Genomic DNA, 122,771 nt, shown 5'->3' on the forward strand with positions numbered 1-122,771 from the left:
TGTCTTGTCCAAAGTGAACAGTAACATGAGGATTGGAATGCAGGTCGTTCTGCTACCCAAGTTCCCTCTTCCCTAAACATGCATTTTCCTACTGGTAAAAACCAAGCATGACAGAGAGTCAGGGAGAGGCAAATGACTGTCCCTATGGAAACCAATAAAATGTAGCCTCGGTGCATGTTTGGGAAAAACATGAACATGTATTGAACATCAGTTGTGTGCCAGTTATCATGTGCTATGGTCTGAATGTTTGTGTTCTCCCAAAATTCATATGTTGAAATCCTAACCCCCAAGGGGATGGTATTAGGAGGTGGGGCCTTTGGAGGGTGATTAGGTTATGAGGGCAGATCCCTCACAAATGGGATTAGTGCCCTTATAAAAGAGGCCTGAGAGAGACCCCTTGTCCCTTTCGCCACATGAGGAAGGAGGGAAAAGATGCCCGCACCAGACACTGAATCTGCCAGCCAGTTGACCTTGGACTTCCCAGCCCCCACAACTGTGCGAAATAACTTTCTGCTATTTATAAGGTTCTCAATTTTGGGCATTTGTTATAGCAGCCCCAAAACACTAAACTACTCTATATAAATATCTTATCCCATTAAATTCTCACAAAAACCCTATGCCTGGTGAACATTCTGAAACCAGATCAGGTAGGTAAGCAACTTTCCCAAGCTCTCAAAGCTAAGTAAGTTGCAGGGCAGAATTTGAATCCTGCTTAGTCTGTGCCTAAAATCCTCACAGCCTCTCTGGGGCACATTTACACATTCAGCAGATACACCTGTTCTCAAGGCTAAAAGGCCAGGAAACCAAGGATAAATACACATGTAGCAGCACACGAGGTCACCCTGCTCCAGGGCTGAAAATCCACCTCTCCAGCAATTGTGGGACTTTGACAGCGTTGCCAGTTACCGCCGTCTGCCCCTCCCTTCTTCCCTCTCAGAAACCACCGACTTTCCCCTTTCTCCCTGTAAGACGGGGAAAGACAAGTTCTTACCAAACTGAACATGTTGATTCTCTTCCTATTAACTGAGTATTTGCCTACCTTTCTGCGGAAGCAAGGCCCTCAGTGGGTAATGGTGCCAGAAATGAATTACCAGTTGGAAACGTAGCAATATTCAATGAGGATTAGCATAATGTTATGAATGCCTTTGGCCAGCTCCTCTCACAAAACACATACACACCCTTGAAACTGGCTTGGGATTTACCAGCAACCTTCCAAATCGATGGCTTAATTAACTCACAGGCTGTGTATGACATGTCATGAAATGTCTCTAAAATCAAGTAGCAAGGGAAGGTACAAAACATAGCTATGTTTTTATACTAACTACGGTTTCCCAGCCATCAGTTTGCAGATTTTATTTTCTAAAAAACAAGTTGCTCTTTTCACTTAAAGACACAGTATTTTTAAACCTTGATTCATAGATTCAAGGAGACATAGAGTGAAAACTCCAGGAGAAAATATTTGTTGACATAAATATACAAACAGACTTCAAATCTTAAGGGAATCTCTTTCACTCCCTACCTTGAAACTCGTCACTGGCTCTCAGTTGCTTTTAGGAGGGAGCCCAGGTGTCCCAGCCTGCTTTGCCAAGCACTTGTGGTCAGGTGGCTGCCCACGCTCTAGCCCCAAAGCCTGACACTCCTGCCACACACCTTCTGCCCAGGTTAGGCAGGGTAAAGGCAGGTCCCACAAGGTCCCAGGTCCTCCCATCCTGCATGTCTTTGCACCTGGTGGGCTCTCAGCCTGGAATCTCCCCTCCATTTCTTTCCCAGGCTGACTCTTTCTACTTATGCCTCAAAACTCAGCCCAGGTGCTGCCTCTTCAGGGAAGTCTTCTCTGATCTCCAGTGGGGGTTCTTGAGACACCATGTAACACCTGTCTGTGATGGTCCGTTTGCTTCTGTGCTGCCTCCAAAGCTGGGAGCTCCGTGAAAACAACTTGGTGTTGTCAGGGCTCAGGACGGGGCCAGGCACAATGTAAGCACTCACAACATCGTTGCTGAATGAATGAGTGAAGGAAAAGATGAATTATGACCACCTAGGTGTTCATTTTCCCCACAGGCTCTGGGTTGACCACAGATAAGAGAGATGTAATTATTCCTTCCCAATTCCCTCAAAAAAGCTGCTTCCACCCCAAGGGATTCATCTCGTCCAACATGGCGAGAAACACCTCAAGGTTGCAGAAACCCTAGTCCAAAACATTATCTAGATGAGCCCAGTGGTATCTGCCAAATTCAAGATCTTGAGATTGGTAATAAAACCAAATCTAGGCCAAACTCCTGCACCTAGTTCCACTCTGGAATGGTCTGGAAACTCACTTTTCTTCAGATCTGTCTAACATAAGTTCAGCATAAGTGTGTTCTATGTATATTTTTGTGGGTTTTTAATTATAAAAGCAGTACATACATTGCAGAAACCTCAAACATAAAGCAATGTATAAAGCAGACAGTAGAAGACTATACCTTGATGTTGGCTGACAACATGACTCTCCAGAGATAGCCCCTGCTAGGAGTACTTTAGGGCCTGATATGCAAACAGCCTCCAAGACAAATCCAGCTCACAGAAGACCACATACAATATGTTTTTTTAAAATATCTCTATCAGTTGCCTCAAAATAACAATCAAGAGGTTTCAATAACTGAGATACTTTCATGGAGTTCCCAACTTTGGAGGTGACAGAGAAGTAAATAGACTACCACAAACCAGCATAAAAAGTACTGTGATTTCCAACTTTCCTTAGAAAATCTAAAGATCGGGGGTGGGTGGGAGGAAAAAAAAAAAAAGAAAATCTAAAGATCTACCACTCTGTTAGCAATAGCAATGATTTGTTGAAGCTGAGTGGTGTCAATTGCTTAACATGAGGCATGCTCTCAAAGTTATCACAGTCCCTGACTCATTTACAAAGCCAGTCTGGTTCCCATATGCATTTGAGATTGCAGTCACTGATGTGTAGCCTTATAAAATCCTTCTATAATATTATAAGTGTTATGAGAACTGCCTATAATCTCTTTTTCATTATACCCATGTCAGTCTATATAACTTTACCTCTGTATTCCTCTGTATGGCTACATTACGGTGTATATCACCAATCCCTTCCTGATGGATATTTAGGTTACCTCCATTTATTTTCCATTACAAACAATGTAACAGTGAACACTCTTGTATATATATTATATCTCTGCATATTTTGTGTGCATTTCTCATGGAAGAACTTCTAGATGTAGAATTACTGAGTAAAAAAGAATGCACGCTTAAAATTTTGATAGATAATGCCAAAATGCTGAAGTTGGTTTAGAATCCAAGCCATGTTTTAGCTCCAAGCAGGAGGCAAGAAGTGGTTGAGGTTGGAAAGTGGTATGGAGAGACGAACGGCCCACCATCTGAGCCTTCTTCTCCAGCAACCATACTCCTATACTCCTAGTCTACCCACAGTGATTGCCATAAAGGTAATATAATTCTCCATTTGTTATTGAAAGCCAAAGGAATTTTTAATACAAATGCATTGACTAGTCTTTATTTAATTTGTTGGTATTTCTCATTATTTTATCTAAAAAAATACTCTTTCTGTTTCAGGGTTATTTCCCTTCCTGTTTCTTGTAGATTAACCTGATGTTACTGGGAGAAGGCTATTTATGTTTCCAAGGTTTGAACTCTACTGAATAGAATGAAAAATAAAAGTCTGGGATCAAAATTGCAGTAAGGCATTGATTTACATCGCCTCTTTTTTATATGATAAGTGTGGTAAATGAAACGATGTGAAGTTAAAAGTGCAGACTGCCTGGGTTTTAAGTCCTGAGTTCCCTACGTGCTAGCCGGGACAAAACAACCTCTCTAAGCCTCTGTGTCCCCATCTGGAAGATGAGGGTAATAACAGGGTTATAGTTCTTTGCACAGAATCTGGTACAAAACAATGTTAATTGCTATTATTTATTCTAGCAGAATAACCAACTCCACCCCTTCTTAAAGTTCTACAGGGCACTGAAATGCCCAAGACCACATAAGCCTCTGGGCAACCACTCTGTGAGTTGACAGTCATGCAATGGCCAAATCAGAATAAATAACTGCTTCAGGAAAAGCAGCCAGGAGTTGGGCTCAGTTTTACACTGTACTTTAGATGCAACACGACAGATACGAGGCCTGATAAGGGGATAATGGTTAACCTTTGCTGACCACTGACTCCCGTCACAGTCTTTGAAGCATTTTATAAGCACCATCTCAGCGTATGCTCACAGTAATCCTATGGGGTAAGTGCTATTATTACCATCCCTGTTTTACAGACGAGAAAACCAGGTACAGAGTGTTTGAGGACCTTGCTCTAGGTCACACTCTTATTTAATAAGATGGCACAGCCATCTGACTCCAGAGCTTATGCTCGTAACTCTATATTAAGTTAGAAACAATGTCAGAAAGAGATAAACTATAGCTAAGACAAGAGGAAGAGTTCAGATATTGCCAACTACTATCTTTTGAGCAACTTCTATGCACCAGACACTGTTCTAAGTGCTACCAACACCTATTAGGAAATTTATTCCATATGCCAAGCCTGAGAAATACATATTACTTATAGTATTTTTTATAGAAGGGGCTTAGAGCTTTTAAACACACAGGGTCACAGAGCTGTTAGTGGTAGAGCTGAGTTTCCAAAGCACGTCTCCACATTCCAAGTCCCAAAATTTCTCCCTCGGAATGCAATGAGAGTTCCAAACACAAATGAGTCACCCTTGTCACTCAGCAAATATTTATTAAGCACTTACTTGTGTCAGGCATAAATTAACAGCACCAACATGGTTTCTGCACCATGGGATGTAGACTGTGTGGAAGAGAGAGACAATTTATTAGGACAAGTGGGTAAATAGCATATAATATCATGCAATTAATATATAATTAACACCATCACAGGGCCCCCTAAAAAATTTCTAATTGATTTGACAAATGCTATTTACAGTCAGTTATAGAAAAATAATCATTCTAAGTCTTAAGAAACAAAAGAGAAAAACATTTGTTTCTCACGTATTTCATATTATCCTGGAAGGCCTACCCATAAAGAGAGACATCTAGGACTAATCAGAGCATTTGGGGAATTACTGAATTTTGCAACTTTCCCACTGGGTGATCAAAAGTACAAGGCTGTGGTTACCCAACAGCCCAGGCAAATTGTCTGCCTTTGCACAGACTTGCCCTGACTTTAATAAGAACTAAAGTTGCATCCCGCTCCTGGTTTTAAATCAAAACATTTACTGATTTCTTCAGAAAGGAAATAGTAAAGGAAGAGGAAGAAGACAGGTTGGGATAAAATGACTGATCACAGCCCTTTCCTTTTGTAAGGCATAGTATCTGTTATGGATTAACATCTACTTACAGCACATTCAGAGCTTTGCAATTTATTTATTTTTTAATTTTTTAATAAAAAATTTTATTTTATAAATTTTTTAATAATTTATAAAATTTTTAATAAAAATTTTAATTGTTATTCATTTTTTATTTTATTTTTTAATTATTAATTATAATGCATAGGCTATCAGTATTATAAGATTTAACTCACCCTGTTGCAAATGTTTTAGTAAATTTATAATGATTTAAGCTATTTTTAATATCTTTTAAAAAATGTAGGCCGGGCGTGGTGGCTCATGCCTGTAATCCTAGCACTCTGGGAGGCCGAGGTGGGCGGATCGTTTGAGCTCAGGAGTTCGAGACCAGCCTGAGCAAGAGCGAGACCCCATCTCTACTAAAAATAGAAAGAAATTATATGGACACCTAAAAATATATATAGAAAAAAATTAGCCGGGCATGGTGGTGCATGCCTGTAGTCCCAGCTACTCGGGAGGCTGAGGCAGGAGGATCGCTTGAGCCCAGGAGTTTGAGGTTGCTGTGAGCTAGGCTGATGCCATGGCACTCACTCTAGCCCGGGCAACAGAGTGAGACTCTGTCTCAAAAAAAAAAAAAAAAAAATGTGTTACACTAGTGATATATGTTTATCATGGAAAAATTATAAATGTATACAAGTGAAATAAAAAAATAAAAATCAGCTAATGAGTCTAGTAGCCAGAAATAACAATAACTAACATTTTGGCAAGCATTCTTCTAGTCTCAACATTATATATATTTTTAAATAACCTGGACTCATAACTTAAGTTTCTATATTTATTTGTGAATTTCTTTCATACCATTAAATATATATCTCCCCACCATTTTAATAATCATTTAGTATTTCCACATGTATACATGTACCACCATTTATTTATTCTGTTGTTGTACATTAAGGCTGTTTTTAACTTTTCACTATTATAAGTAATGCTATGAGAAACATACTTGGGTATATATCTGTTACATTAGTATAAAATGTATGTGGTATTTCAGGGTCCAAGGGTAGGTCATATTTGTAAGACTTTGGCTATATACTAATTTTTTTACTTTTTATTTTGAAATAATTATAGATTCACAAGATGTTGCAAAAATGGTACAGAGAAGTCCCTTGTACCCTTCACCCAGCTTCCCCCAAAGATAACATCTGTATAATTATAATATATTGTAAAAACTAGGAAATCAACATTAGCACAATTAGCTAGCCTATAGACTTTACTTTGATTTTACCAGCTGAATTATTTTCTAGTAATAGTAGAGTAGTAAGATACATTCTTTCCTAATTTAAAGCTGTCTTTAGAACTTCCTTCTTCTAATCTTCTGTAGAGGAAAGAATATAAATCTGCCTGATAGACTATTCTCTTTTATTGAAAATCAGATGAGGAAATGCAGGCAAGAATCTCCCACCAGATGCAGTGGGTGGGAGATCTTACATCTATTAAGCACTTATTATATGTATCATCTCAATTGACTCTTCAGAGCATCCCAGTGGGGTAGGTCCTGTTAGCAACCTCATTTTATACATGAGGAATCTAAGGAACAGAGGAATGGGGTAATTTGCCCAAGTGATCTGTGTATTAACTGTCAAAGCTGGGATTCAAATCAGGTTTATTAGATTCCAAAACTATGCTCTTGACTGCTGCTTCAATCCATTTCTCATTGAACTTAAAGACCACACGTCATCTCCAGAAACTTTACAATGGCTTTTTGTCCTTGCCAGGAAGTTGGGTCACTCTACTATGGGTCTGGTGACTGCATAGGAGTACCTAAAGTACACTCCTCACCTGCAAACACCCCTCCGATTGGGGAGGAAATCTGCATCCCAGACCTGCATCCTTGAAAGCAAGATAGAACGTCTAATAGCCATTCAAGCCCTGCTTTCCACCTTCCTTCACATTTCCACCAGGGGAAAGGTGCCTGCCCACTTTCCTCCAGTCATTTCACTCTGTGAATAGTTCCAAAGATTTCTCAGTGTCATTAGAAAATCAAATCACAGGGGCAAATTCAACAACATGGAAACAGATAATATAGTTCTATTTAAGTGTTTTTAAAGCATGTATCCAAATTTATACTAGGTGCTGAGGGAGGAGAACCAAAAAGTACAAAACACGGCCTCCAACAAGAGTGCAGTGATTGTCCAGAGAGGCTTCACGACCTTGCAGCTCTAGCGCGTTACATTTCCAGCTACCCAAACTCCTCTGGTGGATTTAAGGGTTGACTTGCAAATGATTAACTTTATGGCAGAGATCCTGAGATCACCAAAGAGCTAAGAGCCAATCAAATGATAATAGCACACCTCTAAAATTAGAATTCCAATAAATAAGTTAATTTGACTGACAAAAATTATCTGCACGCTTGTTTTGCAATTTAATTTTACATTTGAAAGAAACTGCTTTAGCCTGAGACCAATGCTTGCTGCCTTGAAGGTAATTTGACTGGGAGAAGGAGTTAGGGACAGGGGAGCGAAACAGGGAACGAGAGAAAGTTCATACCAAGAGGCATTATTGTGTGAGCCACCCAATGGATGAATGGTACTCATCCCACGGGACCTTCTGAAGAGCCTTATGAAATCTCAAGACCACCTGCCCCAGGGGATGAAAGGAAGGAGCATTTATCCATAGACTCCCCATCAGTCACAGATGGTCCACACTTCCTGGATCATGCATGGGTGAGTATGGAGCAAGGCCCCATGGGTGCTCCATGTCACAACATCAGAGAAGCTCTAGGGCAGGAGGCAAGAAGTACATGGCGGGGCCTTGAGGAGAGACAGTGCCAGGTAGCATCCACCTGAATCTGGTAAAACTCAGCTTAAGGTAGCGCTAAGAACATTCAAAGCAGCACCCAAGAGGTATCCAATATAAAACCATTATCAACCGTTTGATGTACATCTGCCGAAACACAAATTTTCAAGAATACCATTCACTTATAAACCCATTCAACAGATATTTATGGAGCTTCAACCACATGCCAGAGACTATGTTAGATACAGGGGATAGAACAGTGAGAAGATATCTAAGTTCCTTGCTCTCTTAAAGCTATTTGGAGGAGGTGGGTATTAAATACATCATTATAAAATAATTACAGAATTACAATTGTGATAATTGTTACAAAGGAGGAGTGTAGGATGACAGACTTTCTGCTAGTGAGAATCAAGGAAGGCTTCCCTGAGGAAGTGGCATCTTAGCTCAAATTTGCAGAGGAGGAGGTGAAAAGGGCAGAGCGGAAAGGAAGAAAGTAACTAGGAAGAGAGGAAGGGGATGAGAGTGTGTTGCCAGGAAGAAGAGCATGAACAAAGAAATACCTTATGACAGGAAAACTTAAACTGTCCTAAGCGTAAAGAGAAAGCCAGCGGTCCGGAGTCTGGTGGGTGAGGAGGAGATGTGGGTACAGGCCAAGGCAGGAGAGGTGGACACCAGCCAGATCACTCAGGGCTTGGTAGGTCAGAAGAAGGATTTGATTTTATCCTAAGGCCAAAGGGAACCTCCTGAAGGGTTTTGAATAGGGGAACGATATGATCATATTATCATATTTGCTGTTTTTTATAATCAGAAATCAAGATGTACTTGGAAACACAAGCAGCAGAAGCTCATAAATATCACACAGGTATTAAAAAAGAGTGCAGCCCGTAATCCGGAGTGTTGATGGGGTGGGAGTGGCCTGGGGTCCGGAGAGGCATGCATAATTCACCTTTTTTAAAAATTTCTTTTCCCACCCAGCCCTCTAGTTCACTTTTTGTTTATTTTTAAAAGACCAGACGTTCATCTGATTTGATGCCAAGGTAGCATTTGGGTGAGCCAGGATGAAATCCCCATTTAAAACTCTCCTGCTTCTTTAAAAGTTTCAAAAGAAATTTTCTCCTCCAGACTAAGGGCACATGTGGGTGGTGTTGGGGATCACCCACAGCGTGTGATTTGAGAGGTGCTAAGAGACCATTCCTCCTGTTCAGTGTCAGTTTTTTCTGTCCTCCACTAGTGCCTAAAATTCTATCATATAATTCTATTCGGCTGAATTTTCAGTCACCAGATATGCTAGGAAAGAGAAACCCACTGGATCTCTCCTGCCTTCTGGGAATGCACTGGTTTGATTGTGTTTTCTCAGGGATGGTTCAAAATGCTTGAAGCTTTCAGAGACCACTGACCACACAGGGGTGTGGAGAGGCCATGAGACGGGACAGACCACAAACAGTGAGAGGCAGAGGAGCCCAGTCTCCTCTTGTGACATCATTATTTTGTCTTTGCTGAAGCCCTGGGATCAGCCGGTGTGTACAATATAGATAAATGTATAAACATGTATGGATTTATACAGTAAAGACATGGGTGTACTTACGGCATGTACATGACTTTATAAAGTGAAAAGAAATAATAGTAAGGAACAGAGGCCCTGGGATGAGACCAACCTGCATTCAGATCACGGGCTTTGTAACTCTGGGAAAGTTATAGTACCTTATGGGGTCTTTGGGAGAATTCAGTGAGATAACCTGTTTAAAGTCTTAGCCCTGGCCCGGCCCGTGGCATACAGCCAGTGCCCCATATGTGTGTGTGTCCTTCTGCAAGTTTGTGTATGTATGTGCACGTAGGTGCAGATATGGGGATGTAAGGGAGAGAGACTGTGTTTCAGAACAAGAGAGGGAAGGAGAGAGAATGTTACCAACCCCTGCAGCAGGACTTCCAGCATTGGAGTGGCTGTTTCTTGGGTGTGAGGGGACTAGAGGACACACAAGAGAACAGCTCAGCTTTACTAAATGGAAAGCAGTAAAGGGCCTCAAGCCACAAGGGACTCCCTTGGGGGCACAGAGTTAAGAGTGGGATTTAATTGAAGGAGACAGGCAAGCAGAATGGATGTGATGGTGTTGAAGCTCAAAAGGGAGATTTAAAAAATGAGTTGAAAGTGGTCTCCGAAATTGACATGTAACCAAATTAGGCCTCAGTGCTCAGAAGACAGATATTTAATAACTTCCTCTGTTTCAGCCTAAAGTTCTCCCTTGTTTTGAACTTCCTGTATGTTTGATTTTTCAGAAGTGACATGGAAGAACTTCGAAAAACCTAAACCACCACAATATTTTCAGGCCTCTTGGTCCTCTCTTAAAATTTTCCCGTAGAGCTGTATCTAAGTGCTTTCTGCATAATAAAGAATTGTCACCCTTATGTTGAGAGAGAAAATATAGTAAAAAAAAAAAAAAAAAAAAAAACCACCACCTGATTCTAGTCCCAGTTATGCTTCTAACTCACTGGGCAACTTCAGAGAATCTCTTGATCTTTCCAAACTCAGCTGCTCCATTGAGTGGTCGTTTTGGTCATTATCTCGTGACTTCCTGCCATCCTAGATCAGGCTTAGCTCCCTTAAGCCACTTCTTCTTCTCCTAAAGTTATATCACTCACAGTAGCTAAGAGCACAGACCACCTGCCTCTGCCAGCTGTGACTCCGGGTGAGTTACCTGCCTTCTCTGTGTCTCAAGTTTCCTCTTCTGTAGAATGAAGGTAAGAGGAGTTTAGTGTATCTTCGGTCGTTAAGAGGGCGAAATGGGTTAATATAGGTAAGGTATATAGAAAATAGTGCTTGGCACAGACAAGCGCTACCGTGGTGTTATGTAAGATTATTGTTATTTACTTACTCAGTTGCATACCTTTGTAATTTTACATGAAATGTGTTATTGATAAACCAAAAAAATAGAAGTGTAGGCATTATTCGGGGATATGAAAGGACTACAGTGAATAACAGGCGGGAGGAGAGTTGGGGACCATTGCTTTTTCCTTTTTTAAAAAAAGTCCTTCTGTGCTTTGATTTCTCAAGTATGCGTACATACACAACACTATTTTTTTAGTTTAAAGAGATTGAGCAAAAAGATCACTAAAGCCCCTGTTATCTCTAAATTCAGGGATTGACTATGATTTTTAAAGAGCAATATTTTCTAGGTGGCCAGCTTATCCTTGTTATCGTAACTACCATTAATACTTTTGACCTTCCCAGGAAATCCTTACAAAGGTTTAAAATAAACACAGTCACTTTGGTATGTTTATAATGGAGCAGGTTTCAACTCCTTGGATGGACTAGAAAATGGGAAAGGTAAAAATATCAACTTTGTAAGTACTTGGCCTTAGGGGCTGACTTCTGTTTTGCATCTTACAATCTTTTCCCAGAAATCAGTTCAGTTTCCTAAAGGAAGGCTCAGTAGCAGAGAGTCAACTCAAAACAAAACAAAAAAAAAAAAGCGTTGCTGGAGGCAGCAGCCTGGTGGTGAAAGCGTTAACAGGGCTGGGTAAGGCGATCCCTTCAAATGAGTAAGACTGAGTTGTTAAAGTTTTCAAAGCAGTAGTAGCAGCAGCGGCCACACTTGGGGAAAAGGAAGCCGGTTGGAGGGAGCAGCCTGCCCTGCTGAGCGGAGGAGGGGCCGAGCGGACTCAGCAGCGGCTCCAAGCACAAGGTCAGTGGCCCCCACACCTTCCCAGCCTGCCATGCTGATGTCTTTGGAGAGGAGCCTCAGGGAGGCGAGGCGCCATCTCTCACCCTCCCGAGTCATGTCTGCCCTGCTTACTAGCTACTCGTCGCGTCACTCGCCCTCCTGCCAAACCTCTTGGGCTGCGGTGGCGGTCACTGGAGCCTTGGCACTTGGGAGGGACAAGTGACTTCTTCCCCGGAGACTTTTCTAAACTGGAGACTACTTTTCGTACATCCCAAAGGAAACTTGTTTCTGGAACAAGGGTTGTTTTCATGCCACACACATGTACACACACATACACACACACACAGACACACACACACACACACACACACACACAGACCCCTACCTGTACGCTGCTCTATATTGGTTTCTACAGGTCGTGACCACACTGTAGAATTCCTATCTGCTTCACTTGAAACTGAAAACAATTGTCAAAGTAACTAAACAGGCTGCACGACTTTACCTTGTGGGAGGAATATTGTCTCTGAGCCTAAGGTAATCAGAATGAGGAGGCAAAAAAAAAAAAAAAAAAAGAGAAAGAAAGAAAGAAGGAAAAAAAAAAAAAAGAAAAGAGAAAGAGCTTCCAAGTACCTTGGCCTGTAGTTAAGGCAAAACAATTTTTGAAAATGGGTTTCTAATAGAAATTTTTCTTATACATTACTAGAACAAAATAGTGGGGGAAGATATATTGTGAAGGAAATAATGCTACATCTGCGTAAGATCCAGATAAACTCCCTTCCCTCAAGTTATCTGTGTGTGATGCGGGTAATAGATAAATTTAAACCTGGGGAAAGAAGGAGGAGAGAGCCTTGCAGGTACTGCATTCTAAGGGGACTCTGATTTAAGAGTTGAGACTCACTGTCCGGGTGCTCTCCCCGGGCAGCGTAAGGGACCCCTTCTAGCCCTGGCTGGTAGAGAGGAGAGAGTAGCCACTTCTACAGGCTGGTTTTGTTGCCCTGCTCTGGCATCCACACGGACAATGAGCAGGCAGCCCTCTGCCGAATGTTCCCAATGATCCTTACAGCAGGCACGAGTTGAGTCTTATACCTGCTAGCACTGAATCAGAATGAGTCACGCAGAACTTGGGTGCCAGAACAAAGTACTTGCAAACTGCCTTATGAGACACTGCCTCAATGTAGGTGGGATATACCTCGCTGAGCAGTCACATTTTTTTCCTTCCTTCCTTTCTTCTTGGAGCAGGCAGGAATTCTGACGCTCTCAAGAGACGGGCTCTGCCCCCTTGTCCGAGCTGACCCTACCATGTGGACCCTGCTCCTCCAGATCGGGACTGGAGTTTTGAAATAAAATGGATGATTTGACACTGCTTGATCTTCTGGAGTGCCCTGTGTGCTTTGAAAAGCTCGATGTCACAGCCAAAGTTCTGCCCTGCCAGCACACCTTCTGCAAACCGTGTCTACAGAGGGTTTTCAAGGCCCACAAGGAGCTGAGGTGCCCGGAATGCAGAACCCTGGTGTTTTGCAGCATCGAGGCACTCCCGGCCAACCTGCTGCTCGTGCGACTTCTGGATGGCGTGCGCTCGGGGCCAAGCTCCGGGAGAGGGGGTTCCTTCCGCAGGCCCGGCGGGCTGACCTTGCCGGACGGCAGGAAAAGCAGGACCAACCCCAGAGGTCTGCAGGCCAGCCCTTTCCGGCTGGTGCCCAACATCAGAATCCACATGGATGGGGTAAGAAAGATCTTACTTGTTAATATCTTGTCACTTGGAGGTTGGATTTGCATAGACCGAGAGCTAGGGGTTATCTTCTTTTAGTTAGCGCCGGTGATTCCCCAGGGATAAGTTTCTGTGGGCAGTGATCATTTTACTGGAACAAGGTGGAATCCCGAGCCTATCTAATTCATCTAAGAATTCTCCTTACAACTGTTAAAGCTTCCTTAGGCTCTCCTCACTTCTTGTCCAGGAGGCAGGAGAACGAGGAAAGCCGTTTAGATTATATTTTTGGTCTTTCACTTCTCCTGTTCTGAGGGCAAACCAGCGCGTGGGAAATGCGTCAAGGGTGGGGAAAAGAGAGAAAACAAATCCAAACGCTTGCTGCTTTTGAGATCTCCCAGAAGTTTCCAAATGCCAGGTTTCGTTTGAATTTTACCCAAATCCATCTTCCCACCCCTAGTCATAAAGCACTTTTATGACAATGCCCATTCATAATCTATTCGAAGCTATCGAGTTGCTTGACACCCAAGATAGTGCCAGAGGGAAGCGTCTATGTGGGTGGACGGGTTGATAGCAAGGGCTGGGCTGTGAAGTACAACAGATAAGTACAGGGGCGCTGCAGATATGTCTCATTTTGCAAAATGAATAAAACACACAAAAAATACACAGCAAAGGCTGCAACCAAAAAACCAAACAGACCCAAGTGAACTGCACAGGCGATCACCCAGTAATGCTTTTCGTGTCTGGATAATGCGAATCCCTCGGTCCGGCCCTGCACGTACACCCCGAGGACTTTATCTGACCTGGCGGTGAGCCCTGTGGCAGGATGCAGTGTAAGGGCACATCTCGAGAGAAGGACATGGTCCTTGGGAGGCTGGCAGGATTATTTGCACCGTCACCCCTGGAGTCAGTGTGCCAAAGTGGACACAGAGAGCTGCAGCGTGGGTCATTGGCATACTTAGAAAATCAAAGCCGCATTCTTTGAAGTCGTACCTAAAGCAAACTTTAATACAGGCAGGAGGGACCCACGACTCCTTGCTCTGAAGAGTGTGTGGGAGGGTCTTGCACAGACTCCTTCCCCGCTCAGCAGAAGTGGCTTGTGATACGTATTTGGAACAACTTTCTGAAATTTTCCTTCCGAGAGCTCACCCCTTTCTGGGTTCACTGCACCTTTAAGCCACCCACGTGGCAGGGGCATGTGTAAACGTTCAAAAATTGAGAGTGGGAAGGAGCAGGACATTGCTATTTCTGCACTGCAGACTCTATCGCTGCTGTGCCTGTGTGTGTGAACACATTCCAGAAAAAGGCTTGGTGTTCCTCTTTACGTCTTCCCATTAGCCCTGGTCTAGTCATCAATCAGAATCCACAGGCCTGGAAACGGCGGGGTCGGGGTGGGGGAGCAAATTTTTCTCAAACATGCCTTGTTTACACAGAAAAGGGCTCTATCTCTGGGTCAGCAAATCCCCCCTTGAATTCCTAAGACCGGGCAGCCTGTCCCCTCCCCCACCTGCCTTTCAGCAGAGTGTCATCACTCAGTAAGGAAACGTTGCCGGACTGGGAGGAGGCGAGTCCCTTATCAGCTTCAAATATTTTTGTTCAGGTTCTCATCTTTTTCCATGTGGCTGTGTTGCTAAGAAAAGGTAGCAACGAAGGGATCCACAGCTACCGAGTTTTTGAACCATACAGGATTCCCAGGGCTCTTCTGTCACAGGGAATTGAGACGACAGCTCGTTATCCGTAGGAGACAGCCATTAATATACTGGGTGCCCCTAGAACTCTGCCACAGGGACTCGTAACATCAGAGTGAGGTGCCCGTGATGTGTCTCTGCCCATCCTCCAAGCTGCTCGGGACCGAGTCCTACCAATGAGGCTGAGACACAGACCCAAACCTCTAAGGGTTCCTGCTTTCAGGAAAGACCTAGGTGAGAAAGATGCTTTGCAAGAGAGCAGAGCTGGCAGCCACCACCTCACCCCCCTGCCCCGTTTCCTTCATTTCTTGAGCGATTCTTTCTTGCAGTGGCTCCTCTCATCCCATTTGCCTCTCTCAATAGGGATATGAACAAATCTGTTCCTAGATGTAAACATGGTTGATATTCTGCAACCCGTCTCTACTCCCCGAAATATAGCTGTCTTTTCTGTAAGTGCGGGAGCAACCGAGCATTCCTTGGTTGAGAGAACTGGGGCCCGAAATATAGCTGTCTTTTCTGTAAGTGCGGGAGCAACCGAGCATTCCTTGGTTGAGAGAACTGGGCGTTGTCTGGATGCCACACTCTGTTCTGGGAGTCAGAGCAATGAGTTTGCACCCTCAGTCAAATCCTCCTGCGTTACTTGCCCTCTCTGCCTTGGTTTAGCCAATCTAGTGAAACAATACTTGAAGTAATACTTACTGTCCACCTTCCTCCAGGACAGTGTGAAAATAATCATTGCAACATACTCCTAACACCTTAGAAAACATCTGCTATGTAAATGCAAAGCATCATTATCATTAATTTAAACTTGCTGTATGACTTTGAGTAAGCCACTTAAGTTTACTGGGTCTCAATTTAAAATTCTGTAAAATGGGAAGATGTACTGTAAAAACACCCATTCTGAGGCTCAACTAATGAGTGTTTGTAAAGCACTTTGAGAGCCTTAGATGAAAGGCATTTGGAAGATCATTATTATAGTGAACATTATTATTGACTGTTTATTGTGCCCTGCCATGCATGAGACATGCTGCAAAACACAGAAGTTACAACCCTTGCAGGAGCATGTAATAGGTGTTATTATTGAAGTTGATTCTATGATGGGTTCAGGCCAGGATAATACTAAGTATAAAGTACTCCCCTAGGAGAGGACATAAATAACCTGTTGTCGCAGGGTACCATTTTGTAAAACACCTCTTTCAGAGGACTTGCTGATAACCTGGCATTCCGAAAGAGTTCATTTAACTTCCTGTCCATGAGTTTTTTAAGCCCAAAGTCTGCTCTGCTCACCTAGGCTCATCTAAAAAACAAGCTCATCGAGATCCTTCTGTTAGCTTAAAGAAGCCTGATGCATCTTGCGCCAGCCAGTATGCTAGGGTGGAACCAATAGTCACACCTCATGGTGCCAGCCCAATAGACAGAAAAAAATAGCCCATTGTGCCGACATGTCTAAAACCCTCCCAAGCTGATTGTGTAAAAAGAAAACTTGAGAAACAACTGTCGGTTTCTACAGCATGCAATTATTTCAGACCAACAGGCGAGATCACCAGACTCCTGGCGGGTCCCGGTCATGCCGAGCCCACTGGCTCTTATTCTTTTCCATCGTGTAGTTAAACCAAAGGAATTTTGCAAGGATTGTGGGTTCCTGAATAGCTGATCTCTCTTCCTCTTCATTCTGTTACATTTTAACAACATCTCTGAGTGAGGACAGGCAGTACAGCAGAGAAGTTAAGCATTTGCTGCCTTAGGTTTGAGAAATATCAAAATTCAAATCCTGAGTCTGTCTGTCCCTCAACAGTTGTGTACTTTGGGGGGGTGAGTCAGTTAAATTCCTCATCTGCACATTGGAGATTATAGTAGTGCCTACCTCAGAGGGTCCTTGTGAGAAATAAATGAGATGATTCCTGTCACTTAGCTCTTAGCACAGTGACTGGCTCATATTAAGTGCTCAGTGTTAGCTATGGTTGTTACTGAAATGACTCAACACTTTCTACTCTAAATTACACTCCCCCTTTCACCCCCTTGTTAATCAAGTGCCATCTAGGTCCTCAGCACCTTGATTTCTGGCGGTTTTATTTGCCTCCAAATGATCCGTGGCCACGATTCAGACGCGTGATACTCCCCGGCGTGTGCTGGCTTTGCAGCTCACTTCCAGGACCCTTAAGGAGCTAGGAGTTGATTCCAGGAGAAAACTCCCTAACCAACTTCACTTGCCCAAATAGCAAGTTCAAAGGAAAAGCATACACAGGGCAAGAACCTTGTCCACTTCCCAGCATCATCAATTCTTCGTTAACTCTTCTATCTTTCCCTTCTCCTGCTTCTCACCCTATTCCCCAACTTGAACCTCGCCACCCTGAATCTTGCAAGGCTGGACTTTGTCCCTACGTTGTTAAGTATTGTGCCAATTACACACATTTCTGCCTCACTCGCCCCTTATCAGCGAGAACACACCTGTCACCTCCAGCGCACAGACCAGGTGGCTTTGTCCTAGAAACTTTTCAGGCGGTGTTGCAAGCAACTGAGGGAGAAAAATGAGGTCAGAAAGCATGTCAGGGAATTGAGGTTGGGTAAAAACCAGAAGGCAGTCCAGCCCCTTTCCTAGGTCTCAGATGTTGTGTCCTGAGACAGAGCTGTGATACAGACAGTGGTTTTGCTAAATTTGTAAGGGGATTATAATCATCCCAGGCCCCTGAAAACAGCAGGCAGGTGCCACCTGGGACAGTAAGAACCATATGTGGCAGGTGGAGGAAGCCATAAACGTAGGGGCTGAGGTTGAGAAGACAGAAGACCCAGATGGTTCTCCAGCTTCACACACATTTGCAAACATTTTTAAAAACCACATGGCCCCAAATTGGCACTGCCCCCAACTTCTCTTGGTGCACCTTCTTCCTAGTTACAACCCCCTGCCTTTTATTGCTTACTGATTTATGGTCTAATGGAGTTGGGTTTGTGCTGGGATTCAATCATTTGTTTGCTGTAAGGCCTTAGGCAAGTCACTTAACCTCTCTGATCCTCAGTTTCCATATGTGTATAGTGGAGATAATAATGGTGTACATACATTTTATCATAAGGCTATTGTGAGATTAAAATGAGATAATATGCATAAAGAGCTTGGTACATAATAGGTGCTAATAAAGGTTAGCAACAGTAAATAACAAGAGAGTAACAACAGAGGGGAAAGGCTGCGGGCATTGGAGTTCTTTGCACACACACTCGCACACACACACACACACACACACACGCAAACATGCAGAGATCCCCATTAAAAAGTTAAGCACAGGGGATTGCAAAAGGAAAGGGAGTTCTCAAAAAAGACAAAACTACAGTGATGGAAAACAGATCAGTATTTTCTGGGGGATACAGGTTGGGGGAGGATGTGACGACACAGGGACAGCATGAGGGGGCTTCGTGGGGTGACAGAAGTGTTCTGTACCCTGACTGTGTAGTAGTTATAGGAATCTATGTATGTGTTAAAATTCGTAGAAATATACACCATGAGAAAAACGTCAATTTTCCCAAATGGTAATTTTTTAAAACAATATTTTAAAAAAGGAAATGAGTTCTTACACATTTCTTTTAGTCTCTGTCAGATTTCCACCTGGTCCCATATGCTTTTCTTTCATCTTTATGTGTATTGGGTCCATGTTATTTCTGAGAAAGACTCTGCCACCATTTAAATGATCATGGTAATTCCTGCAAGTGAGCATCTCCCTGTTTTGGCCAGCCACTCTCTTACCCACCTCGGTTTTCTTACCAGTTAAAGGTGTCTGGCCAAACAGCGGACAAACACAACAGCTCATTCCCCACAGGATGGCCTCAGCTCCGAGGCAGAGGGGTGGGGCGTGGGGTTTTTCTTACTCAACCTCAATCATCCACCACAGGCACTGGGGACGTATTACCTAAGGAATTAGCCAATGCATATTTTTGTGTTGTTTTTCTTTTCTCTTAGGAAAGGGTACCTGCCCACATGTCCTTTCATACTATAAAGAGATTTTGGAGAGAAGGAAAGTGCCTGTTTAGCCCTTGACTCTTGAAAAGCATCTTTATTTGGCCCATTTCAGACACCATTACATTGCTTTGGGCGTAGCTTGGACCAGTTCACAGACAGGTTGAGCATTCCTGATCTGCAACTCTGAAATCCAAAATGCTCCACAATCCGAAACTTTTTGAGTGCTGACAGGACACTCAAAAGAAATGCTTATTGAAGCATTCTATCTTTTTGGGTTTTTTTTTTTTCTTTTTTGTTTTAACTCCCTAATCAGATGCCTTGATCATTGGAGCATTCTAAATTTCAGATTTTGTATTTTCAAATTTGGGATGTACAACCAGTGTATATTCTGCAAATATTCCAAAATCCAAAAAAATGGTGAACTAATACCTTTTGTAACAACCTGGATGGAACTAGAGACCATTCTTCTAAGTGAAATATCACAAGAATGGAAAAACAAACACCACATGTACTCACTATTAAATTGGAACTACTCGGTCAACACCCATGTGCACATATGGTAGCAAAACTCAATAAAACCAACTAGGTGTGGGGGTGGGGAGGAGGGGATGGATAAATTTACACCTAATGGATACAGTGCACACTACCTTGGTGATGGGCACACATAACTTTTGACCCAAACTGCACAAAAGCAAAAGATGTAATCAAATCGTTTGTACCCCCATAATATTTTGAAATTTAGAAAAAAATTCTAAAATCCAAAAAGATCTGATATCCAAAACTCTTCTGGTCCCAATCATTTTGGGTAAGGAAGACTCAGTCTGTACAACTTTACTCAATTTCTTCTCCCACTCTATTTTATTTTATTTTATTTTATTTTTTAGAGACAGGGTCTTTCTGTGTTGCCCAGGCTAGAGTGCAGTGGCTATTCATAGGCATGACCATCATATACTATAGCCTTGAATTTCTGGGCTCAAGCGATCCGCCTGCATCAGCCTCTCGAGTAGCTGGGACTAAGGCACGTGCCACCACACTTGGCTCTCCCTTTCTTTCTCATTCTTTTTATTCATGCTTATACTTTAGACCAACCTTTCACATGGTGTATTCTATAAGCTCTTAACAGGTGTTTCACAAAGTGCCAGGGTCAAACAAACCTGAGATTTAAACAAAGCTAAACATTTTTCTTTGCTGCAGGACTTTTCAGAACTTCTAGTATGCTAATGAATTGCAAATCTCTATGTGGAATATTGTAATAAGAAATGTTTCCCAAATTTCTATGATGTTGGCAACCCCCTTCTCAGAACTCCCTTTTATTAGCACCTTAGTAATATTAATTGCCCATGGAACAAAAATTGCGAAATGCTATCTCAGACTTACTATGCTCAGTCTTAATGCAAAAGATATGTTTAGAAAACTGTTTGAAACTCACTATCACCACCCTCTGCAGTAGTTATTTAGTTCCTACTAGTTTCCAGCTATAGGTACTATGGTGACCCACACAGCAAAGTAAAGATTCTCACCTTCCCAATGCAAAAACCAACTCAGACTAGGTGGTAAACCAACCAGTCAGTGTACATGTATACGAACATACATATACACTAGACATGTATATTTACGTATTAAAATCAGGGATATTGATACTGATTTTAAGATATTCATTTTGATATGTATTATCTATTTCTTTATAGCTATTGGGGGGGGGGAAGAGCATGTTAGATGCCCACTGTAAGATACATCCAATTTTTGAAATGTTAAGATGTGAAAAAATAGTGTCTTACTAAAGAGTACATATTGTCTTACTCCATTGATATAAAATTCTAGAGAAGACAAAACTGCAAACCATAGTGATTTTGGGATAATGGAAATGTTTTGTGCAATGGTGTATAGGCTGATCAAAATTCATCATATAGACACTTAAAATGGGTACATTTTTGTGTGTTAATTATAACCCAATAAAGTTGATTGACACAAAGAAGTCTTGGACTCACCAAATGATGGCATATGAGAATGTCAGGTAGTAAAGTGGTTCATTTTGAGGGAAATGAAGCTTAGTCAATATAAATAAACTTCCTAGAAAAAATAGGAGTTTTAAGGTTCAAGAAGGATGTGGTCAAGGGATGAAAAGGTGGGGTCTGTTCTGGGCAAATGGGTCTGGGAGAGGCAGGAGAGGGCAGGGATATCTTGAATTAGAATGGAAGCTGGAGGAGAGGGAGAAGGAAACAGATGGAGAAGAGACAGAGTGACTAGATACCACTAGGAAGGCACATGCCAAGTGTTCTCTGTAATAAAGTCTGCCCAGCAGCCATCATGCCGAACTGGTGGCATGCCGTCACGTGGCCTATCGGCTGTGCCTACAGCAACTTGACGGATTCAGTGCAGCCAAACAAGGTATCTCTGCTCCAAGCAGGTGTTTGAGCTTACTGGGTAACCTCCTGAAGAGGAGCAGTCTTCATGTCGGTGGCAGCAAAGCCATTCCTTTCCATTGAAATGGTCAGGTTACCTGATAGCCCTAGCACGTATGAACGCCAGCCAGAGGATCCAAAGCAAGTGGTAGAACACAGGCGAGCAGAGACTGGTCCATTCACCATGAGCAGCTTCCTGCAGTTTGGGTCTGTGTCAGCCCCCAGGGTCACACTGTTCCAACTGTTCCAGATCCCAGCTCAGAAGCCAGAGCACTCAACAAACTGTCCCCAAGCTCCTGCTGTGTGCCAAGCTCTGTCTTGAAAGTTCACACTGGGGACACTCTCGGGCTCAGACTCCAGGACTCAAAACAGCTGAGTTCATGTCAGATCTCTGTCATTTCTCCAATCTTTTCCCCAAGCACAAAGAGAACAGGTGCCCAAAGCACCCATCCCACAGCCCAGCCCATATTAGGAAGCCCAAAATGTTTTTTAGATGGAAGAGTAAGTAAATAAACATACTCATGACTGTGGCAGACTTCATGGAATCACGAAATAAGTCCTCGTGATGCAGAAATGAAGCCTTCATGAACTGAGCCATTACAGAGCTATGTGAGGAATGAGCAGCACCCTGTATTAGGTGGGAAGTCATGTGGTCACTGAAATATGCTTGATGTAAATCACCTTATTAATACCTTTTTGGGTGACAAATATCACTCAGGAAAACACAGTGGGTCAGGTTCAAAATCACTCAGCTCATGAACTGCTGCCCCTAAGAAGATAGTAAATGCCAGTCCACATACAGTTAAACTCCTGCATCATACACCACCTTTCACGTGCTCTTTTGATCTTGGGAGAAACACTTTATCTGCAGTTAATTGACAGTCACAGGGATAACAGTGACAGAAACGAAGCGGCTCTAAAAGAATATGCCTCTGAGTTTATGAGCTGAATCGACCTGGCCTCCAATATGAAGGGAAAGCGGCACTTCAGGTAAGAATGTGGCCCCTGTCTTCATGCTGTGCTCGTGTTGCCAAAGCCCTAATTTTGTCGTTTTTTCCAGCAATTATATTTTTTATTGTTATAAAACATACATAGCATAAGATCTACCATGTTAGCCTTTTCTAAGTGTCCAGCTCGATGGCATTAAGTACAGTCACATTGTTCTGCAAAAATCACCACTATCCCCCATCTCTAGAACTTTCCATCATCCCACTGAAACACTATACCCATTAAACAGTAACTCCCCATTCTTTCTTCCCCCAAACCCCTGGCACATATACATATATCTTTCTAAAATTCTTTCTGAATAAGAGGAATATTTTAGTATCACTTTTAAAATATGCATTCCAATTTTCTGTTGCTTCCGACCTTCCACTTCTAATGAGATCAGTAAACAAGATAATGTTGTGATGCAGAACAAAGGCTCCCCGTTCAAGTGTACCTGTTGGGTGCTTCTGAGCAAGTTAGTGACTCTGAGGGTCGCTATAAAATGGAAAGAGTAAGGCTCACCTCATAGGGTTATTGGAAGGGTTTAATGAGATGATAACTAAAAACTGTGTAGCACAGGGCCTGGCACCAAATACGTTCCCAGTAAGGTTAGCTATCTGCTTGTACTCATCCAGATAGGTTTACCTTTTAACAAGTTATCACACTCACCGCAGTTAGACTGCTATTTCCTTGTGGTGTAGACGTGGGTTTGATAATGGTCACGGCATCATTTGGAGGATAAATCAAGATAATTCTTATAAAGCTCTTAGCACAGGGCCAGACACAGAGTAAGCTCAGCGACAGTCAATGTCAGACACTGTTATTACTAATATTTCTCAGGTCTCATCCATGCAGCAGATAGGCACAAGATGCCTTTGATGGGTAAGACCCTTTGCCTGAGCTCCAGTGAAGAACTAAAGCAAATAAGACATGATCCTTGTCCTCAAAGACCTCATGGTCTTTTGGGAGAGACAGCCATGTAAATGAACGATTATGATGCACTTAAATCTTAAAACAAAGGTGTTCACGTATTAGGAAAGCACAGATAAGAGATTCCACCAACAGAGTAGATGCGTGGTGGACTTACTATGTGTCATTCACTGGGCTGTGCACTTTCACCTACACATCTCATCTAACTCTACATATAACCCACTGAGACCGGTGCTACTGGTATCTCTACACCTAAGAGGTTTGTGCTCTATAATTGTTAATTAAATAGGAAGAATATGATCACAGATCAAAATTTAGAATCCCTCCATTTGTGGAAACGTTCGGGGAAATTATTGAGGTTATACTCTTTTAAAATGCAGATGATCTGATTCATAATTACACAGGCATTAACAGAAACCCATGACACAGAGGACTGCAAACATCAGAATACACCAAGAGGCATGTACATTAGGTGGTGAGTCCAATGGCTGGCTTCGGAATATATGCCTCTCAGGCGCCATTCACAAGCATAGCATGGAGGGCCAAGAGCAGAGCCCAGAGAACTTGGATCATTCACTGTTGCCATTTCCTGAAGGCTAATAGGAAAACCCTAGCCTGGAGACAGAAGAAATTAGGCAAATAATCCTGGGGTGTCAGAAGCAGAACACAGAGCTCAGGGCATCCTCAGACTGCCAGTGTTAGAGAAGGCAAGAATGAAGCTGTCCACCTAATCACGAAACTACCCCCACATGGCTGACTGCAGCCCCTTCTTAGGTCTCCATGTAGCTTGTTTTATTGTTTTGTTTGTTTTCTTGATTTTTTATTTCAGAATATTACGGGGGTACAAATGTTTTGGTTACATAAATTGCTTTTGTACTGTTTGAGTCAAAGTTACAAGTGTGACAATCCCCCAGATAGTGTGCATTGTACTTGTTAGATGTGAATTTACCCATCCCTTCCTCTCCCTCCCACCTGCTTGATTTCCGATGAGTGTTATTTCCATATGTGCACATTAGTGTTGATCAATTAGTTCCAACTTGATGGTGAGTACATGTGGTGTTTGTTTTTCCATTCTCGTGATACTTCACTTAGAAGAATGGGCTCCAGCTTCATGCGTGTAGCCTTTGTCCATCCAGGAAATCAGCCCTCGGTCCCAAACTCGGGTTCGGCTTAGGTTCCTCTGCAGCTTCCCAGAGTCCCCCCTGCTGCCCTCCGGCTTCCACAGCAAGTATCCGACTGTACAGTGTTGTCTGCTTATGTCCCTTTGCTACTGGAATACAAGCTCCATGGGTAAGGACGTGTCTTGTCCTCCCCTGTACCTAGCATAGTGCCTGAAATGCAATCAGCATTCACTAAGTAATTATTGAATAATATTCACCGTATGGCAAGAAATCACAGTTAGATCAACCAGCCTCATGACTGAGGAGGTCCTAGTCTCTTCCCCTGAGACTAAAGGAAAGGAGACATACCAGCCATTTTGTCCCCAGGATCCCTTCCAGCCCCTGTCTTGTTGATGAGGGTGTTTCTTGACTTAAGGCCAGGTGTGTTAGAAATGGCACGTAGGTGCTTGCAGGGGATTCAGAGGTAATTGGGAAGTGAAAAAAGAAGTCAAACCAGAATGGCACCAGATGCCAAGGAGAACACCAACTGACTGGCATGTTGAAGCCTTCTGAGCAGGTCGCCCTGGTTTTTGCAGAATTAAGAATGATATCGCTGTACACATTAAAGTGCTTTAATTGGTTGCCAAGGCAATGTAGCAGAATCACGGGGCAGAGAGCAGGAATAGAGCTCTGCAGGGCTGTGTTCAGGAAAGGTGTCCTTCTGTGATATTAACCAACTGCCTGGATACGAGGAAGGCAAGGCGGCAATAAATCTTATCTGGGACTTTTGCTAAATAAACAGGAATGGCAGAGAAATGGAGGGGCAGAAGAGAAAACTTCCCTTTCCAGCTCTCTGGAGAGAAGCAGTAAAGGTAATCTGGATTCCAAATTTCTTCCCGGCATGGTGAATTCCCATGGATGAGGGAACTCCAAGTACGTTGGTTCCATGCTTAAAAGAAGGAGGAATTGAGGGAGAGAAGAATAGAAGAAGACAGCAGTGTTCTCTTCCTCTTGAGACGTTAGTTACAAAGGAGATCCAGGGTGCAGGAGCTTACATTTTAACAGGGAAAAAAATTTCCCATCCCCCACCTTTTGCTTCTCTTTGTACGGGAAAGGAAAAGAATTTGCAATTAAACACATTTTTATTGCCTTATTATTGTTTTCTGAAGTTTTTGAAACAGTAGGATTTTTTCACAGCCATAAAGCTTTGTGGTTGAGGCATGTCCCAGGCTTCTTACCTTCCTCTATTCCAGTTGCTATCCCAAGATCTGGAGAATAGAGCCAAGTTCACCAAGTAGAGTGATTGTTCTGATTGCCTGGGCATGGAGCGGGGCACCAGGAGAGACGAAGCCAGAGAGGAAGTAGATATAGCTGTGAGTCATTGTTAATAACTGCTGCCATCCTGCAGCTCACGCCATGTGCCAGGCACTGAGCAAAATAAGCATGGTTTCTTTTAACCCTCCCGGCAATCCTTGGAGGTCCATGGTGTTTTCCCCCCTTTACAGATGAGAAAACTGCTAGGAAGCGACAGAGACAGATCTTGAACCAGGTCTGCCTGAATCCAAGGACTGGGCTCTGACCTGACCAGTCAGGGTGAACAAGATCAGTGTGGTGTCCCCGGAACCTCAGGGAGCCCTGCACTAGCTGCTGTTGCTGGTCAGTTCCTGCCAGCGCCCACGTCACTGTTCCCATGCTGGTGATAAGCTTCCGGGGCACGATTTAACCCACAGCAAATCCAACCCCATGTTAATGATATGCTGCATCTTCACTGGGTACTGTCTGGTGAGAAATTTAAGGATTTGAGTAGTAAAAATGAGTCTAGGAGAATAGAGAAGGAGACACGAGAGGGTGAAGTTGAGTGAGAGAAAAGAGGAGGATGAAGAAGGAGAAAGGCAGAAAAGGTGCCCGTGAGATCCAGACAGCAGCAACAAAAACCAGAGGAGAAGGAGGGGAAGAGGGACGAAGTCATCAGAAACCAAATGTACAAGGGAGGGATATTTGGAAGAGATATTTTATCAGGAGCTATGACAAGCCTCTGATCCAGAACTGATCTGTTTTTCCTGAAAAGTAAACAGAATCAGGACGAAGTATTTATGTTCTGTTCCTTACAGAAACCTGTCATCTGGGTAGGCAAAACGGTCCATTATAGGTGGAGAAAAATAGAACCTGAAATTCAGGAAACTCAGCTTCCAATCGTGTCTTAGCTGAAAACCAACCACGTGACATGGAATGTATCTGAGTGCTTAATAAATCTTATCAATTACCAGGACTGTGGGAAAAGTTTAAATTCTCTGAGTCTCAGGATTCTAACATCCCAAACTTAAAACTTTCCCTCTTCATATTTAACAGAGGACGTAGAGGATACAGAAGTATTTGCATTTATGTTTTTAAGAAAAAATATGAATTTAAAGGTTTTCAGATGAGCTCTTACAGGCTTCAAGAGGCTGTACTAAATACTTGACTTGCAAAAGCTTATTTAATCCACAGAGTAACACTTTTTTACAGATAGGGAAACTGAGGCTCAGGAGTACTTTGGGCAAGCTGCCCATGTAGACTGACTCGAAACCCATATTCCTGATCATCATGTTATGCTGATTCGTCTTGTAGCACAGCAGCTCTGACTGCCTTGGGAAAAGAGTGTGCATAGCACATATCTTTTTTTATTTATTAGCATGGCATTAGTAAATTTCTCCCAAGTCATGCTGCCATTGCCAGCTTACATCCTGGCATTCCAGAACTACACAGTGCCAACCACATGTGCAAGGACTGAATGAATTCGGTGCATTGAAATCTTCAGTGGGGGGAGTTTTCTGGGCCTAAACACAACCTATTCCCTGCACCTCTGGAGAGCAATATTAGAAAAGTCTTCCTGAAATTGAGCCACACAAAACACATCTGCCCACCCTTCCATGGGAACCTGCAGCTCTTTGAAGGCAACTTAGGAAGGCTGCATCGTATTTTAATATCTTATTTGCTCCAAGCTGAAGTACTTCGTTTAGTTCACCCAGTGAACTGGTTTCAAGTATTCCTAACCCAGGGAAAAAGATAGAGGACTGGTTAAGAGCACGGGCTCTGAAGTCGTAACAGCTGGTTTCAGTATCTCTTGTTAGCTGTCTGACTTTGGGTGAGTTAACCTCCCTGAGACTCAATCTCTCCATCCGGAATGTGGGTAACCTCTAACTTACCCCATACATTGGTTCTGAGGATTAATGGACACACTTAACTGGCCCATAAATGTACTTAACACATGTTAATGATTTTTGTTATTATTTAGTATTATTATTGCCACTCTGCACAGTGTCTATCTTATTCCATTGAGGGTACCTGGTCCAAGGCCCAGTTGCTTTCTGTTTCAACCGCCCACAAATAAGCATAAGGGGTTTTGTCCCATAAAACAATCTCTGAAGGATTTCCATGCTGGGTTTCAGCACTCCTAGAATTGCCACACTCCTAGAGAATCTCCCTTGTGATTCCCTCCCTATAATAAGAGTCTCTAGTCATAACAAACTTTGCTAAAACAACACCTTAACAGAAATGCTACTCTTAAAAGCACTATAGCAAAAAAAGGATTTTTGCTCTAAGTTTTAGAGAACACATTCATTTTACATTCTGTGGGTGCATGGCAGCTACTGGTATAAGCCCAACTCAGGGAAAGGAAGAAATTCTATATTTAAATAATAATAACCACTAGTATTCACGCATTGCACTATGTCTACTGAGTGTTCACTGTGTAGCAGACACTAAACTGGGCACTAGGACATAACCATAAACAAGATACTGATAGATGTATTATGTGCATTCTACTGGGATAAAAAGAACAAAAAACACCATGGTCTTAGTTGGGTTCCCCCCAGAAGCAGACCCTGACATGAGGATTGAGTGCTTGCAGATTATTTGGGAGGTATAAGGACATTGGCTGGGGAGTGGGAGCATCATATAGGCAAGAGAAGGTGGCCAATACGGATGTGTTATAAAATCAGCTACCGCAGTGGGCAATTGAAGCTTAATCCTCTGGGGCAACTCTGGGAAACAGTGTAAAACTCAGACCTTAGAATTATATTGGCCAAGAGGTGAGAGATCTGGATATTTATACCCCTATACCTGTCAGTCATTGGTTAACAGCTGCCCCCAGGGGCCAAGTAGGTTCTAGAAGTTCAGGAGGAGGCTTCCAACAAAATAGCAGGTGCTGGCTAGTGGAAGGGAAGCTGGATTGTGCAGAAATGGTGAAGGGCTCTGAAGAGATGTGGGCAGAATACCAACAGCATCACAACACACACACGCACACACAAAGTAACCAATACAGTGTAGCTGTATATACTAACTCCAGACAAGACATGAAATGGAGGATAAAAGTGAAGATCTTTGAGCAGGGTGGTCAAAGAAGGCCTGTCTAAGGGAGGCTTTATGCTGGTGCCTGAAAGAGGAGAGGAAGGCAGTCCTGTGAAGAGTGGAGAAGTGGTTTCCAGCACAGGGGAACATCTTGAGCCTGTTGCCGGGGGCAGAGAGAACTTGGCAAGTTCTGAGTTCTGGAAACAGAGTGAAGACCCACAGGACTGGAGGGTTATAACTGCTGAGATACGCTGTAGGGGAAGACGGTCTAGAGGCACCACAGAGCCACAGTAATGAAGGGGGCTGGGTCCCAGATGCAATGAGAAAGGTTAAAGCAGGGAATAACCTGACCTGATTTTCAGTTCAAAATATCACATTGGCTCCTGTGTGGAAAATGAATTTCTGGGGACAAGAATGGAAGTAGAAGACCCATTCTGTTTATTTAGATGAGTGGCCTGACCTAAGATAGTAGCAGTGACGGAGACAAGTGGATAGATTTCAGAGTAAATTTGGAAGTAGAAACAGAATTTGCTGCAAAGTGGACATGCAAATTGGACTCTTTACATATCACTGACCTCACTGAAAACTCGGTGTGCTAAGCACTTCCATATAACTCTTGCAGCCTGTGTGTGTGGCAGGTACTATTATCTTCGTTCCCATTTTACAGGTAAGGGGGTCGAGGCTCAGAAAGATTAACTTGCTCAAGGGCACAGAGAGCAAGAAACAACGCTGGATTTGGCCAAAGCTGATGCTCTGGAGGCACTATATTGTAGCACTAAAACTGGCGTGGAGGGAGAATCTACTGAACGTCACCCTCTCTGAATGTGCATCCCACCATTCACTTCAACAGCGTTCACTTACAGGATGTTGTCAGGCGGAGAGAACATTATAGGCATTAAATCCAAAAGTCCTATCTTTGAATCCAGTTCTCTCACTTGCTGGCTGTCACTAGAACTCTCAGAGCCTCAGTTTCCTCCTCTGTAAAGTCATAACACCTACTTGAGATGGTTGTTCTCAAGACTAAATGGAACCTTGTAAGGCTAGATCACTGGGTTGTTCCAAAGTCAACTCAGATCACCTCCCTGGGTACCTCCAGCGAGGAGCAGAATTTGGGTGAAGTCAGGTTCACATCCTTGGGAGTTGGTCCAGGAGACTTGAACTAAGGACTCAGGGCAGCTTTCCCTTCCCAGGGGAACTCATCCAAGCAAATTCTTCCCATGACTGCCTGAGGCCTGATCTGGATTGGGTTTTGCATCAAAGGCACCCCTAAACCAAGTTCATCACAGGTTTTCTTTTAAAATGCCACCTTATAAGGAATCAAAAAACACAGGTGGTGAGGAAAGGGCTGTAAAAAAAAAAAAAAAAAAAAAAAACCTGGTTCAATGTCTTATTACACAAATATGGAGTTTAAGGCTTAAAGAGAAGAATGGAACTTTCCAAGATCACAGTTTGCCAGGGAACAAGCACAAGGACCACAATCCAGGTTTCCTGACTCTCAATCCATGCACTTTGTATTTTACCAAACTGCCTCGCATCTTGTCCAGGCCATTGTAATTAGTTTGCTGGGCTTGGGTCAGAGGCCTCCAAACCAGATTGCAGCATAAAGACTTCCATTAGAAACACGAACACATCCAGATTGTATGTGGTGATTTGCAACGTGGCCTGCTCGGGGCACTTTCAGACCTCTGGCGCTCAACTGCAATTTGGTTTGAAAAGCAAATAAGCATGTACATGGTCTCACAGTTTATGCCAATTTTGAGCCTCAAAAGGCAGCTTTCAAAGACTCCAGGGAGACGACCAGGGAAAAGCTATACAGATAGACACAGAATAAAACTAAGGGAGCAATGAAAACATCTTCAAAGGGTAACACAAAAGGGACAAAACAGGTGAGCATGGAATTGGCAGCAAGTTCCCCCAACTTCATGGATATTGTTATCAAAAAGCATTTTTTATGCAACCATTTGCCCAATCCCACCAACTATTTTGATTTTGTTTTTTTAACATTTTATGTTATTTCCAAATAATAGAAAAATGATTCCTGGACCAAAGGGAATGAATACTTTTGGGACTCCTGATGCATAATATTAATTTGCTTTCATCTATGTTTGCTGAACTCTTTTAGTTGCAAGGGACAGAAACCATTTCAAACTAGCTCAAACAAAACTGGGAATTTGTTAGTTGCAGAATGGAAGGTTCAGAGTTAGAAGGGGCCTCAGGGCCTGTAAGGGCCCAGATGGCCCTGGCAGGTGGTTCTCCTCTGCCTCGACTCTACCTTTTTGTGTATGTTGGCCTCATTCTCTCCATTTACAAATGGTGCTCTCCACGATGTGCATCTCCCGGGGTTCTTAGTTGCAAACAACAAAATCCACTGCAAAAAAATTTAAGCAGAGGCAGGATTAACAAGAGGATATTGGGTTGTTCACAGAACTGCTAGGAGGGCTGAAAGACTAATTTGAAGAGCCACCTTGCAGGAACAATGCCCCAAGTGACCAAGTACTAACTTCCAGGTCTGCCTTGGCCGAGCCCCTATTGCTGCAATTGGAGGTCAACCTGCTCTAACCTCTACCATCATCACACAGAGGTGGAGAGGAGTCTTCCCTGGTCCTCTTTTTGGGTCACTGACTCCCAATTTGAAATTCAAGTCAGGTTCATCTAATTGACAAAGCCTAGATACCTGGCTGAAAACAAGGCTGATAAAGCTGGCATTTTCATCTTTTCAGTTTTGGAGCAGGTTCTCCCACCCACCAAAACTCATAAGGTGGGTAAGTTCCCAAACATAGAAAGGGGGTTGAGATTCAGGGCATTCAAAAGAATCACAAATATGTACTACAAAAAACATGGCAACAGATAGCTCAGACTTACATGCTTCCAGCTCCACCACTCTAGAAAAGAAGGAAAGTCTCTTTCAACATCACCTAGTTCAGTGCCTGGCACTTAGTAAACATTTGTTGGACTGAAGTGATCCAGAAGCTTAATGAAAAAAGCCTGATTCTAAGTCCTAAGACTCCTTTGTGTCTAATACTGACACAACTAAGATGGAATTAGAGTCCTATGCCCTCTACTTTCCTAATGTCTAAAATATTTGTTCCCTGAACTTTTGTTTAATTTTAGTTGCTGTCTAATTTCTTTTTGTAGTGGGGGGGAAGGGATATAACATTTCTGAAAAGTGGAAACCTACCAATGAAAGTCTACTGAAATAGAAAATGAGATTCTTACCTAGGAAGAATATTAACAGGATGTAAAATTGCTACTGGCACTTAAACGTACATTAGCAGAGTCAAAACTGGGATCAGAAAGAACCCAATAGGCAAGGCAACCAGCAAATAGAAATCTCAGTTTTGTTGAAAAACAGGGCAGGAAGTTAAAATGCAATTCTTCAAAGAGCTTTCACAGGTAGCGTGGTATTTGATAGCAGCAAGCAACTGATGGAAATTTTTATACAGATGCTGAAATTAGTTTTGCTAACACATACTCCCACAGTGAACGCCACCCAGCCTTGACTCTTGCAAAGTTGCCTGTGGATGTCAAATGAAGAGGGCAAATTGATAACATTTTTGAAGGCAGTGGGATTTTTCAGGAGCTCCTGCATTCCTGCATCCACCCTCACTTTTTTGCCTCACGCCAGTTCCAAAGAGTTTGGAGTGGGGGGTCATCACGAGATGTCGTTTATGGCAATCTCCCTTATTTGGTAGTAGAAAGAAGAATGTGGTGACTCATTAGAATTTTCTCACTTCTCGGAAAGGTACATTCTTTGACCTTCTCTAACTACCACTGCCTCTTTCTGGCTTTAGGGGAGGGCGAGAACTGAGGAGAGAGATAACACTTCAGATATAGATAAAGTAACTAACACTCCTAGGATTCTAGGTACAGATAGGGAACTATGTCGGGATTCTTTGGAATGAAGGGACTCAAATACCTAAAACACAGGACATAATCATGGTGAATAGTGATTAAAGAAATTTTAGTAGCTTAGATGTAAAAAAAAAACAAAAAAAGCAGGAGTTTGGGCAGCCACCTGGCCATGTGCTATACTCACAGTGGTTTGATCATTTTAATTGAAGTAGTGGATTGAGGCCATTGATTCAGCAAGAAAGAAAAGTTGGCGAAGCCAGATGTTAGCCTGAAGTGTCTGTTTTTTATTAATACTGATTAGACCAACTTCTTCCAGAAATTTTCCCTTGTGTCAATAGAGTTTATCTGCTCTGTGTATGAAGACCTTTTCAGTTGTACTTTGCAAAATTTCTTCTCAAATTGGCTTAAGCAAAAATAAATAAATACGAGAGGAGAAGTGATTAGAGGATCGGTAGTTTCATGGGGATGTGAAGGGTGCACCTTAGGCACATGGGTTCACAGTCATATGAATCCTGGATTCTGTACCTTACTGTGTCTCAGCTCTGCCTGTTGCTGCTTTCTTCATTCCCAGGCAGGTTCTTTCCGGGAGCAAGACGTTGGCAGCCAAAGCCTACACCACTCCGTAAGCTCTTAATCTTAAAGAAATCTTAAAGACATGTTCTCCATGACAGCTCTGCCAGGGAGACTCCCATTAGCTTACCTGGGTCGCGAGTGTGACTCTGAGCAGTTGCTGTGGATGGGGCATAAGGACTACTCTGATTGGTCAGGACCAGGTCATGTGACTACTCTGCCCCAGAGGGCCGAGCATGATCAGCCCACTGGGACCACGTGACCCGGGCTGACTTACTAGGGAATAAAGGAGAGACGGTTCACAAAAGGAAGAGAGCTTGTACAGACGAGTGTCTCCGTTCAGATATATTTAAGTCCTAAGTGCATTTTTAGGGTCATTAATGTTTTATACATGGGAGTTACATTAAATAATAAAAGCAAAAGGGAACCGAAACTTGAAGTACTTACCAATACTTTATTACATCTCTTAACACTTTGATTCTTTCATCCAACCTCTTCACTACTCCACAAATGAGTCAATCAAAATCCTGCCCAAAAGTCTCTAAGGTTCTATTCAAACACGCCTCTTTGGAAAATCATCTCAGTTGGTCCCTGAGATTCTGTCTCCTGCTTCAATTCCTGTAACAAGACTCACCTGGCACTTAACTTGTCCTGCCTTTCTCTGTCTTATATAATATATGCATGGTTTTTGCCTTCTGCCCTCTCCCTGCCCCCACCACCAGATTAAAGCTCAGAAAATATTAAAAGAGAGTAAGAGAGCAAGCAAAGGAGGAAGAAAAGGGGCTGAGTCAAGACCCCCTTTGGACTCATCTCCCCCATTATAACTCTTATCACCCTTGGTTGACATTTGTTTATATTTCTCCTTCTGAACTCAGTATTCCTTAAGGGCAATGACTTAAGGAATGTATTATTCCACTATTCCTTTTTTTTTTAATAGCTTGCACAAAATAAGTACTGGATCTATGGAGGATGGATGAATTAATGAGCACATTTATAGAGTTAGTTGTAGTTTCTGACATAAATCTCCCCCTTTGTCCCAATAAGAAAGAGTTCCAAAGAATAAAAGGATTAAGATCAGCTGAGTGGGCCGGGCGCGGTGGCTCACGCCTGTAATCCTAGCACTCTGGGAGGCCAAGGTGGGCGGATCGTTTGAGCTCAGGAGTTCGAGACCCGCCTGAGCAAGAGCGAGACCCCATCTCTACTAAAAATAGAAAGAAATTATATGGACAGCTAAAAATATATATATATATATATAGAAAAATTAGCCGGGCATGGTGGCGCATGCCTGTAGTCCCAGCTACTCGGGAGGCTGAGGCAGAAGGATTGCTTGAGCCCAGGAGTTTGAGGTTGCTGTGAGCTAGGCTCACGCCACGGCACTCACTCTAGCCTGGGCAACAGAGCGAGATTCTGTCTCAAAAAAAAAAAAAAAAAAAAAAAGATCAGCTGAGTGAGAGATTGAAACTTTTATACCGGAAAGTATCATAACCATATTAAAAACAGATGGAACACAATACATTTAAGCTGTTACACAAGAGAATTTGTTTTAGTATAATGAACTGCGGTTCTATCGGGCTGAATAGACACCCAAAGCCTTCCCACCATCATCTATAACTGGTTCTCAAATCCCCTGAAGTTGGAGAGCTGGATTAAGTGCGGTCAGGTAACTTTTGCAACCCCATCCCTCACCTCCAGCTCTTCGATTTCTTGGAGTCACCCTTAATTGTTGTGGTTTTTTAATTGCTGTGTCTCCCTGTCATCGGAAAGTCCATATACTGCAGTTCTAACTAAGTTGTATCCAACAGCAAAAACAAGAGGTGAGCAGGTTGTAGAGACTTGCCCTGTGTCCATTTTGACTGTGGATCTTTGGTTCTCACAAAATACACTCCAGAGGAAGTCATTTTCTTGTATGTTTTAAGAACAATTAAATGAAGTGGCAAACTCGTTTTTCAGGCTTTTGTTATTTCTGACAAAGCTATTCAAAAAGCAAAAATTAGAAGAATCATATTTCAGCCACCAATTGCAACTTTTCTATTTTCCTCCTAGAAATAGCACTGCCCCATTTTGTCAATGGTATTTGCCTTCAGTGTCTGATTCTGTAGGTAACCATGAAGTGAAGAGTCCCATGTGAGCTTTAGTAGCCCCAGAGTAAACAATCAATTAACAAGCTGTGTTACAAATCATCTTGAAACTGTTCTGAGCCATCACCTGTTTTTGCTGTCTAGAGCCATCATTGCTTTGGATTAGGGTGGAGGCAGTTTTCTGTTAATCCAAGAGGGAAAAAAATGTTGAAGTTCAATTGTATTCATTTCAACAAACATTGCCTCTTGCACAGAGAGCATTAGACTGGGCATTATGGGGTTTTGAGAATTGAAAAGAACTAAGATAATCCGTGTTTACACTAGTAAGCGTCATTCATTCTTTGAACAAATATTTATTTATCAGCCAGACAGACTACTAGGCCACAGGTATACAGTGCAGAAAAATGTAGATGCACTCCTAGAGTGTGCAGTCTCATCAGAGAGATGTTATATAGTGAAACACAAATAAATGTATAATTTTAAAGTGCAATTGGCAAGGCCTGAAAGCTCGGGCCTATTTGAGAAGGTAGACATAATGAAAGTGAGGATCAAGAATCAAAAAAAAGCTACTTCCAGAGGGAGTGAAGGATAAGCAGGGAGGAGCCAACTAAAGTTTGGACAAGAGTATTTGAAGCAAGGAGAGTAGTCACTTGTGCAGAGTCCTTAGGAAGGGAGATCACACTGTTAGAGGCTGCGACCTCAGGCCTGGGGAAGAAGGGGGAAAGAGTCAGAAGGGAGGGGTGTGGGAGGCAGGGACCCACCTGCTTTTAAGGACAGTGGGAAGGCACTGAAAAGCTTTAAACGAAAACAGTATGATCCAATTTACATCTTAGATCTAAGGATCATTCTGGCTGTCTTGGTGAGTGATTGCGCAAGAACAAAGTGAAAATGGAAAGAGCTATCAGGAGAACATGGAAAACAGGGATGATGGCAGCAGTGGGGACGGAGCAAAGTGACATGTTTGAGATCGATGCTGGTGACTCCACTCCCTGAATTATAAAAGTGGAATCAATGACATCTACATCCTGGGGCCGTGAGACTAAAGGAAGACAGTGTATGTGATGAGTTAATAACAACGCTCAACGTGCTGTGAACACTCCAGAAATGTTAGCTATTGTTGTTTTCATTATTTTCAGGCCAATGGGAATCATTTGAATAAACACTCACTTCTTTTCGGTGCTGAGAACCCTCTAGACAGAGATTCTAGTTCACAAGAATTCGGATACACATTCTATATCCAGCACTGCATCAGACGCTATGCGGGAACACAAGAGAATGATGGGATATGGTTCTGGCACTCAGAACAATCCAAATTTTATGAGTGGAAATGAAGAGATGATAAGACAAATGCTCCTAGAGCAAGTAGAAGTAATTACTTTATAAATAGGAACCAAAGACCCTTCAAAGGAATAAGAACTCTTTAACTTTTATAGTTTAGGTGAAAATCCTCCAGTTGGAACAATGATATTAGAACAGAAGTCCTAGTATGAGTTGAAGACTGTTTAAAGTTCCTATTCAGGCAACTGCTTCAAAGCAATAGCTTTGTATGAAGAAAAGTCTCCAAATGTTTAATTAAACTCTGAATATACATCAGTTGACTCCCCTAATTTGCCCATTTGTGAATCCTGACCAAGTCAGTCTCTGGCCATTAGCTGAGCACTGAAAGAAGTCTGCTAACTCTATCCATGAAACAAAGACACCTCAAGAACAAAAATTCCAGGGAAGTGCCAGAAAGGAAGAAATATTTATTTATTACCTGCTGTGTGCCAGAGCCGGGTAGGTATTATTCCTTTATCTCATAGAGGAGGAAACTGAGGCTTGATGAGTTTCAGATACATCCCTGTGGTCACAGAGATTATATATGGCAGGGTGGGGATTTGAACCCAGGTCTGCCTAACACCAGGTACAGGGTTTGACCATGATGTGGGACTATCAGTGTCTTTTCTAGCCAACAATCAGAACACTTAGAAGTTGAATTTATGGTGAATTATTAATATTTCTCCAGAAAAGATTTTAACTTTGCTGTCAGGGGATCCACGAATGCCTGGCACTATGAAAAACTGTATGGATGTTTGCCTATGTGCAGTTTCCTGGCTTCCATAGGTTTCATCAGGTTCTCAAGAGGGTCCATGACCTCCAAAAGTTAAAACCTTGGCCTAATCTCTCAAAATTTAAAATGTATGTACTTATTGATTTAATAATCTCACTTGTGAAATACTAGTGAAGTGCTCAGCAATATTTATGCACAGCTGCTCAAACACTGCAGTATTGTTTATAAAAGAAAACATTGGAAATAACTCAAAATCCTATCAACAGAGATTTAATTAAATAAACAAGGATATATCTATATAGCAGAATATTGTAGCCATTTTTAAAGCTAAGGCAGTGTAAATATTCAAACAAAATATGTCCACAAAGTACAGCTAAATGAAGAAAGCAACGTATTTTTGTTAATAATTATTGTCTTACATATGTTTGTGCATGTATGTAGGTTTGTGTGTGTATAGAAAAAAATCCAGGCCGGGCGCGGTGGCTCACGCCTGTAATCCTAGCACTCTGGGAGGCCGAGGCGGGTGGATCGCTCGAGGTCAGGAGTTCAAGACCAGCCTGAGCAAGAGTGAGACCCCGTCTCTACTAAAAAGAGAAAGAAATTATATGGACAACTAAAAATATATATATACAAAAAATTAGCCGGGCATGGTGGCGCATGCCTGTAGTCCCAGCTACTCGGGAGGCTGAGGCAGTAGGATCGCTTAAGCCCAGGAGTTTGAGGTTGCTGTGAGCTAGACTGATGCCACGGCACTCACTCTAGCCCGGGCAACAGAGTGAGACTCTGTCTCAAAAAAAAAAAAAAAAAAAAAAAAAAAAAAAAATCCAGAACATTACTCTACATTAAAAATATGTGAGCCACGTATGTAATTTTAAATTTTCAGTAGTCACATTAAAAAAAGAAACGTGAAATTAATTTTAATATCTTTTATTTAATCCAATATATCATTTTAAAGACCAGGAAACTGAGGCTCAGGACCATTAGCTGGCTTACTCACTCACATTCCCACTGCCAGTCAGGGCTGGAGCTGGTGTTTGATATAATCTGAACCCAAACCAATGCTCTTGACCACTGTCTATAGCTACTTTTCCTGCTTGGGTATTGACTGGACCCCAACTTACCCTAGAGGTATGGTTTGAATGTGTTCCCTGAAAAGCACATGTTGGAAACTTAGTCCCCAATGCAATGGGGTGTTGGGAGGTGGAGCCTAATGGGAGATGTTTAGGTCATGAGGGCTCCATGCATATGAATGGATTAATGCTGATTATAAAAGGGGTTGAGGCTGAAAGTTCAATCTCTTGCTCTCTCTTGCCCAAATGATGCCTTCCACCATGTTATGACACAACAAAAAGGTACTCACCAAATGTGGTCCCTCAGTCTTGGACATCCCAGCCTTCAGAACCATGAGCCAATGAACTTCTATTGTTTATAAATTACATAGTCTGTGGTATTTTGTTATAGCAGCAAAAAACAGACTAAGACACCTAGTAAACTGAAAAGCCAGTCAGGAAAGAAAAGGACATAATGTTTCTGTTCCCAGGTCACTGGAAACTACATGAATTCAGAGCTGTGAGAATTGTTTTATAAGAAGGAAGTGAACCTTGTATAGCTGATGTATATCAGAAGAGATTCTGATAATTTATGAACATGTAATTTTCACTGACTTGGTTACAAAAGCAATTTGATCTCCCCATTATTCTCAGAGCAATTAAAAAAATGAAAAGCAGTTTCTTTAAGAAACTTTGAGTCATTTTGGGGTCATAAGAAATATTAATGGACACCTTGTTATAAGACCTTCCAAGCCTAAACAGTCTCTAGCCTTGAGGTTTCCTTAGCATTGGGCTGGTTCCCCTCTGACCCTGGCTCTACTTTCTCCTGAAAAAACTTAGAAATCCAGCCCAAAGCAACCTGTGACCATTACCTGCATGGCTACATCTGAACTTGAGAAGGCTGCAAGGAGCCATATTTGTTCTATCTACTGTCTGAGCCCTTGGGCTTAGAAACTTTTCTTACCTACCAAAAGTTGACCAGCTGGGCTTTATTGGTTTGTAAGTAAACGAAGCAACAAGCCACCTCTGAAGGGAGCAAGTGCAGAAGCAGAGGTATTAGAAGGATTCCCCCACCATCGCCACCACCACCACCATCACCACCACCACTACCCAGCAGAAGTACTTGACCTGCTCCCTGTAGATCAGGCTCCAGGGTGCCATTCACATGGCAGTCATCAGTGACTGCCTGGGGCCAGAGGAGAGGCAGTGGACTGGATGTGATATCCTCTCCCAAACTGAACACTGCCTCAAGGGGTGAGTGTCACAGGAAGTACAAGTGTCTGCTGGGCCCCATCACCCCATAGGTAGGCATCTGTTCTGCGATTGCTCCTATATCCTTTGTACCTTTCTGGGAGATACAGAGGCTGCATAAATTATCTTTAGCCCTACTGGTCTGGCATCATGGCAAGACACATGGTCTATTTGGTAGAAGGAATTTGAGGTTAAGTGGAGCCAAGCAGAGCTGGGGCTGGCGGTGTGTATTACCCTGATCCTAGTTTGAGCTCTATGAGGGCAGGACTGTCCTACTTGCTACTGTATTCACAGTCCAGGCACCCAAGTCTACACAAGGGCTACAACAGGAACCAAGATATGAACTCTGCCCTCAAGGAACTCATGGTCTGCTGGAATGAGACAGACATGTAAACATGCAATTAAAATGCAGTTTAATGAGGGCTGTGATTGGGGAAGTAAAGGGCCCCAGGAAGAGGCACCTGACCTGTGCCTGGGTGTCAGGAAAGGCTTTCTGGAGTGAATGACATCTCACCTGGGACTTGAAAGATGATTAAGAGTTAACCAGTTGAAGAATTAGCAAAGAGGTTTCAGAGCAGAGAAACAGCATGTGCAAAAGCTCTGAGGTGAGAGAGAACTCAGAAATCAGAGGCAGAAAGAGGAGCAATAAAGCTGAAGAAGGTGGCAATGGCCCTTACGCCAAATTAAGGATACTTGACTTTGTCTTGGGAACAATGAGAAGACTGCTGAAGAGTTCTGAGTGGAAAAATGATATGATCGTTTAGGGACTGGGCATTTTTAACATTATCTTCCACACCATCCACCAAAGACAGTGGATCTGAAACCAGTTGAGCTTCTCTCAAAAATAACTCTTTGCAGGCTCTTTCACTCTTTGAAGCTTTTGGTCCTGTAAGTGGTAGATGTTGAAATGCCCCAAAACAGGTCTGTCCTTTTAAGAAGGATGAGAAATTGCTGAAATCTCTGTTGGCCCACATAGGAGGAAAGAGATGGTGCTTCCTTTATGCCATAAAAATAACTGTAGCTTCCCTAGGTCTTCCTCCAAGGATACTTGAGCCCATTCAACCCAACTCAATCTGTTCTTTGTTTTATTGTTAGTTTATTTTTATTTTTGACCTTAAGACAAAATTGTCTTCTCCTAAATATTTCAGCAAGAGATATAAGTGGTTCTGCATCATTTTTTGTTTAAGACAAGTACATGGCAAATTACGGAAATTGTAAAGTGGTGGAAAGGGGGAAGGAAAGTTCAAAAAGAAGGCATATTAGTTTTCCATGTTGTATAACAAATTACCACCAATTTAGAGGCATAAAAAAAACAGACATATTATCTCACAGTTTCTGTGGGTCGAGAGTCCAACACAACCTAGCTGGACACTCTGCAAACAAGGAGTTGGCCAGGGCAATGTTCTCATCTGGAGGCTCGAGTGAGGAAGGGTTCACTTCCAGCTGACTCAGGTTGTAGTCAGGATTCATTTCCTTGTGGCTGTAACACTGAGGACCGAGGCTTCTGCTGGCTGTTGTCTGGAGGCCACTGTCAGCTCCTGGAGACTATTCCCAGCTCCTTGCCATGTGGATCTCCTAACATGGTCACTTACTTTGTCAAAACCAGCGAGGGAGAGTGTCTAGCAGAATGGAGTCTTATATAATGTGAATTAATCACAGGGCAGTGATATCGCATCACCTTTCCCATGTTCTTTGGTTAGAAACAAGTCACAGGTCCCTCCTACACTCAAGGGGAAGGAAGTATATACAAAGGCATGAACAGGTTGTTCACGGAGGGGAGCCTGGGGACCACCTTAGAGTCTGTCTGCCACAGATGGATAGGGAAGAGGAGGCAAAGGAAAGATCAATGGGAAGCAAGAAAAATAGAGGGAGGAGGAAAGTGTATTTATGTATATGTAACATTTATTAACCATGTATTGTGTGCAAGATACTGTGCCGATTACCTTCACATGCATTTTATCATTTAATCTTTCTCCAAACCCTGTGTGGTAGATGTTACTATTATGACCATTTTACAAAAGGGAAAACAGGGTTCAGAGAAGTGAAGCAATTTCCCAAGGTTACACAGTGTGAAAAGTAAAACCAGGATTCATACCTGTTTCTATTAGACTCTATAGCCCAAGCTTTAACTACGAATCCTATAGTTTAAGAGGGGTGGTGGAAGGGAGAGCATAGGAGAATAAAAGAGAGAATAGAGAAAAGAGAGAGAACAGAGCTTCCAAATGTATGCAAATTTGTTTTTAAAAAAATTGTCAATAAAAACTATCATCAATAAGGAAACCTGTAGGTCTACAATATGTGGGATTGGTTTCGGCAGAAAACACCCAATTTTAAAAAGCATCATCTTAAACTAAAGCCAGTGGGACTACAGATGAGTCTCATACTTCTAAACCTTTTTCTGGCCCACCTGAGATTTTCAGAACCTAGAATCAACACTACAGCCAAGCTGTGTCCAGAACCTTGGAGACGCCCAGCTCATCCAGGCAGACTCCTCCACACATGTTCTGCCAAACTTCTGCGGGAGCACATCTGGGCCCAGACAGCCAGGCTGGGGCCTGGGCTTGTTTTTCACGGCTCATTTGCAATGTCCTGTTCTATTCCTGGACACTCTGTCCTTCCCAACTGACACTGCAGCTCAGTTTCCCAATAGCCACTTTAACGAGATGGCTCCAAAAGTGCTGCTCAGCGTCAGTCCTTGGAAACCAGCGTTTTCCAACACTTGCTGTAAGAAGGCTGGCTGAACGTGGCACATCTCTGACTCCTCTCTTAGTTGGCCAAGTCTCTTGTCTTTGAGGGGCAGCTGCAGACATCACGGGAGGCCTCTCCATGCAGACACAGGATGACTCACAGCAATGTAGGGGAAAGGAAGGCATTTGAGAATCAGACCCCACCTTGCACCAACCTAGGGCAGGCAGGTGGACGAGGCCCAGCCCCCACCCCAGCTGCCTGCACTCTGACTTGACAAAGCCCCAGCTGGCACCCTCTGTACGCTTCCAAGCCCACCAACCCAGAGGGAGAGATGAGCAGGACCACTGATCCTGTGATTCACAGTCAACCCTGCTAGAATCTCACCAAGCAACAAATTGAAACTGAGTTCCAACTTTACACAGGGGCATGGAACCCTCAGCAGAGTGTCGAAGGAAACAGAGAACTTGGCATTGTTGTCGTACCTGGGACAGTGCCTGGCCCTGCCATTTGTGAGCTGTGGGGCTGTAGGCAAATCCCTGCTCTGGGCCGCACATCCCTTATCTATAAAGTGAAGAAGTCCAACCTCATGGATTGCTGTGAGGCTTAGATACCACGTGGGGACACAGTACCAGCCAACCAATGAATGTTACTTATGGTAGACACTCAATAAGGAATGAATGGTGTTGCCTTTTTTGAAAAGTTTAAAATCTGAAGTGAACAGTATATGCAAATACATCACTATACAGCTTGCATAAGACAGGGACAGGTCATACACATACCAATGAAAAATTTCCTTTGCATGAGGTGGGTTTTTAGTAAATATTTGTGGAACATTAATCGACCTGGAATATTAAGCAACTGCAATAGAGAAGCCACTTCACATAATGCTACATACAGATAATCAATGAATGCAGGCTGCCATGGAGGAAAGAGGCCAGGCATTACCCTCAGGCTCCACCACTTACTTATCAGCTGTGTGACCTTAGGCTGGTTACATCACTTCCCTGAGCTTCAAATTCTTCACCTATAAAATGGCAATAATACCTGCCTCCTAGGTTGGTTATAGGGATTAAATGTGATACTGTATCTAAATGTACTTTAGCTGGGAATGGTGGCTCACACCTGTAATCCCAGAACTTTGGGAGACTGAGGTGGGAGGATCGCTTAAGGCCAGGAGTTCGAGATCAGCCTGAGCAACATACGGAGACTCTGTTCCTACAGAAAAAAAATTTTTTTTAATTAGCCGGGAATAGTGGCATGTGCCTGTAGTCCCACCTACTCAGGAGGCCGAGGCCGGAGGATCACTTGAGTTCAAGAGTTCAAGGCTGCAATGAGCTATGATCAAGCCACTGCACTCCAGCCTGGGAGACAGAGTGAGACCCTGTCTTTAAAAAAATAAAATAAAAAATAAATAAATGCATGTTAGCCCAGTTCCTGATCCACAAAGAACCCTAATAAATGATGACTTTTCTTAGCTGTTTACAAACCAATGGAGCTAAAAAAAAGGAAAGCAAAAAGGGATTTTCTGAAATGCATTTGCCTAAAGGCTAAAACACTCACTGCTTAGAACCACTTTGTAGTAGTTTCATCCCCAAATTGGGTGAAAGCATGCCTCATTCAAGTGCCTGATTAGGAATTTGTGTGATATAGCCAAATGGAAAAGTCGATGAAAAATGGAAGGTATTAATCATTGACCAATAGAATATCTGGGCTGGATAGAATCTTAGACCATATTGACCAGACGTGACTTAGCCACCATCATGCAGCCAGCCCAGGCAAGACTAGAACACAAGACAGAATCTCCCACGCCTGCACCATCTGGTTAACAGCTAGGCTTGCTAGCCAACTCTCCCCAGGGTCCTCGCAGTTGAAGGTCATTTGACACTGTCTAGAGCTGACCTGCTGTGCGGTCCTGGGCAAGTCCTGCCATCTCAATTAGAGCCTATATATTAAGGCACATTGGAAGAGAAAGTCCCTGTAAGACTCACCCACCCATTACCACTTCCCCTGAGCCAGGTTCATGCCCGTATTTGTGTATAAGCACACTAGGCAGAGTCAGGCATTATTACTGTGAAATGCACTCATGTAAAAATACCAGCACATGACCTAGGCCAGCCCATACCCTCATCTGATTGGCAGTTGAGAAAACTGAGGCTTTGTCAAGGCCACCTGGGGAGAGGCCAAGCAATGGGTGAGCTGAGCCCATGTCTTCTTCTTCCTGGTCTGGAGCCCTTTTTCTCAGGCCAGGCTACCTCCTACAAGCTATAACAAAATGAAAAACAAGATAAGCTAGTGGTTGCTCATCACATACACTTTGTTTTGACATATATGCTTACTATTTTTCTATAGACTAACAGAAAGGGAACTAACAGTTACAGAACACTGACTATGTACTATTGACACCTCGCTTACATTAATTCTCATCACATACCTACAGTAATAAAAGCTAGTATTGATTGAGTACTATGTGCCAGACACAGTTCTAGGGGTTTTACATACATCTGTACAAGGAACCCAGCCAAGGAGTTACTCTGTAGGTCGAATTCGGCCTCTGCTTACCAAGCTCTGAAATAGGACAATATCAGCCCGGGAGTTTCTCTTTATGTAACTCATGTGCCCCAAAAGATGCCCTTTCCAAATACACACAGAGGTACGTGTGAATATGTGGTGGGCATCTGACAGCATCCCCATATGGCTGGTTCTATTGCCATTAACTTGCTGAGATGTCAGAGCTAGTTAGTGGTAGAGGCAGGATTTGAACCCAGGTAGTCTAACATTTAGTCCATATTTAGCCTTCCTGAGAGGCAGCTTCAGTGAGATAGACTCTAGTGTCACATACACATATGCCTTGAGGACAGAAAAGCTGACTGTCCCCCCTACGTTCAGAACAGTGTTGGCACACACAGGCACTCAGTAAATTTTGTTGACTGACTAACGGCTGTTTTACGGATTAGGAAATTGAGTGTCAAACAGGTTAAATGACTTGCCTAAGGTCATACAGAGTAGGCCATATAGCTGGAATTTGAATGCACCTCTCTGCCTCTAAAGCCCTTGCTCTTTTCACAATAACATTCTGTCATTCATAAGTATTTGCTGAGTTAATGAAACACTAATTCTGGGCTCAGGAATGTGGGGCTAGAAAGATTTGTAAGATTTGGTTTCTACTCTCAAGAAACTGGGATTCCAGTCGTCTACAAAAATTCATGTTCCAGAATCATATTCCCTGGTTCCCTGAACCAAAGCCAGTCCAAATGGTATAAGCCATTTGGTACATCGTTAGCCAGGGATGCCTTTTCTATCTCCCAAACTCAAGGTTATAGAAGTGGCCACCAAAGTCCATTGGCCTGGTCTGTCTCCTTCTACAGCACTGGCCCGGTATATTCATAGAACACAGTTGCAGAGAACACGTTTAATCCGCGCAAAACTGGGATGGCCAACTCCCCATTCTAGCTTTTCTAGACTCCTTTGCAGCAGTGTGCACAGGGTGAGTTTTTATGTCTTTTTCCATGCCCTCCTGCTTTCCCCACACTGCCCCCCATCTAAGGCTTTGCCAAAAACTGAGATACTTACGTTAGAAAACTAGGCTTGAAAAGTGCTTCTAAAAGCAGCAATCATTTCAATAAATAAACATGTTCTGATTAAGAACATTAATTTAGGGTTTACCTCATTTTCCTTCCTGGTTTTGTTTTCTGTAATATTTAGGAGGCAGGAGGTAGTTAGAAGAGAAGGGTGGTTTTTTTTTTATTATTATTAAAAAAGGAAAAAGAAAAACCAACCTCTAAATTCATTAGTTGGATTCCACAGGACTACGGGAGCAATCTCATAATAATCCTACATCAATATGAGAGAAGTTGTAACTAGTTCACTTAGGGTAATTATAGGGCAGCTTTCTGCCAGGTTTTAAAGATAGACTTTGAAATGTTGCTTTTTTCATTTGCCTCCTGCTGTGTGTGGGGAGAGGCGCAGGCTCCCGGGACGGCCGCCAGAGCTAAATGGGGGCCAACTGGAGAGGGAGGCACCGAGATTGGGTTCCTGTTTTCCCATGTTCAAACTGCTGGGAACACAGATATCCTACCGCAAGAGTCTCCTTGTGGAAAACGCAGGGCCTAGAATCTAAATTCCGTCAGAAAAGAATTGGCAGAGCCGTGGCCCTAAATAAAATTACGACAAGGTGTATAGCACAGAGCTTCAGATTTTGCACTAAAACAGTAGCTCCCGAAGTGTGTCTCCGCACCAGCAGTATCGGTGTCACCGGGGAACTGGTTAGAAATGCAAATTCTTGGGCCCCACCCTGCATAAGAAACTCTGGGAGTGGGGTCCAGTCAGCTACAGTTCAACAAGCTCTCCAGGTGGTTCCCATGCACCTTAAACTTTGAGAATCACTGCTCTAGGGAATGATGGTGAAGAGCCTGTCCAGGAAATAAGAGTTACTCTTAAACAGGGATTTATTCAAACAAAGCGTGTCTATACATATGCACACGTGACCTTTGGAAGTGGCCAAAACCAGGCTCTGCCACTTACCAGCCATGGGGCCTCCGACAAGCTACTTAACTGCTTTAAGCAGTGGTGTGCTGGTAAGTGTTTAACAAGCAGCTCTCTGAGGGAAATATAATATGTCTGTTCATTGTCCTGACATAAATACTCCCCGAATGGCCACTTCCAAACTGTCAACATCATGTCAGCCAACCTGAAAAACTCGGGAAAATTTAACAATTGGCTCTAAGCCAGCTCCAGCACACCACTGTCTCTAAGACTCAATTTCCTCATCTGTCAAATGGATGGATAATAGTATTTATCTCATAGGGATTGTTGGAAGAGTGAAGTGAGAAAATAATGACAGCCAAACTTTATAACTTAAGTCTACCAAGCACTTCATATGCATTACTCACTGAATTCTCATAACCAGGAGTTAGGTACTGTTGTTCCTTCTGTTTTATACATGAGGAAACTGAGCTGGAGTAACTAGTCCAAAGTCACACAGCCAGCAAGTGGGACAATCTGAGTTTGACTCCAGAGCCCACGAGGGGACAGAGACAGGAGCACGATGTAGGCACAGGGTGATGCCCGGTCACTGGTAGCTATTTTCACGATGTAAATACACTCCCCAAATCCCCAATCCTCTGCAGTTTGGAGGGAGGAATGAACCGTTTGTACTGGAGGAAACGTCTCAGCCCCAGAGACCACGTTCATTTTCTTCTGGGAGAAAAGGCCAGATTGCCTGATAATCAATCAGCTATTGATTATTCATGGTGATAGATGACAAGAGTTATAGCTAATTGACAGACGCAGTTAATACAGCAACTCAGACTCATTTTAGTAACTTGTAAGCTTCTCCCCTTCCTGAATCAATGAGGTGCATGTTTTTCCAGGCTGTAATTTGTGTTTATATATACACACATACATATATACACACACACATTGGGTCATAGTATACTTTTTTTTTCTGATTTGTTTTTCTTTTTAACCTAAGACTATATCATAGATCTTTCCAATGGCCATCCATACCAATCTATCTCATTCTCTCTGAAACTGCTTAGCATTCCACGAGAATTACTTGACATCATTTATTTAACCAATTCATGACAGAAGGACATTGAGGCTATTTCTAATTCTTCATTTATTATAAATGAATCCTGCACTCTACAATCTTTCATATAGATTCTAGCATATGTCTGTAGGAGAAATTCCTGAAACTGAGATTTTTAGGATTTGTGGGTCAAAGGGAACATGTAGTTTAAATCTTGACCAATGAACCCAAATTGCTTCTCAACATGAAATTTTAAGCTCTCAACATTCAAGAAGGAAGGTGCCTGTTTGCTTATCCTCTCACCAACATTACTATTCCTCTGATGATTTTTAAAAACTTTTTATTACAAAAATTTCGAAACATAAAAAATACAGAAAATAATAGTGCTGAACCCCTATGTACCTACCAAAGCCCACACTTCATACGCTTTCATCTGCAAACACTCCAGCAAGTACCTTTAGAAGATACAGATTCTGGCTTTTTAACATAACCTCAATACCATTATCACATCTAAAAACTCCTTGATATCAAATATCCAATGTTCAAAATGTCCCAGTTGTCTCATAATTTTTTAATAATTGGTTTGTTTGAATCAGGATCTACCAAGGTCCCTACACTGCAGTCGGTTGATACGCCCCCCCAAATCTCTTAATCTCTAGGTTCCTCCACACCCATCACTCCTCTTCTTTGATTCCATGCAATATATTTATTAGAGGGATTGGATCATTTGTCTTGTAGTTTCTCACTTGCTGAATTTTTCCTATTGCACCCCTGTGGTGTCATTTAATATGTTCTCCAGCTTCATATTTCTTGTAACTGATAGTTAGAGCTAGAGCGGTGCTGTCCAATATAGTAGCCACTAGCCACATGTGGCTATTCAAATTTAAATCATTAAAAGTAAATAAAATTTGAAATTCAGCACCTTCAAGTGTTACCATTCCCCAAAGGGTGCGCAATGTCGGGAAGGGGGGGGTGGGGAAGGGAGGGATATATACCTACACGATGGGTGCAACGCGCACTATCTGGGGAACAGACACGCCTGGAGCTCTGACTTGGGGAGAAAGGTGGTACATGGGCAACGTATGTAACCTGCAATTCTGTATCCCCCATAACAGTAAGATGAAATAAAAAAAAAAATAATAAAAAAAAATAAATTTGAAATTCAGTTCCTCAGTCGCACCGGCCACATGGCAAGTACCCAGTAAGCACAGGTGGGCAATGACTGCCGTATTAGACAGTACAGAATCGCACATTGCCACCACGGCAGACAGTTTTATTGGACGGCATGCTTCTAGAAGTATCATCGGATCCTCTGACAATTGTTAAATTATTTTTTCTCATATGTGCTCAAGAGCAAAGATGAACACCCTGAAGTTTGTATTACTAGGCAGTCTCAGACAATATTAGGGAAGTAATTAATCTATGCCAGACTCCACTCCCATCTGTTTTAAGTGGCAGTGTCTGTGTTTACAGAAGATGATTAGGTATTTGCACGAGTGCCTCAGGTACGTAAGAGATTCTGCGGCGATAAAAGGTCACCAGCTCCTGAGTATGCAGGCAGCTCTGGTCCTTTCCTAGCCTCCTCGGAAGGAAATTGAGGGAATCAGAGCTAATCCATAAGGCTCAGTCTTGCAATGATTATAGGACATGCTGGTTCCAGGATATTCCTAAACATTCATCCTTTTGTCAAGGTGCAGGTACTTCTGGAGGTTTCTTCCCGGCTGTGTCTTTGTCTTGGCATGTGTGTAATGAGCACATTTCACAGCACACCAAACAGGTTTCTCAGCTTGCTTCGGTGACACTTTGCAAAGCCCAGAGGAGCCCTGTCGAGACAGAAGCGGTGAGCACCTGCAGCCAGCCCATGGCAAAGTCTGGCCGGCTGAGCATTCCAGCAGGAGCCTCACCTGGTTCCTGAAAAACCTCAACCTATCTATGAGGAAATGGATATTTAGGGGCTCTGGTAGGAGATAGTATGGAAAATCCGGAATTAGGAGACAATTATTCATGGATTCATTTGTTCTAAAAATACTTATTGGGCCAGACACTGTGCTAGACACTGAGTTGGATGGGGAGCTAGCTAAAAGTTTCTGCCCTCATCAAATTTGCAGTCTGGTGGAGGAGGCAGGTAAATAAACAAGCCACTTCCACACCATTGGACAAATACGTGATGGGAGTACTGGAGAGTATCTTAAAAGCATGTTTTAAAAACATTTCTGACCCTGACATGGACATTCAGGGACGTGATGTTTAAGCTGAGACCTAAAAGACAAGAAGCAATTGGGCAGGAGAGGGAGAGAGCAGGGTGTAGAGAGAATATTCTGGGAAGAACTTAGAAGGTGAGAGAGTATGAGGCATTGGTAGTACAGAAAGATGTTCAGTTTGGCTGCAATGGGCAGTGTGAGAAGAGAATGGCCAGAGACGAGATTGGAGAGAGTTAAGAGTGGTGTAAATCCCAGCTGTGTGAGCTGAGCCAAACCATGTCTTCCCGTGCCTCAGTTTCTTCCTCCACCAGATAAGCATAAAAATGCCACACAATGTTGTGATGAGAGCTAATGACATAGCAGATGCAAAAGCATTCTGCACACCATATTCTGAATCCCAGTTGTAGAAGGGCCATGGTGTTAGCCTGGAGCAATCTTTCACTCTGGTGTGAGTGTGAGTTAGAGAGGGAGCTCTGGGGCCGTGTGTTGGAACCAGCTTCCAGCAGCTCTTGAGAGAGGCAATAGCGCACATCTCTTCCCAACTTCACTTTCAGTGATGTCATGTTGTAGCCAAGGTAGGAGTATTTACACTACGGAAATTTGCAAATGTTACAAACCAGAGTCTTTTTTTGGTTTTAGTTTTTGTTTTTTTATTTGTGTTTATTTTGTTTCTGAGAGCTGATTTACCTGCACACCACTGAGTGAGGGTTAAAGTCATGAGATGAGTAGGAATTCTGAACAGTAGTTATTAAATAGTGTCCACCCAGTGACAAAAAACAAAATAGATTTTGGCAAAATTTCTGAAAGAGTGACCCTATTACCCTTTCTGCCATTTGAAACAGGCCCACCCAAAGCCAGCCATTAGGGATCAGAGCAAGAGGGCCACTCTTTCATGCCAAACCATTCCCAGACAGGCCAGAGCAGTGTCGATGCCACCCAGCTCATGGAAATGAGGTTGGAGCCTCCCAGATCAACAGCTGCCGAGAGCTGCTTTCTTTGGCCCATGAGACCAGCGATAAATTGGGTTTCAATGTTCTGAATAGGCAGAAAAAGATACCTCCTTGCTCTCTCCTGATCCCTTTGCTGGAGCTGCCAGCTGGCACTTTTTGTCACTCATCGTGGCTGCCTGCAGTGGAGATTACGCACTTAGTGCGGAGGGCATGTGGGAAAGGAAAAATCTTCAGCGAGCGGGAGTCTCCAAGGCAAATACTCGCTGGAAAGGCTGGGATATAGATGTAGCTCAAGGCATGTTCTAAATAATGGAGCCTTTTTAAAGGATGGCCTAGAAAAGTACTATATTTATCTTTGGCTAGCATGCCTGGATGCTCCCCAATCTTGGGGAAATAACTAGTTGGGTATGTTGGAGTTCTTTGTCAGGAGTAGCGTTGACAAAATATCAAAGTTTGGGTTGGGCTGAACTGGCATGGTGTGTGACTTAATACTCATTCCTTCATTCATTCGTCTAACAAATAAATGAGTGCCTACTGTGTGCCGCTAGAATGTAAGTCCCATAAAGGCAGAGATTGTGTCTGTCTTACTTATTGTAGGCACCCAGTTCAATTTTGTTGAATGAATGAGTGGATGGCCTCACTTTGCAACATGTAGGGGGTACAAGGATAAATAAGTCATAGGGGCCGGGCATGGTGGCTCACACCTATAATCCTAACATTCTGCGAGGCCGAGGTGGGAAGATCGCTTGAGCCCAGGAGTTTGTGGTTGCAGTGAGCTATGATGACGCCGCTGCATTCTAGCCCAGGCAACAGCATGAGACCCCGTCTCAAAAAAAATAAAGTCATAGGGCCTGCTGCTATGGACCTCACAGTCTGGTGTGCAGACAACCAAGTAAACCAGCAATTACAATGCAGGGAGATGAGTGTTGTGATACAGCAAGTACAGGGTGCAATGGCTCACAGAAAAGGGAACTACAACCCAGCCTTGGGGGCAGGAGACAGGAAAGGCTTTCTGAAGACAAAGATGCAGAGGACATAGAGGACAACGCCAAAGATATGGCACCTATCTGGATACTACCTTATGGAAAAAGAGAATTGTCTACATATTCAGCAGTTATCTCATATTCCTAAGAAAGACTATTGGCTCTGTCTCAGAGTGGAAAGTAATTGTGAATAACTGCTAGAATACTTTGATAGCTTAATTATCAGTGATGTTTTCCATTTCTTGGAGATTTTCAGAGATTTCCCTCAATTCAGCCTTTCTACTGAAAGAAATGACCCCATGCCCACAGGACAGATGGCATGTGGACCTTTAGCATCTGTCTGATGCACAGCCATTGGCTCCTTCCATGTCCAAATCTATAGGCAGGCAGAGTGCTTCTTGTCCAAGGTCATGTCTATTCCATTTGATATAAATAGGAAGAATGCTCTGAATTTTGATTCGAAAGAGGCAGACAAACTGCAGATTTGCAGAAAGTCCGGGTGGTGAAATATCTTGGCTTCAGCTGAACTGAGAGGGAATAATTCTAACTTCCCAGGGCTTTGTGGCTCCAACAGGGTCATGCCAGACTTCTTCCTTTGGTATCACCAAATTAAATCACAAATAGGTATAAATATGCACACACATACACACACATGCAAGTCCCAAAGGATGAAGACTAATTAAGAAGTAAACCGTTTGAAATCAGAGATGCAACTCTTTGACAGTAGAGGACAGGCCCTGCCACTCCAGCTCTCCTCTTCAAGGTCATTTTCCCCAAGGGGCTGGGAGTATGTGCAGTCACTTTATTCCTTCCGCAATAGCCTGTCAGGCTCCCGGCACCTTTACCTCACTGGCAATTCGAAGCAGGACCACACACAAAAGCAAAAAGAAGAGTGTAATGAGCTGCCTTCTACCTGCGACTCAAGTTTCAACAGTTATCAACATCGTGCCAACTTGGTTTCATCTCATCTATCACCTTTGCTTCTGAAGTATTTTAAAGATACTTTTGGAGCTTTAATAACACACCTTCAAAAGCTCTGTTATCTTTGGAGTTGTAAGGTAATGGTAAAAATCGCCTTCTTCACTTTGCAGTTAAGGAACTTGAAGCCCAGAGGGGTTCAGCGCCTCCTCCGAGGACACAGTGTGCAAGTTGTGAATCACATCTAGGGGCCACCTCCACCCCCAGACCGGCTGGCCCTACTAGCAGAAATGCCCTGCTGTTTGCCTGGGTCACCTTGCCATTATTCATTCCCCCTTCAGCTCCAGAAACTCCCACGTGGAGGTAAAAGAGAGAAAACAACCCAGAGGAGAAAGCTAGAGTGGGGCGACCGAGTTTTTTTTCCTCCTAAGCTAGGGGAGAGGTCATGGTGGGGTGGGGGTCATTTGACTCATTTTTTCTCACTCCGCTCGGTAGATTTGGCTCCATTTCTCAAACCATATGGAAAAGGCTCATCCCCCAAGTGCCACATCTATTGGAAACGCCCACTCTGGAAAAGGGGGCAGTGGAAGGGAGAAGATCCGCCTCCCAGGCCCATGAGACACTGCTTTCCCTTGTCCTTCTGGCTCCCACGCACCTCCCTCCCTTCTCCACAGGTGCCCTGTGCCCTCCTGGAGGGAGACGTGGTGACAGAAAGTCTTTGGTTCCCTGGGGAGTTCAGTGCTATCCCAATGAACGTCTCTGGGACTTGGCACCCTGCCCTTTTCCAAAGCAATCCCAAGCTATTTCTTGAGAACCAGCTTATGTTTGGAGCCAGGAACACGGCTCCGGACACATCTGGGATTAACTCCTATGCTGGGGAAATGAGATCACCCCAAAGCAATCTCGGAGAAATGTTTGGAGGAGAAAAAGGAAGGTGTGCTAATGGCAGCCCTGAAAAGGCACTGCGATTAGGACCAGCTCTTTCTCCACCCACATGGTGTAAACTCCTGCTGCCCTCACCTTTGTCCTGCAACAGGATCCCTGGAACACAGGGAGGAGGCAAGAGGGACCAGGAGGAAAAGGCTGGCAAATCCTGGGTGTTGGGTTAATATTTGCTTGAATGAGGAAGGGAGGAATGTCCTGTCCCCCCGACTCAAAGTGTCAGGAGTCAGGTGAAGAGGAAAACGGAGCCAGTGATGTCTCAGCACTCCACCGAGGACTGGAAAAAGAAAGGCCAAAACAAAAGACTGAAGGGAGATAAACAAAGAGAGAGAAAGACACATGACAAAAGTAGAACAGAATAGAATTTTAGAGATAGGTTCAGGAGCCAATAATAAGAATCTTCCTTATGTTGGGTTCCTTCCCATCGTTCAGGGCCCTCACCTCCTTTGTCTTTTCCTTCTACCATTATTCCAACTTGCAATATATATAATTTATTTGTATGTCTGTAGGTTTGATCTCTGTTTTCCCAACTAGACTGTAAGCTCCATGAAAGGTCTTGTACATACCTGGCATAGCTGTCACTAGTATGTGGCAAAGATCTCATTACACAGTAGCTGGTGGAGTTCTCATTCCAGCTCTTCCCTGTGTGTGTCACAGCGGTGATTCTGCCCCACTGGGTGCCTTTTCTCTCACTCTGTCGTCAGTCCACACACCCCTTCATCTTTTAAAATTGGACATAAGCTCAGAGCTCACTGGCAGCTGGACCTCTTGCTGTTTCTGAATTCTATTTGGATAGTTTATTGTTATGGGGTTTAGTTGTTTCTGGGTTTTGAATATGCGTATTAGTCAGGACTTGTTCAGTTTCAAATGTCAGAAAATAACTCCAAGTAGTTTAAGTAATAAATAATAAATTGGGGATATGATCTCATTTAACTAAGTACCCTTCAGGCATGGCTAAATCTAGGGATTCAGATTTTACTGTCCAGGCTCTAGCTATCTAGTTACCTCTCCAGCTTGCTGCATCTCTAGTTCTGCTGCCTTCTGCAGCTTCCCTCAGGAAGGTGTGCCTACTGGTTGGGAAATATCACCAATATTATTGCCCAATATTGGACTACGCTACATTGCACTGAGGGGCCAAGGCCCACAACCCAAAGGCTCATGATCCAAAAGTAATAAAGATTCTTTCTCAGCATCTATGTATCAAACCTCAGGGAAGATACCAATTGGCCGTGGTTGAGGCACATGTCTGCCCTGTACTGGTCCCCATGCTGGGGGGATTTGGGTACCCTGACTGGCCAGCCAGGGCCATGTCCCCTTGCATGTGTGGTGTGGCCAGAGTGAACGACCTGCCCATCAGAAGATGAGGAGAGGCTGGTCCAAAAGTGGTGAGTTCTCTCATGTGATTGTTCATAGTCAGTTACAGAGTGAACTCCTTGTTCTACTACTTTCTCCCCTTCTCACTACTGCACTTGAGTAGTCTTTAAAAAACAGTAAACAAAGAAAAAGAAGATGAAGAGAGAACAGGTCGTTACTCAGAGAAGGGGACGCTTGGCAAAGCAACAACATAACTTTACTACTGAAGTATCCTCATGCCCGTGTCTCTGGGTTCTATTCTGCATCCAAATCACGGCTCTTGTGGTCTCCAGATCCCACTGAGGAGACAAATGGAATAGACAAATTATAGGAGCATAGACGTTTTGAGCTTCTGAATCTCGGAAAAGAAAAGCCTTTTAGGTGCACACAAGGAAGAAGAGCTTGGTGAAGACCTGACAATGAGACCTCCACACGCACTTCATCCCCCTACCCCCTCGCCCCTGCACCTGTAGACACAGAAAACCATTATGGGTGATAAAAGCTGTCACCAACAATACAGCAGGTGAGAGCTGACGTGGAACTTGGAATCATTGTCCCTTGAGAGAACAGTGGAGGACAGGATGGAATCAACGAGCCGAGCCTCTTCAGGTGCTTAACTTTTATGCGAGGGCTCTGCAGTTCAATAATTCATGCTCACGCAGCCGGCAGCAAGCAAATTGCATTCACACTCTATTCAGATTTTGATTACAAAACAGAGCCCCAAATGAGTTTTATGATGGGAAAACATACGAGGTGACTTCAGCTGAATGGCAGACAATGAGGGTAGTAGGAGCACCAGGGCTTTCAGGTCAAATGAGCCTCAGCCAATCCTGAGTCTGCCATACACTGGCTGTGTGACCTTGTCTGGTGACATCCATCATCTCAGAACTTCTGTTTCCTCCTCGATAAAATAGGGCACTACTACCTACTTCACAGGGTTCTGAGATCACATGAATGAGATAATACATGGAAAGTGCAGTAGTGCAATAACGTAAGAAAAATTTCCGTGGCCTGGCAGAACCCCGGTAAATGTTAATTTCCTCTTCGGAGTCATTCACTCTCTCGGGCACTCTCTACCATCCGGCCTCCCTCCACCCTTCTTTGCACCGTCAAGCCAATGTCTTCTATAATAAGCATGAATGTAGAACTGAGAATACCAAGGAAGAGATTATCCACAACGAAAAGAAAGAAGATGAAGAGGGTCTTCATGTTAAAAATAATTATAATTCACTTCCACAATATTTAATTATGTTGAAGAGACATGAAAAAAAGATGAAAATAGTCAAGCAATTAGTACTATCTCAAGGTTTCAGAGTTTAGGCATCTTCAAAGGAACTTCAGCATTTTGTGCAATTGTAGTTTAATATGCTCTCTTGGTAATCATTAAAAATATGTAAGCCAGTTGCACTGGAAATATCTTCCAGGAAAAAAAAAAAAAAAGAAGCAGGTTAGCAGTTTACAAAGCCTACATCAAAACTCCATTCATCGCCCCCATTTGAGTTATAATGAGTTATAGTTCCGACCAGGAGCATCAAACTTGGAGTGTGAGGGGGTTTGACAACAGTGCAGCTTCTTGACTCCTACCCCGAGAGATTCTGATCACACAGGACAGGCAGGGGGTCAGGGGCTGCATTTTTAGCATCTCTCAGGATTCTGATGCAGGCAAACCACAGACTTCGTTTTGAGAAACACAAGCTTACCAGTGCTTGGGCTTGAGGATAGACTTAAGTTTGAATCCTAAATCTACCACTTTCTAGCTTTGTGAATGTGGCAACTCTTAACTTCTCTGATTCCCAGTTTTCTGATCTGAAAATTGGAATTCGAACGAATACACACCTCAGAATTAAATAAAATGTATTGTGTGGTGCTTAGCACAGTAACTGGCACATGGGAAGAAACACTCCATAAATACTAGCTGCTGATATTCTCATTACTATGCAAAGCCAAAGAGGCTTGGATTCTTTTTTTCTTCTGTTCTTTTCATAAATCTGAAAGGACAATGCATTAAGCAAGATGGAAGTTTATTGCGCTCTCAGACAAAAGTCTGGAAGTGACACGGTCCAGGACGGGTGTGGCAGCTCTGCAACCGGGCTCCTGCCCTCCCTGTTTAGGTGTGGCCCTCGTCCCCATTACTCAGGATGGCAGCCGGAGCTCCGGGACCCATATCCGCATTCCACGTGGCAAAGATGGGGGAAAGAAAAGAAAATCAGTCCCTGTCAGTACCGATGCTTCCTAAAGGTTGCTCACACCCCACTGGCCAGAACTTAGCTGCCAGGGAGGCTGGAAAGTATGAGCAGTATTCCAGGTAGTCATACACCTAGAAAAATGTGGTTTGTATTACAAAATGGACAAATGGGGAGAAGGAACATGGAGGGGCAACTATTGTTCCCTAATATACCCTACCCTAGGAAGCAAGCAGATTTGGGTCATTCCCCAGAAATCCTCTGCTCTTATCCTGCTTCTATCTGCTTGTCCCTCAGGTAAGGAACATCTTCCCCCAAAATGGTAGCTGCACGGTCTGTTTATCATACTCAGTTTGGCTTATTTTCTTCTGAAATTCCTCCCATACCTTTCACTCCTCATCCCCCAGCTTCATTCACTTTCTCCTCACTAAGTGATTTGAATAAGTGATACAATTATTTCATTGTAGAAAGGTTAGAAAACACAGCTAAGGACTTAGGAAAAAATGTTTAGTATTCAAAAATCTCACCTCTTAGAAATAAGCACTCCTAAAGTGTTGGTGTATAGTCATCAAGCCTTTTCCCCAAGTAAAAATATACACATGAATTTATAATGCAAATCTAGTCTACATAACCGTTCTTAACTTCTATTACACTTAACAGTATACTATGAGTAATGCTCAGTGTTATTAATTAGAGATCAACATCATCAATTTTAAAGACTGCAGAGTTTTTCATCGCATGGGTGTATCATAATTTATTCCACCAATTTCCTGTTTATATCCACAACACTGTGTTAACCCCCCCGGTACACATGTCTTTGCTCACTTGTCCCCCAGTTTCTCGGGGATGAGCTGTGTTCCTACGGCTTTCTAATTCCTGGGCTCTCCTGACTGCATCCGGGACCCAGCAGAAAGGAACAGCTCTACCATCCCATCAGCAAAGTGATGTCAGGTCTTGTCTCTAACCCTAAGCCGCTTGGACTTCTTTTTTCAAATGAACATGGCAGAATTGGGAGATTCTTGAAGACCTGAATTAAAGCCCCCTCTACACTCCATTATGAATGGCAAGACTGCCACAGTGTGAAGGACTACTGCACCCCACTGCTCAGAAAAGCACAAAATACAATACAATTCCAGGTGACTAAACGGCTTTCTATTAAACCTCAGCTGTTAGAAGTTTCAGTTTGCCAAGCTGACTTCAAGCAAAACCGGAGTAAAGCCATTTCTGTGTGGAGAACCTAGTTTCAATTAGGAAAAAAAAAATGCATTTAACTGAAATAATTATTTAGACAGACAACCGATTTGACAAATGATGCCTGAGCTGTTTTTTTAACTGATGATTGATTTCTGATTAATTGTTTCTTTGTGTCAGTTGAGCTTCCTAATGATCCAAACACTCGTGAGGTTTACACTTTCTACAGAAGGCTGAAGACAAATTATGTTGCATCACTCTTGTATAGCATTTTATATTTTCAGATGGTTTTCACCTCAATTTCCTTCCCATCCACACTGAGGAGTAGGTAGATATCACCAGCCTTCCATTATAAATGATGAGAATAAGGGATGCCCTTTATTGAACACATACTATGTGCTAGGCAACATGCTAAATGCATTATACATATTATTTATTCCTCACAGCAGCCCTAATGAGGTAGGCATTCTATTAATACCCCATTTTATAATGAATACAGTTTAACAAAGATTTAATAACTTGACCATGATCATACAAGTGGCAAGAGGAAGGGCCAGAATTCAAACCAGGAAGAGTCACTGACTCACTCACTCAAGTTCACATAGTTGTGGAGTCAAGTTCAAAACCCTGTTCCTGGCATAGCGATTAGGAACAAGGACTGTACTGATCGACGGGCGCACACACACACACACACACACACACGCACACGGGAGCAAAGAGATGTAAAGGTCATTGGAAATCAAAAAGTGGGGAGGCAGGTGGGTAAAAACTTACCTGTTGGGTACAGTGAACACTATTTGGGTGATGGGCACACTAAATGCCCCAACTTAAGCATTATAAAACGTAACAAAACATTTTACCCCCTTAATATTTTAAAATTAAAAAAAAAGAACAAGGGCTCTAGAATAAGGCAGCCTGAGTTCAGAGCTCATAACTGCCATTCCCCAGCTGTGTCACCTCACGCAAGTTACCACCACTCTGTGCCTCAGTCACCCTATCTTATAAATGGGGATAATGTGTGTCTATCTCAAAGGGCTACCTAGATTAAATGAGGTGATGCATACACACTTAGCACATAGGAAGTGCTCCGTAATTAGTTATTAATATTATACCTTCCGTCCCTCCAGCCTCTAAGCTAAGTACATATTTTATTATTCTGTGTCACTGCAGGTGCCTCGGGCCAAGGCCTTATGCAACTACAGAGGGCAGAATCCTGGTGACCTGAGGTTTAACAAGGGAGACATGATCCTCCTCCGGAGACAGATTGATGAGAACTGGTACCAGGGGGAGATCAATGGCGTCAGTGGGATCTTCCCAGCCAGCTCGGTGGAAGTCATCAAGCAGCTGCCCCCGCCACCCCCACTCTGCAGGGCCCTCTACAACTTCGACCTACGAGACAAGAGCAAGAGTGAGAATCACGATTGCCTGACCTTCCTCAAGGTAAGGGTCTGGTCAGCCACCAAGGTCTCCGGGGACGACCTAAACACTATGGCAGAACATGGAGATGTCTGTTTAACATTCGCTGATATTTTTTAAATTATATACATTTTATCCATAAATGTATATACGTATGTGTATAAGCGAATGTGTGCATATATTGTATTGTGTGTATACAATTCAAACTACATGAGAGTGAAATCTCTAGAGAAATCTAAGAAGAGTTCGATAGAAGTCCTTAAGGCTTTTCCATTGCAATTACAAAAATACACATCCACACATTTATTCATTCTACAATCACTTTTGAGCACTTACTCTTTGCAGGTGCTGGGGACAGAGCATGAACAAGTCACAGTCCCTGCTGTCCTAGCGCAGTAATGGGAGTAACAGATATGTAGGTAGAAAATCACAAACAGTTTGATAACACGCTACGCAAAACTGCAGCTGCCACCTCTTTGTCACGTATGTGTAAGGGTATTCTTGCTGACCAACTTACAGCCACCTAATCCTACTCCTTTACAGCATTCTATTTTGTTTTAAACATAGCATTCAAAACACTGCGAACATATACAATAACATAATCATACCTCTATACACAAATAACCTCTTACAAGGTATATTTTCCAAACACATCAATTGCCCTGTGATATTTTCTGCCTCTCTTTTCCATCGGATGGTCTTCACCATTCGTAAGTAATGACAATTCCCCTAAAGTCTAGGCTACTTTAACTCTCTGCATCCAGTATTTGTTATTCCTTAAACATCCAAATTCTGTCATAGAAACCAAATTGGAGTTATTTTCATTCTTTGCCTTATACGTAGATCAGCTCTAAGTACAAAAAGTGGCACTGCTACAATAGGTCTTTGTTTTGTAAAATATTTTTATTCTACCACTACCAAAAATGACATTTGTTTCAGATTCCCTCAAAGTAGATAACCTCACTGTCTGAGAGAACCTCCTAAGGAAGGTCATTCTATAGCCTGAAGAGCAAAGTTTAAACTTAGACTGCAGTTAAAGGAAGGTCAATTCAATTCCACAAACATTTACTGAGTATTTACTTTGTGCCAGGCCTTAGACACGGAGCTCTGGGGACACAGCTGGAGGAAGACATAAGCAAGCAGGAAGCATTATCTGCTTCTCCGACCCTCTCTGGGAATTTGCAATCTGGCACACTTACTCCCCATGGTCATTCGTCCCTTGTGCCCATCCCTGTGCCAAGCTGGCTACTGGGGATAAAGTGATGAGTCATTGTCCTTACCTTCACAGAGCTGGCAGTCTGTGAAGAAGAAACACACTCATAAATGAGAAATTACGACAAAGAAACCAGAAGAGAGGATTTGATCCATTCTAGAAGGCTATAGAATGCTAAGACCTCACTAGGAAATCTCATGGTCTTCCTAAAACTGAGCACATCCAAATTAAACTCAAGATCTTCCCTCCCGAAGCCGCTCTTTTCCTAATGCTTTCTAGCTCAGTAAATTGTACAATTTTATCAAACGTGCATGTATTTTTTCATGCATGCATGCATTCATGAAGTATTTATTGGATGACTACTAAAGGGGAACCACTGTGTTAGGTGCTAGGAACAACAGAGATAAACAAAACAGACACAGCCCCTGCACACGTGGAGCTTGCGGTCTGATAGGGTGGACGGTCATTAAAGAACTAACAACCTATAAACACGTAATTGTGAATTTGTAGTAACCTATAAATGTGTAAGTACAAACCTATAAATGTGTAATTGCAAATGTGTAAGAGGAAGCTAAGAAAAGATATAACGTATAATGAATTTAGATTTGGATTAATCCAAATTACTGAGGGACTTGGAATAGATCAGAGAGCTCAGGTCTTTTTTTTTTTTTTTTCTTTTTGAGACAGGGTCTTTCTCTGTTGCCCAGGCTAGAGTGCAGAGGTGTCATCATATAGCTCACTGCAACCTCAAACTCGTGGGCTCTAGCAATCCTCCTGCCTCAGCCTCCTGAGTAGCTGGGACTACAGGTGCATTCCACCAAACCCGGCTGATTTTTCTATTTTTTTGTAGAGATGGGGTTTCGATTTTGCTCAAGCTAGTCTCCAACTCCTGGCCGCAAGCAATCTTCCTGTTTCAGCCTCCCAAAGTGCTAGGATTACAGGCATGAGCCACCTCGCCCAGCCCAATCAGAAGGTCTTTAGTGGATGAATATACAGGTTTGGATCGATGAACATGTATGGACATGAAAAGATGTTCCCGATATGGTATTAAGTAAAAAAAATCAGTGTGTTCTGTATGACTTCATATGTATGAAGTACAAGAATAGGCAAAATGAATGTATAGTGCTAGAAGTTAGAACAGTGGTTACCTCTTGATAGGTTGTGGTAAAGAGCACTTCTGGGTGTTGGAAATGTTCTATATCTTCATCTGGATAGGAGTTTTGTGGATATATTCAAACGTAAAACTTCCTTAAGCTTTACATCTAAGATTTATGCACTTTATTGTATGCATGTGTGTGTGTTTTTGACCAGTTTATAAAAATCAGTTTTTATACACATATATACACACATAAACATATGTTTATGTGTATAAATGTTTTATCTTGATAGAAAAGAATCGGGGAAAAAATATGTTAAGCTGTTAATTATGGTTGTATCTGTATTGTGGTGGAATTTTTTCCTTGTTTTGCTTATCTGTGTTTTTAAACATTTCTACAAATTTACATATAACCTTTTGTAATAAGAAAAAATTGAATAAAAAGCTGCTTTATGCTTGATATGTCAAAAAATGAATAGGTTCTAAAAAGTCTCCAAAATGAGAATAAAATTCATTCTTTTTGCTAAGCCAAAGATTTCTCCATCAGAATAATTTAAATGAAAAGCTTGCACCCTGCCGGTGATTAAAAATTAGAAATATTTCCAAGTTGTCCTATTGGATTCCATTGATCCTCCAAATTATTTCTATTCCCCTTATGGTCTTGGTGACCCAAATACTATCCTTTATGGAGAAAGTTCATTTTAGCAGGGAGGTTTCCTAAATAAATCATGCATGAGCTACAGTCCTCGCACCTCATACCATCTGGGACTCCAAACTGATCTCCACTGAAAGCTTTTACCACCTGAAAACTGAGAGTAAATGCTGACTGCGAGCCTTTCTCTTTCAGGACGATATCATCACTGTGATCAGCCGAGTGGATGAGAACTGGGCAGAAGGCAAGTTAGGAGATAAAGTAGGCATCTTCCCTATCCTGTTTGTAGAGGTACGTGAGTATCAAGTATGTATCTCATTCACGCCCACTCAGCAATATGCGCGTGCCACCGTGATGCCTGAGAGCAACTCCTACTTGATATGAGGATTATTTCAGGACTGACTAAAATCTCTAAAGAAAACCCAATTCTGGCAAGAGTGTGGGGAAATGGGCCTTTTCCATTCTGCTGATGCGAGTGCAAATTGGCAAAATCTCTCATATCCAAATTGCAATAAACACAGATCACAAATCCTAAAACTGTGCACCTCCTTTGAGTCAGCCATTCCACATCCGAGACTTTATTGTAAGGAAATATTTAAATAAGTAGGCAAAGATATACGTACAAAATGTGCAAAAATGTTCACCATAGCATTAGGGTGGTTGTGTATAACGATGAAAAACCAGAAATAATCTAAATATCCAACAATAAGGATTTAGTTTTTAAAAGTTGTAGCGATGGAAAAATATATACCTATTAACAATAATGTTGGAGAATAATATTTTATATGATGAAGTATTTGATACTAGGCAAAGATGTATGATTTATTATTAAGTAAACAAACAAGTTAATGAGTATACAGTTCCAGATTTGCAAGATAAAAAAGTTCTGGAGATCTGTTTCATAACAGTGTGAATATATTTAATCCTACTGAACTGTATATTTAAAAATGGTTAAGATGGGTCTGGGGGAAAGTATATAACATAAAAAATGGTTAAGATGGTAATCTTTTTAATGTTCCAGTTTTATTGACATGTAATATTTTATGTATTTATGAGGCACAGATGCTATTGTGTTACCTGCATAGACTGTGCAATGATCAGGCCAGGGTAGTTCCATCACCTTGAATATTTATCATCTCTATGTGTTGGAAACATTTCAAGTTCTCTCTCCCAGCCAATTTGAAATATACAGTGCATTGTTACTAACCATAGTGATTCTACTCTTCTATCACATGCTAATTTTATGCTATGTGTTTTTTTACCACAATAAAAAAAAATAAGTTGAATCATATGAAGCCAGCTTTATTTATATTGTGTATATAAATGGATACAGGACTAGAAGGATATGTACCAAAATGTTAACAGTAATGATCACTAGGTGGTGAGATTCCAGATGATTTTCATTTTCTTCTGCTGATTTGTATTTTCTAAATCTTCTGAAATGAGCATATATATGTATTACTGCTTTTTTTTTTTTTAAAGCTACTTACAAAAAAAAAAAGAAAAGAAAGAAAGAAAATGTGCTAGGCTATCTATCTATTCCTTCAGTATAATAATGTAACCTGTAGTCCCTAACCTCACTAGCCATGAGCCTCACCCTAGCCTGGAGCAAGGCATTAAAAATTTAAAGGAGAGTTTTCCTTGTTTAACTGCATTTATTGGGTGCACGCATAAAGCGCGCCCAATAAAAATGGGGAGTGGAGAGCTATGAAGAAAGTAAAAGGCACACTCTCTGCCCTCTAGGAAGGTGGAGTGAAAGCAGAACAGAGGCATAATTAAGGAAATATTAATATTTGATATTATGGAAAGGGGCCATTTCATCCTATCACAAGAGCTAAAGCAGGTTCTGAAATGAATGTTGTACTCAGAGCCTTGCACAGCTTTCAAGGTTCCCTGGCTTCATAATAGTGCAACTAATTGCTTTATTGTGATAAAAAATACATAACATAAAATTTACCATATGATAGCAGAGTAGGGTGGCTATAGTTATTAACGGCAAGCTTCTCTGTCCACCCTCTATTCAATCAGTTTTGAAGGAATGAATAGTTGATGGAAGGGATAGAGGAAGGGTCCAGAAAGGCTGGTCATCTTACTGTGTCTACTACACAATATTCTCGTTCCTAATGCTTTTTCTCTTGCCGGGGCTCCTTCCGGGTATACCCACCCAATTCTCTTTACCTGTCAAATTTCATTCATTTTACAAGGTTCAGATAGCAACCCACTTTACGTAAAATTTCAGCTACTGGTTGAAACCTTAGTGATCTCTTTCCTCTGTGAACACCTGATGGATGTGTTGATCGCACTTCACAGGCTAGCCTAATGTAGAACAGGTACTCTGTTAAAAAAAAAAAAAAAGTAGCTTAACAAGAGAATGAATGAAAAATGACTCGGAAGGTAGTCAGAGCTACTAGGAAAAAATTCAGAAAGCAAACCATTCAGTGTGACCCTATCCTAAATATATATTTAATCATTCAACTATTAATAATTTTTCATTGAGTGCATGCTATGCTAGGTCCTGTGCTAAGTTCTAAAGATACAGAACAGATACGGGTCCCTACTCTCAGAAACTGTAAAGTCAGACAGCATTCCTGTAATCGCAAGTGTGACGGATGATGCAAAGACTGAAGTAGACCCATCTGGGCAGTGGGTTGGCGGATGCCACTTATGCCAAGATCTGACAGGTGATTAGAGTTAGGTAGGTGAGTGAGTATGCAAGGAAGAGCCTTTTAGGTAACGGAGTAGCACGTGCTAAAGTCCTGCAGGATGAGCAAGTGTGGTGTATCGAAGGGACCAAAAGAATACCAGAGCTGGAGCTTAGAGAGTAACAAAAAATGAGGGCAGGGACGTAAATGGGAGACAGATCACAGAGGGCTGTGTTGTCAGAGTGGGCTAGGTTGTGCAGTGATAAACAGCACCAAAGTCTCAGGGACTTAACAAAGAAAATGTTATTTCTCACCCACACTGCATGATCAGCAGAGGACAATGAGAGGCTCTGCTCACATAGTCACTCAGGCACCGAGACTGACAAGGCTGGGCCATCTGGTGGCTGCACCACCTGGAACCTGTGGGCTTCCTGGTTTCCACAGTAGGAGAAGAGTGAAGAAGAGTGAGTTGTGTGTCAGCAAATAAATGCCTCAGCTCGGAAGTGACAATTGTCACTCCCACTCACACCCCATTGGCCTGGACCAGTCACATGGCCCCACCTGACTTCAAGTCAGCTGAGAAGTATAAGGGAACACTTGGAATATCGGGCGAGTGTCATTGTCTGCCATATCACAAGGAGTTTAGATTAGATGCAAATGCAGATAGAGGCCATGGAAACGGTTTAAGGGGTCAGATTTGGAATTCTTTTTAAAGGCTGCTCTGGCTGCAGTGGGAAGAATGATTTGAACAGGAGGGAGAAGAAAACAGAAAGATTAGTTAGGAGGCTACTGCATTGCCCAGTTAGGAGACGACTGTGGCTTAGACCAGTATATCAGAAACAAGTAGATCCAAAGACCTCTCAGGAGGTAGAATCCATAGTACTAGGAGGTTGACAGAAGTGGGGAGATTGACAAGACAGGGAAGAGGAAGTAGTCAAGGAGAGCCCCACTTTCCGATTAGTGTACCCAGGTCAGTGGTGGAGCTCTTTGCTGGGTCAAGCAAGCTTTTGTGAGGAGGAACAGTTGTGATCATTGGCAGACAAGGGTTGACTCTCTAACGGCAGAGATCAGCTGCAATTAGTACCTAAATGGACACATAGGAGGTGCTTAAATTGTTGCAGAAATTTATGCATGGTCTCCTGAATTATTTTTTTAGATGCTTCTTTATACCTCTGGGGGTTGGGGGGAAGGCACCACTCATATTATTACCCATTTCTGAAACCCATCTTCCCAAAACTTCTACATTTAATGATTATTCATTTGGATACTCTCTCTACCACTTCACCTCTAAAATTAGTGATTATAAGAACCCTCAAGATGATCATTAAACTAGCCATTGCTTCATTTGTTCTCCTAATTGCTAGGAGGGGAAAAGGATAATCAAGTGGTTGCTCTAATCTGGGAAACTGGTTTTCAAAAATTACTTGAAATCTAAATTGAGCTTTTTAAAGCACTACTTACATTTTGACTTCAGTCATTTTATTAAGACTAGCACTTGCTGAGAACTCTTTAAATAAGTTTTAATTACCAGTGCCATGCAAAGTAATTGGGAGGAAGGAAGGCCTTCTTACGAGGGTGACGTGGGGTGTTTTTGGCATAAACGGGATTTTTCTTGTTAATGCATCATTTGATTTATTGAATTGTAGCTGCATTAAAAGGTGGTAAAGCAAAGGCTGAATTTATGCCCATTCTTGTTAGGATTTCTCCAACGGGGCCTGCCTGGCTTATATGAACTTTGCTCAGCCCAGTGAACCTCAAAGGTATTGTTTCAAGTGAGTGGGTGCAAATCTAAGAGACCTGCAATTCTTCTCCAACAGAGCCATTAATCATGTTGGCAGAGGACAGGGAAGATGCAGAGTCTCACGGGGCTCTTTGTCAATGCTGATGTCGGAAAAGCTGACGGTGGCGCTCACCTGGGGACAGAACAATTAGGTCAAAGCAGAAAAAAATTAATTTATTTCATTAAAGCCATGAATGGCTATATAAAGAACTTTACTCATTCCATTCAAAGAGTGTACATTATCCTTTTATTGAGTGAATAATGGAGGAACAGGTGCCCTGGGACGTGTAAGGCATTGTACCTGGGCCAGGCTGCCACCAGAGTCTGCCTAAACAATTTCAGTCACGTCCTAATCGGTCTCCCTACTAAGTGCTATTCTGGCACTTCTGAGTAACAGCCAGAATGAGCTTTTTATTTGTTTATTTTTATTTGCATACAGTAAAATGTACTCTTTTTGGTGTTCAGCTCTATAAATTTTGATGAATACATACAATTGTATAACCACACCACAATCAAGATATGGAATAATTCCAACACTGTCCCCCCAAATCCCTCATGCTCCCTCTTTGTAGTCAGTCCCTTCCCTGACTCCCGACCCCGGGCAACCACCAATCTGTCTTCTGCTTCTGTAGTTTTCTTTTTCCAGAATGTCATATAAACGGAATCACACAAAGCGTAGCCTTTTGAGTCTGGCTTCTTTCATTTTGCGTCATGCATTTGAGATTATCCATGTTGTTTTGCATATCAGTCGTTCATCCCTTTTTATTGCTGAGTAGTATTTCATTGTACGGATATACCAGAGTTTGTTTATTCATTCACCAGTCGAAAGACTTTAGGGCTGTTTCCAGTTCTTGACAACGATGCATGAAGCTGCTATAAACATTTGCATCCCAGTGTCTGAGGGAATGTAAGTTTTCATTCCTCTTGGGTAATTACCTAGGAGTGGGATTGCTAGGTCCGATGCTAAGCATGGCTTTGACTTTGTAAGAAATTGCCAAACTGTAGCAGGAACTTTTAAGAGCATAATTCAGATCATATCACTCCACTACCTAAATCTTGGCAAAGACTTCCTATGATATTTAGAATAAAATGGATACCCCACTCCTGGGGCCTTAGAGGTCTGGCCCTGCCTGTCTCTGTGACCTCCCCTTTGAACACCTGCTCTGTTCCAGCCTTCTCGGTTTGTTTCTTCTGTCTTTTTCTCAAATAGGCTGAGTTCTTTTCCTCCTTAGAGCTTTCCCACTAGCCTGCAATCCCTCTGCCTGGCATGTTCTTGCCCCCGTGTTCACGTGGCCAGCTCCTTCTTATCATCTGTTGTCGCACCATAAACGCTGCCTTCTCAGCGGGTCTTCCTTGCCGCCCCCCAATCTAAGGTAGCTATTACTCCCCCATCACTCTGCATCAGAGCTCAGCACTTATGATACCTGATATGTTCTTGTTTAAATGGCTCTGTCATTTATAAGTCACCCTGTCCTGGCTTCAGATGTCTCATCTTTAAAGTGGGCAGAATAATGCCCACTCCCCTATTTGATGACTTTTTCACAATATGACAAGCTTCTTGAGGCAAGAATTACATCTTTAAAATTTTCTATCTCAGCTATTTTCATCCTCTGCACATTGTCATTAAAAGTTCTTAAATGGGCAACTTCCCTTTTACCTTGAGAGTTGAATTTCTAAATTAGACTGAGCTGTGTGGTTTTGGAGAGCAACACGTGACAATGATGATAATGAAATTTAAGTAATCGTCCTGAAATGTAAGGGTTATTCACACAAATCCTTGTTTCATCAACATATTTCGGATTTCTAAAGGAAATGAACCCCCAGGGGCCCTCAGTGAGTAGGGCACTGGGAAGATACTTCTTGTGGGAATTTCGGTGGGGAAGACAGACAGTAACACACACAGTGTTGTGCTTTAGCTGGCTGGAGCTACATGGCAAGAGCTGGTTGTTACATTTTCAGGAATTTTGCCAGCCGGTTATTAAACCATTGGTAGACTGGTAAACTCTACAAATCAATGCCTTTCTTTCTTTCTCTCTCTCTCTTTCTTCTTTCTCTTTCACCCTTTCTCCCTCCCTCCCTCCCTTCCATCCTTTCTTTGTTTCTTTCTCTTTCCTAATTTACCGGCACATCACTAAGAGGTCTAGAACAAGGAAGCATGGTGATGAGATGAACGTATTTAAAGGAAGTAGTAAAGGACAGTTTTAGCATAAGGGATCTGCGTCCTGGATGCATTTACATTCTAGCTTGTCAAATGTGTGTACTTAAGCAACTTCCTTCACCCATTTACTCCACAAACTCTCACTGAGCATCCACTGTGGGATACAGGAGAGAATACTGTGTAGAAGGTCCCTGCCCCCAGGTGGCTGGCAGACCAGTGGGGGAAAGGCAGGTAAACGCTTATGGTATGGAGTGGAAAATGCAATGACAGGGAAGCCCAGGTGCTGCTGGCCCCGCAGGGGATTCTGGAATGACTGACGGGAGAGGAGAGAGGGCCACCAGGTGAAAAGGGCTGGACGTGGCTGGGAGAAATGGGTAAAGCAAGAATACTCCCAACCAGGAAAGAGTATCAATGGCTTATTTTTTACTCTTTGTACCTCAGTAAAAAACTAATGTCTACTTGGCAGGAAAGTTTGAGAAATTTATCGATAGAACAAAGTAAGTGGGACATATTGATAAAAGATGGAAGCTGTTATGATGTTGGCCAGGGAATGATCACCTGAACCAATGACTGAGGAGGTGGCATCTGACCTGGCTTCAGACGAGGCTGGGTGGGACTTAGCTACTCACATTAGATCAGGAAGACTAACTTCGCTTCGGACCTTTTGTCTTTTCAGCCAAACCTCACCGCAAGACACCTCCTGGAGAAGAACAAAGGCCGTCAGTCATCCCGCGCAAAAAATCTGTCTCTGGTGCCCTCATCCTCCAGAGCTAACATGCCCACCCTCCGCAGGGGCCCAGGGTCCAGGAGGAAGGGGCCAGGGCAGTTCTCCATCACAACAGCCTTGAACACTCTCAACCGGATGGTCCATTCTCCCTCGGGGCGCCATATGGTAGAGATAAGCACCCCCGTGCTCATCAGCTCCAGCAACCCCTCTGTGATCAGCCAGCACGCGGAGAAATCAGACATCCCTGCCAGCTCTTCAGGGCAGGTAGGGAAGAAATCCCTGGGATAAGGGCACCTTGGAGTTGGGGAAGTGATCTGCACCATGTCACAAGCAATATTTGATATTCAGTACTTGCTAAGCACACACAATGCACTAATAATACCTAATGTATGTATTGCATTTGAGAGCTCCAGATCCATGATTTCATTTCATCTTTGAACAGCCTGCGAGTTAGGTATCATGACAGTTATCCCCATTTTACAGTTGAGGAAACTGAGGCTTCGAGGGGTGAAACAACTTGCCCAAATTCTCACAGACACTTTTCCTTCCCTTGCTAAGTGCCATGCAATGGTTCCTGTCCCTTAGAGAACTTCCCTCCAAAGAGAGGGTGGCACCCATTTTCCAGGGAGGATTTTGGTATCACAACTTGGGATTCACTATCCCATTCTCTGACAACGTATTAGGCATCATGTGGAAAGAAAGCAAAAGAAACAAAAAGAAACTATGAGTTATTGAGTGTTCTCAATTACATACGTCATTTGTGGAGCCCAGTGCAAAATGAAAATGCAAGTCCCTTGCTCAAAAATAATTAAGCGTTTCAAGATGTCAAGAACAACGTATTAAAACAAGTGAAGGGGCCCATATGACTATACATGTCACAAACCCATGAAACCAGCCCTGGGTGTTTTCACACGGAGCAGCTAATAACATGATGTATGTACAGTCTTAGCTCCATGATGTCTGGCACCCACCAAGCACCAGGTAAGTATTAGCTCTTAATACCACTGTTATTAACCCCAGTCACTGAAGCTTGAAAAGCCAAGGAGCAGTCGTAGCCATCCAGAAACAGTATTTCTAACAGCGGGTGGCTATTTAGGTTGAAGGGTGCTTTAAAAGATGAAGCAGCAGAGGGATGAGACAAAGTATTATAATTAAGAAGAATTGCATGTTGGGTATGCAGCTGAAAACACTCTTTGGAACCGTGCAGGTGGCGACTTGAAAGGACAAACCTTAACTTGCACTGATGTGTTTTTTTCTTAAGAAGCCATAAATCTTGTTTTTAAACATGAATTTCCACCTTGGGATTAAATGGCTTAATTGGACTGTAATCCCTTTTTAACAAGACAAGGAGGAAGGAGAAAGTCAAGGGCTCCTCGAAGACCTGTGTGCTCTTCTGAAAGGAAAACAATCACCTCCTGCAACATTTTATATCTCATACCACTGTCTGCATCTCTGACAAGTCGGTTGCTCGTGTATTAATAATTCTGCTCGGCACCCGCATCTCACACACACATGCTTTCTCCTTCACATACCCTCTCCTTGAATTAAAAAAAAAAAAAAAAAAACCAACATAAAATGTTCTACACGCATTCCCAACACTTTTCTAAACATACATGCTTTGTGCTCAAAGTTCTCCTTCCACCACAAACAGACACACACACACACACACACACACACGCTCTAAAGTGGGAGCCTTATGACTCACCATTAAGCCAAAGAGTCACCAAATTTTTTGAAACCATTCTTTATATATAGACACAGATATAGAGGGTACAGCCCACACTCTGTAGAAATAAGCTAGCTTACTCAGCTGCAAGTTGGCTTCCCAAAAAATTTAGCCAAGCGTCCATTTTCCATGTGCCTTTTTAATTCTTATTTCTGGTCATTTACCTCATCGACAGAGAGGCTGGACTGGAGTGGAGAATCCTAGTAGGATTCAAAACAAGTATCATTCCTTCCTAGTTTTCACAAATAGTGAGAATTCCTAAGTGTGGCATTCGCACATCCGATACCCAGGGAACCGCCGCACAGTACTGACAGCCCTGTCTCAATCCAGATGACTGTGGATAAGTATTTCTGCATGTTTGTCTAGGTGTTGTCACAGCACACTCAATGTGCCCCACATACGAGCTATACCTAAAGATGAGCAGAAAGTTGAACAAATGACAAGGTCTGCTTCCTTTTTCTCCAACATCCTTGAGAACTATGCTTGTGTCTAGCTTATCAAAGCACCGCAGGGTGCCTAGACCATAGTAGGTCCTCAATAAATCAAGGAATTAAGACTTTTGACTTAAATATCTGGGCGGATGGTGGTGACATATACTTAAGGAAGACTAGAAGACGAATTAGTTTCCCATAGAAAGATTACAGACCAGTGTAACTCTTCCAGCCAATAAATATCTACTGAGTGTTTACCATGTGCTAATAACCATCGTGAGCACTGGCAATTCTACTACCAAAACAACAAGAACAGTAACATTAATGTCAAACTTTACTGAAAGTAATATGAGATAGATGGAGGGATGGTTAGATAGCTAGATAGACAGCTAGACAGACAGACAGATAGATAGGATGATATCTTCTGATAGCAAAGTCTTCTTTTGCTGCCAGTCCTTTACGTCCTGCCATCCATCGTAAAAATGTGGTAAGACCCTTGGTAGGGGAGGTATTATCACTCCTTTACAGCAAAGTAGTTAAGCCCTGCCCCCACCAAAAAAAGAAAATCATTTGGCCAAGTTCATGTAATTAGCAAAGAACCTGGATTGAATCTGGAATTGTCTAATTCTGGGGCATAAGTTCTTGGCACTATGCTATGCTGTCATTATGCCAACTCAGTTTATCCTGGATGTCTGCAGCCTCCCTTTACTTGGTTATCTTCACTTGACTCCTTTTCAACTCTAAGGCCGTCTAGCATTCTCTTCCCCACCCACTCCTCAGTAAAGAATCTGTGCTAAGTCTTTTGCAACTGAAGACGACTTCCATTTACTATTACTTTGCTCCTGTATGAACTACCAACTGTGTCCAGACATCGTACAGTGCTGACAGCACCAGGAATAAGCTGTTGCCTGGTTCGGTTCCTATAGTAGAGACAAGTCTTGGATTGTCCCTCAAGTCTCAAACACCAAAGGGCAGCAATTGTTACCCTCTCATAAAGAGAAGCTAGAGCAGGGAATTTTGTTTTCCCTTTGTCACTATGTCTTTCCACCTGTGGGAAACCACCTGACACTTCTGGGTAGGGCACCAGGAAGTGGCCTCAAAGACGTACTGTAACTATAGACAATTGTACTTGAGAACAATTTAGGATTAGACCTAAAGGCGCTGAGTAAGTTCCATGGAAAACTGCAGGGGAGGAGATTGAGTGGGTGGATTGAGTCCAGTGTAGTTGGCCTTTGGGAGACTCTTGGAGATTATTTCTAGGTCTACACTGAGGAGTGCCTTAGAAGGAGAAAGAAGGTCAATTGCACAGGACACAAGTTAGAAAGAATTCCTTCAGCAGCGCCTCCTTGGAGGAAGTTATGAGTGCAAGGCCAATCCTGGTGATTCTAAGATTGACTTGGTTCAGGATATACACGGAACGTTCTTGGTTCCATCTCCCACATGCACAGAACAATGAGGTGTTCTTGTTTTCCTAAGAGGTTCTGCTTCCTCTTTCTCCCCTCCTCTTCCCCCTCTCTCATCCCCCTGCCCATTCCCCAGTCCCCTCGTCCTCTATCACACATCCAGGGTAGTGGAACTATACAACTAGAAGCTCTCTTTCCCTCGCCTCCTACGTTCCACTAGTCAGTAAGCTCATTTTGCCACCTAAATAGATATTGCTTTTGTCTAGTCCATCCCACTGCCTTAGTTGGGGCCCTCGTCTCTTGCTTAGACTGTTGCTCCAGACTCTTTGCTGTCCTCCCAAAGCCCATACTCAGTCACCACCCCTCACCCTGCCCAACCCCTCCACCCCATCCGTTCCTCCAATCACGTCTTCCATAATCACCTCTCGAAAACCCAAATCCATTCAGCCGTTTCCCTTCCCCAAACCACCAATAGTTCTCATTATTGAGTGGCCACAAAAAGCTAGCAATTATACTAAATGATTTACAAACATTATGACTCTCCTCAAAACTGTTCGGAGTAGGTATTGGTATGCCCATTTTACCAAAGGGGGAGACTTTGGGACAGAAAGAGTAGGTAATTTGCTCAAAGTCTCAAAGCTAGGAACAGAGCCAGGATTTGAGGACAGACCTATGTTCTCTCCCCTACATGTGTTCTTAGCATGGCATTCTGGACCCTCCATGACCTGAGCAGAGTTCGCCTTCCAGCACCCCAGCACCCCCCACACACAAGCACACACACTAAAGTGACACTGGCCTATTCAACATTCCTAAGCACAGGGTATGAGGCCATCTCTTTGCTTTCTGTCCTTGTACCTAGCACAATGCCGGCATTATTCAGAGCAATGAACAAATGTTTGTTGAATAAATAAATGCTATTCCTGCTGTAATGTATTTTTGGTGCATTCCCCTGTTCCAGTCATATCTATACCCGAAGGCCCTGTAAGCGTACATTTCTTCTAGGAAGCTCTTGCCACCCCTCCCCTGCAGAATTATATCTCCTCCCTGTGTTCACAGTACATTGTTTATACTTGTGTTAGAACATACATGTGTTAGAATATATAGCATCTTCTTTGTACTATAAACACCATATATACACACACACACACATCATCATCATCATCATCATCACCACCACGCTCATTGGATTGACAACTACTTAAGGGCAGAGATGGTGTTTTGCTCACTTATATTCCTATTGAGTTTCCAAAACCCCTTTCCGATTACCCAGAAAACAAACGAGATCAGAGAGAGGAAGAAAAGCCAGTTACTCAAGTCAGCATAAGGAATGTGATTCTTTCCCTACCCTCCTCCAGCCTGGACACAGCCAGGGTGATAATGCCAGGTCCAACCATCTTTCCTGGGCTCCTGGGAAGATGATCTGTCATGCATCTTGGGGAATTCTGAGATCTATAAAGCTGACTCTTCTTTTAACCCCATGTTTGAAATAGTCCGAAAAAAAAAGTTTTTAGGAGCTAGAATTATTAAAAGTCCGGATCTTCTCCAGGGGTGTCCCTTTGTCCCTGACTTTTATAAGGGTCTCCCAACCCAACTTTATGGTACTCAGGGATGCCATGAAAAATGGTTTTTACTGTTTATTAAGATCATTTCTTTCCTTTGGACACTCTCTTAATGCAAATTTATGTTTAAGATTCTTAGCTAATCCTCCTTCGGAGGTAATTTACAGAGATAAATTAATTCTATGTTCATATTCTTATGTTGATATCTTCCAATATAAATTTGTTTCATTTTATAATTTTCACTCAACACATCCATAATTATAATTGATGTTGTGGAGGCAGAAAAAGGGGGAGGTTCTACCAGCCCCTCAACCCACTCTGTTCATGTCATCCTTACCTGATCCCATGATCCCTTTTATGGGGCCTAACATGGGTTTGAAATACGTTTGTCAAACTTTCAAGAATATACCCCTGGGTGAAGAAAGCCCCTTAAACTGTTCTCATAAATTGTAAGTTAATGCCTTGGCAGGGATTCATGGGCAGAAAACAAGAAAAGACCAGAGGGCCCCCAGCTCTTTCTGTTCCACCAGTGCCCTCTGAGTAAAGACCTATCAGGAGCCACCTAGAGCAGCTACCTCGTCCCCATGCCAATCATGGGACTTTGGACGAATTGGTAACCACTCTGAGCTTTCATTTCCCAACGCCCCCCCCCCAAAAAAATGGCAATAACCCCTGCCTCACAGAGTTGTTGAGAAAAATCAAAAAATGAAAGTGGATGCAAAGTGCTTGGCTACCACTTTTATTATTGTTCTTGTTTCTTAAATTTTTAGCAGTCAATTGCTAGATTGCTCTTCAATCCCCATCCTGTACATTTTTCTGAACTCTTTATAATGGAAAATTTCAAACATATATTAAAGTAAAAATAATAGCGTAATGAACCCTCATGTACACATCACCTAGTCTCAGCAATTATCCACTCATGCGCCAATCTAATTTCAGATATATCCCCACTCATTCACCTGCTCCCCAGTTGGTTTATTTTAAAACAAAGCCCAGATATCATATTATTTCATCCATAAACATTTCATAAATGTCTCTTTAATAATATTTTTAACATAACCATAATACCGTTACCATACATTTCAAAATGAATACTAATTTCTTTAAAACATTAAATATTCAGTGTTCAAATTTCCATATTTGCCTTATAAATTTTTTTAGTGTTGATTTGTTTAAATAAGAACCAAATGAGGTAAACACTTTGCATTGGGTTACTATGTCTCTTACATTTCTTTTATTCTATACATCCCTCCCATAGCTAGCTAATTATCTCCCCTCTGTCTTCTCTCTCTCTCTCTCGTCCCCTGTCTTATATATATTAAAAAAAAAATTATTTGTCCTTTTGAATTTTCCACCTTCTGGATATTGCTGGTTGCATCCCTGCAGTGTTGTTTAACACATTCCTCTCTCCCCCGTACTCTCTGTAAGCTGATATCTAATAGTTGGATCTAGAAACTTGATCAGCTTCAGGCTCGATTTTTCGGCAAGAATATTTCATAGACAGTACTAAGTACTTCTTGTTTTGTTTTGTTTAAGTGTGCAATTTAGTGGCTTTTAATATATTCAGAGTTGAGCATCCATCACTGTAGCCAGTTTTAAACATTTTCATTACTTCAAAAAGAAACCCTGCAGCTCTTAACCCGTCACTCCCCTAAGGCCCCATTTCCCCCAACTCCAGCCCTAGGCAACCATTAATGGACTTTCTGTCTCTGTAGATTTGCCTGTTCTGGACATTTTATATAAGTGGGAGCACACAATATTTGATCTTTGTGACTGGCTTCTTTCACTTAGCATAACGTTTCAAGATTCAACGATGTTGTGGCAGGTATTAGTACTTCATTCCCTTTTATGGCCAAATAGTCTGTTGTATGGATATACCACATCTTGTTTATCCATTCATCAATTGACGGACATTTGAGTTGTTTGTACTTTTTGGCTGTTATGAATAATGTTGCTATGAACATTTGTATACAAGTTTTTGTGTAGATGTATGTCTTCATATGATTATATACGTAGTAGTAGAATTGCTAGATCATGTAGTAACTCTGTGTGTAACTGTTTAAGGAATTGCCAACTATTTTCCAAAGCGATTGCACCCTTTTACATTCCCACCAACAGTGTATGTGGGTTCCGATTTCTCCACATTTTACTAACATTTCTTTCATTATCTGTCCAAATCTATCATTCCTTCCGAATCTTTTTAAGCCACAATTCTTCTATAATATTGACTACTCCTTTCTGAGAGCTGACTATACGTAGGGCGCTGCACAGTGACCTTCACCTCACTGCAGCCTCCACACCTGCACATCATAGTATTGGGGAGTCTAAAGTGCTCATGTCCTTAACCTAACTGTCTCTCTCTCTCTCTCTCTCTCTCTCTCTCTGATTTGTTCCTGGGTGTTCCCCTAGCTCAAAGACAGGTCTCATTTTTCACCGCCTTCCCACCTGGCATGTTGGCTATCACTGAACTACTCCCCCTTTTCCCCCTGGCGGCTGCCAGCCGGGCGGGTGCCTGCTGCCTGCCTGTGCGGTCTCCTTGTTTACGGCCTTATCGCTGCCCTCGGCCTGGCCTCGGGTCCTGGCCTCTTTGGCCCACGTGCTCACCCCCTCCGCCCTCCTGAGGGCTGGTTTCACACTTGGACCAAGACCAGGAGGAAGAGGCCTAACTTCGTTCAGCCTGGAGAAGAAAGGGCTTCGGGGCTGAGGTGGGGGTGGGTGATGACTTGATTTTTCCAAACTTAGGTTTACATCCCCGCTTTGTGTTCCTGGGTTCCGAAGACAAAAGGCCCCTAAATCAAAACAGGAGGGATTTGGGCAGCTACGATGAGAAATCTCTCCTATCACAGAGACTGTTAGAAACTCAATACCGACGATGCTGAAGGAGCCTGTGGAACTTGTTGTTGTTATTGTTGCGTTTTGGTTTGACTTTTATTTTTCCCGTAGAGGAAGGCAGCTTGGTATAAATAGAAAGGCTCTGAGTCAGGCAAAGCTTCTTGTCATGGCGTGGCCACCTAATGACGACATTGAACTCAGTACCAGCCCCAGTGAGCCTCAGTGTCCTCATCTGCAAAATGGGATAAATCCTCCCATGCAGGGTCTGTGCGAGGGTTAATAAGAAGTCAATAAGCTGTTACCTTCCCCTTCTTTCCTCCAAGCAGAGAACTTGTGTGACTGAGGAGAATTCCTGGCAGGGAAGGAGTCAAACGTCTTCTAAAATCTAGATGACCCTTCCAATCTGAGTTCTCTAAGGTGTATTTTTTTTAACTACCAGCAGATATGGGAACGTGTGATCTTGTTTCATTCTATATGCAAGAAAACTGACAAGGAAAGGTACGTCCTCAACAGACTCAAGGTCTTCCCCCCAAAATTAAATAAATGAATAAACCAATGGCAATTTAAAACTGAAGAGTCCCTATAACATATAATTGAATGCCTCACGCTGGAGCCACATAGTCCCGGGTGGTATTATAGTAATCATTATTTGCACAAGACAGGTGACGGACATGTCACCAGCTAGACCTAAGAGAAAGTCATCTTAGCACTCCCACACTTTAACTGTGTAGCCCTAAACAAGGCGCTCTGCCTCTCCGGGTTCCAGTTTTCTCATTTGCTAGGTAGAATGACATTGACCTGGCAGAGTATTACGTGGCTTAATTAGTTAACAGCACACTCTGCAGAGGTAACCCCGGAGAAGAGCTGTTCCTACTATTTAATTAATGATAGTTATTGTTGTGACTCCTGTCTTCTGCTCAAGCACACATTCACAAGAGACCTGTTTTCTCCATGGCCAGTGCAAAGCCCCAGCAGCTGTCAGGTAGAGTTCTTCTCTGAGCTTCCCAGCAAAGAGCTTGGCACAGGCAGTATAGTGAGGAAACACACACGTGGGCTTTGGGGTCAGCCCTCTCACACTAGTTCTCCCTGAACAGGATAACCTTGGACTAAATACTCAACCTTTCTGAGCCTCAGTTTTTATATCTGTAAAATGGAACTGATGACGGTAATTTTCCTAAGATTACCATGAGGATGAAAGGAGGCAATGCATATGCATGAGCTAATAGCCAGGGTTCAGCAGTGGTAAATGGCTCAATAAATGTTCACTCTGGGTCAAGCCAAGAAGCTCTACCCACCCCCCATCCTCACTGCCCCGGGACTGGCCTGTACAAACAGGCCTGCCGAGAATGAGGCTCACCAGCCACACACTTCAGAGGGATGATTTGTTGGAGCCTGCCTTGGAGTGCAAAGGCTTCCAAAAGCCCCTTTGCTTCCTTGATAAGCAGTGACAATGCAGAAGGAAGGAGTGTGACTTGTGGCTTACACCCAGGGGGCCCCTGGGGCAATTGCACTTACTTAGTGCAGACCCTCAGCTGCAATCCCGTGTGAACCCACGTGAGGGACGCCAGGGATGAATGTAGGAAAAAGGGCTTTGGACAAAGGAGACCAGGATGGAGCGTGGGACAGGGCCAGCCATCTGCCCACCACTTTCCACATGCACCTTTCAGCTTTCTCTGCGAACCTCACCTGGTGAGTGCCCAGGGCCTATAGTGGGCCTGGTTGCCAAAGCCCCTCACAGCCTGTCAGTGAACCAGTCAGCAAGGGGTTGTTGGATGCCCACCATGCACCAGGCGTTGAGCCGAGCACAGGTGATACAGTGAACAGGACAGACATGGCCCCTACAGTTGTGGACCCTCCAAGCTAGCAGGGAAGACAAAAACTAAACAAAGCATTAAAACACTTGATTACAAGATTACAAATGTGCAAAGTGCTATGAGGTTCAAGGATGAGGAATGAAGGGCCCACCCAGGCTGAGAGGTCTGGGAGGCCTGCCTGGAAGAAGTGACCTTCAGGTGGAAGCCTGGAGGGTAATAGAAGTCAGCCAAGGTCCTACATACACCTCTGCTTAGCCCCAGCAGCCCAACCCCCTTTATATGAGGTCCTCGCCTGGAAGCGCCCGTGCCCCTGGTACAGGGTGACTCCGGCAGACTCAGATCCCCAGCCCTGCCCAAACTCCCTCAGGCCTTCTGGGGAAAAAGCCTTCTGGTTTCTGGTGACTAAAGCAGGTTCAGTAATTAACCTTGCCTGCCTCCTTGATTCAGCATTTCTCCAACGAGAGGTTAAACTTTACATCATCGTTTTGCCCAATTAATCCTGACAGGTGAGCCACTGAGGAGACCCAGCCCTGCCCGGGTGAAAGAGGGAGCGGCCCAGCCTTCACCTCAGATGTTTTAACATGGACACGTTAGCTCTGGGTGCCAGGAGCAGGGGACACTGACACCCAAGGCCAAGGCCACTGACATCCAAGGCCAAGGCCACTGGGGCCTGCAACACACACACACAGAATTCAGCAAGAGGGGGAGATAAGAGAAGTAAAATAAAATAGCAGGGCAAATGAAAGAGAAAAGCGGAGTCAGGGTAGTAGCCAGGGGACAAGGAGGGTAGTACAGAGACACAGACAGACCTTAAAGGTGCAGTGACCTTGGCCATGTGGCTCAACCTTGCAAGACCTCAGTTTCATCATCTTCAATGGGAAAACTAATAGCATCTTCCATCTAGATCTGTTAGGGGATTGAATGAGATACTCACATCCAGAAAGGTTTCTCAGCCTCAGCACTATTGACCTTTGGGGCCAGATCATTCTTTGCTGTGGGGGCTGCACTGTGCGTTGTAGGATTTTTAGCAGCATCCCTGGCCTTCACCCACAGATGCCTGTAGCACCCACCACCCACTTAGGGCAATGAAAACTGTCTCTAGACATTCCCAAATGTCCCCCTAGGGTCGAAATTGCCTCCAGTTGAGAACCACTGATGTGCTGTAGCACAGGCTGTGGCATGTAGTAGCTGCAGAATAAATGGCAGCTAAGTTAAGGCCTGTGTGGAAAAAAATGCCCTTTCTGCAGAGCCCCGGGGGACCACTCCTCCCCCACACGCACTGCAAACACAGGGGCTGAAGGGGTCTGCGCATTGAGTGGATTGCTAGGACAGGTCCCCTTTCCAGTCCTGCTCAGCACAAAGGGACAGGAACTCACCTTGTGACAGACCCAGTGCCACAGTCTTACATACTCCGCGAGTACCGTTCATAGGCGTTATCCTTCCCATTTTAGATGGAGGAACTGAGACGCAGAGAGGCCAAGTAATTGACTCAAAGTTACCCAGCAAGTACATTTCAGGGTTTGGATCAGAACCCAGGTCTGGCTGTCTTCCAAGCCCACACGCTTTCCCTGCCCAAGTGGCGGGAGTGTGGCATCTCACGTGCTAATCCAGTCGTCCACAGTGATGATTTAGGAGAGATTCTGGGGCAGTAGCCAGGCTCAGTGGGAAGGAATGAGGGATTGATTAGTGATACCTGTCAGTCATGGGGCCAGGAGCAGGAAATGGGGCACAGGTGCCATGTGTTTGCCATCCCCACGCAGCCCATCATCTAAGACCCAGTGATCCCCTAAGGCAGCACCTGGGGACTGCTCTGGGCTAGGGGTACGTCTGCATGTGTTCAGCGAACAAGCTCTGTGCTCTGTGCTTTCTCCAGACATAGCTAAAAATCAGGCCTTCTTCTTAAGTGAGAGTTTCTACAGAGGGCACAAAAGGGGCATGTTCTTCCTAGAAAAACAAGATATGGGCCCCTAGCACAACCCTTTGTTAATGCCTCAGGAATGTTATTTTTGATCAGTAATAGTGTTTTTTTAAAAAAACAAAGAAAGGAAAAGAGAAAATCCCAAGAAAATGGACCATTTTCTTTCATGGAAAAGCAAACCTGTTTACTATATATCAAAGCACAAACTTTGGGAGATACAATATCCATCCTTCTTCCTCTCTTCCCACCCCAACACAATCAAGCCCTGGTGGAAAATTGCACAACTAGATGCGTACTAAAAACTGCTTACCTGGGTAAAGAATATTGCAAGCACCAGTTTGTCTGTTTCCAAGACGTGTTGGCTAGGAAAGTCCTGCTTTCTCACGCTGGGGATAGGGCGATGCTGAGGACAAAGAGGGCAGAGTCAGGAATGAGAACAAATTGTTCCCACCTGCTGGGCTAGGCTCGGGCTGCCTAACTGGGCCTTCGTGCCTTTCCCTGGCGCCTTGGACTCAGCCTGAGGTCTGGCTGCCTCCTTGTCTCTGTTCACAGACATGGTGTGTCTACCACGTGCCAGTTGTCTGCGCATTCAGTAAAGATTTGCTGTGTCCTTACCGTGCGCCAGGCCTGGAGCATGTGCTCGGAAGACAAACCCTAAACAGACGTGAGCCAGTGGTATATCAGATCACTGAACCTGCTCTGCTGCCGAGCCCCATGGGTGACCTTCAGCCCACCATTTCCTCTCTTCAAGGCTCAGGCGATTAAATTAGATGATCCTTTAACTCTCACATACTAGGACTCTAAAACTAGGGAAACAGGCTTCAGATTTTTCAAAATTCATATAATTAACATGAACTTGGATCCCCTGGCCTCAACTCTTTAAAAACAAAATTGGCTATTACATAGGAGATGGCTATTTCATCTGGCCGGTGACCAGAGGCGAGGTGGCACTAGGTGTGGCCACATCTCTGTATTGGCCAAGACAATCCAGATGCTATCATCACCTCCCTCAGTCTTTGCTGAGCCTCTGCTCAGGGCCAAGGCCCAGTGTGACATCCTGCTGCTTATGCCTTGAGAAAGTTACAAAAGTGTGTGCCCATAAAGCCCTCATGACAGAAATGACTGGGAAGTCTCTTCTCAGACATCTTTGCAAAGTTCTCAGGAACTGGGCAAACCTGTCCTGGCTTAGCCCAGCAAATGAGGCACAGAGAGCTGGAGAGGCTCTTGCCTGAGGGCTCCGGCCCCCACTGACTCCTGCCCTGTAGAACCCTCCAGCCCTTACAGCCAGCACCCAAATGCACACGCTGCCTTTGGTGCTGCAGGTCCGGCTGAGAAGGCTGGCTCTGAAGTCAGACTGTGCGGGTTTGAATCCTGGCTCAGCCTACTTGCTGGCTCTGTGGCCTTGAACTAGTTGCTGTGATGTTTTTGCCTTGACATTCTCATCTGTCAAATGGGAATGATGATAACGGTATTTAGCCCTTTGGTGTGTTGTGAAGATTACATGAGATAATGGGGTGTAGATAATAGAGTGTTTAGGGATGTGTGGCCCCCAGCAAGTATTCTGCAAACATTAGCTCTTGCAGTGGTTATGATTTTGGAAATTTGTTTTGGTTTTCCCCATCTCAGCGAGATTACACACTCCTTGAGGACAGGGACTATGCTTCCTTTTTTTTTTTTTTTTTTTTTTTTTTCCGAGACAGAGTCTCGCTCTGTTGCCTGGGCTAGAGTGAGTGCCGTGGCGTCAGCCTAGCTCACAGCAACCTCAAACTCCTGGGCTGAAGTGATCCTCCTGCCTCAGCCTCCCGAGTAGCTGGGACTACAGGCATGCGCCACCATGCCCGGCTAACTTTTTCTATATATATTTTTAGTTGGCCAGATAATTTCTTTCTATTTTTAGTAGAGATAGGGTCTTACTCTTGTTCAAGCTGGTCTCGAACTCCTGACCTCGAGCGATCCACCCGCCTCAACCTCCCAGAGTGCTAGGATTACAGGTGTGAGCCACCGCGCCCGGCCCTTGGCCCTCTTTTATAAGGGCACTTATGAGGGCTCTATCCTTATGACCTAATCATCTCCCAGGGAAATCTGAATTCCGGACCCAAGTTCCTAAGAGCTATGCTGCGTTGTCTCTTGACTGCTTTGTTCTGCTACTTTCCCCACCCAACTCTCCCTGTGGGCCCGTATTCCCTAGGGCAGGAAATAACCTCCCTGGCTAATCTCCCCACCATAAAAAGCCACTTTCTAAGGACTTAAAGTCCTTTAGTCCATGTCAGAGGTGGCTGGAGCAGGGGAATTTCTAGATGTTCAGAGACTGCCTATCTTTGGGATAGTCTTGTCTGGAAAATGAGAGGGCAGGACCCTAGTGTGGGACAGAGAGGAGATGGGACACACAGTCCCCACTGTCCCTGAGCACAGGGGCCTTGTCACTGATCCCAGGACCTGTCACAGCACTTGGTGCCTGGTAGATGCTTAAGCAGCATCTTCTGTGAGTAAATGCCAGGAAGAGACCCACAGCAGACTTAAGAGGAACTTTGCACATTTAAATTTTTATGGCCTTTAATGAGGCCCAGTGAGAGAATTTAATTATAATTATTGCCAAACAGTTACTTCTCCAAGTGGACTGTAATGACCAGGAGGGCAAGGATTATAATTAAGATTTCCGCGTGCCCTGGCATTTCAGAAAGCACTCACAGTACCCAGCCCGACACACTCTGCCTCGATGCCAAGCCCTGCCTTGGAGGCAGCTGGCCTTGGGCTCAGGAAAGCCTGAGGCAGAAAATGGCAGCGAAGTGGCAGGGCAGGAGGCACTCTGTGCCCAACCAGAGGGCCAAGCGCAGGGGGAGGGCTTTGTCTTTGTGGTTTGAAGTGTGGGTTGCATTTTCTGCTTTCCCAAGGAGAGGACGCAGGGCACAGCTGCAGAGGAGTGCCAGAGCCCCCACTTCCCTGGAAGCCCCTGGATGCTCGAGAATAGCCCAGCCTAGTGTTGAGGAAGAAAGACTCCTATACATGTCCCCCAACAGCCACCCATCACTGGGTCTTACTCAAAGAGAACCTGGGCTACGGTGGCTGGGCCTTGTGTCCTAGAGAATGAATCTTTCCTTCTCAAATTCAGTGCTACTGAGAAAGTCCCATGGCCTGCGTCCTCTTCCCACACTTCTGCCCGGTAGGTCTCCCGTCTCGCCACAGTGACAATGGTAACCAGTTACTGGATATTCCACATGAGTGCATTATGCAAAGCACTTTGCATACACGTTCTGATTGAATCCACAAGAATCTCATGAGGTAGCTACAATTATTGCCCCCTTTCACAGATGAGGAAACTGTGGCCCAGAGGAAATGAGTCTGAGCCTCACATAAGTTACAATGCCAACACTCAAGCCCAGGTTGGACAACCCCAAAAATCCATTCTCCTAGCCATGGCTGCATAGTGTCTCAAGGAGCTACTAAATGCCACCTAATCAGTGACTGTCCTGTGGGCTTCCTCTTGAGTAAGACAAGGGGACTCTAGAGCTTTCTAAGGACTTGAACTGACAGATGAAGGCCCATGTTGGCTGGGGTTTTCCAAGCCTCTATGCAGATATTCCAGGTGCCCCCTCATCTCCCCTGCAGAGACCACCAGGCAAATGCTCCCTCAGGAACCTTTCTTCCACAAAGAGAGTTTTTTAAAAAACATTTTACATCTGTTAAACAACTCTTGGAAACCCTTCAGAATATTTTTATAATCATTTAAGAAGTTGAATCAGGGCCAGGTACAGTGGCTCACGCCTGTAATCCTAGCACTCTGGGAGGCCGAGGCAAGTGAATGGCTCAAGTTCAGGAGTTCGAGACCAGCCTGAGCAAGAGTGAGACCCCGCCTCTACTAAAAAAAAAAAAAAAATAGAAAAATTAGCCGGGCATCGTGGCACATGCCTATAGTCCCAGCTATTCAGGAGGCTGAGGCAGGAGGATCACTTGAGCTCAAGAGTTTGAGGTTGCAGTGAGCTATGACACCATTGCACTCTACCTAGGGTGACAGAGTGAGACTCTGTCTCAAAAAAAAAAAAAAAAAAAGTTGAATCAGGAATTTAAAATCTTCCCACAAAGAAAACTCCTGAACCAGATAGATTTGCAGATGAGTTCTTTCACACTTTCAAGGAGGGGATAATTCAACTTTTATAAACTCTTCCAAGGCAAGAACATTTTCCAACTCATTTCATAAGGCAAAGATATTCTTAATATTAAAATCAGAAAAAGACAACATAAGAAAGGAAAAGTAGAGTTCTCTCTCACTCAGGAACACATGCAAAAATCCTCAAGTGTATATTATTAGCAAACTAAACCCAAGAATGTATGAAAACGGAATACATCATGATCAAGATTGAAAGTTTGGTTTAACATTATAAAATTACCTGATATAACTTATCATATTAGCAGATTAAAGAAGAAAAACCATGTGACATTTTTAATAGGTATAAAAAAGTTTGATAAAATTCTATATCCATCATCATTTATTGAAAAATTTAGCAAACTAGGAATAAAAGGAAACTTCCTTAACATGATTAATGGAATCTATCTAAAATCTACAGCAAACATCATACTTACTGGTGAAATGTTGAAGGCATTTCCTTTAAGATTAGAAAAAGAACAGAATGCCCATTAGCATGCTTCTGCTCCACACTGTCCCAGAGGGCCTGGCCCACACGGTGAGGCAAGAAAAAGAAGTAAAAGGTTAAGTATCTGAAAGGAAGAAATATAACTGTCATTATTTCCAGATAATATTGTTATCTATATAGAGAACACAAAAGAATCTACCAAAAAATGTAATGGGAATAAACATGAGCTTATCAAGACTACTGGATACAACATCAATAAGAAAGTCAATTGCATTTCTGTACACTAAAAAGAAAAATAGTTTTAAAAAAAGATACCATGTATAGTAGCAACTAAATTGTTTAAATCCCTAGAAATAAATCCAACAAAAGATATACAAGCTCTTTTTTTTTTCTTTCTTTTTTTTTGTTTTTTGTTTTTTCTGAGTGCATACTTAGGATAGATATACATGTAAGCTCCTTACTGAGAAAATTTATAAAACTGTATTGAAAGACATCAAAGAGGACCTAAAATAAATGGAGGAGTATGCAATGCTCTTGGATAGGAAGGCTTGATATCTTAAAGATGTTGATTCTCCCCAAATTTGACCATAAATTCAAATCCTAATGGGTTTGTTTGCTAGTTTGTTTGTATGGAACTCAAATGGTGATTCTAAAATTCAAATGGAAGAGCAAAAAGCCAAGAGCCAAAATACTTCTAACAAACAAGACAGAATTTGGTTGGGGTGAAGAGTGAGACTTACCCAATCAGATGCCAATTTTTATTTTAAAGCGATAGTAATTAAGATGGCATGCGTTTAGCAGAGAGAGATTCTACTAAACCGAGGGAACATGCTGGAGAACCTAGAAACAGACACAGCATGGAGACTTGATTTATGACAGAGCAGGCTTTGCAGATCAGAAGGGAAGGATGAACTATGGTGCTGGGCTAATTGGGTATCCATGTGGAAAAAGATGAAATTGGATTCCTCCCTTGTCAAAAATCAATTCCAGGTGTATTAAAGACTTAAACATGAAAGGCAAAACTATAAAACTTTTAAAAGACAATGTAGAAGTATATCTTTATGACCTTGAGGGAAAAAAATCTTATCTAAGATTGTTTAAAAGTGTGAACCATGAGGGAATATGTTGTAAATTTGACTATATTAAAAATAAGAACTTCATCAAAAGACACCACAGAGTAAAAATATAAGCTGCAAAGGATTCATATTCAAAATATTAGAACTTCATAACTTATTAAGAAAATAATAAATAACCTAATGGGGGAAGGAGAGACAAATGACATGAACAGACATTTCATATAACGAGAATGGCCCATACACATTTGAAAAAGAAAAACTCAAGCTCACTGGTACTCAGAGAAATTAATTTAAAACCACCATGAGATAGCATTTCACACCCACCAGCTAGGCTGGTGTTAAAAAGTTGGACATTACCACATGCTAGGGAGATTGTGGGGTAACAGGAATTGTCATTTGCTGCTGTTGGAAGTGTAAACTGTTACAGCCACACTGGGAAACAGTTGGTTATTACCTAATAAAACTGAACAGGCTCGTAGCCCATGGCCCATCAATTCCACTCCTAGATGTATATCCTGGAGAAACTCTTGTACCTGTGCACAGGGGACATGCATGAAAATGTTCACAGCAACATTGTTCATAACAGCCCCAAACTGAAAATTGCCCAAATGACATATAAATGACAGAATGGCTAAATGGCAGTATAGTCATACAGTGAAATACAAGACAGCAGTGAAAATTATCCACCTACATACACAATGCTTAGTGGTAAACAAAAGATGCAAGTAACAACATACACACATTGTGAGTCCATTCATATGTTGTTCAAAAACAGGCAAAACTAAAATAACATATTGTTTAGGAATGTATGCCAAAGTGGTAAAAACACACACACACACACACACACACACACACAGAAAAGCAAAAAGCATTGGAATGATTGACAGAAATTTCAGCATTGTAAAGTTACCTCTGGGGGGAGGGACGACATCTGATTATGGAGAAATATGCAGAGGGCCTCTAAGTACAGTATTCAACTTCGATTTTTATTCGATTTCTTAATTTGAGTGGTATGTATACAGGTGTCAGTTTTATTATTGTTATTACTCATTAAATGGTACATGAAAGTATATACTTACCTGTATACATAATGTATTTATCATTTTTGAATTTCATAACAAATGAAAGTTACAGTCAGACCAGAGGTGGGACATAAGGGGCAGGTGCAAAGGTTAAGGGTGACAGAAATAGCGTGGCCTGCTCAAAGAGCTGGGAAAAGACCCCACCAAAGTGACAGGGGAACAGGTGGAGGAAGCGAGGCTGGAGAGGAAGGCAGGAGGCGGATGGCAGAGGATGCCAAACGGCAGGACTGCCCGGGAACTGTCGATTTAGTAGTCTTCACAGCGCTACACGATACTACCTCTGCTGGCCCATCCATGTGCTTCAGAAAAAAATTTTTTTCCGAGATGGACCTAAAGGGACCTGCTGACAGCTCATAAATGAGTTCTCTTTCTCAGACAGTATTTTTACTCTCAGGACAAGTAAATAGCCCTGAGTGGCTGCTTCATGCTCATCAAGAACAGGGAGGGCTGCAGGCTGGGATGGCTCTGACGGGCCGTAAGTGGAGGAGGGCTGAGAGCAGCCTGAGCTGGCGGCAGGAGCTCCGACCGTGTTGGCACCTCGGCTCTGCCAGGGAGGGGAAGAGAAGAACAAACAAAAACAATTTAACATTCCACCTGCCCTCAGATCTATCCCGTGTTCCCAGAGACGCTGGACAGGGACAGTGGTTCTCACAACCATGAGCATAAACTGCAGAATGTTGAATTGGGCCAGATGGCTTTTCTGGGGGACACACACATGCCTCATAGATAAGACCCCTTTAGCCACACTGAGATTTGGAAACGGCAAGTATTAACCTTGGTGTTCTACAGAAAGGACTCTGAGCCTAGGATTCTTGCCTCTAGTATCAACTTGAGCACCCATTTGCTGGTCACTTTCAGAAAATCGTGAAATCTTTTTGTGTCAGTTTCCCTGTCTGTAAAAATGGGGATAATGACCAGGGGACCCATGTGTATAAATTGTCACTGGAGTCATAGCATGTAGGAGTCAAACGGCCCTTGGAGGTCAAGGTGAGCATCTCCTGCCAGCTCCCGGAGCGCCCTGCCCCACCCCAACGCGCGCCATGCTTACACGGTACAATCACAGGTGCAGCTGCCTTCCTGGGCTACACGGTGAGCTCCACATGGGAACGGGGCCCTGTGAGTCTTGCCCCTGCGGTACCCTCAGTGCCCAGCACAGTGCGTTGGACCCAGTGAGGTCCACATACTGCAGTTACCGAATGCGGCTCCTAAGTCTTTTTGAATCTATAGAGGGGAATGAGCTTTTAACGTTATAAAGTCAGATAGTCAACTCCAGATTATCCCCAGTGGTGGGGACAGAAACTACCAAATACCTAATTTTCTATCCCTAAAATGCAGCCTTTCTCCCAACCCTGAGTGCACACTCTGTGGGTTCCAGGCCCTGGTTGGATCCTGCGAATACCAAGTGCTGGGGTAATTCAGGCTCTACTGGGGAAGACAGTCACCCCAGCCCACCGAGGTACAAAAGGGCAACAGCCTTGGAGGAAATAGCTGAGTGGGTCAGGAGGGGGACAGCAGACCTACATTTTGGGAAGCTGGGGAGGTTTTCCCCTAGAGGAGAGGGGCAAGGTTCAGGACCCTGCCGGTCGTCCCACCAAAGGAGGTGCCCCATCCACCCCAGCCCCACCCCACACAGCAACTAATCTCTTTGCAGATCCAAATAAGGACTATTTATTGAGCACTTACAGGTGCCAGGCCCTGTGCTAAATAATTTACATGGATTATTTTACTTAATCCTCATAACAGCTCTGAGACAAATACAACCATTGCCCCATTTTACAGATTTTGAGGAAATGGAGGATCCACAGAAGCTGATCACTTGCCCAAGATCACAAGATGTGGCAAATGGTGGAGGCGCAGGCCTGAGCACTGAGCAAGACAGCCTCCCAGGCTCCTGAGGGAGGCCACGTGCCCGCGCCCGCGTGGCCGGCAGTGAGGGCAGTAGGGGCCACCTGGATTGTAGGAAGCACCAGGCTCCTTACCTCCTTCCTCCCTCACTTAACACCTGAGGACCTGGAAAGGCCCAGAGGCTGCGCAGCTGTGGATTCTTCTGTGGCCAGTAAAGACTTCTTCTTTTAAACGAATGAGTCATTTCCTTCAAAAGGCAGGGAAAACTGTGTTTAGATTTTAGCAGAAATGCCCATCCCCACCCCACCCTCACACCCTCACCCACTCCCTGATCTTGTTCAGCTCCCTGAACCCTCTGCCGGGAAGCACCAGCTGCGGGAGAACCTCCCATCCAGCCTCACAAACGCCTTGTGGCACGGGCACCTGAGGTCACAATTGACCCCAGGGAAAGGAACCACCGCCAGGCCCGTTTCCTCTGAAAGGCTGGGCCTCCTACCTTCGATCCCAGTGACAGGAACAGACTTGCCTCCGCAGAAGTTGGCCATCTATCCGGTTGTCTTCATGTACCGGGTGGGGCCTTCATTTCTGTCTCGTTCTGCCTGCCCTCCTTCCCACCCGGTTTCTCTCCTCCCTGCCTTGATCGTCGTGCTCTGTTTTCCTATCTCCTCCATCATTCATTCATTCATTTTGCCTCTGCCTTATTGATTGAGCCTCCATTCATGGGTTCCCTCTCTCGGTTTCCCTCCTATTCAGGCAGCCCCCTGCCGTGAGGGTCACTCGCCAGCTGCCCTCTATTAAGCTGAGCTGTTCCTACCCCCTTCACTGGCCAATTCCAGAGCTTGAGCTAAGCCAAGGCCACTTGGACATTTCCTGCCAACTAGATACTGTATTCATATTTGCTTTTTTAACAGCTTTATTGAGGTATAATTATGTACAATAAAGTTCAACCATTTTAAGTATACAGTTCAACGACTTTTGGCAAATGTATGCAGCATGTAATCACTACCGAAATCAAGATACAGAACATTTGCATCACCTTGAAAAGATGCCTTGTGCCCCTTTGCAACCAATCCTCTCTCCCCACACCCTTGGCTCTTGGTAACCCTTAATCTGTTTTCTGTTTTCTGTCACTATAGTTCTGGCTTTTTTTTTTTTTTTTTTTAACAATTTCACATAAAGGACATCATATAGTATGTAGTCTTTTGTATCCTGGCTCTTTTACTAGGATGATGTTGTTGAGAGCCATCCATGTTGTCACATGTATTGCTGAGGAATATTCCACTGTGGTTATACCACAATTTATTTGATTCATCAGTTGACTGGCATTTGGGTTGCTTCCAATTTGGGGCTAAAATGAACAAAGCTGATACGAACATTCATGTACAGGTCCTTGAGTGGACACAGATTTTCATTTCTCCTAGGTAAATACTTGTGAGGACGATGGCTGAGTGGTGTGGAAAGTGTATAGTTAATTTATAAGAAATGTCGAACCTGTTTTCCAACGTGGCTACACCATTTTGCATTCTCATAAGAAGTGTATGACAATTCTAGTTGCTCCACATTCTCACCAGCACTTGGTATGATCAGTCTTTTTCATTTTAGCCATTCTCATAGGGGTGTAGTGGTATCGCATGGTGATTTTAATTTACATTTCTTCCATAATGGTTGATTTTGAGCACCTTTTCGTGTGCTATTGGCTACTCAATATATCTTGCTTTGTGGTATCTGTGGCTTATTGTTATTGGGTTGTTTTTCTTCTTATGAATGTAAGTTTCTCCCATCCGTTTTTATCTCTCTCTTTTCTCCTTCCTTCCTCTCTCTGTCCCTCAGGGTCTTTCTCCCACGGTGTCCCTGTCCCAGTTTGACCCTGAGTCCACTCTCAGGGTCTTCCACCACCCTTCCCTCTCCCTTCTTCTCTTGTGCCTCTTTCTCATGTTCTCCCTTATCTTCTCCTAGATAACTCAAAACCTGAGAATCTGACAGCCTTTCCCATTGCACACTAGAGACAACTCCATCACAAGCCCACAGATTTCTGTCCTGGCCAGGGTCAGTGTTCCAAATAGGGGAAAAGATGCCCTCCCCAGATGAAGGCTCAGAGAAGTAAAAAAGACAGAGCCTGGTGTAATGAATAGATGGCTTTGCGTTCTGGCATCTTCTTCCTCCCTCAATGATGAATGGTGTTTATGGATAGAAGTGCTTTTTATTCAAACATAACATTGGAAAGCCAGGGGTGTTAAGTGAAGTTCATCCTGCTTAATCAGTGGTCCAACAGTCTCCACAAACATAAGATTAGTTGTTCACGTAACACGGCTCTCCCTTGGCAGCTCTCCCAAGCCCAGCAGGGGTTTACTTTGCCCAGTCATAGGGAAGGAGCAGCCTAGCCCAAAGCCAGCTCCTTTTCATGTCTGTTTGAGGGAACGGGTGTGACAATATTTGATTACAAAGAGAAGAACACTTCATGCGGTGTTAGAGTACCTCAGATGGGTGATTGTGAAATGGTTTCTTTTTTTAATGCTTTATTGAGATATACTTCACCTACCATACAATTCCCCCATATAAAGTATACAATTCAGAGGTTTTTAGTATATTCACATATACGTACAGCCATTAACCCCACAATGTTAGAACATTTTATCACCTCAAAAAGAAACCCAGGACCCTTTAGCTGTCACCCTATATTCCCCTATTCCTTCAACCCCTGGAAACCACTCATCTACTTTCTATCTCAATAGATTTACCTCTTTTGGACATTTCATATAAATGAAATCAAATAATATGTGGTCTTTTATGTCTGACTTCTTTTACTTAGTATAATGTCTTCAAGGTTCATCCATGTTCTCATATGCATCGATACTTTGTTCCTTTTTATGACTGAATAGTATTCCACTAGATGGATATACTGTATTTTGTTTACTCATTCATCAGTTAATGAACATTTGGGTTGTTTCTACCTTTTGATTATTATCACTAATGCCTCTGTAAACTTTTATGTATGAGTTTTTGTGCAGACATATGTTTTCATTTCTCTTGGGTATACAGTAGGTATTTCTCCTGTGAATATACTAGAGGTAGACTTGCTGGGTCATATGGCAATCCTATGTTTAATCATTTCAGGAGTTGCCAGACTATTTTCCAAAGGAGCTGTGCCATTTTACATTCCAACCAGCAATATAGGAGGGTTTCAGTTTTTCTACTTTCTCGCCAACACTTGTTATTGTCTGACTAAAATGCTTTTTGAAATGTCGCAAATACATGCACAACTACACATGCATTTACACAATCATTGACACAGACACATACAAAACTACATGGTTGTGCATACTTGCACACACCTCTGGAGTTCACATACACACAGAATCTTTTCAATATTTACAGTCATATACATATAATCGCATGCACCACGTTTCAATCCATAGACCACATGTGTGAACATAAGCAGACATACAGTGGACCAATACCATCACACAGGTGCATGCAATTGCTGGGGGTCTGAGCAAACATACACATTTGCACACAGAACCAGAAACACACGCACTTAGTAATGTATTCACACCTGCACAAACACGGATACACAAACAGTAGTGGGACACACAAAAGCATAAAAGGATGGTCCTTGCTTGAAAAGCACACATACATAGTTCCCATCACTTATGGGTGAGTATCTGAAAACAGATTGAATATATTTACTCTGGATGACATGGAGATGGTTGAGATTTCATTAGTCTCTGGTGTACTAGGGAGGAAGATCTTTTCATTCATTCATTTTTTAATCTATAAGTACATGTTGGGCACACAAGAAATACAGTGGTGAACAAGACTGACACAGTCCCTGCCCTTAGGGAACGTACAGTCCAGGGGAGAGGGAGAGATGGTCAGTAAATAAACAAGGAAATAATCGCAGTCTGTGATATGTGCCAAGAAGGAAATAAGCAAAGCAGTATGTTGGATAATAGGCAAAGTCCTGGCCCTGGAAAAGTGAAAGGGATTCAGACTCATCCACAAGTTATTGGAGCTCTGTGTGTGTGTGTGTGTGTGTGTGTGTGTGTGTGTGTTAATACTAGCAATAGGTGATAAGAGTATGAGCTCAGAACCGGGACTACCTGATTTTAAATTTTCTTTGTTTCATACTAGTTGGGTGAGCTTTCTTTCCCTGTGTGTCTCAGCTTCTCATCCAAAAATGGGGATTATATTATTTTTACTAAGGATTAACTTAGCTGATACTTATAAAGCACTTAAAACTGCCTGGCAAGTGCGAAGTTCTGAATCAGTGTAGCCATTGCACCATTTTCAGAGGGAGGTGAGCGCACTGGGAGACTGGGGCTGGGGGAAGGGCTGGGGGAAGGGTCTGGCAGCGCCCCATGGACTGTCAACTGGACAGCTCTTCATCCTCCGCAGTATCTGAGCAGCGTTTTGGAACGTGGCTCTGGCATGCCACCTTGGCAGGCCATGAACAGCCCGTCCCCGCCCCACGGTGCCCACAGCCGCAAACCGCAGAGAGGATACACACTGGGTGGCGCTGGGCATGGCTCTTGGTTTTCAGTTGTATCAGGTCTTTGTGTGGCAGCTCTGTTTGCTCTGGGCCCAGCTCGTGGCATTCACTGGTTCTGCTTGGCTGTCTTTTCTGTCTGTGTGTCTGTGCAGGTCAGCACTTTCCACCCGGTACCTGCCTCCCCAGGACATTCCATGGCCATGGTCAGTGTGCCCGGCTCCCAGCAACACCTCTCAGCCAACATGTGAGTAAAAGGCTCAGCCCTTCACCCCAGCCATGGCACAGGGTGGGTCGCTTCCCTGACCCTTTGCCAACGAGCATCACCCCCTCAAACCATCCCGTCCAGAGAGACAACGGCTCCCCTTCCTCCACCTCCAAATGAAATAGTGGCAAAAAACACAAATGAGCCAACCACATCATTCTAGCTCATTCTCCCACAGAAGCAGAAAGAGACTGAAGATTATGTACCACAACACCACTGGGAGATTGGGTATTGAGAAATTTCTATTGTCTTGCTTTGGATTCAAAATGTTGGGTCATAAATAGATACTGCTTTAGTAATCAGCAAAAGGTAAATATAGCATTTTAGGAAGAAAAAAAAAAAACCCTTGTAGATGAGAACAGTCCCCTCTCTCTTTCGAGAAAACACTCCAGTGTCTCACAGTCCTTAGAGCCTGGAAGGGCTTCCTAGTGTCTGAGCTGCCTGAGGGCCATGTGCTGGTGGCCCCTGAATCTGGCAAGCCCAGGAGGATTGGTTTTCAATGCCTGTAGTCAGGCAGCTATTCTCGCCTCCACGACCTCGCTATTCCCTGTTGTCTTCACCCCCATGACTCATACCTGGACATGCTCACCTGACTCCTGGGTGGACTTCAGAGTGCAAAGTCTCTGCTCTAACCCCAGGGCCTTGCTGCCCGGTCCCAGGCCCATCCCCCTTTACCCCACCATGCAGCCCATATTACGCTGAACGCCAAAAACCCAAAACTACCCCCTGCCTCCCCATGTCCACTTCCCAGCGTACATTAAGCTGGCTCGTCGGGCCACTCCTGGGAGTCAGGCATGTCCCTGCTTTCAGAAACGGGAGTGGATCAGAGAGTTTCCATGGCTCACCTCTTATTTCCCAGAACCCTGCTGGCTGCGACCGTTTCCTTGGGGGATGCACCAAGCAGTAGTGAAAAAGCGTCCTTTGTAAAGCCCGTACTTCTAGCCTTGAGATCCCTCTCTGCCACTAACTCCCGGTCGCCAACTTCTCTCTCTGTTCATGGCCATTTTCCCCATTGTTAATGTGCAAGGTCGGCCTACATTAGTGATCGGCAGCTAGGAGCGCTGTATGGAGGAGGAAGGGATGAAGGAGGAAGAGATCTGGCCCCCTCCATTGCTATTTCAACCGGGTTCTGCCACTTTTATCTGTCTTACGCGTCGTGGCATCAGTGTGAGGTCTTTACTGCTAACCACCGGGCTGACGGCTGCGCGATCCGACTCCCTCAGCTGGCTCTGCGCCCTCCAGCAGGCGCACCCACCTTCTTCCCTCACCCGGTCCCTGTGTCTCCCCAGGTTTGTGGCCCTGCACTCCTACTCAGCCCATGGGCCTGACGAGCTGGACCTGCACAAGGGAGAAGGCGTCAGGGTCCTGGGGAAGTGCCAAGATGGGTGGCTCAGGGGCATCTCCCTGGTCACCGGGCGAGCCGGCGTCTTCCCAAGCAACTATGTCATCCCCATTTTCAGGTGCGTCTCCTCCAATCCCAGGCATCGGGAGGTTGGGTCACCATGGCCAGGAGCCATCTGTGAGTTGAGTTCATGGAGGACTCAATGCTCTCTCAGTATAGGCTAAGAAAGAGCCAGTACCCTTCTAACTCTTCAAACAAAATAGCGAAAATCATTATCGTTTCTGCAGCTCTTCACAGCTTACAAGCACTTTCATGTCTTCTAGCTCACTGGCTATGCCCAAGAACCCTGCAACGTGGAGATTAATTTGCAGATGAGGAAACGAATGTGCAGAGTTAAGCAACTGCTCGAGAACTAGATGTCAGGTTTTCTTCTGCAGAAATCCCAGAAATCCCACTTCACATCCTCCACCCCAATACTCCATCTAGTGGCACAACGGGGAAACTGTGGCCGAATGACCTCCCCAGCACCTCGGGATATTTCTCAGGCCCTAGGGCAGAGTGTCCCTGAACTCAGACCCCTACCTGTTCATGCACCGCCCACGTCAAACGCTAGTTACCCTGCAGGGCCTCTTCCCCAGCCTTTCTCATTCCTCCGCATTCCTCTTAATGTCATCGACCCCCAGCTTGCCCTGCCACCTCGCACCACTGCTGTAGATGCACACAGGCCCCAATGCTACCCATGACTTCTGCCTCCACCCCCATCAGCCCAGGCAAAGCCTGCTTCAAGGCACTGAGGCCATCACCCCCTGGCAAACAATTGTGACAGACCAATGGGTCACAATTCCCAGGAAAGTGACTGCCCCATTGTTCTCTATGGGAGTCAGACCTGGAGCCACGTGCCCACATTGGGGGCCTGCATTTAGGCAGGGCACTGAGTCCGGAGGAGGGCGGCAAGGATGGTGAGGAGACAGCAACCTAGGTCACAGGAGAAACTGATAAAGAAACTGGGGTTATTTAACTTGTAGCAGAAAAGGGGCAGACGGATCGTAATAGACTGTGTAGACCAGGAAGTAGATGTGTTCCATGAGCAGGCAGTGGAGTGGACCAGCGTATACAACTTGGAAGGTTTGGGTTCAATAAAAGGCAGCATTTTCTAACCCATAGCTCTTTTCCAACCAGGCTGGCTGGTGGGTGGGTGACCTCCTTTCTAGGAAGAGTACAGGCAAAGTCTGGGTGCCCCTACATCCAGGGTTGTATAAAAAGATTTCTTCACATGGCAGAAAGATGGGATAGAAGATCATAGTCATTTCTTTCCATGGAAGGTTCTTGAAATTGGTTACACAGTTGCAAAATATCCAAAGGCAAACTAAGGGTGTCTATAACTGATGTTTTAATTCATTTTTATTCAACAATTTTTTTTTTTGAGACAGAGTCTCGCTCTGTTGCCCTGGCTAGAGTGCCTAGCTCACAGCAACCTCAAACTTCTGGGCTCAAGCAATGCTCCTGCCTCAGCCGCCTGAGTAGCTGGGACTACAGGCAGGCCATCTTCAACAAATATTGATTGAGTGCTAACTATGTGTCAGGCACCTTTCCAGGCACTGGAGAAATACCAGTAAACAAGACACAAAAAATTGCTGCCCATAGCAGCTTACATTCTAGTGAGAGAAACAGATAAGAAACAAAATAAATAAGTAAGATATGTGGTGTGTTAGTGATAAGGGCTAAGAAGAAAAAAGAGTGAAGATAGAATTTGCGTGGGGGTGGTTAAGATCTCAGACAAGTTGGTTCGGGGTGGCCTTGCTGAGAAGTAAGAAGGAGGAATGAAGGAGATGGGGTGAGCCCAGTGGCGCTCTGAGGAGGTGCATTCCAAGCCACAGGAACCGCGGGTCCAAAGGCCCCAAGTAGGAGAGCGCCCGACACGAAGGCCGGCAGGATTGGATTAGAGCAAATGAGGGGAGGGGAGTAGGAGGTGAGGTCAGAATAGCATCAGAGGCCAGAGAATGCAGAATGAAGGACCAGGCTTTAGCCCTATTGCGCAGTTTTGAGCAGCAGAGTGGCGTGATCTAAGCTATGTTTAACCAGAATCCCTCTAGTTGCTGCACTGGGAATAAACTATAGACAGGAAAGTGGAAAAGCATAAAAACTAGTTAAGGGGCTATTGTAATAATCCTGGGAAGAGATGATGGTGAACTGAACCAGGGCGTTAGCCGTGAGAGTAGGGAAAACCAGTTAGATTCTGGATATACCTTGAAGATATAAACCACAGGATTTTCTAATAGATCCAATATCAGGTATGAAAGAATAGAGGATTCAAGGTGAGTCCGCGGTTTTGGCCCTGAGTAACTGGAAGATGGAATTGCCTTTCACTACGATAGACATGAAGGAGACCATGAGAGGCACAGGTTTTGAGGTATGAAGGGAAGCAAAGGCTTAGTTGGCAGCAGATTAAGTCTGAGATGCCTCTTAATGATCCAAGTAAGGATGCTGGTAAGCAGTTGAGTACACCAGTTTAGCATCTAAGAGAGAGCTCCAGCCTTGAGCTGCTGTTTAAAGCCATAAGACTCGATGAGACCATCGTGGTAGGATCAGTTGTATCCAGAGGGTGACACTCAGCCAGCAGCTAGAATCTTCAAGAACGAGGGGGTGTTACCTGGAGGGTAAATGATGGCTGCGGCAAGGTGGCGTGTGGGTGGTCCAGTCTGATGATATGAGTCAGCCAAGAAGTATTGAGGAGGGTAAGGAGTGCTCTAGAAGTAACAGTGAGGAGCAAGGAGGATGCCTGTCCTAACTTACAAACGGTTTCTTCCATGAATGCCCCAGGTTCCATGCCTACTTCTAGGGTATTTGCTAGGGTATTTGCTTAGGCCTTAACCCAACATCCTGTTTATGCCATTAAAGAACCATTAAAATAAGTGTGACCATATATTTTATCATCCAAGCTAGGACACTTTTGAGCAGGTATCCACTGAGACTCTCCTGGGAAAATCAGGCCCTATGGTCACCCTAACTAGAATGCATGTAGGATTCCATTCCAGTATATTTCAAGGCTCCAGCTTCCATTTCTCTCCTTCTTGGCTTTTCTCCTGGGTAGATCTCTTGTGTTCTTGGGCAAGTCGAGTGGTGTGCATCTGTTCTCAGCCCCTCCGAGATGCCTGCTCGTCAGAGACAATGGAGGGAGTCTCGGCACCGTAGGTTGCTGCTGGGTTCACCCTTTCCTCCCAGCTCACAGAAATCTGAACATACGCATATGTTGAGGTGCTGCTAATGTTGAGGCATGATGTTGCTTATGGGGAACCAGTATTCCCTAGGAGAACAAGTCCCTGTCAGAGGATGTGCTCCTGGGGGGTTATTAGGTGACAGAGGATCGAGGCCTTTGCAGTGTTGGAATGTTTTCCTTGATGGTCTCTCTGATGCAAAGACAGTTCCCTTCCCACTAATCCTGGACATGAATGACATAGGCCCAATTTATCTACCTAGGTGCAGGTAGGTAACCCTTGTTCTTAACTACCCTTTCCACTGTGGGAACTTTAGTTCTTCCTTCTATCGAGGCTGAATGATGCTGTTTGTTGTCAGCTGAGTTTCTACAACCATGAGCAAGTTGTGTGCAAGATCCGAGTGGGCTGGCCTACGTGTGCAAGCCCATTCTGCTCCTGGATGCTGTGCATTTGAGGATTCCCCCCCCCCCCCAGCCTTTGTTTCCGTTTGCAGCGGTGGCTCTGCACATGCAGCCCCCAGGGTGCGTAGTGCAGCCTCTCGTAACACAGCCTGGGCTCCGCGGTGTAAGGTGCCCCCTGAGCATTTCAATCTTTGCTCTTATTAGCATCGGCCCCTAGTGAACTGACCCAGCCAGAGTTTAGGGACTAGCTGTAGATGAGAATTGACCAAAATGTCAGGGTTTAGATTTAAGATTCAGCGAATGAGCCTTTCAACCACCAGAGAGGAAAAGGCAGTTGACCAAGCTGTCCAGCTGTTACTGACCACAGTTGAATCTCTGTCACCATGGTGCCTGTTCCCAGCTCCAGAGACATTTGCTGGCTTGGTTTGTACAGAGCATTTGTCAGGTTTTCGTCTGTGCGGCGTCCAACATCCCTTGGGTGTCCTCTTTCACGTGCAGTCTTGGTGGGAGGCAGGTGCGTCCTCTCTCTTCAGAGGCTGAAGAAACCGAATCCTCCCCTTTTTCCTCCTCAACCCATCACCACAGTGAAGGATCAGGTTCAGCCAATCTGATGCTCCCCCTGGGGACTTTGAAACTTAGACAAGGGAGGAAGCAATGCGGGTGATGCTAAAGACCGTTCATGGTGAGAGCCCAGCCGCAGCATGTGACCTGAGGCTTCCTGCTGGCCAGCTCTCTGCAGCCTCCTGGATCCTGTTTCCAAGCCCGTAACTCCCACTCCTGCCCTCCCAATAAACTCGCTTCTGCCCTGTTAGCCAGGATCTTCCTCTTTCTTGCAACTTCAGACACATATGCCTACCTGGTACTTTATGGGTAGAGAAAAGCAACAAATGGGCCACTGCTCATTGGCCTTTAACTCTCTAAACACATCTAGACAAAGATTGTCAAGGTCCAACCATTCTCCTTACCAGGAGGCTGCTGCCAGGGGTGAGCACAGAGGAGCTGCTGTTTGTGATGTCCCGTGTGCAATCAGGCAAGCTTGTCAGGGCTAATGTCCGAGTTAGAGAGAAGAACACAGGGACCTGCACTATCGAGCAAATCGGGTGCAACTTCCACTCCTCCCGCTTAAGCCCAGAATGTCTTTTGGTCTCCCCATCTGGAAAACAAAGATCACAATGTCTGCAGGATTGGTGTGTCACGGGAATCAATTAATATATGTTAGTAAAGTGCTTTGATGTTGGAAGAAAGTGCCAGGTAAGTGCTGAGCTTTTTGCCAAAAGACATAGAGGGACTCGGTGTTGGATGGGGGATATGGGATTTAGAAGCTCCTGGAATCCAGCCTAGTGCAGGGTCTGGAGAAATGGGGTCACACCTCAGTCTATAAACAGTCATTCAAAGAAGGGATTGGTAGAGTAAGAGTGGCTAGGGCCTAATTAGCTGTATTCTGTCCTTAATGCCGTTGCTGCTGCTGCTGCTGCTGCTGCTGCTGCTGCTGGGAATAATTTGGGAACCTGCCTCTCCTGCTGCCAATCCATTTTGCAGCATCCAACACCTCGAGGCCCCTTTTCAAAAGACAGGCAGATCAGGTGCACCCTGCCATGGAAGCCAGTGCTGAGCATTTCTCTCCAGAATATAGTCTGACCCCTCCCTGGTAGACAGCCCCACTCCTCTTCACTGACTGCCCCACTATGGGGACCACAGGCAGGTTGACAGCTATGAATAGAAATCCCCTTGCCACAAGCATCCGTTCCTAGAGCGTTTGGCTAGATATACTTCTTGGGCGGCCTTGGCCACAATTAAATGATGCTTTGCCTATCTTCATACAACACTGACTCATTGTTAAGCTACATATCAGTTTTTTAATCAAAAGAAGGAGAGAAAAGGAGCAAGAGGAGGATGAGGAGAAAGAGAAATGGCCTTACAGAAGACCTGGAGGCATTGGTGGGAAGGAAACCGCGAGGGCATTTCTGTGCCAGGCTTTGGCTGTGTTCATTATTCCCAGGGAATTAGTAGAAGTTACTTAATCAACAGAGTGACAAGGTGATTGATGGGCTGCTCGGTAAGAGATGTGATGTTGGGGCTGGATTGGTAAAAGGGCAAGAACGGCACGAAGATGACAGCCACTCTCCACAGAGTTCAGGGAGCTGCTGTTCAGGCTGGAAACAATGGACAAGGGATTGTTGTTTCATAAAACTTTAATACTATTCTCGAAAGTCACAGCCTGAGGCTGAAGAATTAGAGTCTTATGGAGGCATACGTAGGGCCTACCAGCTGCTTCAGTTCATTAATTTCAGGCAGAATAAAGGTCTTTTTCTGCTACCAAATGATGAATGCTCTAACTAGAGGTGGTGTAGCTCAGTGGTAAGAACAGAGGGCCAGCCTAAACCTGGGTTCAAATCCCAGGCCCAGTAGTTCCTTGGGCAAGTAACTGTAAGTCTTTGTATTTTTTTATTATAAAATAGTGGCACTAAGAGCACATACCTAAGAAAGCTGTTGTAAAGAACCCGTGAGATAATGTGGGCAAAGCACTTGGCCAATGCCTGGCATACAGTAAGCACTCAACATGTGTTAGCAAAAATGACTGGCATCAGTGCTGAAAGCATCATGGCAGCCATTCAACAAATGTTTTTTAATCAACAATATGCACAGAATACAGAGAGATAAAGTATTAATAATAAGGCAGGGCACTGTGGCTCACTCCTGTAATCCCAGCACTTTGGGAGGCCGGGGCAAGAGGATTGCTTGAGGCCAGGAGTTGGAGACCAACCTGGGCAACATAGTGAGACCCCATCTTTACATAAAAATTTAAAAATTAGCCAGCTGTGGTAGGGCACGCCTATAGTCCCAGCTGCTTGGGAGGCTGAGGCAGGAGGATCTCTTGAGCCCAGGAGTTTGAGGTTACAGTGACGTATGATGACACCACTGCACTCCAGCATGGGCAACAGGGCAAGACCCTGTCTCTAAAAAATAAATAAATAAAAATAAAGTAAGTTATAAACTCTCTGCCTTCAAAGAGTTTAGAACCTAATGGAAAAGTCACTGACTGACTAAGAAACTGCCACTGCAAAGCAAATTGAACACATACAGGACCTTGTGCTTTGAACTCAAGGGCTAAAGGGACGTGGGGTGAGGGGTGACCAGAATCAGAGCGAGAGATGATGAAATTCAAGTCTTCTAGTTCCGCCAGGGCCTCCGTGTGAGCCCCTCTCCCCCCATTTGGCAAACCTCACAGTTAACAAGGTGTAGGGGGAGTGGGGCCGACTGTGGTTGACAAAAAGTGTGTATGGGTGGGAAGAAGGTAAAAAGTGGTTACATCTGATATATGGTTGGGAGCTGTTAGGTTTTTAAAATAAAACTGAACGTTTTCTTCTATTTGTTTTCTTTTTTTTAAAAAAAAAAAAAAATGTCCACCAACCAGAAAGACCTCTAGTTTTCCAGATTCCCGGAGCCCTGGTCTCTATGCCACATGGACGTTATCCACCTCCTCTGTGTCCTCCCAAGGCAGCATTTCAGAAGGTGATCCCCGACAAAGCCGTCCCTTCAAATCCGTCTTTGTGCCCACCGCCATTGTCAACCCCGTAAGGAGCACAGCCGGCCCCGGGACTACAGGACAAGGGTCTCTTCGGAAAGGGCGGAGCAGCATGAGAAAGAGTAAGTGGTGGAAGAGAGGAACGTGCCTAGAGCTAAGTGACAGGGGGATATGACCCCAGGGTACACCGGATGCTTTTGATAAAAACAGGATCTCAAACTGAGCCTCTGCAAAAGGTGCTTTACAATTCCCAAATGATGAGTTGTTTTATTGAATGAAGCTAGACTGACTCAAGGTCACTGCCTTGGGTCACTTCATACATTACAAATTGAATGACTAGGGTGATAGTGGCCCTGAGTGCCAACACGGAATTAGAACATGGCCAACGTGGATGCTGGGTCTTAAGAAAGAATGACCAAAGCACTGGCTGGGTCAGTGCTTCTCAAACTATGTTCCAGGGAACCCTCAGGGGGTGCCACAAGAGAAACAGGGAAGGATGGAGTGAGCAGGCGGAGGGTGGGAAGAGGAAATGAGGATTGAAGAGGCAGTGCTTCAAGCTCCTGATTCCCACTATGTTATTTCAGTAATGAATGCATGCTAACAAAAAAGATTACAGCACACAAAGTATTCAAAAGCAAGTCTCCTTCATATCCTTAACCCCCAGCCCAAGTTCTCTTCCACAGATAGATAGATAGAGAAATAGAAAGATACACAAACTTGTTATCATACTCACTGCACTATTCTGCACCTTGCTTTTATTTTTACCTACGTAATATCCACATTGCACACATGGCAATATATACAGATTCTTCATCTTAAGAACCGTGCATTTATCTCTTCACAGGTGGAGCTTCTATATAAGATTCCATTTTCAGGTGTTCTAAAAAGTATTTGAAACCCAATTGCTCTACAAAAAAAAAAAAATCAAAATTTTATATTCTTACATTTCTACAGAAGACAAAAAGCCAAGCACAGTAAATATGATTTATTCCATGTTCCCTGATTTAAATCGGGGCCCGCAATCTCTCTTGGGATCTTAACAAATGGTTAACATGAAAATGCAATCTGACTAGTCAAGGCAGAAGAACAGCAAGCGTGTGGGACAATATGCCACGCAGGAACATTCACCGAGAAAAGAGACACATTTAGCTCCACCTGTCCCACCCAGTGCTTTCATCTGACAACCGGCTTGACCATCAGACCACTGCTCTGGCCACTGCATTCCCGCCAGCCTGCCTCCCCCTTCACCCTCCCTACCGTCCTCCACCTCTCCCCCCAGCACACCCACAAAATTCATAATCCCACCACAACAGCCTTAGGCAAGTTACCAACCTCTTCAGTCTTCAGTTCACTCATTTATAAAAGAAATAAAAATAATGCCTACCTCATCAGGGTTACTGAATGGATTTAATAAAACAATTCACATAAGGCTGATGGCATAGTGCCTGGCATGTAATTAATCTCTCAAGAAACATTAATTTTTATAGTATTATTTTATTAGGGTTATCATTGCTCCTATAACTAAGTATATCATCTTTGGTCCATCCAGAGTGTGAACTCACTTAGGGTTGAAACGTCCGCACTCAGTCTAGACCACTTAGGAATGCAGAGAATTGCATCCTCTGGGCAATTGCTCACGCTTTCTTTGATCCATGCCCGCACTACCTTTACATAGATCTTGCTTGGCTTGGAGCTTTCACTTCTTGCATTGTATGTACGTGTAATAAGAAAGCATTAAATCTCTTCAAAATTAGGAATTGACAAGATAAATAGACAAGGCATAAAACCCATTTTTCACACATTGATGAGAGCCTCGGGCCATGTCTGTCCCGTGCTGCTTTGACTTCCCGGTCCCGGAGGCTTTCTCTTTCTCCCTTTTCCCAAGGTGAGGCTGGTCAGGCTATCAATCTCCCCAAAGTGAAGAGAAATGACAGGAGAATTGACCATGTGCACCTCACAGGGCTGTCAGTGGAAAAATAAATGTCTCATCTGAAAGGTCAAACTTGTGTAAATGGTGACTGGCTTGCTCGCAGCAGCTGAGGACGCCGACGGTGTTTAGTGTGCGTTCTGCTTTTCGTGTACGCATCTGGCTTGACGAAGAGTCACAGTGCAGACGTGGCCTTGGCTCAGGCCCTCTGTGCTGGACACAAATGACTCTGATTCAAACATGTGTCCATGGAGTGTCACAAAGTATTCTACTAACATCTCTGGCTGGAACGTGACCTATGGCTTTCTAAATGCTGGCAGACCCTTATAGAGAAATGGCCCAAAATGTTTCTCAGGGGTGTCTCCCCCACCACCCCACAGAACGCAATGACCTCCCGATTCCCCAGGTCACCCACAGGAAATATGTCCAAGGGATGCAGATCTCCTGTCTTCCGGAGAATTTGAAGAGAAAGATGGCTTCCTTTTACTGAGGGAGGACCATCTCAATTTTTTAAAAAAGAAAAAGAATGACCTCGAGAAGGGGTAAAACCAAACTCTTTGACCTTGCAATTTTAGGGTATGCTATGCTTTACCTAAACATACTGATAGCTAACAAGCACGGGGCATCTATTACATTCCAGGCACTATGCTAACACTCTGCACGCTTCATAAAACGTAATCCTCCCAGAAGCCCTATGAGCTACTGTTACTATCTCCAGTTTACAAATGAGGAAACCGAGGTGCAAGCAGGTGATGTGACTTACTTCTCCCAGGCTCCCCAGGAGAAGGTCTGATTCCAGATCTATGTCATGAGACTTCACAAAGCTCGTTCACCCAGCCCGAACTCTGGAATAAATAACCCGTCCACATCTGCCTCTGTCTGGGGCCGTGCTCCCCCTGGCGCGCACACTGTTATGTCCCCTCACCCGTCCTCCCTGCAGCCCCCAACAAAAAGGAGACCCCACCACCACCTGCCTGAAGCTTCTGTTAGAATTTTCTTCAGCAAGTAGCTGGTCAGAGTTCTCCTCTCCCTTCCTCTCTCTCTTTTCCTCTTTCCCTCTCTCTCGCCCTGCTGAGTTGCCACTCCCTGGTGTTTCTCAGTTTCTGCTCCCTGTCTCCTGTCTCCGACTCTGTCTTTTGTTTCCTATTTGCTCTGCCAGCTTCGGTGTCTGCTTCACACCGTGTGCAGTGTGTGCCCGTGCACATGTGAGAGAGAGAGAGGGGGCGAATGGCAGCATAGACCTGCTGTCAGCCCCACACACGCAACATTCAGCTAGAGAGTTATTTGCTGCCAACGTCAGCAAACAGCGCTAAAAAAAGAATAAGGTCACCTTTGAACGACCCCGAGAGAATGTGAGCGCAGTCAGATGAGGAAAGCACTTACCTATTCTGGGCTATCAGAAGCAGCACTAACCCAGCCCCACCCAGCGGCCGTCAGCGCCCCAGTTGCTGATGTCTCTGTCATCTGATTCCCCAGATGGATCCCTGCAGAGACCCGTCCAGCCAGGGGCTCCCACCCTCGTGCTGGGCTCCCTCAGACGCAGCCCCACCATGGTCGTGCGGCCTCAGCAGTTCCAATTCTACCAGCCACACGGGATCTCCTCCTCCCCATCGGTGGTGGCGGACATGGGCCCCAAGCCTGTGCCCACGGGGGAGCCCGCCCTCACGTGCATCAGCAGGGGCAGCGATGCCCGGATCCACTCGGCAGCCAGCTCCCTCATCATGGAAGGCAAGGACATCCCCAACAAGAGCGAGCCTCCGCCAAAACCACCCGCGTCTGCACCACCATCGATCCTGGTGAAACCAGAAAACTCAAGAAATGGCATTGAAAAGGTAGGCGTGGGGTGACACTGGGGACCTGATTCTTTAGACCCCCAATTTTGCACCGTGTCTTGGCTCCTGAGATATCAGTGTCAGTGGACAAGGAACCAAAGCTGCAGCCTCAAATGATTCCTCACGCACAACACCCACACACACATCCTCATACCACTAACACCCTCTCTGGATGCTTCCCAAATATTTTATACATACTTCTTCTGAGGCCCAGAGTGGCTTGAAGAAAACATAGCTTTGGCATCAGACACATCTTGATTTGAATTCCTGCTTGCTAGCTGGGTGACTTTGGCCAAAACACTTCACCCTTCTGGGATTCTTTTTTTCCCTAATCTGTAAAATGTAGGTAAGAATAGTAATGGCCAAACAGGGTTGGAGTGGAGATTAAATGAGACATGTGACGTGCTTACATAGGGCTTGGCACATAATCATTCATTGTATAAAAGAGGCAACTAAGACACAGGAGAATTTAAGTGACATCAAGTTCACACTGAATGATAATGACTCCAACAACCAATTTATTGTGACCTCTTTGGCAGAGGTCAGATCTATTTACTTCCAGTCCAGGACTTTTCCCACTAGGAAGCATAAGAGTTTTTGTAAAAAGCTTATGGTCTCCATAATATCCTTGAAGCAGGACGGGTAGTGGGAGGGAAGAGGTGACATTAGAAAATTAGGTGATGCTCATTGAATATTACCACAATCACCATCACATCACCATCACCATTATCACCACCATCACCACCACCACCACTATCATCATCATCACCATCACCACCATCATCACCATCACCACTATCACCATCACCACGACCATCACCACCACCGCCACCATCACCATCACCATCACCATCACCATCACCACCATCATCACCATCACCACCACCATCACCACCACCATCACCATCACCATCATCACCATCACCATCACCATCACCACCATCATCACCATCACCATCACCACCATCATCACCATCACCATCACCATCACCACCATCATCACCATCACCACCATCATCACCATCACCACCACCATCACCATCACCATCACCACCATCATCACCATCACCACCACCATCACCACCATCATCAACACCACCGCCATCATCACCATCACCACCATCATCACCATCACCACTATCACCATCACCACGACCATCACCACCACCACCACCATCACCATCACCACCACCATCACCACCACCACCACCATCACCACCACCAGCACATCACTAATATTGTCAGCACCACCATCACCACCAGCATCACCCATTTCTCCAAAAGAGAAAGAGGATGTGGTTTTCCCCTATTTGTTAAGCGTTTACCGAATGCTAATGACCTGGCAGGCACCATGCTGAGTACTTCCCATGCCTCATCTCATTTAATCCTGACCACAACCCTCTGAAGTAGGCATTAGTTTCATCCTCATTTTAAAATGAGGAAATGGAGGCTTAGGGAGTTAAAGAGCATCACCCAAGGGCACCCAGCTGACACACGCGTCTGGAGTAGAATCCAGATCTGATATAAAAATCCATGCTCTTAATGCTAAGCTATATGCTTATAGGGAAAAGCATTTGGAAAAAGTTAGTGTGAACTGATGTAAATGTTGGGAGTTCTCTTTCTGAATTATAGTATTCAAATAATTCAAAGTCTTCTAGGCCCTACTTGCCCAATACTCCAATTATTAGATACAGCCCTCAAACTATAAGTGTTTAATAAGTGCCCAGGGCCGGGCGCGGTGGCTCACGCCTGTAATCCTAGCACTCTGGGAGGCCGAGGCGGGTGGATCACTCGAGGTCAGGAGTTCGAGACCAGCCTGAGCAAGAGTGAGACCCCGTCTCTACTAAAAATAGAAAGAAATTATATGGACAACTAAAATATATATATACAAAAAATTAGCCGGGCATGGTGGCGCATGCCTGTAGTCCCAGCTACTCGGGAGGCTGAGGCAGGAGGATCGCTTGAGCCCAGGAGTTTGAGGTTGCTGTGAGCTAGGCTGAAGCCACGGCACTCACTCTAGCCCGGGCAACAGAGTGAGACTCTGTCTCAAAAAAAAAAAAAAAAAAAAAAAATAAGTGCCCAGACCTTGCCAGATATGGTAAGGGTCAGAAAGTGTGAAAAAACTTAGATTCTCTGTGGGGGACACTAGGATTGAATTTTATGGAAACAAGACATCATTCCTAAGCAGTACCATAGAACACTTCATTATGCCCTAAGACAGGGATTGGCCAAACAGATACTGTACCTGCTGGTACCTGGCAGATAAACAACAGGCTGGGAGAGGTGAGGCCGGGGGCGGGGGTGCCTTGGCACAAACTGGAGATCATGCATCTCATATAAAGGGAGCTGCTTCTCAGCTCCAGCCAGCTGTTGCAGAATGGGCCATAGGCCCAGTGTGCCAGATCTTTCATTTTTTAAAAGACACATATGAAATTCTGATTTTTACATGCAATCTCCCAGTTTGTATGTGTTGGCAAGTCAGTCAAACCTCAAACATTCTGCAGGCTAAAATCAGCCAGCAGGTGTCCAGTTTGCCAACTCTGCTCTAAGGAAATCTCTAAATGGAGTCATCAGGACAGGGCCCAAGGAGGAGGGAGGCCTGGAGACAGGCCTTAATGATGGGCAGAGAGGAGAGAGCGAAAGTAAACTTTCATTTTTATAGAAAATTTTGCCTCAGGCCCTTTTCACAGGGGGTTGCCTACCCTATTTCTCCCAGATAATTCCTAATCCTTCAGTTTTATTTATTTATTCATTTATTTATTTATCTGATGCAAGGTCTCCCTCTGTCCCCCAGGCTGGAGTGCAGTGGTGCCATCACAGCTCCCTACAGCCTTGAACTCCTTGGGCTCAAGCGATCCTCCCACCTCAGCCTCCTAAGTAGCTGGACCACAGGCGCACGCCACCACACCCTATAGTCCCGCATTAATTGTTCGTAGAGACAGAGTCGTGCCATGTTGCTCAGGCTGGTCTTGAACTCCTGGCCTCAAGCGATCCTCCCACCTCAGCCTCCCAAAGTGCTGGGATTACAGGCATGAGCCACTGCTCCCAGCCAGTTCCCAACTTAAGCAGCTCTGCCTCTAGGAAGACTTCCCTGTCTACCCCATTCCATGCAGAGGTAGATACTCCTCTGCATTCTCAGCATCTTATGCTTCCCCCATCATAGCACTTGTTACAATTGTCTGTCAGGACGGTTTGTTCACTGTTGGATCCACACACCTAACAGAGCGCGTGGTGCATAGTAGGAACTTATATTAGACACAAATATTTGCTGAGTGAACACATAAAAGAGGCATTTCAAGTGTAGACAAGTATAAAAAAACACCATGAACCAAGTCCCAGGGTAAAATAACACAAGTCTCCCACCTAACCCATGTCCCTTTCCTTTCCTTTCTCTTCCAGCAAGTCAAAACCGTGAGATTTCAGAATTACAGCCCTCCTCCCACCAAACACTACACCTCCCATCCCACCTCCGGAAAGCCCGAACAGCCAGCCACCCTCAAGGGGTCCCAGCATGAAGCATCCTCCTTGGGCCCAGAGATGACCGTCCTATTCGCCCATCGAAGTGGCTGCCACTCCGGACAGCAGACAGACCTCCGGAGAAAGTCAGCTCCTGGCAAGGCCACGACCCTGGTTCCCGCTGCCTCAGCCACGCAGACCGTGTTTCCCAGCAAATGAATCTACAGGTGGCTTTTCCTAGACCCCCAAGAGGTGAATTGCATTTAAATACAGTCGGCCTCCACTAAGGGCATCCTGCCATTCTTTGGGACTTGAGTATGGGTCCTTGTTCTTCCCATTTTACCTCCAGGAAAAAAAAAATGGTAGAAGCGGGAATTCCTGCCCTGGGTAGGAGGATAGATGGGGTGTCCTTCCAAACATAATGATTTGATGCAGCAAAGCCCACTACCCAGACCAAGGAGTGGGAGACTGCTGTGCCCACTTTGTTCCCCAGCATCGAGCGTGTGGCCTCACCCCCTGTGTTTTGTCTAGAATTTCCATGGTGTCCTAACAGGGTGTCCCAAGGGTGGGATTGTTGGCATTGCTTCTTTGACCTTATCATAACCTCAGCAAGCATCATAACAGCTTCTGCTGTCTTCTGGGGCCCGTGCACTGGCCACTGGTAGCTACCCTATTTTTTTCCCTCTGTAAAGGGAGAATTTCTGGGAGGGGTGTGAGATGGTTACTTTGAACATTCTGAGAACCCACCAAAACTAGAGTCAGCTCCCCGAGTTTGCTCCAGACAAGAAGGTCAGAGATAAAGCTGACTACCAAGTATCAAAAGATTGTCATACTTTAAGCTTCTAGATCTGTTTTCCCACGTATAATCCTTACACGATAGACAAGCAGAAAGCACGTGGCTGTGGGCAGGGCCATGTATGGTGTCACTGGCAACGGATTCATGCTGGCTCTATAGCCTGACTCTCCCAAGAGAACACAACATGCTTAAAGACAGCCTTGTGTGGGGATGGAGTCTGGATGTAAATTCTGTTTGCACTGCACTAGCCTTGACCTCCCCTGGTTTCCTCTCATGTGGGGCAGCTCAGTTGCTTCGCCCACCAGGCAACAATGTCAGCGGGAACACGCCAGTCCAAGGCTGGGGTGGGTGCTGCCTAGAGGAAAGCTGCCCTAACAGGGACTGGACAAAGAAGGTTGGAGAGGAAAGGGGGAAACAGAGGGAAAAAAAGAGGGAGAATGAAGAAAGTATGGAGGAGAGAAGGGGGTGTGAGAGTAAGAGAGAAAGATACAGATTGAGAGTATCAGGGAAGGAGACAAAAGGGGGCAACCTTGCCATCCTGACAGGTGGTGAAAGAAGGACAGAGTCTGCAAGGGGGAAGGGGGCGAAACTAGGTGCACTAAGACGGGGCTGGCATGCTCGGGACTGGCCAGGCAAAGGCTGGTAAGCAGGTGCGGAGGCGTCCCAGGGAGGCGAGGCAATGCTGTACGACAGCCCATTAATTCCCATTACACTTAATTGTTGTGATTTAACATTTATGGCATGCCCATCAATGTGGGCACTTAAACGCATAAATACTATTTGGTACTAAGGCTGGGTGCCATTTAAAAAAAAAAAGAAAGAAAGAAAAGGCAGGTCTCATTAGACCTTTCCCCTCGACAGTGCTTAAAGATCCTGGGATTCAAACGTGTACCTTTTCCATACCCACCTACACACTTGGCCAATGGAATTGTCCACAGGCTCTTCCAGACCTTAATAAAACAGAAGAAAACCATAATCCTGCCACAGAATACTGCCCATATGTCAGAACTTTGGGGCCGGGAGAGCCAACACGGTAGCACGTTGTTGCAGCGTTTCTGTGAGCTGCTGACCCACAGGTACTCCATAAAATCAGCATCCCCAACTCCACGCCTCACTGAACTGAATATAAGAATCCAGGTGGAGAATAAGGATAAAGTCACAAGGACAGGGAGGCATCCTATGATGCGTCAAATATGAGTACCTACATCTGTGCCCCAGAAGCACTCTCGATGAGTTTAGCAATGGTCTAACCGTCTACTCTACACCCAGAATGGCAGAGATATGGCATGACCAGCCAACCAAATATTTAGTCTGTGCCTCAGTAGCAATGAATCCAGTTAATTTTTAACTTTTGCAGCTGACAAGCAGGTTGCTTGGGTGTGATGGAGACACGACCACGCCTTCCAAGTGAAATGGAATGTTCTTCCCGCTGTCCACTATCTCTGTGGGACAACCTCTCTGAGAAATGTAAACACTCCCAGGCTTGCCGCCCCTACTGCATCCAGCCTTTTCTCCTATGCTCAGCTTCAAACTCACTCCCTCCCAAACCAAATCCCGTCTTTGTGGAGCTTTGTGAGGGCTTAAAAAGGGAAGGGGATGTTGTTTCCGAGTAAAAACGAGTTGACTCCACTGGCAGCTTCAATTCATTTATTCCGCCAACGTGTTTCTAACATTTACTGTGTGCTAGGCACGGCAATGAGGATGACAGACACATCCTCTCATGTAATTTCCACCATAATCCTACAGGACAGATGTAATTATCCCCATTTCAGAGCCAAGGAAACTGAGGCTTGAAGGTTAACCACAGGTAGTGGCAGAGGAAGGATGTAGACTCAAGCCATCTGACCTGAGAGCCCAACTTGGGACTTGCTATATGACAAAAGCCCGTCCTTGACTTCACGACGCTGACTCCAGACTGCTAGGAGGCAGCATAGTGCACTTTGGCTGCATTACTGAGCCGCAGCCATCCAGGGGGCTGGCTCAGGAGCAAGGCAGTCTCTGATGTGCTATGCTCCCCCGTGACCTGCACCTGGATCAGGCATGGCCCCCTGAGACTGTGTGCTGGACTCCATCTCTCAAGGCGGCACAAACCCCTCAAACGTTGGAGCTGAATCCTTAGAGATCAGCGAGCGGATCCAGGGTGCTCGGGTCTCAGGGGCATAGTGAGCCTAGCCTGGGCCCCAGGGAGTCTTATTCAGTAGTTTGGGAGAGGGGTCTGGTTGTCTGTGTTTTCATCAGTCTCCCCAACTGACTGTGATGCACGTGAAGATCTAATCCACCTTTGTCATGTGTAGCAGAGCTGACATTCTGCAGGAGCATGGCCACCCTGGTCATTAGAATGATGAAAGAGGTTTGTACTCACAGGGGAATAGTGGATGCTCTGAGCTCCCAGGGCCCTTCCCAACACTCTACCTCCCTCAAGCCAGGTGCAGCTGAGACCTCCAGCAATAAAGCCCTTCTGCGTTCTGATTGGCTAGTGCCTGTGCCATATTCGTGGCACAATATCTTGACTGTTACCCTATAGTACAGAGGAGGGCCCAGAGAGGTCACTCAGAGGCCAAGAGAACTCCCAGCCCCATCCTGGCCCCTGGCCAGCCCTTGACAATCACCTTCGCCCGGGCCTTGGCCTAGGAAAGGAGCTGACTGGGGGAGAGGGCAGTCCATGCTCGCCTTTTTCAGCTAACACTTTCACAGACATAAGTAATGCCCGTGAGCTTCCTAGCTGGCACCAGTGCGGCAGGTACAGAAGTCGTCTGTTTCAATAAGAAGAGCAGGCATCCATCCTCATCCTCTCTCCCACCTCTGACCACCCAGGCAGCCAAACATCCTCTGAACTCCCTTCCCGGGAAGTGAACAGCTATGGCAGGCAAAACAACAAAGTCCTACCCCATCTCTCCAGCTGGGCCCAAGTGCTCAGCAAGCTGGCGCGGGGCACTGCCCGGTTCAGCAGCTGCCGCCACCGATGCTTCTCTTATTTACGTCTGAGAGCAAATGCCCTGGTTCTCCCTTTAGCTAAGAAAGAGAGCGTCAGCACTCTCTTCCAGCAACCTCTCAGGTGACCGTGAAAGACAGTCACTTAGCGAGTGTATTTGGCATGCAGGACCAAACCGGAGAAGTTGACTCCAGAGATGCTTGCAGCAGATCGGTGTCACTGGGAATAAATCAGGCAAGGACGTTTTGCTTGAAATAGAGGAATGTTAAGTGATCAAGCCATCTTGAGCATTGTTTGCCAAGCCATAGTATTATGTCCTAGACCAGAGCAGAAACAAAATGTTCCCGGGAGGCCCTCTGCCCACCGACCTCCCCTCTAACAGATAGCCTGCAGCCGCCGTGGGAGCCAAGGTGCTGCCAGGTCAAGCTGGTGGGGCTGGGGCCATGGAGGAGCGTTACAGACTCACCGTCCAGTCGTCCATGTCCTCACTCAGTCACAGGGATCCGCCACCCACTCCAGATCAGACCCTGGGAGAGGCAATGGAGACAAAAACATTAACAGGATAGATAACAGGATAGATAAAAATAGATACAGCCATCATACAGTGTTTGTTTCTTATTAATTTTTTCTGGATTTGAGAACTCCTTTCTAGTTTCTCTCCTTTTTATTATTAAATGTTTCATACATATGAAATATATATGTATACACATATATATTTACATGATCATAAAACAAATAATCATATGCCTGCCACCCAGCTTTTATAAAAATAGCCATTGTCAGTACCATTGAAGCCCACCGTGTGCCTCTCAGTCCTGTTCCTGTCTTCCCCTCCCCTCCAGCTTCCCTCACAACCACTAGCCTGGATTCCGTGCTTATCTTTCCCTTGTCATTTTCCCACACGTGCACCAGATGGCATTTTCTGTGTAGCCCAGAGAGGTATTCGGTAAACACTAGTCAAAGCGAATATTGCAGCCTAAGGCCACAGACATTCTGCCTGAATATTTGAGCTCACATCTGGCTTCTGTCCCTGGGAGTCTCAGGCTTTGATTCATTGCTGGGAACCAAGATTCTGATGCACCAGCGTGTCTGGTGTTGAGAGGTTCTAGTGTGGAGGGATTTTTTTACAAGAATTTTTCCAATTACAGCTGTCTTTGGAGACCTTGCTGCTTCTGAATAAGGAAACACAGGTTGTGTGGCTGTGCCCAAGTTGTGTGCGTGTAGGGCTTTTCAGGCAGCTGTCCTCTGGGCCTTGCCTGCACCTGAGTAGCCAACCACAGAGCCCAAAAGCAGCTCCTCTGAATCTGAAACTGAAAGAGATCTTGCTGCTGCTGCTGCTGCTGCTGCTGCTGCTGCTGCTGCTGTTGGTAAAGTGGCATAAGAACATTGTGAAAAGGGAGGGAAAAGTTATTTTTGTCCCCAGACTACAGATCAGAAAACTGAGATTCAGAATGTTTCGATTCCTTGCTGAAGGTCACAGAATTACTTTGAGATGGAGTGGAAACTTGAAAAAAAAATTGCATCTCTGACTCCTCATCCAGCAATAATTGCCATCATTACTGAACACCAGGATGTGCCAAGCACTTTACATGCTACATGCTTTGTGTCATCTAATTCTACCCAGCCCTATGACAGAAGTATGGCTATATTCCATTTTAGAGATCAGAATGAAGGCTCAGAGGTCAAATGACCCGTCCAAAGCAAGAAGGACTAGAATCCACTCTAAGCCCCAAATCTTAATTTTAAGTCCCTACCTCCCTCTTCTTCAATGGTAACTGCCAACATGGATGAGATTGGAGAGGATGGACAAATGTGATGTGCTGCTGAGGTCACCAGGATGGGGATGGTGACAGAGGAGAGTTTAACTCAGTCAAGCTCTCTCAGAGAAAAACTACAAGGTAAGGTCTTGTTGTCTAATAAGTAGAGGTGGAAGGGAAGATAACTAAGAGTGTTCTGCCCAGAGAAATCCAAAAAGCAAGTCTATTCCTGCTGCAAGGGCTGCCAGACAGAGCCAAGCAACTTGAGAAAGAACTGAAGCTTGCAGTGTGGTTCTGGATCATTGACATCAAAACACAGTGATCATTTTGCATTCCCCAGATCGCTCTCTCTTCGTGAGATTATTTCTGGTTTTGTCTGTTCTCACTCTAAACGATACAGAGTCCCAGAAGAAAGGGGATATGATTTTCAAAGTCACCCCCACTTTCATCTCCTCCATGGGAACAAGAGGGACAAGAGGGCTCAGAGAGCTGACATCTTCCAGTGTTCCATGCTGGTGTTTATCCAAAGTTCAAGTGCAATTGCTTTGGGGGGTAGATACACACCCCCGGATGCAAGCTAATTATGCAAATAGTGTCACTGCTGGATGGACAAGAGCTGCAGCCTGGTAAGGACTAAAAGGATGCCAGCCAAGACCCGAGAGAGAAAGGCAAAAGGCCATTTTGTGCACTGTGTGCAGTTTTGCTAATGCTATAAAATCAGTGCTAGCGTGATCGACCGCCTTGATGAGAGCCATTTGCGATGTCAAGGTTTGACTGCTGTAGGTCACACGTGTCCTGGAGGCCAGCACCATCCTAATGACCTTCCCGTGGAAACACCGACACCCTGGCCATCCAAGAGGATTATGAAAGCTATTTGCATTCCCGAGAACCTCACAAATAAATGAAAAGCAAACTTGAATCTAAACATAGGGAGGCAGCTAAAACAGGCCTGGAGGACCAGAGAGGAATTCAAATAAATATTGCCTTCAAAGGGTTGTACCCAAATTCCTGCTTGTCCCCCTGCCCCCGTCACCTTCTCCCCAGTTCCTTGGGAGATGTTTTATATCTGTCAAGGAGAGCGTGGAGGACTGCCTTAAACGCAGAGGACATGTCAGTCACAGCTAGAGAGAGAGATAGCACCAGCTTCCATGACAAGGAACAGAACAGTCAGACAGTCAGAAGGGGTGATACTGCTTTGAAGGGAAGGCTAATTTTAGATATCAGAACCACATTTCCAAATATTCTGTTCTGCACATTCTATTTATAAGCCGAATTCTTTTTTTAAGCTTGAGTTGTTTTTAGATGTTGGCAAGTTTGGGGCCTCCAACAGAGAGGACTTAAAGCATCAGTCGACAAAGATTTGGGGGTAACTGTATCATCTATGTTCAATCCACTTCACAAGATCTGGAGAAGCAATTTAATATAATAGCTAGGATGATGAGATTTGGAACCAGATCACCTGGGGTTTTGTCCCAGCTTTGTGCTTCCTTTGGCAAATAACTAAAGAAACTGGAAAGGTTAACATGTCCCTAGACCTCAGTTTTCTCATATGTAAAGTGGTGATCAGAACATCTACCTCCTAGGGTTACCATAGGATGAAACAAGATCACACACATCCAGCTCCGAGCGTGGTATTGGGCACATCAAAGTGTCCAGTACATGGTAGTTAAGCTCAGTCATGGATATGCAGGCACAGTTCAAGAACAGAGAGTACTACAATAAGTTAGGCTGTATCAGACAGAAGTAAGAAAGGGGAACAATGGGAGAGAGTTTTAGTTATCAAGAGAGCTTCATGGAGGAGAAAAGGTTCTGCAAGATGGGCAGCATGGAGACACGTTGTGATAGGGAGAGGAGAGTGCCTGGGTTCTGGAGTCACATGTGCCTGGGTTCAAATCCCGACCCCACCACTTCTCAGCTGTGTGACCTTGGACCAAGTTAACTAACCTCTCTGAGCCTTTCTTTACTCATCTGAAAAGTGGGAACAATAACGGGCACTTCATATGGTTGTTGGGAAGATCAAGTGAAATGAGTAGGCCAGAGGCTGGTGTGCAGAAGGTCCCCAGAAGTGGTAGCTGCTGGAGGAGACTGCAGGCATGATGAAGGCTTGAACGCAGTGCGCAGGAGGAATGCTGAGCCTAGGGACAGAAACTTACTGTTAATAGCTGCCATGTATTAGACTTGTACAGAGCGCCAGGCACTGAGCAGTCAGTCCCTTAGAGGGTTTGCTACAGGGTTACTAAGAGCCCAGTGGAGTCAGGTGACCCGGATTCAAATACAGGCTCCATGTTTCGTCACTGTGTCACCGTGGGCACGTTGTTTAACTTCTCCAACCTATAGTTCCCTCACTTGTAAAATGCAGATACGAATTGTTTTTCCTTGAGCAGTTTGGTGGGGATTAAAGGAGATAATGCACATAAAGTCATTAGCACAGGGTCCAGCACGTAGAAAGTACTGTGATGTTGGCTACCGTTATTATTATTTACATTCATTTTCTCGATTAATCCTCACCACCACTACCCCTGTGAGTGAAGTGTTATTGTCCCTTATTTATAGATCAAACAACTGAAGCTCAGAGGCTAAATCCCTTGTCCAAGGTTAGCTAGCACATGGTGGGACCAGCTCTGCAAGACTAGAAATCTCGGCTTCTTTGCTCTGTTTCCTTTCAGATAAGCTGGTAAATGGTGTCAGAGTTGGGGCAACATGACAATTATTTAAAAAGGCACTTTATGCCATAATCCTCATCAGTCTTTTCTGGTTGTCCCCACCACCTCATCTGTTGAAGATTTAAGGTTTGGGGCTGTCTGTGCCCCAGAATGCAGCCAGCAAGCACATGGGTGCTGCGCCTCTAGAGACATTTCATTTACGAACTGTCCACTCCGATTTGCAAATAGGTCTGCTGCAGAATGCCTCCAGCTGGCTGCTGATTTCAGTCACAACCCCTCCTCCTTGGTGCCAATTAACAGAAATTAAATGTCCCCAGCACACTTGGTAATTCAGAAAATGCGTGTGCCGATTAGTTAAACTCCTGCTGGATGTGCCACCGTGACCTGAGGACTCCAGGCCAATGTCGCTCTCACTCCATCTCCATTTAAAGTCACAGAATGTCTTCTTCCTGGGTAAAAATCGATGTCACCTCATTCATTTATTCCTTCATTTTTTATTCAATAAATATTGAGCGTCTACTGTATGGCAGGTACTGTTCCATGCAGCTGAGATACACAGGGAACAATGTAGATAAGGTTCCCACCTTTGTGAAGAGGAGGAAATGCTCAACAAATAGGGATTTCTGTCTGACAGATGTCACGAAGGAAACAAAGTGACAGGCAGAGAATAGCTGAGGGGCGTGAGCTATATTAGGTGGGGTGGCCAGGGAAGGTTTCGCCAAGGGGGTGGCATTTGAATTGAGACCTGAAGAGTAAGAAGGAACCAGACAGACTGCATGGCGGGGAGAGCAGGAACGAGCTCAGCTCACCCAGGAAGCTCGCCACGGGGTACATTCGATGAACATCCCTTCATTTATCAAACATTTTTGATCACACAGTATTTGTTGAATGAACAATTGGAGAAAAGTGAATCCTCTTTTTTCCTGACAAGAAGGAACCTTCATAGGAAGGAGGAATTTAGGAAAGATGCCACTGGCATTAGTACAAGTAGCAACGCCACTTACGTCCCTTTTCTCCGCTCCATTCCATTCTCTAAAGCAAGGGGCTTGGCTTGGGCGCTAGCACTCTGGGACTGCAGGGTCTCCAGAACTCACCCTCCAGAGGGATTGGCCCTCACAGCTCTTTAAAGCAATGACAATGCAGCAAGCAAAAAGCAACCTATCATTTTTTTTTTTTTTTTTTAAAAAAAAAAAAACACTCAAAATGGTTGTTTGGAATTGTACAGACAAGGTGTGAAATGTCATTTCCTTTGTCATCATTAGAATGTACTTACTGAATTTCTGCACCTGTTTATTCATTCAGAAAATACTTATTACTAGTTGTGAGTCTCTCTCTCTTCCGCCCTCCACCCTCCTCCCTTCCTCTCTTTCTCCTTCTCTCTCTTTCTCTCCTTCTCCTGCTACTTCCCTCCACCCTTCTCTGCACAGCAGTTAAGAGCCCAGGCTATAGAACTGGGACATCTGAGTTGTATCTAAAGTACGACTTGCCGTGTGACTTTGGACAAGTCGCTTCACCCCTCTAAGTCTCAGTATTCCCTTCTGTGTAATGGAAATAATAATAGAAGCCATCTCAAAACAACCATATGAAGTAAATACTAAGCTATTATTATCCTCATTACTATCTATTTTTGTCCTTTCATAGATTAGGATGTAAGATTTTAAGAACTCAACTTAGGAAACTGAAACAGGTTTTTAGGGCAAAAGAAACTCTAGCAAAGAGTGTGACAGTGAGCCACTGTCTCATGATCTGTTTCCACCTGTAGGATTTTTCATTGTTTGAGATCATTGAGAAGTAGCATCACAACAAATAGCCTTCATCATGCCTTTTAATTTATAATAATAATTTTGAGGCCGGGCGAGGTGGCTCACGCCTGTAATCCTAGCACTCTGGGAGGCCGAGGTGGGCGGATCGTTTGAGCTCAGGAGTTCGAGACCAGACTGAGCAAGAGCGAGACCCCATCTCTACTAAAAATAGAAAGAAATTATATGGACAGCTAAATATATATATATAAAAAAAAAAAATTAGCCGGGCATGGTGGTGCATGCCTGTAGTCCCAGCTACTTGGGAGGCTGAGACAGGAGGATCACTTGAGCTCAGGAGTTTGAGGTTGCTGTGAGCTAGGCTGACGCCACGGCACTCACTCTAGCCTGGGCAACAGAGTGAGACTCTGTCTCAAAAAAAAAAAAATAATAATAATAATAATTTTGAGCCAACAATTATAGAGCCTCTGCTGTGTGCCAGACACTGGTCTATGTGCTTTACTTATACTGTGTATTACCAATCTAAAAATCTCACCACAACCATGCAAAGTAAATGCTATCACTAGCTCCATGTTACTAGTAAGGAGTCTAAGGCCTGGAGAGACTGTATTATTTTCATGGGGTCACAAGGGTAGGAATTAGTGGAGTTTGGACCTAAACCCAGAAATCTGGCCCTAGTCTATGGCTGCCAACTGCTTGCCACCTCACTTAAGATGAGACGCAAATCCTGCAGACATCAGGGTTTTCTACTTCAAATAGACTTGCCTTCTGAGCACTCAGTACATGAAAAATTATTATTATCTGCCTAATGCTAAAACCCCTGGCCTGTAGACACAGCACCGGTAAGGGCTGCTCCCTTGTCCTGCACAGCACCAGCCAGAAGAAAAGTCACACCTCCCACCACTGATAGGATTTCCGGATGCCTATTGAAATGTCAGAGTTGAAGTTCTTTCTACATCATTTAGCACAACCTGGAAGGTCAGATGAATGTGGCAGCCAGCCTTCCCTTGGCAGCTACTTCCTTATTACTTCCCTGCCCCATGCTTGTTCCCAGAAATGCTACATCACAATAAATGTAGTTAAAAGAGCAAACAAACCACCACCACTCCCTTGAGATCCAGACGCAGTAATCCAAAATAACCTGCCTTCAGTATTGGAGGGACATTCTCCCAGCCGCCAGCAACAAGACTGATGCGCGCATCAAAGCAGCCACACCTGGGTCCACCGTGAGATTAACAGGTTGACAGCATCAGCTCTGCCACAACCTGGGCACAGGGAAGAGAGGCAGGACGTGTCAAAGACCAGCCACCTTCCTCTTTAAGGGCTAAAATACATAAATAACAAAATGAAACTCCTGCCCATGTTCAGTGGTGTATAGTAAAGACAGCATAACTCCAGATCCTGTGTAATTTATTGATGTGGTGAGACACGGGATGCATCCTAGTAATCACAGACTCTGTGTTCGTGCCACCTCTGCTGCTGAATGTAAAGCAGCCACCTGAAGCCTCTGAGGGCTTTGCTGTCGTGCTGCAAGGAGCACATTAGCAAATGGGCACGTGCGGCAATGCATTTGCCGGCCCTAAGAGCTTCGAGAAGCTCAGCTTTGAGCCCAGATGTGGTTGCCTGCTTGAAAGCCGGGGCTCCCCTGGGATATCCAGTCTCTGGGGCCACTGATCATGGTTCTGCCTTAGAGCCTGGGGGTTTGGGTGAGGCTCCCCAGATTGCTGTGGTGAGACGCCCACAAACTTTGCTTGCAAGATGTGGCTGTTCCACACCACCCCCTGAGGAATGAGGCTGTGATCGTCATGAAAGTTTCCCCAGAG

General features: G+C 44.3%; 1 protein-coding gene across 1 annotated transcript; it reads left to right on the forward strand.

Annotated features, from left to right (window-relative positions):
- The first annotated feature begins 11,660 nt into the window (after positions 1–11,660).
- SH3RF2 (SH3 domain containing ring finger 2) lies at positions 11,661–111,797 on the forward strand. The gene is made up of 10 exons (XM_069484162.1): positions 11,661–11,779; positions 12,998–13,481; positions 59,802–60,071; positions 63,204–63,299; positions 70,265–70,579; positions 95,232–95,323; positions 96,631–96,801; positions 103,715–103,947; positions 107,229–107,584; positions 110,984–111,797. Exons 2-10 carry the CDS (start codon positions 13,104–13,106, stop codon positions 111,257–111,259), a joined length of 2,187 nt encoding a protein of 728 aa, XP_069340263.1. The 5' UTR covers positions 11,661–11,779; positions 12,998–13,103; the 3' UTR covers positions 111,260–111,797.
- The last annotated feature ends 10,974 nt before the right edge of the window (positions 111,798–122,771 follow it).

This window comes from Eulemur rufifrons, chromosome 10 (assembly GCF_041146395.1).
Source record: "Eulemur rufifrons isolate Redbay chromosome 10, OSU_ERuf_1, whole genome shotgun sequence".
Classification (NCBI taxonomy): domain Eukaryota; kingdom Metazoa; phylum Chordata; class Mammalia; order Primates; family Lemuridae; genus Eulemur; species Eulemur rufifrons.

What these genes read in the sequence shown, in the direction of transcription:
- SH3RF2 (XM_069484162.1), top strand. Translation starts at nt 13,104, where the DNA reads ATGGATGATTTGACACTGCTTGATCTTCTGGAGTGCCCTGTGTGCTTT. An exon ending in TCAGAATCCACATGGATGGG is followed by an intron (nt 13,482 to 59,801) that starts GTAAGAAAGATC and finishes GTGTCACTGCAG; the next exon opens with GTGCCTCGGGCCAAGGCCTT. An exon ending in TATGTCATCCCCATTTTCAG is followed by an intron (nt 96,802 to 103,714) that starts GTGCGTCTCCTC and finishes TCCACCAACCAG; the next exon opens with AAAGACCTCTAGTTTTCCAG.